The sequence below is a fragment of the Aythya marila genome (assembly GCF_965140915.1).
Source record: "Aythya marila genome assembly, chromosome: 6".
Classification (NCBI taxonomy): Eukaryota; Metazoa; Chordata; class Aves; order Anseriformes; family Anatidae; genus Aythya; species Aythya marila.
This window is the reverse complement of record NC_139047.1, coordinates 17,931,729-18,075,322: the sequence shown is the minus strand read 5'-3', so window position 1 is coordinate 18,075,322 and position 143,594 is coordinate 17,931,729. Positions and strand designations below refer to the sequence as shown.

General features: G+C 41.3%; 4 protein-coding genes across 5 annotated transcripts in view; all 4 read left to right on the top strand.

The window, feature by feature from the left end:
* The window catches only part of RAPGEF4 (Rap guanine nucleotide exchange factor 4), a 152,341-nt gene extending 134,917 nt beyond the window's left edge, over positions 1-17,424 (top strand). Inside the window, exons 26-31 of the mRNA XM_082763226.1 lie at positions 3,051-3,141; positions 5,373-5,423; positions 6,051-6,138; positions 6,479-6,543; positions 14,616-14,670; positions 16,221-17,424. Of these exons, the coding sequence (XP_082619352.1) occupies positions 3,051-3,141; positions 5,373-5,423; positions 6,051-6,138; positions 6,479-6,543; positions 14,616-14,670; positions 16,221-16,348 (478 nt within the window). The 3' untranslated portion in view covers positions 16,349-17,424. The remainder of the gene's footprint in view (positions 1-3,050; positions 3,142-5,372; positions 5,424-6,050; positions 6,139-6,478; positions 6,544-14,615; positions 14,671-16,220) is intronic.
* A 9,187-nt stretch (positions 17,425-26,611) lies between these two features.
* On the top strand, positions 26,612-105,727 carry LOC309879567 (mitogen-activated protein kinase kinase kinase 20). 2 transcript variants are annotated; one of them, XM_082763384.1, is made up of 18 exons: positions 26,612-26,736; positions 27,118-27,282; positions 32,657-32,846; positions 56,114-56,201; positions 63,229-63,330; positions 64,070-64,135; positions 65,150-65,178; positions 65,275-65,412; positions 71,451-71,537; positions 75,122-75,196; positions 80,706-80,812; positions 89,531-89,666; positions 100,889-100,933; positions 101,764-101,794; positions 101,915-102,054; positions 103,289-103,351; positions 104,302-104,394; positions 105,711-105,727. In XM_082763384.1, exons 3-18 carry the CDS (start codon positions 32,688-32,690, stop codon positions 105,717-105,719), a joined length of 1,368 nt encoding a protein of 455 aa, XP_082619510.1. In that variant the 5' UTR covers positions 26,612-26,736; positions 27,118-27,282; positions 32,657-32,687; the 3' UTR covers positions 105,720-105,727. The 2 variants fall into 2 exon arrangements, with proteins under 2 accessions (XP_082619510.1, XP_082619511.1); XM_082763385.1 differs by lacking the exons at positions 100,889-100,933; positions 101,764-101,794; positions 101,915-102,054; ... (1 more) ...; positions 104,302-104,394; positions 105,711-105,727 and adding an exon at positions 94,046-98,966.
* A 7,921-nt stretch (positions 105,728-113,648) lies between these two features.
* On the top strand, positions 113,649-123,063 carry LOC309879568 (mitogen-activated protein kinase kinase kinase 20-like). Its single transcript, XM_082763386.1, has 5 exons — positions 113,649-113,681; positions 113,768-113,884; positions 115,386-115,460; positions 116,543-116,693; positions 120,164-123,063. The coding sequence occupies exons 1-5, from the start codon at positions 113,658-113,660 to the stop codon at positions 120,835-120,837; spliced, it is 1,041 nt and encodes a 346-aa protein (XP_082619512.1). The 5' UTR covers positions 113,649-113,657; the 3' UTR covers positions 120,838-123,063.
* Positions 123,064-129,849: 6,786 nt separating this feature from the next.
* CDCA7 (cell division cycle associated 7) lies at positions 129,850-138,469 on the top strand. Its single transcript, XM_082764031.1, has 10 exons — positions 129,850-129,912; positions 130,757-130,882; positions 131,276-131,386; positions 132,674-132,925; positions 133,382-133,459; positions 134,160-134,348; positions 134,684-134,824; positions 135,268-135,417; positions 135,968-136,104; positions 136,421-138,469. The coding sequence occupies exons 1-10, from the start codon at positions 129,892-129,894 to the stop codon at positions 136,449-136,451; spliced, it is 1,236 nt and encodes a 411-aa protein (XP_082620157.1). The 5' UTR covers positions 129,850-129,891; the 3' UTR covers positions 136,452-138,469.
* Positions 138,470-143,594: the final 5,125 nt, after the last annotated feature.

The window sequence follows — 143,594 nt, the reverse complement described above, 5'->3', positions numbered from 1 at the left end:
CGGTCTGCTCTGCCGAGTCCTCTTTGTCTCCTAAATGCAGAGAAAGCCAAAGCACAAGATTTTCCTAAGTACAAAGCGAGCAGGCAGGTTTAATTGCAGCGTCTGGAAAGGCGCTGGGAAGTTTTGCCAGGCTCCTGCCCTCGGTGCAGTGCTGCCATGGTAACAGGTGCTATAGCATGCGGTAACACAAACACCGCGCACCCAAGTTGGAGGGGAGAAAAAGCCGAGGAATTGGATCAAAAGACGGGAGCCCAGGCCTCAAAGCAAGATCCATGGGGAAGTTTTGCTTGTGAAGATCCTTGAGACCTAATGAGAACTTTACCCTACCTAGAAGTACCAGACTGATTATAAAAGTGTTCGGCACAGCTCGGTGCTGCACGATTAATCTCGCATGACTGGTGGTAACAAGATGCCTTGCACGTACCAATTTTCAAAGATAGCTGTTACTGAGAACCCTGTTTCAGTTCTATGACGTGGGCTCAGACAGCATTGCAGGAGGCACATCACTTTGTATCTGCCACCCAGTGCACCCTGTGATGTGTGTGGCCTGTCTTTGTCGGCAAGCACAAGGCCAAGTGCTGGCTCCAAGTGCTGTGCACGTGTGCTTTCAGTTCCAGGAGCTGTTTTTGCCTTTGCATTTGCTGGGAAAGGATGTGGAGGTTACCAGGTTCACCTCTGTCCTCCAGCCATTGTAGGATCAAATTTGGAAACAAAGGGCAGAAGCGAACTACATTTCCTGTAGTGAGTTCTTCCCATATTAATTGCATAATATTAAAGACCTTCTAGGAAGTACTTGTGCATACCTTTATGGATACCCACAAACACTGTATATATTTCCGCTTTGCAGTTATACCCACAGGCTATTTAGAAACCTTCCTGTGTATCACTACACTCAGACACTTTCACTTAGTTTTTGAGAATCATTCTTTCATACACAAATGTATGCTATAAGCCCGAGGAGCCTCCAAAAAATTTTTGAAGAGAGTGCATGTGTGCAGAGAAAATACCAAGATGAATATGCTCGTGTAAGTACAGAGAGATTTTAACCATGTTTGTGTTGGAGACAAAAGCACATGTTTATATATGTGTTGACCGTTCACACTAAGGAGAAATTTGTTCCAATACAGACCTTACTGGGAGGTCAAGGGACATCTGCTCCAAACACACCGTGGTACTTTGAATAATTCACTTCCTGACATTTTGCAGGCAGAATATATACACCGCTGCCAGTGGAGCCACACAGCACTGTTTCTCATTACAGCGTTCCTCTATTTGGAACTGAGCTATTCAGTGTAGATTCTGTAGAGTTTACTGAATATTTGGTCTATAAAGCCTTATATCTAGACTGATTTTAACAGGGACTTAGTCAAATTGCCTTGCTTAACAGAATATTTAGCAAACTTACCCTTTTTAAAATGAAAGATAGATTCAAATTACATATTGCAGATGCATTTGCAGCTGCCTACTATGTTTGAGCACCACTGATGTGTGCTAATTATTTTTACCATGCCACAATTTATTCTCAATGTCGCAAGCTGTGGACATATATTCCTTTCTAGATTTAGTTGTGGCTGGGGAAGAGGTTATCATTGACAGCCTTTCCTGGTTGCTTTTCATCCTTATTTCCCCTCAGATCCACTAACAAGGCACTCCCTGACCTTCTCTAGTCTGAATAAGTTGGGGTAGCTTTAGCATTTCAGCTTATCTTTGCTAACCTTGCTCACTGGCCCTAATCTGATGTGGGAGAATTTGTATGAGCAGCTCTGCCAGAAGATCTGAGGGTGCAGCAGTCTCCAACAGGCAGACCATCAGATGGGGAGAGATGATTTTTTCATATGCTCAGTGTTCACACAGTGCAGACACAAGTGAGGCCCAGATCTAAAGGACTCACCCCCTCAATACATTGAGTCTGGTGAAACAGAGGGACAGAAAAAACAGAATAACAATAAGGTGATGTGGCAATTATGGAGCTGGACCGTAGCATGTGATGATTGTACTAATTTTATCTGGAGCTGAAGATGCTTCAGAGGAGCTAAGAGATTAAGCAATGAATAAAAAAACAAAAAACAAAAAACAACATATGGGAAATGTAGCTTGAATCTTGTGGAATTTTTCTTGGTAAACAGCAAAAGAAGCAGAGACTGAGGTTCTGAAAACAGATTTTGGAAATTAGTTGTGAAAAAGAGCAAGTGATTTGCAGGAACCTCGCAAGACAGATTTATGAGGCTTTATTCTCTCTCTTCCCTCCCCATTGAGTCAATGAGCCACGCCATGCAGTCACAGCTGAGCAGTTGTATGGGCAGCTTCTGTCAGAGACCCATTTTGTCTGCTCCTGTATAAAGTGTATTGGAACTGCCATAATACTCAGTTACATTTTCCAGTTTTTCCTAATTGGTGACACAAATTCTCATTTGCATTAGGGATAAAGGCTGACCTAGAGCTCCTACTGCCCTGGACCTCTTTTAATGATGCTGGTAGCAAATGGCAGTTGTTTGAAGCATCCTAAAGAGTTCCAGAAATCACAAGTACTATTTAGAAATCATACACATCGAGATGTCACTGACGCACAGGCATCTCTAGACAGCTGGTCTTCTCTTTAAAAAGACTCAGTACCCCTGTAAACTGCAATGAAGATCTTCTAGGGACCGCTTGCAGCATTCAGTAGCTGTTCAGAAGCTGTCAGCAGGTTCTTCAGGGAGTGGGGTTGTAAACCAGTTGCTTCCACTCGTATTCTCTGGGACTGAGTTGGGCCCAGATTCAGGACTGTGCTTCCGGGTGGGGAGAAACTTCAAAGACTCCTTTAATGACCTTGCAGAAGCTGGCACCCAGTGAAGTAGAAGCAGGAGGTCATTTTAAGAGGGAGGGGGAAGGAGCCTCCAGAGCATGGTGAATTACTCACACATCGGTGAAGTTGTGTGTTGCAGTCCTGCTGGCCAGGGCTGCCAGACTCCAGTCAAATTTATGCTGCGTGGCTGGGGTCAGCCTTCTTTAGGTTGTCTTGTGTACTTCCACTCTGACTGATACATACAACTTAAATTTTTGTGTTTCAGCTGTAAAGAATACAAAAATCTGAATTCCTTTTTTGCTATTGTTATGGGACTGAGTAATGTTGCCGTGAGCCGTCTCTCATTAACGTGGGAGGTAAGTCTTAGCTACCATCCAATTCTAAGAAGTTTGTCAGGAATTTCTGCTTTTAGTTAGCAAAAACATGAGTTAGGCCTTTATTACTGATAATATTAGATGTAGAAATTCAGCTCCTGAGCAGAAGCCTTTAGCTAAGGATGACAATTTTTATTAGTAAGGAACTAAACACACCTATGGGTGTGTTTAGTTCTCATAAGCAGTTAGCAAGTGTGACACTACCAGCTTTATTAATGAGATAAACTGCCCAACAGGGTGAGCGAGTTAGCCTCTTACATCAGCCCATCCTCTTTTTGACTACTGGTCATTTGCTGAGATCACTCAATATGTTGTTCTCTAAAATCCATCCTTTGTTTATACATATTATCTTCTGATCTCTATATGGACTCTGTTACCCTAGTAACACACGGGTTCTGTTTTTCTCTCTGACGTGCATTCCCCTTGTTACTATCAATTTGGTCTTCATTCTCAGAGCTTCCACCTGTTTCTGGGGCTTTGCTCTTTTGTGTACGAGTATACAGACTGGTTGCAGTGTCCAGCAGGTTGAGGTAGTAAACACATGTAACTACTGAGAACATTCTGGTTGATGAAAGATCTGCAGATTTGAATCCGCATGTATTTTGTTCATTAGAAATTCAAAACAGTTAGCATTATGCTAACACAGCCCAAATTTGAACACCTAACAAAGTGGTCTGAACTAGGAGTTCAGACAAACACATCTGAGAAGTCACCATCCCCATTTTCAGAAGTACACGTTGCAAGTAATTTATGCAATCAGCACTGAAAACAAAGATTTGCAGATCAGTTTTAAAAATAATGACCTTTCTTTTGTGGCTACAGAGAGGAATAGTTGGGAGAGCTCAGACAGTACAGGCATAGTATGATGACAGAAGAGGCAACTGGAATTATATACTACATTCAGCAATCTGAAATAGACACAGGGTCTGAGCTTGGGGGGGTACACAGTTCATTTGTCAGTGTGGAGTATGACCTGAGTTCGGGAAATGTCACACACTGGTTCTGTAGAGCAGTCAATTTATCAGGAAAACCTCTGCAACTTGATTCTTAGCCATATATATATAGAGAGAGAGAGATTATGCTTAAAAACAAACATATCAAGACCTGTTTTTTGCCATATTATCATGCATTTACATTAGTTGCTTGCACAAATTAGATATTTGCAGGTGCAAATGTCCAATTATACCACTTATTTCACAAATACCTAATCTGTATGCATATGCAAACTAGGCACACAGTTGTTCACACACATCATTAAAAATTAGGCCCTTGCTGTGGCACAGTGTAAATATCTTGCTAGGGTACACACTCCAAATGTAGGAAGTATTGCAAAAAATCATTTATGCTCTATAAAGTCTCTATTAATTTTTAATATTACCCACTGCCAGTAGTAGTCTGATTGAATCAGCAAATGTAGTGAAACTTCTTACTAAAACTAGAAAGCTGACATCTTATGAGTGTGCATAAAAAGTTGGTCTAATTTCTGAAACTAATTTATAACACATGCTATAGTCTTTTAGTAATACTATTTAATATGTCTAACATAACATTAAGATATTATGAACATAATATGAAAATATTTAGTAATGCCCATTTCATCCCATTCGCTGTACAATCAAGTGACCATAATTTACTTGTGTAGGTATTGTGGACTGAAAACCTATTCATTAATTTATAGTCCAGAAAGCACTAGAGGCTGCTGGGCATGTCAAGAATTAGAGCAGCAGTTGATGATACATTAGTGTGAACAGAAAACCTCCTGGAAATGCCCAGGCATGGACTTGGATGTTGCAAGGGCAGTTCATCATAGGTATGAATAATTAAGCTACCCCTTTGAAAGCTGTGTATAAATTATATTTTCAGATGGGCTATAACGAGGAATGTCCTGAAGCTACTCACTTGAACTTTCACTTAGATTCTGAATTTAGTGATTTCAACATAAACCAAACAAAAATCCAAACCTAAGCATCCCGTAGGAATAAATCCAAGTTGGGGTTTAAATCAGGATCCAGGTTTCATGGCTGGTCCCGTCTCTATTTATAATCTGGTTGCTAGGAGACATGTTGTATTTTAGATTAGCACATTGTTAGAAATATCTGGCAAAAAGAGCGCTTTCCTGACTTAGGGCGTTGTAGAAGGAACTAGCATTTACAGTAAAATTACCACACAAATTGGATTTAATTAAGGTCTGCTATTTTTGTTTTTATTAACAGAAACTTCCAAGCAAGTTCAAGAAGATCTATGCAGAATTTGAAAGCTTAATGGTGAATAGTAATAGATCCCTTATTCTATGCACAATCTGAGCTAATTCAGTTTCTGAGTAACTGATTTGAATTCCTTGATTCAGAACATTTTATATGTCCTTGTTTGACTTTAAGAAGTTTATGATCCCATTTTAGAGCTGCTAAAACAAGTATGTATGACTAATAAATTATACTCTTAGGAACCTACTCTGAGAGAACTTATGTACCACTCAAAGTTAATCTGGGAAACTCAGCAAAGCTTTATCACGTTTTCCAATAGTACATATGGGAAATTATATTTTCCAACCTGGATTTTTCCAGGCAATACGTTTTAGTGTTACAGAATACTGGCTCTGCAGCTGCAAGGATGGAGGGTAAAATATGTGGTTCCTTTTATGAACAATTTTTTTGTAATCATATCTTACCTTGTTATTTGCTATGAAAACTGTGTTTAGCAGCTGCATTTTCATTGTGTAAACTGCATGTGAAAATGATAAAAGGCATCTGTAGCTTTCAGATGCACTTTTAAAGCCACAAGAGAAGATAACGATTTTAATAAATGCCATGACATTTAAATGAATGCATGCAGTGTCTTAATACATTTAATAATATCTATTAATAATTATTTGATTTCTCTTTTTTCGTAAGGATCCATCAAGAAACCATAGGGCCTACAGACTAACTGTAGCTAAATTGGACCCTCCAATAATTCCTTTCATGCCACTTCTTATAAAAGGTAAGCTTGGATGCTACCAGAATTATTAACTTGAAAGCTATTTGTCAAATATTTGAAGAGTAAGAGTAAAAAGCATCAAGAAAAAGCAAAAATCAATCTCAGTGTGAGGTATGATCTTTTTCCATTATAAAAAGCATGACACAGAGTAAAGAAAAACTGCTTTAGTACATCTGAATATTATACCTCAATTTTACTAGTCTCAGAAATGCTTCAAATTAAAGCCTAAATGTTTTACTTTTATAGCTGCTTTGATTGTTGTAAGGCATAGATAAAATGTTTTGTTGTTTTGTATGGCCATGGTTTAGTTATGGGCTTTAATGTGGCTTTTATTCCTATACAGACATGACGTTTACTCATGAGGGAAACAAGACACTCACTGACAATCTAGTAAACTTTGAAAAAATGGTATGTATCACATTTTTGAAATTATGGTTTCAGGGTGAAAAATATAAAGGCCTCCCTGTTCGTCTTTTCAAGAAAAACTTCTAAACAATGACTTCCAGGGCCAGAGAAAGTGAAGACAGCACCAGGAGCTGGCAAAAATAGTCTGCATTGTGCAGAGAGCCTGTGTCCTCTGGGTTTCTGGAAAACCTCATAGAGGTGGAAAAGAAACTGCCCACTGAGCCATGCACAGCCAAAATGTTTCCTAGGAGAGGCAGCAGCAGTGATAGGAAGCAGCATTAGACAGTTCTTAACAGCCAGTTTGGGACCACACTATGATTTTAACTGCTGTTCCTTCGAACAGGACTGAACTGCCACAGGCTGGGACAGTTCTGCATTGCTCCTCAGAGAGTGAAAGGAGCTTTATACAGAACGTGCACAACATCTTATTTTCCTCTTTCCTTTAACAAGCATAAAGAGCCTTCTGTGACTTGGTTGCTTTCATATTGGAAAGGGAGATAAGTGACAGAAGGTTAGATTATGCTCAAATTTGATTTATTTTAAATCCTGCACCTAAGCTCTCATCATTTCAAACACCATGGTCAAAAACTGCAAGCAGGCAACTTCTGATGGAAGGAATCTCAACTGAAACTCAGGTTTCTCGGTAGTGAGAAGTAGTTTTGTTGTCTGCTAAGACCATGTCCTTAATTAATGCGATTAATGACACACAGATCTGAGAACCAGAGTTATCTATGCCAAGCTATTAGCAACTGCACTGCAAAGCTAAACCTTGACTTTCTGTGTCTTCATTCAGCCATGTTCTTAGACCATATCAATTCTGGTATCTGTATTTGCTTGTTCTTAGTACTACAGTAACCAGATCCACTGCATGGTTATTTCCACTGCACTACAGAGGAACTTTTCTTACCTTCTGAGCTCTGATAACGTGGAGGGGAAAACAGGAGTACTTTCAGCTCTTTAGAAAGCTTCACAGAAGAGTGATTATCACTGAGCAAATTCTTTTTTAAGATTTTAGTCTAGTTCCAGGAGAGTCCTAGGGTGGAAATACCACTCTACTTAGCTGAGACTTTTTTGTAAATGATAGTGTTAATGTCTGAGTAAGGGCCTGACCTCACTTTGCAGTAATGACATTATGTAATCGCATATGCAGACTCTGCTGCCATCTCATTCCTAAGGCTGGAGTTTTCCACCTGGAAGAAATGACTTTTTCCTACACTGCCTGTTCTAGTTTGTTATAATAGTGTAGATAATAAATATTTGGGGGAATACAAAGAGATCTCAGGCTTAGCTGGAGCACCTCCAAACCAGGAGGGATGGCAGCTGAATTGCTATAGCCATCTAAGTCACTGACTCCCTGTTCTCCACCTCAGTTGGCCTACTTACACCTCTTGAGGACAAGAGTGATAATTATAATAGCTTAAACAGGTTTATATCTGGACTGCTGCAGGTCTGCATTTTTCACCCAAATCTGCACATGCCCTTATCTTAAAAAATATATTATCTCCAAGGCATGGTTTTACTAGTAGCACCCTAAGGTTTGAAATAAAATTGTATACTGAATAAATAGAGTATCACCTTTTTTGATAAGTAATCTGAGCTTTGACCATTTCATTTAGGAGGGGAAAGTGGAGATCAATTGTTGTATTTTTGATGCTGTTTATTTTTCAGAGTATCAATATCACATCTCATGTTCCTCCACACAAGAGAATAGGGAACGTTCTCCTCGCTCAGTACTATAAACCTTTCCTTAGTTCTCTACCTAAAAGCTCTTTCTGCTTTTTCTCCAGGCCTTACTACAAGTATATCTTTTGTGGTTTTAATGCTCTTTACTGGCTATTCTGCATGTTTCTATGGTGTTTCTACTGCTTCTCTCAACCCATAGTTCTTCAAAGCAACATGTATTCAGATTCCACCCACATAACTCATTCAAGTCCTAATGTAGACCCGGCAGTTTTTAGCTTTTTGCATATGTCATCAGGTCAAGCAAAGAAGAAAAGCCTACTGTTAAACCTCAGTCACTACCGCCTACTTGTGTAAGGCTTACAACTGTCATATCCACACATAATTGCCAGATATTAACTAGTGAAGACAAGACCACTCAGCCAGATAACTCTCAGATAAATTGTGCTCTCTTTTACATAAGTATGAACTCAAGGTAGCTCTGTGATGTTATTCCGCTCTTTTAAGGAGAAAAGCAGAAACCAGATCTCCTCACAGGAATCATGTCCTGCCACTTGTTATTTCTGCCACTTGTTTTCTATTGCATGACATTCTGTTACAAGCAGATGAAGAAAAATTTCTGGGGGAGTTTCTTTTACTGATCTATCTAAAAACATCTTCATTCTTTGCAAAATGATTTCCGTGGATCCTAACTTTGATGCTTGCATAAGTTTATGAATAAAAATATCTGGGTAGTTCCCACTGGAGGTGCTGTTTTTCACCAGAGGAGGTGGGTCCCTCCATCTCTCATGTAAGCACAGTGATGAAACCAAGAGCAGCCTCTGGCATCATGTCTGCATTCTCACCACAGAGCTCTGATCCCGACAGCTGATGTGCTGCTGACAACTTTATTCCTGTAACTGGCAGCCAAAAGTAGAAGTTTGATCTAGTGGCATCCCTTCAGCTGAAACAGCGTCCTTTAAATCTTTAATGTTTCCTGATGTTTCTGTTATTATTTATATTAAGTGATGTATCTTGAAACATGCAGGAGCTGTCAGACAGTGTCTGAGCCAGGAGTTTTCTAAGTGCCAGAAACAGTGAGGCCTGGTTTCCTAAACATTTGTGTATCATGGCTGCCTGAGCTCTGCTCAGAGCTTTCCTCGTGGCTGGGGCATGTGTGGTTTCTTCATTGCTGGGGAATTCTGTGTGAATAGGCTTTTGTCATAACGTAGGAACTTGCACTACAGCTTTTTCCCTGAAGGAGACAGAATAAGAGGCCACTTTCATGATCCTTCTCTTCTCCACAGCCATGTATTTTCACAGAAGATTGGTAGGAACTTTATTTCAGTTAAAAACTCAGGGCTTTTTTTTCAAATTGGACAAAGCGATTTAGAGAAGGGGAAAACAGACAGTTTGATGTTACATCGCATTAGCCTTTTTTTTTTTTAAAAAAAAAAAAAAAAAGTCAAGCTATAAAGGAAAGGAACCAAGTCAATTTTTTCCTGCTGTACTTTCCTATAAATAAGTCTTTTCGGAGGTGTAGTGGCAGAACTGTGTTAGTAATGCTACAGAGCGTTACTGAGTTTTACCTGCTGCTACCTTTGTAACTGCCTGCTCCTTCTTCCCTTTCCCTGGATCTAGTGACATCCACGGATGCCTCTTATTCAGAGGAGGCTGTGAGGAATAGGAGGGCAAGGAAAGCTAGCCAGGGAAGAGAACATCACGTGTGGTAGAGCCACAGCTATGTGTAAACAGGGAAGTTTGTAGGCTGACCCATTTACTCTGTACAAGATGTGGGCAAGCAATATTTAATGTGTCAGAAATATGTACGCTCTTTGTATTTACCTGTGCACTTTGCTATGTCACTTCATTGCATTAAGCAGGGAGGCAGGGTAGGGGGGAGAGTGTGGAATGGTGGAAACTAGAATTTCGCCTTAAAATCCAGCCTGGAACATGTTACGCTTTTGTCAGTAAGTAGACAGAAAACTAAATTACTGGTATTAGCAGTATAAGTGTTTGGTTAAAAGGCTTTGTCTTCAGTACCAAACAAGACATGCTTTTAGAGCAATATTGAAGTTCTTTTACTTATCTCACTGTAACAAACTGATAAAGAGAAGCTGTTTCCACCATGATGTTGCTCAGATGTGCCTTATAGGTTGGTGTATATTCCTTGACCTTGTGTGGTAAAAACTACCTGCATCTTTTCTCCACTAGTGAATTGGTAGTAGCCATTAATTATGCACATTGCTTTAGAAAACCCATATTTTAAAAATTGAAAACACAGATGTCATAGAGGAACAAGGAATAAACAGAAGTTTTTAAAATACTGCATTTGTAGTTTGTCAGGTTGAGAACGTTTTGTGATCTGCAAGCAGGTGAAAGAATGGTAAAAGATGGCAGTAAATAGCAAACACAGTTTGTGATCTGGAATACACATTTAACTTTTAGCTCTCATCAGGTGAAGGAGAACCTCCAAAACTGTCAGTTGTATTAGTTCCTGTAAACTGTATGATTTTACACATACAAGACAACCTGCAAACTGCGCTTTTTTCTCTATTTCAGCAGAGTAATCTTGCACTCAAACTGCCACTAATGAATTTTGAATTCACAGAAAGATATGCAGTTACTTCGGAACTTACCAGTGTCATTTCTCAAATCATCAGACAGCCTGAACAAAGATCACTTTCCGTGGCACCATCTCCACATAGCTGTACCGTGCAGCATGTCTCAGAAGCGGCACCTGTAGAGGGAGCAGATGTCACAAATGAGCTCTGAAACTGCTGACCTGCCATGGCAGCACAAGACAGTGCCATGATGCTGGTCACTGATTCTTCTTTTTGTCAAACCTCTTCACCCTTCAGGTGTGAAATGAGGATTAGAGAATCTGTGCGTATTGGTTTTCGGGTTTTGTGGAGATGAACAAAAGGGAATTCACACTCTGATCCTTATGCAAAAAAGGGCAAACATTCTTTCATTTTTGGAACATAAAGATTATGCAAAAAGTGTGTGACTAAAGCCCTTAGTAGTTTTCTATGGCATATATGAATATTTATAACATTTTAAAACCTCAGCTTGGAATGGATTAGAAGATAATGTGCTGGCCTGCTGCCACCATTCCAGACTGCGTAAAACTTGAAAGGGTATTGTTGTGTATATATATAGCATGCTAGTAGTTGCAGTTGCTTGTTATATTATGCAGTCGGTTCTATTTCAGAAAGATACATATTTAGGTTTGTATGGCTTCTTCGTAATGGTCTGTCTTAGCACAGTGAGTAAACAGAGGTTAATTTTTTCAGGTATTAACTAGATGTAATCCTCTATTTGAAGAAATAGGAGGATAAAATAAGAAGAAATAAGGAGTTGGCAATTGAACTTCTGTTTGACCATTTTCTCTACACGTTTCCAGTTTTCTTGCATCAAAAGAAGAGAATCCAACTTAATCTGCATGATTCAGGGAGGGAAATTCGTTTTTGCTTCATGTGCTGTTATTCCATCCAATTCACACCTTCTGAAGAGGAACTCTTTGGGACTTATACTAGAAAGTACAATAGCCCTTGCAAAAAGTAATGTGAAAGGAGCTCTTCAAGGATGCATAATGCTCCAGAATCTCCCCACTGGGTTGTGATGTTCTTTTCTGGTCAAAGATTCTCCATTTATTCTGCATTAACACCCACTTCCTTATTCCTTTGTGTTTCTTCATTGCCAGCATACTTCTGAATGCACAGATTGAATAAGATTATCCTCAGGAATAGGCAAAGTAACTCCTTAAAATGAAGCCTTTCAGTCAACTGAAGAAAAACAGGCTGTTCAACCCTTAACCAGAAGTCAGACAAGTTCATTGCCACTTCTGTTCTCCTTGCCTGGAACAGTCCATATAATGAGAAATTTGGAAACAGTGAGAACTTTTTTAAACCTTCACTACACTCATTTGTCCTTCAGTCCAGTACAGCATTACAATACCTATTCTGAATGCTATGCTTTTTCAAGAACAAATTTCCCACATAAAGAAAACAAAGAGTAAAATGATTCAGCAGAACAGTCATGTTTGCAAAATCTTAATTTTTCATTTAAGAAACTTAATACTAAACTAATGAAACACTGAGCATACAGTCTAGCTTCAAAGATGATTGTGAAATGAGGCTTTAAAACCTAAAAAATTACCGATATGAAAAATTAGGGTGTATATTGACAGCCTGTTTAGAAAACACATCAAGCAGCACCAGCAGTCTCCATAAAAATGAAGTGTTCTTAGGAAAGCTACCCTTTAAGTCAGACACTCTTGGCACATCATCAGGTTAGCTGGTCCAATTCAACTTCATGATCTTTCCTTGAAATAGTTATTTTAGAGGAGTATTTGCTGAAATTATGTGAGTCAAAACAGCAGCAACACATAACAGTCAGAGACAAATATGAATCTACAGAGTTATGAAACATTCATGTTTTCATGTTCATGTTGTTTTGATTGTCATTTTGATTGGGTTAGACTTGAAGAACCAATGCTAATATGCAGTGCATTCTGTCTCAATCCAATATTATAATGGGTGCTTATGTTTGAGTATTTAAGAGGTTCCATCAAAGTCAATGGGGCCTCATTCACATGCTTAATGCTAAGCACATATGAGAATGTTTGCAATGTAAGTGCCTTAGAAAATCTGTTTATTAATAATAAAGAGATATGAAAATTAACATAGTATAAAAATGACTCTTACGTGAAATCTATTTATTTTCCACATGTTAATCCATATAACTTTAGGAAAAATATAAGCAGACTCATCTGAATTCCTGTGATCTTTTGGAAATTTGCATTTTAGAATTAAAATACTTTTACATCACTTTCAGAGTGACTACATTTCATTTGATTATACAATGTATAATCCACAAAAACATGGTATGCGTATCAGCAGTATTTCTAAAGCTGACCAGCAGCCACGATCGTTCTGGGACTTGACAATGTTTAAGGTTATTCAGCATGTATGTTTGTAAGGAATGTCTTACATTGGTGCTATCCATTCCTTGAATGGCATAAATATCTAATTTAATCACTTTCACATAAGATTATGATTGAGTATGAATTTTGAAGGGCATGTACCCTCGGTTTTACTGTTTGCTAGTAAGAAATGTCATTCTGTTGTGTCAATACTTACAACCACCTTGTGAACCTCACACAAAATTTCAAGAAGGTATGAAGCAGCCTGATGAGAGTGTGGTGTGTTAAAACAAGTAATTGTGTTGTAATTGTTTGACCATATTAAAGCACTTAAACAAACATTAGGCTGTGATTTAGCTTTTCCCTCCTCTGCAAACTTAACCTAAGCAAAAGAAACTGAAACAACCATCATTCTTAAAGCAATGAATAAGTCAAACAGTCTAGCTAAGGGAATTCAGTTTTAGTGATGAAGTTTCAGTTTATTTGGTATTGTGAAGAACAGCTAATTCTTCTTGGCACCAGTGGGTCTATTACCTGGGTGGTGTCAATCACACAAACAAGTTAAAATTTTGCAGTCCAGAACTAAATCTGAAATGTTTCACTTCATGACTTGGTTTCCCTTGTTCCTAAAAAGTACTGTAAAATAGAATCTGATTTATCAGATAACATATATTGAATATTATTTTCTTAGCTGAGTGAGTGAAGTGATGTTTTATTTATGGAGGAGTGAGCACAGCCAAAAGCGATTAAAAGTGAATTCTGCTTTTTTTGTGAGTTGCCAATAGGAGTATCCACCAAATATGGATCTGCTTGTCATATTGGATTAGATACACATGTACAAGCTATCATGGTCTAACAGGTCTGTTTGATGAAACTTGCCCACAGGGCCACAGTCCTAACTGTGTCCTTCTCACATGTGAATCGAGCACGCTTCCAGAAGGAATTGGTGAATATAGACCTTCACCTGTTTGTTTGTTTTGTTTGTTTGTTTTGTTTTTGTTTTTCCTGTCATTTTCAAGGAGGGCTGCATTTCAAATTCAAACTGATATGAAATATGAAAGCTCTGTAACTGGTGACTATGGTCTAGAAATGCCCTTGTTAGGAACTGATGGTTTTAAAATGAAAAGGTGTTACATACTTCAAGTCATTGTATATGATATTCCTTTTACTTTTTAATATGGGAAGATGGTATCAAAGAAATGCACATTGAAGGGGATGATTTTCATTTTTAGTTAAGGCCTTTTATAGCATCCAAGCAAGGGAAAGGGTTCTCTGAGTGCATGTAAATTACACTCATGCTCATTTAAAGCCTGTGTAAATGCAAATCACACCCTACATATGAGGGTATCAGCATTAAAATTATATTTTCATTCATATGACTGCTTTTATTGGCATATGTCTTCACACTCAGGCACAGTTAGGTGCTTCGTTTAAATGATGATGAAATACAGTGCTTGTTCCCTGATTGCATCCCATCTTTTCTTTCCAGCGCATGATTGCCAACACTGTCAGGACGGTGAAATTCTGCCGAAGCCAATCTTTCAGTAAGTGTATTACAACATCTGCACAGTCAGCATTATCATCAGTAGCTACAGTAATTGCAACTAATTCTGTGTGTAACAGAACTGAAAAGCCTGGTTTCCAGTGAATCTTCCCTGTTTGGATCCTCCAGTGTTTCACTTGGGTGAACCATCCTTCAGGAAGCTCTAATAAGCTCTTTCTCTTCCATCTCTATTCAAAGAATGTGAAGGAGCTATGTATCTGTGAGGTCTCTACACAGCCATCAAATTAGTATAGGTTGAAATTAGCCACTGGGCTCAGCAGTGGTTGAAGTGAGGCCAGCAGACAGAAGCACACAGGTAAATGCAAGATGCTTCCTTGCACAAACCCTGTTTTTATAGGAAACCAGGCCGGAAACATGACATTATAGGTGATGTAACTGCCTAAGGTGATGAACTGAAAACCTGTTTGTCAGTATAATTATCAGAATTTACGTGTGGCCAGGTATGTAGACAGCACGGTGTGATCAAACAGGCTTGCTCCGCAGGTCTCGTCCCATCTCAGTGCACTCTGAGACCCAGTCCACACTGGCACTGCATTCCCCAGTGCTTCATTCACTTTGCCTTACAGCAGCCTTCCTCCTTCTCAAAGAACAGAATAAATAGTGTAAAAAATACTTCTTTTTTTTTTTTTTAATTTTTCTTTTCATCTGGGTCAAGGCTTAACTCTAGAATATCAAGTTAAGGGAGCTGTTCTTTTTCTCCAGCTACAAGGTTTTTCTGGCTATGCGTCTTTTAATTTCAATGTATTGAGCACTAGTGAGATCTCCACATATAAGTTACTTAGAAATTGAAGTGGATTTTCACTATATGTGATATAACAAAATGTCAGTAGATAGATGTACTGTGTCTAAGTCCTCTTTTTTTGTGTGTGTGTGCATTTATTCAGTAGATGCTTCAGTGTCTTTCACTTGAAGAAATTTTTTAAGTTACCTATCATGTATTTCATTAAATTGTAGGCTGTGCACTTGGAGGCTGAAGATACTCAAATCTGAAGTCAGTGGTATTTCATAGTTGTTGTGGGAGGAGATATAAGGCAGTTACACTAAGTACTGTGAACAGGTAGTAAACTTAGTCTTGAATGGGGCAAGCCACTAAGCAATACAGTGTTATACAAATATTTAATACTGAGATAGAAATATTTCATGAAAGGAGGCTTAAATCAATTATATATTTTTGTACCAGTGTGAACGCTGCTGGTTCAAAAGCAGATAGCAAGCTTTAAATCATGCTAGTTAGCTGTAGACTTTATAGCTATTGACTGGTAAGGTGATGTATAAAACTGCAACCAAGGGCCATCAATTTGAGCAAATGTAGCCAAGGATATCTGGGAGGAAAAGTTAATTTGTGGGGGCAGTAACCAGAAAGACTATCAGATATGAAGGAAAGGTTTCAAAGAGAGAGATTTCTAAATATTTTCTTTTTAACTCACCAGGATCTGGTGTTTCCTGTGACAGCTTGTAATGAGTTATGCATTCTGTTCAGGCATTTGTTCGTTTAAGTGTATCAATCCTACATCATTTCTCTTTCACCAGATCCTGACGCAGCCCTAACTAATAAGAACCATCAGGATGTTCGGAGCTATGTGCGGCAATTAAATGTGATTGACAACCAGAGAACTTTATCACAGATGTCTCACCGACTAGAGCCGCGTCGGGCATAAACATTTGAGGCAATGATGAGAAATGATCTTTTATCCTGTCAAGGTCACTTGTTAAGAACTTCACTTTCTCCGCTACTGCACTGCCACTGCGAAAATAAGCAAAAACATATTCTTAAGGTCTCAGGCAATGTACAATGTACCAGCCTGTCAGAGAGCTTTGGCTGAGGAAGAATATATGCACTGTAGCTCTAAAGGTGGCCATATTGTGTAATTCTAATTCATTTTAATGTGTAGTAAAGAAAAAAAATGCAAAAAAGATGAAATAGTGAAAAATGCACAAAAGGCTTCTTACAATTTTAAGGGTGACAGTGTTTTTCTCTCTAGCTAAAAATTTATATTTTATGATTTATTGTTTAGGTCAGGACAAACACTGATTATCAGTTTTGCTTGCCCGGCTACTGTTGACCTCAGTATAAGATGTGCGTAAGCATCTGATGAAAGTGTAACTTCAAGAGAGGTCCAAGGTACAATGCCATTCAGAGAACAATTTAAAATATTTCCATTTGAAATAGAACAGATACTAAGAAAAATTTCTAATCTTACTCATACTGCCTAGTACTGCAAGCAGTGTGGCCATTTCAGAAAACTGACAGGACTGAAAATATTGTGAATGATAAATAGATTACTCTGTGTTTACATTTTACTTCTTTTTTTAACTATCAGGTTTTTACAAAATTCCATTATGAATTATTAAGATTGTCAAAATCAATAGCATAAAGGTAGCAAAAGACTGGTTCAAAAAGAGCACAATATGCACAAACAGATTTCAAGAGAACAGTTTCCTGGACATTAAAACCTTCAAGTTCAGCTATAATTAATTCTAGCTGGTTAACACATATTTTCTGGTCTTAAGCATTTACAACTATCTTAATTTTCAGCCAATTGTTTTGCACTTTCAATAGACTGTAAATAAATGTTAATTCATTATGTTCTAGAGTATTTATTTATGTAATAGCTATTGTGCAAAAATAATTACATTTTATTTATTTTCTTTAGCATGTTATGAAGTGCAGCTTTTGTCTTTATATTTTGTGTGCATTTCACGTGTAGGAATTGTGTGATGTATGTTTTCTGTAAATAACATACAGTACCTTATTAAACATAATTGCTGGAAAGGTTTAGTCGCTGGCCTTATTTGCACTTTCAGCCCCATTTCTGCATAAATCCCAATGCTGCTAGTTGGCAGACACAGTAAACTTCACTTGTCTCTTGTTGGCCTTGAAACTGCATTTAGCCTACATCCATTTTGGTACAGATGGCCAACGTAAACCCAGCCAGATCCACCCCTGCCGCGGGAGGTGGCAGTCTGGCAGTGCTGCAGCACTACAGTTTTACTAGCCATTTTGTTTAGAGTTTCCAAGGAGGGCCCTGACGCTCCCATGTAAAGACAGAAACCATTTACATTGGAAAGGTTTAAATGAAGAAGTGATGTATTCGTAATTTCATTTATCTAATTTGTCTGCCTCATTCATAGATGTGAACACGCCAAGGTACCTATCTTGGACAGGATTTTACCTCAAGCTGGGGCCTCAGCTAATGTGGTGCTTGAGAGGCCTCTGGCTTCTGCCCCCTCGGGGCAGTACATGGGGTCCTGGAGCCATGAGGTGATTCGGCATCTGCCTTTCCCGCCAAAATCCTTCTAGCTGTATTGCTGCCGTGCAGGCAGTTATGGGGCCAAGTGGGTGCCCAGGGAGTGGTGATGTTTGCATGGCAAAAGTCTTCCTATCACATTCACACCAGCTCTGCTCAGGGAAGTTGGATGTCATAAAGCTAATTAAGCCTGAAATTAGAAGTTGCAATGATTACTTCATAATTAAGTTTCAGAGATGACCTCATTGATACATTCTGTGTTTCTGCTCAGATGCAGAGTATATTTTTTTGGAGTTGACCAGGGTTGTGTGGAGTCCAAATACACATAAAGTTTTGTTTATTTATAAAAACAGTTTAATCCTATTGGTCAAAACATAAATTCTACAAAAGCTGAAGGTCACCAGGGAAACGCTGACACATTAGACCACTAGCTGTTCTGTACCTGCATTCTGCAAAGGAAAGAATTACACAGTTAAGAAATATTCTGCAGCATGATGACATAATTTATTTTAGCTTTGCTGTCTGACTAGAAGTTCAAGATGATTCAGAGGAAAACCAGCCAAATACAAAGACAAATTTCTGTCTTATTATTTCAAGTGAGAAATATTTCTTATTTCTCTTTGTACTGCCCTGTGAGTATACTTCATATAGCTTTCTTAGATGCAGAACCTTCTCAGAAGCAAAGTATGCGTTAGAATAAACCATAGGGACAGAATTAATTTGTAAGATGTTATTATCTTTACAATCAATTCATAACATTTGTGAGTTCATGATTTTATTTGTTCCAGATTTATTCCTATTGTTTGGACTTTCATTTATTTCTGTGTTAACTGGTTTATAAAGCTGCCAAGTTTCAGATTGGCTCTACACATAGGCTGATTCTTCATCTGTTTAATATGTTTTTATCCCTTCTATTTATTCTTTATTCCTTAGAACCTCTAACTGTTTCACGTATCTGTTGCCAAACAGTCTCTATCACGTAGATACATCCCAGTGACACAGAGTTTTTATGGTGTTTCCGTATCAACAAATGAATGCAGTTTACCTACCTCAATGAAACTGCTATCTGGCATTTTTAAATTTTCCAATAAAGGGTGCTGTATAAATAACAAGTGTTGCTATCTGTGCATATAACTCAGTCAAGTGGCTCAGATAGTTGCTATGGTGCTGATCACAGTCTACATACCTAGAGATTAAATGAATAAAACTACCTTCTGGCTCTGGGATCCGTAAGGGGCTCCTCTCGCTCCCTTTGTTGACTTTACAACGGGAAGGCAGCTGTTGATCCATTGGTCTTGCAGCCTGAAGCCTAAGTGACTGTCGCAATAGCATGAAGAATGAATAGGAACTCAGGAAACATTGAAATGTCAAAACACCAATACCACCTTCATCCTGTGCCTGCAGCCACAGGTCACAACTGGAAGCTAAGGGATTCCCCTTTCCCACTTGCCAGCCCCAGGGTGAGGCACTGTGCCCACGTGGCCAAGCAGAAGAGGCACAGGCAGCCTCCAGGACTGCGCCACTGATGATCTACGCTGCTTTAGTTTCAGCGTGCCGCTTGGCCAGATTTCAGCTCGTGCCAACTCACACTGCAGGAGAGTGTCTGGGCACTATCTGGGGGAAGCATGCACCATAACCCGCCACTGCTGGGGACTAGTGAAGTTGTAGATCTTGCAGAGCTGGGATGGTGACACCTTGGGCATTTGGGAAAACATGTGATAGGGTCCCACTGACACAGCTTTTAGCTAAAGCAGCAGTACAGAGCACAAACAAACATCTCTTCTAAGGGCTACATGGCCTAAAGAGTCACAAGATCGATTTCTCCCCTCCCCGGCATGTTTCCCTGTTGTAGTTTTGTTAGGATTTGTTGCTCTTCTCCATGCCCAGCCTTGGTGCTGGTCTTCACTAGGTAGAACCATGGAACAAAGGGTAAATCTGAGGAGGCTGAGCCCAACATACCAGGAAGCTATTGCTGTTTGGTATAGGCAGGATCCAGACACCTTGTTCTAACCTGATCAGCTGTAAAGACAAGTAAGTGCCAGACAAAAGAGTTCAAATGTATTTGCAGGACTCCTACACATGGAGGGTTTGTTTTTTTTCCTCCTAAGGAAAATGCTGTGAAGGCGCACAGCCACTGCAGACTGAGTACAAAGAGAGAGACAGAGACAAAAAAAAAAAAAACTCTTTTCAAAGAGACAGTGGCAAAACAAGCTTTTAAGTACAAGAAGTTTAAATACAATTTAGAAATCTTACAAAATAAGTCAGAAAGAAATCAAAAGGTTTAACCTGCAGGGGTACCAAAAGAGATAATGAATTTTGCTTCAAAAAGAAAAATTTAACAAAATGTAACGGCAGAAAATTATAAGTCTAAATTGTTAACGTAGCTTCTTAGTAAGGTCAACTGCATAATATACAGTACCTTAACCTCTTCCAGCAATTTTTAAACACCATGCAGCTTAAATAGACTACTTCTGAATTCAGCAGTATTTCTTCTGGGAGCTCTGAATGCAAATCAAGAGGTAATAGTGGAAGAAAATTAAAAGATGTGCTATTCCCATTTCATTTTTTGTACTGATAATAAGGAAAGCAGCATAGAGAGTGATATGGCAAAGTGAAACTCTAACTTGAATAGCCTTTCTTTCACTGTTAATCTGAAATGCATTACACCTTGCCTTTTCAAATAATCATAATGTTCTTTACTGTGTCCTGCATTAAAGTTTAGCAGGCACAAGCAGCAGCTGTCACCAGAGGTCAATGCATTAGCAATCAAAGAAAATAATGACCAGATTAAAAAGTTATCATTAAAATTACTAAACCAGAAACTTCTCTAGCAGACTAAGTTCAGCTCAGCACAAACACCCAGTGGATCTCTGCCTCCACCCGTTCCTGCCCTTGGCTGGGCTGAGGGAGGCCTGGGGAGGCCGGGGGACCCCCAGGCACAGCAGAGGCATCCCCCAGGCACAGGCACTACCCATCCCAGCCAGCACAGCTGTAGGACAAGGGGACTCCCCGACACTGTTAGCAGCTAAATCCTGATTCCCAGCTTCTCCCCATGGCAAGATGCCATGGTCCGTGTGTTAACCAAGCACCTGGGGTGCATCCTCCTTACATTTACCTGAGTGCCATCCCACAGCAGGTAAGACTCGATCTTATTTCATCTGCCCGGAGCACTGTTTAGCAAGCAAATGCTGCTCTCACACTGTGCCTAACTAAGGAAATAACTTGCAAGTTCCCAAAGGAACATGATCCAACCATGGTCTTCTGGTCCTGGTGGCTTATGGCTCCAGAGATGGGGGGACTACTGCGAAAAGGAAGATTCTTGAAATTAAATGGGCAAAAAAAGAAGAGCATGCACTGCTACAAAACCTACCACGTACACGTAACTGCTGAGGGATATTTCACAAAGGGTTGGTTTTTAATAGGCTCGGCAGTCAAAGGTAATTTTTGAATTCCGAAAAAACTCAGAAAACTACATGAAAATGCATAAAGAATGCATAATTACCTAGGCAAATTGGAATATTTTTCTTGGAAACTCCATGTAATGAAAATGTGACACACAGGGGTACTGGTAGAGACTGACCTTTTATTTCCTGGCCCTAATCCATTTGGGTCAGAGTGACAAAAAGCTAAGCCTTTGTCACATGGCAGGGGTCAGCGAGTTGTGTTTAATTTTTTTCCTCTCTTTGCTTTCAAATGCAAATAAAGCACATTACCAATGAAAATAATGATTGTAAATGAATACCTCAATTAAAGTAAATTTACATAAAGATACGTAGGATAGAGGTGGCAGTAGATATTCCAACATCCTACCAGACAATAATCCATTTCTTAATCAACTTCTGTCAATAATCATAAGCTTTCTGCTCTCCATGGTTTCCTCATTATAACACCACCTCTTGTGTTTTTAAATAGTTCTTTCTTCAGATGCTGTCCGAGCCAGCAAGTGAATCTGCTAGCTGCATTTGCCGACTCTTTGTGGTTTTTCACAGGTGTACATTATTTCTGCGCAGGAGTACCCTCGGCAGCATTGTGGCTGTTCTCAGATAACAGAGAGCCAGTGTTGCCTCAGGTTTTCTTTAGATGTCCTCATTCTCTGTAGGTCTGACCCTTGAGGGCTGCGGTACTGGCAGGTTGCTGCCGAGCGTCTGTTTGAAATCTAACATTTCCTTCCATTTGTAATTCCTGCCCTAATGTTTCTCCTGTTCTAGCTGTCTGGCATGTAACTCTTTTGTGATGCTCCTGACCAGTTAGCATGGTTTCCAGAAACTAGTTAGAGGTTTGCACATTGTTTTTTTTTTTTTTTTTTTTTTTTTTTTTTTTCCCCTCCTGTCACAACTAGCTGTTGTTAATAGTGTGCTAGTTTTGGGGGGGGTGGGAAATCACATTTTTTGAAAATACAGGCAGAGGAACTGAGATGATATAGCTAAACAGATTCATCAAGAATAAGTGCTTTTCTGAGGCAGTCTAATATCTGATATTATGGACATTTTCTAGTCTTATTTTATCATTAAACTCAAAGAGAAAATGATGTGATGTTCAATATACGTATTTGTTTCTAATTAATGTACTCTAGATTAAACAAGCAGCAAAAAATGTTAGCTTGTAGTATATCATTAAAAAGAGCTAATACTCTCTGTCAATGGTGGCCAAAGTTTTCATGATTTCATTTGCTGCCTTTACTTTCCAAGAAAAGTAAATGTACTAAATAGTAAGATATTAACTAGAGTTAATAAAGAAAACTAATCAGCTGTTGAACCTTCTGTGTTGACATCTTCCTCATGGTAGAATTGTGCCTGCCTCTCCCCAGGCCCACTGCAACCTGGAAAACATCACGGGGGAAATCAAGGCACTGCTGTTTCAGTGGAGCTTGCCATGGTGTGGACTGGAAAACACAAATGGGCACAGCAACAATAGATTTAGTATAGTTTAAAACAAGGGAAACAGTGTTAAACTGTATTACATTTCAGAGGAAAAAAAATGCGGAAATTAGAGCAACAAATTAAATCTATTGGACCACAAAATTTAATATAAGAAGGAGTACTAAGCCATTATATATAATTAAAAACGTGTAATGAAATGGTAACTGAGCAGAGTCCTAGTGATTGGATTACAGCCGAGTATAATGATCAGCTAAAAATTGTGGTGCCAGTAAAAGCCAAGTAAATCATTCTCATAAAACAATCAGGAAATGTATTTCTTGATAATATTTTGCCATCTCATTGCTATCTCACCGTTAACAATATTGACATTTTTGTAGAAGTTATATGTACTTTTATACTGCACACATGCCAGATCGAATGGCAAATACAGTGTGCAAGCTCTGACCTGCCAATTCTGAAAAGGATTATGCACAAAGCATGTGTTTGATCCACACAAAGTATGTGCTTACAGAAGTCACTCCTGGAACAGAAGAGATACCCATCACCTGCAAGGCTCCTCTGACATAGTAATGCCTGTATTTTATAATTCTATTTTGTATTTAATAATTTTATAATTAATTAATAATTAATATTTTATAATTGTATGTTAATAATTTCATACAGGCACTTTCACATATTCCTTATTTTGCTCTCTAATACAAGAAATGGATGAGAAAACAGCGGCAGAACAAAATACCAGCTGTGTGGGACTGCAAGACCCATGATCGTTATTCCAGGCTCTATCTTTCTTTACACCCCAGGAGCAGCTGATAACCACAGGAACAGCAAAGACCGGGCTTCTGAGACAAACAGGAATCGTGGTCCTTGCTGCGTGGGCATGGGGGTGCATCTGGTGCCAGCTTGGTGTTTGTGGGCAAACCATCTCCATGCCATTTGCAGTGGGAGGGAGACAAATCTAAAGGTGACTCCTATGATTTTCTACCACAGTAGTCCTGGAGCTCTCTGACTCCATCAGAAAGACCACATGCAGCTTCTTTTGGGTACAAGCACCACACAAGTTCTCCTCCAGTCATGAAGAAGAGCTGCTGTTTGCGTTTTGGGTGCAACAGCAGAAGTGAACGCTGGCAGCACATCTCCACAGTACTTCTAAGTACTGAGCCAGTCTTGAAGGAGAATTGAAAAATACAGAGCAGGTGTCCACCTCCAAATTATCTGTCTCAAGTTTCATGTACAGTTTAAGCTGGCATAAACCTCTGTGACTGCTAAAAAAGCACTTCCGCGCTCCGTCCCCTGTCAGCTGCTCTCCCCCTGTGCGCTGGCATGAGTCCTTGTGCAATAGCCCGTTGACCTGAATTCAGACACTGAGCTGAGGAAAGTGATTTCTTTTCCCCGAGATCTCCACAGCCCACTTCACCACAGGGCCATGCAAAAACCCTGCTGGCACAAGGCTGGAGGCACTGCAGCACCAGCGGGAGCAGGGCTGGCCGGGCAGCGGAGGGGTGTGACGGCTGCTATTGGCAGCCGGGGTGATTTAAACCACCTGGATGTATGCATGAAACTGTATTTTCCATGCTGAAAGGCAGAGAGACGTCACTGCATGCCCAGTGTGGCAATGAGATGTAAAGAGACAATTCTTAGGAGTCCTTCCAACTCTGAAATGCAGTTAAGAGTTGCTAGAGCTGCCCTTCTCCTGCCCTAGTTGTTGTGGCTTCACAATAACATTTGTTAGCTTTTAAATATTTTCCTTTTCTGCCTGTTCTACATGCATTGAAGCCTGAGTTTGGGATGAAGTTCTCCAAAGCTAATCCAGTCTGAATTTTCTACACAGAAAGGGGAAAATAGTGGTACCACCACATGCTGGCTCACTTTAATTTGCTGTTTCAACATGTGAAACTGCGACAACTCTGATTTCTTTTTTTACCTAATTCTTTAGTTCTCATGATAATGGAAAAAAAGCTTGAAAGTATCTGAAGACTCATTAACCAGAAAGCAGGAGGACCACAAACCCCAAAATGTACACTTAAAACCTTGCTTCAGTAACTAAAATACAAGTTTTATGATAGCTCACCACTTGGGTTTGCCAATACTCGCACAGTGCGGCATATGTACAGGCTCCTGCTCATTTGCTCCCTTGTCCTCTGATAGAGCAAGTGCAATTAAATATTTTGATCAGTGATACATTAGCAGCTCTTGGCGCAGACTCTGCACTCCTGCTCTTGGAGCAGGAAACATTAACCACCCCCGCAGTTTATGTTTTATCTTACACGCTACCGGAATAATCTATTTCTTTCTACAGCCGGGGCCTAAAGTCAGCCGTGATACATCCTGATGCAGCGCACACGCAGCCATGTGGACAACACGCCCCAGGCAAGAGGCCTCTGAACATGAGCACACTGCTGTCCACAGCAAATGCCTATGAATTGAGTGATTTAACATTTAAATGGATTTTAAAGTCATTTGACTAATTGGCAATTGCCTCAGACAGGAAGGATAAACATGTTAGTCACAGCGTTTAGGAGACTACGCAGCACCTCTCCTCCTCCAGAGCGTGAGTTTCATGTGATTCGCATTTGGTATTCGTGCTTTCATGCTGCAGTGCCTTGCACTGATTGGAGACTTCTCCAGGCTCACCAGCTGCCCCCTCACAAAGCGTGCACTCTAAGGTCAGAGGGAAAGTGCCCCAAAGCGCCGTACCAGCGCTTTGCAGCAGCAGAGCTTGCTGCCCTCCGTCACTTCTCATCCTGCCAGGAGAGCAGAGGGGAGGCCACCAGTGCATGCTGTTGGGCTTTCTCTTTGGGTACTTTCTGCACTGACTGCTTCGTGTCTTGGTAAACTCTGGTTAACTCTTGTGGAACACTTAAATAACGTGTTTTGTGCCCAGAAATGTGTACTTGTGCTCCACTGTTTTAACTTTTAACCAGCCTACCCCTTGCCTTGGGTAAAAGCCTATGATGTTTGTGAGATCATTGGATTTGATTCACCGGTAAAGAGCATCTCTGTGATTCATCCCGATACCATCCATCGCCGCGATGTACGGCCATGTACATGATGCTGTGCACCTCCTCACCAGTCACTGCACTACGCAGCTGATTTTTATGTGGTGCACCAACACATCCACATAGCAGCAGTGTGATGTGATGTGATGTGATGTGATGTGATGTGATGTGATGTGATGTGAGGGGTAACAAGGGGTTGAGGCGCCAGCGGACCCGAAGCCGCCGTGCAGGCAGTGCTGGCCGCGCCGGGGAGCGTGGCAGGGCAGCGATGGGCCCTGCGCCGAAGCCTTCACGACACCGACACGAGAAACGCGCCATCACGTCCACGGGACGCGTCTGCCCCAGGACACCGATTCTGCTTGCCCCCGAGCCCTTTGAGTCACTTCCTTCAGACGTGACAGCCCGCTCCCCCATTCCCAGTCTCCCAAAAGCCTGCCGTGAGGGCACAGCACCGCGCTGCCACCGACACCCTCGGGTAGGGGCTGCGCTGGGGACGGGGGCCGCCTCCCCGCCTCCTGCCCGACCCGAGGCGGCCATCCGAGGGCAGCCGGGCCCGGGACGGGGCTGCACCTGCCCGTCGCGGCCCTCGGTGACCCGTTACGAGCCCACCGGTACCGCGGCTGTCCCCAGGGCAGGGGCAGGGGCAGGGGCTGCGAGCCCCCCGCCCCCGCCCCGTCCCCTCTGGCCCCGCGGCCCCCCGGGCGGGTGGTGCCGGGGCCGGGCGGCGCGGGGCCGGCGGCGGCGGCTCCCCGGCACGCACCGGAAGCGCGGGGGACGGGGCGGGAGCCGCGGTCGCGCCGGTTGCAGCTTCCCCTCCCCTCCCCTCCCCTCCCAGCCGCCCTCCCTCCCTCTGCGGCGCGCGGGCCGCGGCTTCGGGGTCGGCGCCGCTCGGGTCCCGCCAGCCCGGAGTCCCTCGGGGAAGGTGAGGGGCACGGCACGGGACGGGACGGGACGGGACGCGGCGGGGCCGCGCGTTGCCGCTCGGCCGCCGTGGCCGAGCGCGAAAGCCGCAGCGCGGCACGGCGTGTCGGGACATGGCGCTGTCGGGACATGTCGGCGCTGTCGGGACGGGTCGGCGCTGGGGAGGCGCGGGGCCGGGGCCCGTTGGTGTTGCTGCGGCGCGGTCCTCGGCATGGGGTCCCCCGGGCTGCGCTTCGACGTGCGGGGCTCTCCCCGCCCTCCTTTTCCCCTCTGAACTTGTAAAGTGCGCCGGCAGGCTCTGCCTCCTTTCTAATTCCTTTCTTCTACTTCTTTCCTTTTTCCCACTTTTGCCAACCCTGCCCACGCCTGTCCCTTTCCGCAGGACGCTTCGTGTGCGCCGGTGGGGAGCCGTCGGGGGGCCCGGAGCCGCCGCTTCTCTGAGCGCCAGGAGCAGGGGTGGTTGAAGGCACAGGGCGAGCTCTGAGAACGTCAGGGCTGCCCGTTGGCGGCACGCAGTTCGGTGTTTCCAGGACTTTGTCCTCAAATTGTAAGTCCACCGAAGCTGGCCTCTTCTGCCGGTGCGGCGCGCTGCAGGCGGTGGCAGCCCAGGAGCGCGGCGCTGGCCCAGGCGAGGGGGCGTGCAGGTGCTGCCACGACGAAGGCCGGGGTCCCGTGGCCACGGGTGGTGGTGCCCAGGTGGGGCTTTGCTGTCCCCTGGGCCTGCACACAGGTGTAAGTGCGGTGCCACCGCTGCCGCACCTCGTGCAGGTTCCTCCCGGTGGGCACCGCTGGCGAGGCACGCTGTGAATGAAGCGAGCGCAGCGGTGTTGCCCCGAGATAAAATGTTTTCTATTTAAAGAGAGGCGTTCAGACCCTTCGGCCTCTGCTGTTGGTGCAGATCTGGTTGAAAATAGAATAGTTTGTTTCCTGAAGTACTCAAATTATTTAAGCTGAGTTGAGGTCTTTTTCCTGTAGCACTGATGTCTATATAAATTCAAATAAAATTAGAAATCTTATTAATGGAAGTTGCACAAAGTTCTCGTGCTCTGACAAAGGCTCGAGTGTTGTTGCTCTTGTAGCCTAGGTAGGCAGAATGCTGCCCTGAGTCCCAGCATCTGCACTGCTGCTGCTAAATCGGATCAAGAAAGTTTAGGAAATCCAGGGGTTGTTGGTTTTATTTTAACCTATTGGCAGATTGAGATATATTGAGTTCAGGAGTGTGCAGGGAGTTTGTTTGTATCTTACCCATTAACAGCTCATAATATGATTAAAGGGTCTTTTATTTATAAGAACTTCTCTTTCTGCAATACCTCTTGCAGGTCGATATTACTACAACTCCATGTCAGTGTTCTTGTTAGAAAAGACAATGGTTAACTATATTTTGGCTTGGTTTTCTTTTAGTGTGTGTTTTCTTTTAGTTTGTTTTGTTTTTGAAGTCAAAATAAGTGTGCTGCTGCAGAAATCCAGGTTGGTATCTTCGAGGACTGTAGGCCATGTTGGATACAAAGGATGATTAGGATCTAAAAATGGATGGTCAAAGACCCTGGAAGCAAAAGGACTGTTTTGCCAAATAAGGAAACTTGGCACATTCTGCTGTGTATTTTAAGATAGCACAAGTGTAGTGTGCTACTACTTTATTGGCAATATGTTGGCAGGATGCCTTCCCGAAAGAAGCACTGAATCAGGCTTCGTGGAGTCACACAGTGAAGTGGGGGGAGAGAGTTACAAAGGCATTTCCTTGAATAAATTATAAAGGTTGTTTTTTTATTATTACTTTTTGAGTGATCGGATATTTAAAAAGCGTCAGGTGCACATGCAAGGTGTGGGATGCAATTTAAAGTTGACAGGCGTGCACCGAGCTGCAGTTACAGTACAGTTTGTGCTAAACTCTTCCCTTCCTCCTGTCTCTAACGTGCAGGCCCATCAGGGGAAGCCACCCATGCTCGGGGAGCAGTAGCTGAGTGACAAGCAGCAGGGCCTTCTGGTTTGTGCTGGAATATAGCAGAGTGCTGCTGAGTGGCAGTTTCCCTGCTGCGCAGCACTTGTTTTGGGCACTGGGGTACTGCTGACTGCATCCTGTTTCAGTACGTGAAGGTGCAGGGCAGTGCAGTTGTGCCAGTTGCTCTCCCAAAAATGCTTTAATTTCAAAAGGTCAGTAATGGCTCGTTGTAGGCGGTTTCACACACTCAGCATTTATATTACTGCATTGAACTGAGCATGGCTTAATACCTTGCTGGAAAGTGGCTCTGGGTAATAGCACCCTGTTAGTACCCTGCATGCTAAATACTGCCAGAGGCGGCTTAGATCTGTTTCGTTGTGGTGTGAAATGACCAGCTTCTAACGTCCTGCTCAAATAAGTTACTACAAGGAAAACAATCTACACAGGAGAAGGTGGTGATATTTCTTGCACGATTACAAGCTCATGTGACTCGTTAGAAATACACCTGAAGAGGCACAAGCTTATTTTTCCCCCAAAGATCCCACAGAAATAATTGCAATAACCAGCAATCAGATGATTTCTTCGAATACTTGTCAGTCAGTTTCTGAACTGTGACACTTTCACTGTATAGACAGCAAGCAACAGGGTCCCTTGAGGTGGCGTTCCCCATGCTAAATGACAGCAGTAGTTGGGGAGCCTGAGCTGTGCCCCCTTGGAAGGGCAGCCCAATCCCTCCTCCCGCTGCGTGCCCGCTCAGCAGGAGCTGCCTGATGCCTCGCTGCAGCCCCAAGCAGGGGCTGCTCTCCAGGCTTGGAAAGCCTGCGGCCTGAAAATGTGCGACACGTGGGCAGAGTGATGCACTTGTTTTGGATAGAAGTAGAAGAATATGGAGTTTAAGGAAATACCAGATATTTTTCGTAACCAATGGTGTAAACTCAGATTGTTAAATATCTCTTAAAACACGGTGACAAGTTAATAACTGTGTGTGTAATTGTCACAAGCAGTTGTTACTCTAAACAGTTGTTTTCTCAAACATAACAAAGGGATTGATCCCTCTAATTGAGGATTAGCTACCTTGCATCAAGAAAAATGGAGTAATATTTAAACGGGTTTATTCTTTCATCTAGAGGAAGAAAACTGTATACCTGACTTAGGCTGTCATTAGTTACAGATCTCTCTTCATTTAGCATCGTGGGTAAATATCTTCCACTTTCTCTGGAAAAAAACTTCTGGGGGAACCTAATGCAAATCCATGAATCATTCTTTATATTATATTACTTACTGTATGCTGGTGACGGTAGCATCTGCATCTGACTATTGTAGATACATTTGAAAAGGTGTTTAAATAATGAACAGTAGCTTCTGCAAGTGCTTGTGTGCCAGGCACTGCACTGTAATTGCAGAAATGTTTAGGAATGGGTAAATTTTTAAACAGCAGGGAGGACACACAGAAAGGTACTTGCTTGCATTTACCAAGTGTCTGGTGTGGATTTTGTTCAATACTAGTAAATGTTGATGTCTGTTTTCAGTGAAATCTTAGAACAACGTTTAGTTCCATGCTAGTGTAACTTTCAAAAGTTAAATAATTCACTTGTTTGTATGCATAATTTGGTTCTTTTGGGTGAAGAGTAATTTAAGATAATTTGACAGCTTTTCAGAACTATTGAATTCAGATAGTAAAGGCCAGAAATAGTTGTTTCCTTTGATGCATTTTTGTTTTTGCTTGGTTTTCTGTTCCTTCTGCCATCTCCAACACAACCATCTGTTATCAGCTGTTCACGCTTTCCTCTTTAATTTATGGTCCAGTTGTGGTGCATATACTTTTGCCTGTGAGTGACATTACTCTTCTGAATAACTCTGTCATCAGTAAGGAGATTATTCACCGGAGCATAATTATCCACGTGCTTAAATGAGTCTCTGGATTGTGAAGCTTACCTGTTTTATTTGCCTATAAAGTGTCACATATGCGTGAGATGCATGTACACAGCATTGCCTTTGAAGAACTGCTGAATTAAAAATGACAAATGAGCTTTTGTTTCTGAGGACCAGGTAATTAAGCAGCATTGGCAAAGAAGCAAAAGTTAGAACAGCCTTCATTATGCTACTGATTTGCAGAAGGGACCGATTTCCTTTCCCTTGAGCTTTCCTTAAAGAAAGTATATGATGGGCAGTACAAAGGATGACTCTAATCTTCTGTAGGTACATAAGAGATGAAAGGAAATCAAATGACAACATTGACAAGGTTAAAACAAGAACAAAAGGTCAAAAGAAGAGTTCAGGCACTTAGCGAAGGAGCTGACGGGATACTGGAAGAAGACTTTATTTCCTGGTGCAGGGATGACCCTTGTGCTAGCTTGCAGAGCTGGGAACAGAAACTGTTGCCTCCTGGAGAGCATTGCAGACTGTTTGTCAGCGAGATGCGTGGTTGAAGCCAGCTCCCTCTAAAATGTGATGCCTTCTATAAACATGTTAAAGCTGTCCTGGCCTGGGCAGCCATTGCCTTTACCCTTGTGGGTAGTGAAGAGACCTGCAACACACCATGCAGTTTCAGAAAAGGCTGTTTGCTATCTTGTACAACATATAAAAACATATAAAAGAAAAATACTTTGGTATCCTCATCTCTCAGTTGGAGAATTGCTGCAACCAAATGGGGACAGAAATTTCTGGTCAAATGAGATCTCAAAATGTTTAACAAATTATGCACAAATTCAGGAGAGCCAGGAGAGGAAACGTGTGTCTGTTTCTGTTACAAAAGGGACAGCTTTTTTTGCAGCAGCCAGAGCTAGGTATATCACAGATGCAGTTCCCAAGCACATGGTGTCTTGTACTATCTCAGAAAGCCCTGCAGGCTGGAGGCTCCTGAACTTGTGTTGTATTTTGATCCCGTAGATAGATCAGTATAACTGGAGGTGTAACTTTCACCAGCAAAACAGTATCTGTTTGTTTTGCTCAGACCTATCTCTGTTTCAGTTTACGCTGATAAGCTTACTTTCATTAGCTGCCTGTATAGTGACTCTTGGTGGGGATTAAAGCTTGTTGGTCTAAGCTGGTGCAGGTTCCTACCACAAGCCTCAAGGTCCTGCAGACAGCATGTGGCAGGTTCTGCGGGATCCTGCCTGCTCTGCGCTCCTCCGGAGAAGTTGAAGCTTTCCCATCTAATACCATTTAAAAAAAAAAAAAAAAAAAAGAAAAAGAAACCTAAAATTAGTCATTGTTCACTCGCTTAGGTGATAACATTGCTTGAAATTTGCTGCAGGCATGAGGTTTATCACTTTGAAATCTCTGAGAAGGACGTTCTGTTCTCCTGGCAGCAAAGATGGATCGTCTCTCAAAACCGCCGAAGCCGGTCTTGGCACAGGCTGCAGAATTTCACATATTGCAACCCAGATAAATTACTGTGTGCTTACACTTTGTTGTAACATGCGAACAGAACTGACTCATTTAGAAAAAGACTTTTGTTGTGGGCAGGTTTTTCTGCACCCTGGTGAAGAGTGCTGCTACCTGGCTGGCAGCGCGCGCCCCGTGTGTGCCGCCGTGCGCCTGGCAGCCCGGCGCAGGGTGCTGTGTGTCGTGCAAAGTGATCACAACAGGCAAGAGCGCGTGCTTCGCATGCCTGAGCTCCTATGCAAGCTGGGATTTGAAAGCACATTTCCCGTCTGTCAGTGGGCTCGGTGCTGGGGAGCGTGGTGACGCGCTTGCGTTTCGCACAGCTCCTTCCAAGGTGCTCGGGAGACCTCCGCGTAACTGCAGAGTATTTTTAGTCCTTTCTGTCTCCCAGCTGTTCCTAATAGCTTGTGCAAATAATGTAAACATTTGCATAGCCTGTTGGGCTGCGAGCTCCTAGACTTTTTCCTCTTATGCTCGGTGGATTTTACTGCAGTGTGCTTGTTGCAACAGGTTCTTGTTTTGGGGTGTCTGAACATAGGTAAGAATGTCCATAAATCCGTGGAGTGAGTATTAATTACAGCTTTTCTCTTCACAGATTTTGCTGTGGTATATTTTGTCATTATGAGATGTCGTCTACCAGTGCTTCATTTGTGCAAATTAGATTTGATGACTTGCAGTTTTTTGAGAACTGCGGTGGAGGGAGTTTTGGGAGTGTCTATCGAGCCCGATGGATTTCTCAGGACAAGGAGGTGGCTGTAAAGAAGCTGCTCAAAATAGAAAAAGAGGTAAGAGTTTACTTTTAATTTCTTTGTCTGCTGTGGAAACAAGGACATACATTCAATTCTTGAGTTAATTGAAGCAATCCGACTTGTTTGTTTGTTTAATTACAAAAACCTGTAACTGGATGTTGTTACAACAAATACATACTGAGGGGGCTCTGCCTGAGTGTGTCTGATTTAAAGCATTCTTGTTTTACTGTGTCTTTGCTGCCCTCCTCTACCTTTCCTGTATAGCAGCTCCTCTCTGTCATGACCCTGAGGAGGAGAAAAGCTGCTGCACTTGTGGAGCTAGTAATTTCCACTTGATTCCACTGGGCACATTGCTAGGTAGGAGTACTTAGCATTCACTGGCTCTGCCTGCCTTGCTTTTGTCCTTACATGTAGTCTCACAGGCGCTGTGGCTGGTGCCTGTACGTTTGCTGTAGGCATCACGTGTACTGCTAGGTGTTGCCCCTGCCCTGCTGCTGCAGGAGCTGTTCATGTGGGGCTCCATAAGCTTTGAGCTGCTCACAGGTGCGCCTCTGCCTGGCCCTGTCTCGCGGTGTGGTTAAAGGCTAACCATTATACTAGTTGCCTTCTCCAGTGGCTTCCTGTGTGGCTGGAAGACAGACAGGTCCTTCAGCACTTCCGTGGGAAAAGGCAGAATGACTACTTACTGCAACTTAGCCAGCCGTAAGAGGTTTACCTGAAAATCCTCTTGACCCTTAGCTTTCTATGGTGCCTGCAGTCCTCCAGAACTCCAGTCTGCGTGCAGGTCTGCCACTAGCGCTGCAGCCAGGCTGCACTGGTGTAGCACTGGACAGCACTGGGCTGTCATTCCAGTATGGTATATCTTACACATATGTATGCATCTTATGTCTTCTATGCAATACCCTCAAAGTGTTTTAGGAAGAGAGTTAGAAGCTGAATCGTGGCAAAGCAGCTCTGAGGATGACATGCTTAGCAAATAACCAGACACCAAGATTCACCTACTGTTGCAGCAACAGAGTTAGCCCAATTGCGTCATGCATAGTGATGTGATAAGCATGTTTGATCATGATTAAGCAAGTTACTGTGTAAAATAATGTGGATCTCATGTTTTTTCTATTGAGGATGGTAGAAGAGGTACATGTTCTGTCCAATGTCAATTTGTATACTTTTCTCTTTGTCTTTGAACATTAACAAATATTAAAAATGAAAAGACAAGTAAAATCAGTGCTAGGCAACATCAGTAACATGCTGCTTGAAAATCATCTGACTGGCGGATCTCAGCAGTGATCATATCTTTATTGAATATATGTGTCTGTATTAGTTAGACCTGTTACATACTGAAAGACTACTTAAAAACAGAATTACTACAACTTGTGATGGCATAAACCTTAGTGGAATGGGAAATAATGGAGGAAGTAGGACAGTTTATGTATGACCTGACGCAGCTGGACCATTCAGATGACATTTTTTCTAAACATTGAAATGCAAAGTTCAACTTGTAGTGAGGGGTACAGGTTACACACTGGGAAAAGGAAACTGTATGCTAGAAAGAATATAGTATAGTTTCTAGCTTATCATGGTGCTGTTACAAATAATGTCCTTGCATATACAAATGAGGACCAAGTCATTTGTAAGAAGCGGGCATGGTTTGTCTGGGTAAGTCGCGGTGGGGAAAGGGTGTTAGGCAGTGGGAGCAGTCCTCGTTGGATTGTTTCTAAAGGAATGCTGACAAACTGGAGGGGCAGCCCAGGGGAATTGCAAAACACACTCAGAGAGTGGAAAGTATGGGGGTGCAAGGGAGTGTGTCTGTGGGTATGACAGAAAGGATTGTCAGCAGAAGTGGGCAAGTGCCTTCAAGTACAAAATCTGCATGTTTTTCTTCAAGCCAGTCACCACTTGGAACCTAAACTAGCAAGATGGGTTCTAGTTGTGAGCAGCGTGGTATGGGCAATTTATCTTGAAAGGTTTCTGGAGGGGCAGCATAGAGGCAAGTGGTGATACCTTAGGTAAGTCTAGAAAGATTTGCCAGAATCAGTCTGTCAAAAACCTTGGGGAATTAAAAAAAAAAAAAAAAAAAAAAAAAAAAAGTAAGAGCTTGTTTACAACAATTGCATTTTCATATGGAGAAAATGCTCTGGGCTTGTTTAATCTAGTGTCAAAAAGTTATTACAAGAACTAAAGGTTGGGATCTGAAGCCAGACAAATTAAAATGGGAAATAAAGCACAAATTATAAGGAGTGAGGATGAGTAATACTTGGAAAAGACTACATGGGGATGGAGTGAAGATGGAGAATCCTTTCCATCTCTTCATGTCTTCACATTGAGATGAGATGTCTTTTTGGACAACTGCTTCTGTCATGGTGTTGAGTTCAGCAGAAGAGGGCTCAGTGAGGCATGGTGGCCTGTGTGTGGTACACTGGAGGCGAGACTCAGTTATCTGAAGGTCTTTTCTGACCCTAATGGCTGTCAGTCTGTTTACATATGTAGTATGCAGCATGTTTGTCCATAGTATGTTTATCTGTAGTGATGACAATATTGAACGTCTGTGACTTAACTGTGCTTAAAGTCATGGTGAGTCAATGACTTTTCGGATAGCACTAGAAAAATAACTCGCTCAAACTGTATGTAGATATTTGGACAGCTTGCATTTAGTGCGGAAAACTAATTGTTGCCCTTTCTGAACTTCTTTGAAAGGAAGTGTCCTTTTTAACTCCGTGACTGATTGTCTTTCATTTCTCTTAACTGCTGCCAATAATCCATAACAACTGAATAAAGAGAAAACAGAGGCGTTGGGAAAAGCTTGCTCAGAGGAATTTCATGCTTGCTGAGTCCAAGGGCACAAGCCAAGTCAATAGAGCAGTGGTGTCATTCTGCAAATATGTTGTATCTGTGCTTCATTTTATTAAACAAACCAAACAAAAACAGTAAATATCTTGAAGGCTTTCTATTAGCCAAATGACTGGTAGGTTCTGACATGTAAGACAAAGCGTTTTTTGTTCCAGTATATAGCCGCATCTCATACTAAAATATGTACTCGGAAAAACTAATAAATACTTAAAAGGGTGTAGCTCAGGCAGGTTTCTTCAAAAGTCTTTAAAATGTGGAAAATGGGAAGATCTCTGCAAGACATTAACTTCTTATGGAGAGATAGTAAAATCTGACTGTACAGGAAGAGGTGCATGTTTATGTGGATGAGAGCAGCTAAATAGGTGTACTGAGAGAGAGAAATACTCTGCCAGACCTTGATTAGAGTATCAGATCTGCAGCTCTGGGAAAGACTTAAGCCGATTAGGTAAACTGTAAGAGTGTGTCTTGAGTGATTAAGTAACAGCAAAAACAAAATTAAATTGCAGTTTTACTGTCTTGTACAGGCACTTTAGTGGGGTTTGGTTTTAAGGAAGGAACAGTAGTTCTTTGTGAATTGTTTTATGGAATATGAAACTATTAGCATGACGTTTGTGATGCATACAGGGGAAGCAGAAATGTCTCCTGTAGTAGGATGTGTGCTTGCTCCTTCTGCCCCAAGTGATAATTATGTGCACTCATTGAAGAAAATCACACACCTTCTACTCAGGAAGTTATTTGGTATTTTTGTGAACAATTTGTGTGAGTTATTGGATAGGCCCATAATTTGTCTCCTGCTGAAGCAGATGGGAGTGATTAGGCCAAAGGCCTTATTCTGCAAATTGCTTGCAGTTTTTTGACTCCATTATCCAGAGCAGATACCTGCCTGAGCAAAATGTTACAGCCTGCTGTTGGATACCTTAGCTGTTCACCAAACAGCATCTGCCTCCTCTGTCTGTCTGTGCGGCTCCCGGGTTCACCTGTTGGCTGTCACCGCGTTGAAGGCTGTGTTTTTGGTGTTGTTTTTCAGTCCTTGGCACCCGGTCAGGACAGCGCTGCGTCACTGTGAGGTTCATCGCTGCTGGAGCTTACCTGAAACTTGTGTTTAATTGCAGCGTGTCTGCTCTCTGGAGCCACGAACGGCCTCTGTGCAGTTGATGGGCAGCAGCGTTGTTTGTGGTTAGCTTACCTCAGCTGCTAAACCACAGGGTTGAGGTAGAGGGTGGCTTGGTTTCACTCAGTATGGCTGGTCCTGGACCTCCTCCCAGCACAGGCCCTGCTCTGAAGCAGCCACATGCCAGTGACGGAGAGAGGCAGGAGTAAAACAGTGTAAAATGCAACTGAAAGCTATTGGAAAGTGCTTCTGATGAACTAACAGCCACTCGGGCATAAAAAATGTTGAACTGAATACTGTTAACTGTGCGTGTTTTGTTCAGTCATGTCTGCATGATGGAATGGGATTTTATGAGGCTTGAGAACAAAAACATGTTCTTACAGGTTTTGAGGCAGTATTGCTGGAAGTCTGGCTACCATAGGAATTAATTCTATATTGCTATATTGTCAGTTTTTTGGTTTTTTTTTTTTTTTTTTTGCACATATGCATTATATACAATAAGCTTTAGGGGATCTTTTCAACTGCTTCATAAAACTTTTCATATGGAAAGTAATGCAGCTTGTTCCCTCTTTTTATTTTATGGTTCCTTTTGGAAGAGACTGTCCAGAAGGCATTGATTGTGCCTGTAACTTCCAAACTGAATGAATTAAGCTTAATCATAGGCATGTCACTAAGCTTACCTCAGTCATGTTTGTACTCTTAAAAGAGTATGTGGTAATTTTAATGTGGGTCATAAGAGTAAGGACTGGGAATGACTTTCAAGAGTAACAAGAGAAAAACAACAGAGTAAAATAAAGCAAAACAAACCAAACCGAGTTGAAATTCATACGTAGCCCAGACAGGACTAAAAATAGTAGATGTTTTTGCTTGCAGTTTATAGCTATTAAGGGTGCTTGGGTGCCAGCCTTGAATGACTTGTCCATTCTGGGACATTCTGGCTGTAATGAAGAGCAGTTTTGATGCTTTTTAAATTATTTTATTAGCTCTTTCTAGGACCTTCTACTCCCTTACCCCTTTCATTTCTGAATCGGTCAGTTTTTAAAGTGATTCAGGATGACATCTGTCAGGAAATGTCTACATTTACTTGATTGTGACACAGAGAGGAGGGGCAACAAACCCACGGATTCCAATATGTGATCCTTGGATGCACACAGGATTGCTAAAGAGCTGTAAAAGATGACCTAGTGTATATGTTATAGAAGGTGTAGGCATGAAATATACGAACTTTCCAGAGAGACATGAACAGATGAAGGAAAACTAGAATTCACTTTTTAAAATTAAACATCCCTGAACTAAGTGATCTCATGGGAACATTTTTAGCCCCATCTTTATTTAAAGAAATGCTGCTGTATCTTGTGAACAGCTGAAAAGAAATAAAACTGTATTTTACTATATTGAAGGGGGATCTTAAAATGTCTTTTTTTTTATTTAACAGAATGGTTATTTTGTAGGATTTTCTGTTTCTTTTTATAATTTGGTAAAGGAAATGGCTTTTCCCACTTCTCTGAGCACTAAGGTACCCCCATAATGGTATCAGGATACTCAGTATCCTTGCTATTCTGTGGCTGTTGTGAAAATCAGTTCAGATGCTGCAACTGTTTTATATTCTCTGCCTCAGAATAAACCATTTTGATAGTACAGGCTTCTGCAACAAATCTCTGGCTGTATCTGCTTTTGATTTTACACTGCTCTTGGCCTTCATTCAAGGGACATTTTCTGAAGGACATTATATTGTAAAAGAATTACATGTTCTCAGGTCTCAAGAAAGTGTGTTAAGAGACTTTCATAGTGGATGCTTTGGGTAAGACTTGGGCAGAATATGTGTTGCAATCAAATGGTGTTTGGGAGATACCAGCCTAATGAAAAAATGATGTAACATTACCAGAATACATTTATTCTTGGGAAGAACAGGCATTATTTTAATTTTGTCTGTTTTAAAGAGGTACTTTATTCCTCTATGTCTCTGCTCCTCAAAGTGTTCTCAGAAACGTAGCTGTCCAGGCACAGAAACATACTGGTCTGTATTTTGCTGTATTTTATTGGGGTGGATTTTTATTTTTTTACTTGTGTATTTAAACATTTTGTACTAAGTTTTTCATTAGATGAGTAACATCTTTCAGAGTTGCTTCATCTAAATAATGAGTATTTGTATTACAAGTTGTGTAGCTTAGTGAGATATTTTGTCCAGCTTAATTTGAGCTTCTTACCGGTTTGTATATACACAGTTCTTTTAAATCAAGCCAATTTTGGCTTAATTTGATTTAAACATCAACTTCAATGAAACTGGCGTGGCACAGCTCATACTGGCACTCTGTGGTTTCAAAAGTTATTTTGGGTCACTTGAGACGTAGTGACTGTTGATGTTGTTATCTTAGCTTGCAATAAATGAAAAGCAGTTTTACAAGTGCTTGTGAATCTTGCTGTAGCCATATTTAAGAAGTTACCCTATCCCTTTTTATCTGCTAAACCAGCAGATTTTGTATCGAAACTGTAAAGGATTAAGTTCATGTTTCCTTCTGTTGACTGATGGACAGCTGTGAACAATAACAAACAAGCCTGATAAACAGGTAAATTAATAAAGAAGCAGCAGGTTTTCTGTGTTGCTTCCTTTCGCTTGATTCTCTTGAATTGTCTTGAACTTTGTAAGAGTGAAGCTGAACTACTTTGTGGGTGCTGCTGGTCAGGAGTATGCAGGCAGTTGCCAGAGCTTGGTTGATGCACAGAAACGTGTCGTGTATCCAATCCCTTATGTAGGAGTAGTATCTCTGTGAGGTCTTGGATCCTTTCAACTCAGTTATCTTTACATTTGCCTTTTCAGAAGGTGCAACTCATCAGGTGAACAAGTTTTAACACCACAATTCTACAAATTGTGAATAAATATTGTTTTTGTAATGGAGAAAACCCGTTTCTGTCAATTATTTAAAAAGCACTGTCTTATCCTTCTTGCTGCCCACAGTATCCAGCCTGTTAGGGTATTCCTTAATATTCTTCCATTTTTCCATTTCACAATTAATTTAATTCCATTCTATATTATTTTCAATATTATTCTGTCAATCTGCTGCAAATTTTTGTTGGCAGTGGGCTGGAATTGGCAGTAGGTACTAAGTAGATACTTAGCCATGATTAAGTTTTGGTTTTGTTTTTCCCGTCTAGATATATTTTTCCCTTTTTGGTCTACTTTTTGCATGGGCTCAGTTATTATTTACAATTTGGAGGAGAGGTTGCATTGCTTATTTCTCCATGCCAGTAACCCTTGACATCAAATTGTGGCTCTTTTGTGTCCCCTCCCACGACATTCACTGACCCTGGGTTTCTGTTGAAGTGATCAACTGCAAAATGGTATTCTGGGATGTTGAAGCTGTACTGAAGCATCACTAGAAATCTCATGGATGTAGAAGAGCTCCTTTTCTCTCGAGGTGCTCTTTGCAGACTCAAGAAGTTGCGAGACAGTTGAAGTTAGTTTTTATGTAACTGTAGTTTTATCTAAGTCTGTAAGTTTCTTAAGACAAAGTTACAATAACAAAATCCTGCTGCAGGTGAAATCTGGTAGTAACTTTATAGTAAGCACTTGCATGTTTGAGTATCAGGTGCTTTGAGGGATGGGGACAAGTTAAAGGTCTGTGACCAGCACTGAAATCCACTGCTGTTGCAGTCCCTGGGAGCTCTAATTAAATAATGCACATGCATTGCAGTACGTGGAATAACAAATTATTGTTTCTGTTGGTAATAAATTTGCTGCTGAGTATTTTATGAATCTAATAACATTCCTAGATTGTTGCATGTAAGTGTGTGGTTGATCAAATGCAGTTTAGTGTTTGTGCTGGAGCTGTGATCTGAGTCCTGTCTTTTGGGGTCATAGTACAGTTTCTACTCTTTGTTGGATTCAAAGCTGAGTGCAGGAGACACAGTCTTTGGTTGGGGGTCCCCTGCTATGTGCGTTGCAGCAATGGCATATTGAACAGTGAGTTTTGTCCTCCTAAGAGGGCAGTAAAAATCTCGATAGGACTGGACACGCTCTTCTTTTCTAGCCTCTTTTTTTTTTTTTTTTCCTTTTTGTCCTTAATTTTTGTCTGGTTACACATGAGCTGCAAGAGGGTCTGGGGCAGAAGATTTCATTGAAAACAAAGCTGAGAAGCATATAGATTCTAACTTTAAGGGACACATCAAAATGAATCTGGTTTTAATTGTAAACGATGCAACTCTGCTTGTAAAGGTTATTGCACGTTTACCTATTGCCACTTATTAAGGTGCTGACAGAGAAAGTTTCCTTTTTAAGAGGACAGTATAAACAGTGTGAGGCAGCTTTCAGACCTGTTTATGTTAGTGGGAGGCTGCAGAGGAACAGCTCCAGTGTTAACCCTTTCTCTCACACTCAGTTAATGGTGCTAAGCCAACAGGGGCGAATAAGGAGCTGCTTGCCTGATCCAGCTGCCTCCAAACTGCCCTGTGTCTCCTTAAGTGTGCTTCACTTCAACTTTCCCATTCAGCTACTGGGGAGGAATCCTTTTTGCAAATACACATTGATTTACTGGATTCATCTGTAAACTGTTCTGCCTAATTTTCCATTTCAAAAAGCAACCACCACAAAGGAGTTGGGAGGCAGGAGTAACAGCAACTGTGCCCAAAGGCACAGCCCTGGGCAAGCTCACTGCAAGGGGAAGGGGCCACGTCCATTCCCTTCCTCCTCTCCACCTCTGTCTGGCTGTGTGTTTCACTCCCAAGCTTCCAAAACTCGAGGATTGTGATCATAGAATCATAGAATATCCTGAGTTGGAAGGGACCCTTAAGGATCATCAAGTCCAACTCTTGACACCGCACAGGTCTACCCAAAAGTTCAGACCATGTGACTAAGTGCACAGTCCAATCTCTTCTTAAATTCAGACATGTGTTGTTAAGCAAAGCAGAGAGAAAATCATGTCATGAGACTTGCCTGCAAAAATGTTTACATTTTGTGTGCGCGTGTTGGGTATGTGAGTTTCTAGTGGCCATATCAAAAATAAGCTTGCTTTATAGGAACAGAAAACCCTAAAACTGACCTTTGAGTTGCAGTAGGAGAAGCAGGGAAGCTCTTGGTGGACACAAGATGAGATTCAGCTGATTAAGCTCATATTTGGAAAGTGGGGAAGAAACAATAGGCATGCATGCAGCCTGGGCTGGCATCAGCTTTTAAATGAAAGCTGAGGTTCTCTACTAACTTTTGTATAGCAGAGGCAGAAAATAAGAGAGGTACATAGGTGGTTGTTCTGGAAACTTGTTTTAAGATCATCTAGTTGCTGCACCCTCTGGTGAGTGATTGACGTTTTCCAATGCAGAACCTTTCTCTTCCTTGGAAGAGTCACAGAGCAAAGAAAATGTGCATGCCAGTGTGCAGATAGAAGGGAAAAAAAGCACAGAAATTACTTTTTGTCTAAGCATATACTAACTTTTGTTTTAATAATACTAGATGTGTTTGAGACAGACCTGTCAAAGGTGATTGTGTATAAATAGTGATTGCTGTTCTTCCAGTGAACTGTGCACCTTTGATTTTCTAAACTGACGAAAAGACTTTTTACTTTGACTTCTTTGGGATGTGCCTGTGTGTGCTGGGGTGGTGAGTGTGACGCAAGTATGTAGAAACAGATAAAATTCAGAGCTGTTGAACTGCTTTTGCTTTTGGATGTTGCCTTGCTAATACCCCCTTTAAGAGTTTGTGTGAGGGCCCTAAAGGCAAGCACGAGATCCATAACCCGACTCTTTAGGTCTGCAGTCTTTGGAGCTCTGCTCTTCACTTTTGTTTTTTCAGTTGTTCATGACTTTGTACTTTATTGTGAAGCTTTCTCTCTAAGCTGTTCTCTCTTCCATCTTGTGTAGAAGTTGGCAGTAATGTGGTTGCTGGCACTACGTCCCAAGTGCTCTGCTCTGGTCCCATGGCAAACCACTTCCCTGCTAGTGCGGTAGATATGGATGGAGGGCTGTAATTTCTCACTGACAGGGAATAAGACTCAATCCTCCCAGGGTAAACATGCATACTGCTGTTATTTAATGAATTTGAAATTTGCAGTGTGAAACCTCCTGCCTTCTTATTCTTGTGTTCTATGGTACATTGTAAAAAGGGAGAGATTCCTTGCTTGTTCCAGGCTGTGTTACTGAGATGAACGTTAAGTAATGGCACTAACAGGGCGCCTGCCTCAAGAAATTCTTTCAGGGTAAGTGACACTTGATTCTGTAACAACACTGGCATCGGCTGTTAGCACGAGTGACATGTTCGTTGCTTTGAAACTGTGACCCGAGTTTCTTTTTTGGGAAAGAAAAAACCCACAGACCCTTTCAAAGACTAGGGCAGTTGCTTTGTTTGTCTTTTAAAATCTGTATTTCTGCCTTTTTGCTTGGTCAGTGTTTAGAACCATTAAAAAAGTAAACGTGACATGGGGACCGAGGTCCTGCAGCTAAAGCTCCTTTATAATTACATATTCAGCCACAACAGTACAAAGGAAAATGAGAGTCCCTTTTTCTTTATGTACCACATTTCAGTTTTCCCTTAGGTTTAAATTGGCATTTTGGACTATGCTCACTGGAGCTACTGAAGAGCTTATCAGAAAAGGAAGGAAACAGAGGGAGGGAAAGAAAGATAGATTTCCAAATGACAACCTTTTGAATAGTCCAAGTTCAATCCCTAAAACAAAAAGTGGAATCTTTTTTTTTTCTAAATAATGTGCTCTACAGTCTCACCTCTCATCTTGAGAAACATGAAAGAACAAGTAAAAGAGATGACCCAAATCACAGAGTTCCTTTGAAAGAAGAAATTCAGCTGTTTTGAACACTTACAATCAAAGGAAGTGGTTTCCCTAATTACATGAACTATGTGAAAGCTCTCAGAATAGCTCTTCCACCCCAGGATTCCTTGCACTTTAGAAGTTTGCATAAAAGCTCACATGGAGAATCAGATGCAAAGTGTTTGATTCAAATTTTATTAGGCAGAAGTGAGCATACATTCGTACCTCTGGGTTTGACAGCTGGTTGGGTTTGGACCACAATTCTGGTTTTGATGGATTTCAGTCCTATACTTTAAAATCTTTCACTCTTCAGGTTCTCTGGTGAGACACCCCTTTCAAGAGAAAAGTGGAAATGAAAAAATGGAGAAGGGATAGAGGGGGCCTTTTGTGAGCTTTCAGTTGAGGATTCTTCACTCTGATTAGGCTATTCATCGTTGTAAAAATCCATCCCTGTACACAGCTTTTAAAAGAATGAGGGATTATATTTCCTCTCATTTTAAAGAAGCCATATATCTTAAAATATATATTTTGAAGAATTGGGATCTGAACTCTATAACTTTGGTATAATTCCAGTACCACCATTTCCTTCAACCTGTCAAAGTTCTGAATTCAGTACAGCTTTTCAGCAAAAAATCGATGTGTTCAGAAGGCTGTTACACCTTATGCTTTCTTTTTGTACATACAAAATAATAAAGGTATGTTAGTCTGAACTAAATAGTATATATAAAAACAGGCAGGATACTTCTAAAGGCTAAAGATCTGTGTTCCTCAAAATTTCCTATTTAAAAAAAAAAAAAAGGTTGTGGTTTTTTTTTTGGTGGTGTGGGAGTAATGGGAACAAGTTGTATCATTAAAGAAGAACTTAAAGCAATATCAAGATAAATTTCAAATGTAGGTACCTACAGTTAGAGGCATCATTTACCCAGTTGAAAAGCTTTGTTTTAATAAAACTCCAAATTTTGGCAAAGCAGAGTAGAGCAATAATATGCAGAACTATCACACTTGCTCTCTATAAGCATAATTTCCAAATGGTCCTATATTCTCCCTTCAGAGTCAACTACAGCAAATTTATCCAGATTTGCTAAAGACAGAGATAATTGATGAAACTGGTGATGAAGAGTCCTCTAAATTGCACCAATTCAAACTCAAGAAGGAAAAAAGCTGGAAGGGTTGTGGGTGCATTCTGGATGCACAGGATCAGCCAAACTCTTTATATAGTTAGATTAATAATATGATATCACTACATGTTTGAAGAGAAGAGAGATCTTTCTTTGGGTGCTTCTTTCCTACCAACAATGCATCTTTCCTGTAAGAGGTAATTATCCTAAGCTCCGTGTCTTCTTTTTCCAGGCAGAAGGAAAGACTTTTTCCCTGGAATCAGGGCACAGTGTCCCAGAAGCAAACACCCTCAGCAGACCAGTAGTGTTGCAAGAACAGAGCGCAGCACAGTAGCAGTACATACTGCAAAGCAAGATAAATGTTGTGTAGCCATGCAGTGCGCTGGCGGGGTACTGGCTGGGTAGGAAGGAGTTCTGCCAGTGCCTTCTAGAGACCTGTGTCTTGGGCAGTGAAGCATTGCAGTCAGCTTTGTTGGAAGATGATATTGTTTGGATGAAGGAGAATGCTTAAGGTTATCCCAGCCTTAATTGTCTTGAAGGTGGCATAGAGAGGCACATTTGCTCGTGTATGGTCCTTGTTGGGGGTTGATTTCCCTCCATTCATAAATTAGAACAATTCTGAGATGAGTTTTGGCATACATCTGGCATTGGAAAGTGGGAAGCAGTGGAATACGTGATGCTGTTTTTCTCCCACACCAAAAGACGTGCTCTAAGTTTGAAAATGCTTCGTGCCAGTGATGTAGCTCCTGGGCCCTGGATCTGGCTGCTGATGTCTGTTCGTTGTAATGGACTTCACCAGTGTAACCCTTGTCGTGCATGGAACAGTCAGTGTGTGGGGACTGTGGGCCCTGCTACAATAGGGCTCTTACAGTTTTATGGTTGAAGGACAGATAAGATACGTTAATGAAGAAAGAAAAAGCTAACTAGGTAGCATTTGTGACAACATATAGTACTGAGCACTTCCACAAGTGCTGAGCTCTCTGTTTTTCCCAGCACTGTTTTCTGCCTCAGGAAATGTAGGGTCAGATAGATCTCCGTGGAGCTGCACCAGCAAACTGGGTGAGATGCTCACCAGGCAGAAGTTAGACTGTGAGACATTTATACTTCTCCTTAGTGTCTCCTCCTATTGTTTTCCTTCTGATGCGTAGATCTTTACTCCATCAGACGTTTGAAGGAACTGCCTCACCCCGAGACCTGTCTGGCCAAACTGGAGGAGGGACAGATATTTTGGAGATACAAATTTTTTTTTTTGCTGCGCTCAGGTTCAGGCTGGATCTTTCATTAGCTAAAGCATGTTGTCCTCTTAAGCTTTTCAGGTACAGCCCATGGGAGAGAGGTTTCATTGTTACGCAGCACAATGTGACTATGGCCCTGAAGTTCCTGTGAGCTCATGAAATACAATGTTCCAGCTTCCTCTTTACTGTTTCATTTATTACAGATCCTCAGGAAGCACAGTGCAAAGTGATAGAGGAAATAGTGTGAGTGAGTTATTTTGTAATCACAAAATAGAGTATCTCAATTTTCTATCTGGCCTTTTAAGTGTTCTTAATTTCCCATTAGTTTTCTATATGGCCCTCCCCACATTTAATTCTGTCTGGAATTTTTCTAATAAAATGACGAAAAAGAAAATTAAGATGAAATCTGAAGGTACAGGTTACTGATATGGAAGTAGAAACTCACAAATGGAGAAATGGCAAAGCTGAATGTGGTTGCAAGATGTTCTTTCCCTTTACATGTTTCCCCTAAAATACATTGTGGTTAAGTAGTGGAGTATTATTGCAGTAGTGTTGGTTTTGCATTCAACTGTCTATTTACTGCTTTTTCCTACATTTGTATTCTTTTAGAAATTGTGGTATGCTTGTACATACAAGTTAGAGAAGTTTGAGAATTAACAGCAGGCGTGACACTGATTTCTTCCAAGCAACTCTCTTAAGAGGAAGACTGGTTGCACGTGCTCTCTTCTGCAAACCATCATAAAGAATCTGGAAGGGGTCTCAGGCTTCACAGTCAAGTTTCGCTCACAATTCAGTTTTGCTTTTCCTGGTTGGTTCTAACCGCAGAGTTAAGTTTGCAGCATAGACGTGCATCAGGGTTGTGGTACAGCTGCTGGTTGTGTCGTAACTGGGGAAGGACCTGTCTTTGGGGCATTAGTGTTTGACTGGAGAAGAGTAGTCAGAATTCTGGCTTAATTTGGAATCCTACTACAAAAGTTGTGCAAGCCCACTGCTCTTTGTAGGTCTGCTGTTTGTAAAACTCAGAGCAACTGCCTTCGCAGGATACAGGATCAGTCTGTAAATAGTATCTGTCCCTCTTCTAGATAGGGTCTTCTAGATTTCCAGTTTCCGCAGAGTTCAGAGATGCTGGTATTCAGGTTATTGCCTTTTTAAAAATATCTATTTTGAGGCTTACAGCTTGTATTCATATATAGATGAAGTTAAAAAAAAAGAAATGAAAGTTTCTTTTCTGAAAACAAGTTTAGCATAATGAGGAATAGAAATAGTTCTTAGTAAGCAGATGGTTAGAATTAAGTCAATATAAGGAATTCATCAAAGAAAAGCTACATCAGAAATATATAGTACAGAAGTACTAATAAATTTATTTTTGATACTAAAATTAATTTTTAAATATTGCTATTTTCCCCTAAAGTTCTTAATTTAGTCATTGTTTTATTTGAAGTTTTTTAGTCTTAATGGCAAAAGAATGAGGTTCCATGAAGGCAGCGTGAAGAGTCCTCCCCAGAAAATAAACAGTGGATCTACTTTAAATAAAAGCTTCAAATTTCAGGAGTTTTGTATTGTTTCACTTTTTTGACCATCGCTACCCAGTAGGGGTAGCATTTGAGCCAAGTTTCCAAGTAAAATTCATTTTTCAACTTAGATAAAGAAGAATAACTTTTCTGAAAAGCAGGAGAGGAATTTGTCCTGAAACCTTAGTTTTGTTGGGAATGGTGCCTCTGATCATAGTGGTCTAGGTGTTGACTTAGCCAGAGAGCGCTGAATTGCAGTCTGTGGTTCTGGCTGTTGCTTGATGTGGTGGCACTGGCTGAAGGGCGGTGGTACTCACTTGGAGAAGGGACGGGTCAGGTTTTGGTGCAGTGTGTGGTGTCCCGTGTTCCCAGAGGCTGTTCTTGCTTATTGTTAACCTAAAGTAGGTGAAAGGGAGATCTGCCTGTAACCTGAGGCAAGAGGGATGCTTACTGCTTAAGTAGAGAAAGAAGATGTGGTAAGTCACATTCCTATAATACATAGCGGTCAGAGATTCAAATTATAATGATGACTTACTTTCTTGAAAACCCCAGATCTTGTGAACTTGTGCCATGGCATAAGTAAATGTGGTGTGAGCAATGCTTCGCTGGAGGAATCTCAGACACTTCAGCAGAAGAATTGTCTGTAACTAGTGATTATTTTCTCTCCTTCATTTTATGTCAGCTGGTTACAGCTAGAATTTCTGTGCTGAAAACTTTGTCTTTTCAAAGTAGGTGGTCTCTGGGTAGGGAGCAATTCTGTGGTTTTCTGTAGTACCTAACGAACAGGTAATTTTTGAGTGATAACTGAGGGGAAGCCTTCTTCAGAGCTACTACAGCTGCTGTTATCTTTGTTGGAGTCTTAGTGCTAACTGGTCAGCAAAAGCCACTGTATAATGAGATTAGACTTGTTCTTCTAAGTTCTCTTATCCAGATCCCTTACTAATACTCTGTAGACCTCAGGCTGAAAATCAGTGCTCTAGTTGGATAAATATGGACTCAGTCCAGATACCTCTTTGACATCATTTTCTCTTCTGATGTTCCTAAGCATTGCAAGAAACTTCGTTGAAAGGGGTTTGGCTTTGCCCATCACTGTCATACCAGTATGTCTTTCCACAAGGCTGATATGAGATTTGTAGTGACTTTGATCTCAGAAATAGTGTCCATAGATATTATTCCATTTGTTGGGTTTGAAAAAGATTAAGATGTTGCGTGTTAGCCATGATACCCATGATATTTTTGGCTGGAGGATGAGAGCGGAGTGGAGTGAGCAGGGGGACAGAAAGTTTTCATGTTTCATTATTTCCTGGTATTTTCAAAATGTTGTGGGTTTTGCTGCTGTACTCCATATTCAAAGCAAGTTTGTGTTCAGAATACATGAGAGGAAATGGAAAAGTTTCCTGACATTGAGAGAAGAAATTATTACTGAAAACAGACTGCTCTATAGGAGCTCAGGTATTTCAGATGTGCTGTGCAGTCCACACATCGATTGTTTCTACTCAGTTGCTGGTGTTGCCTTGCAGTTGGAGACAGCTTTTCACTGTAAATTGACCTGAATAAAATATTTTTGATATTGCTTATTTCTAAACTGTTACACCATTACAAATACATAGTTTATGTATTTTGAAGGTTCTACTAACTGTGAATACATATACATGGTATCTGTGCTTTGTAAATGGTAATGTAGTCATACCTCAAAATGCAATTTTCAAGCTTATTAAGCATATGTAAGGATTTTTTACAGACAACACAGTTATTTAATTTTATCCCAGATGCTGTGGCTTTATTTATACAGCCTCTTCTCTTTTTAACCCCCTGTCATGGGGAAGACCAACAGCATAATCCTGCAATCACTTGGTTACTTCTGGGTGGACTGTATTTGCTCAGCTGAGGTCCTGCAGTGGCAAGATCAAGTCAGTTAGCTTCATCTAAATTCTTTTTACTGTATAAGGCAAAGGGTCTGCTGCCACATAGCAAGGAAAAATCTTCCTTTGATTTTTGGGAGGGACTAACTTGCTTTCCATGAGCTGAGCAAACCTTTATTTTACAGTATTTTGATGGGGATGTTCTGAATTCACTAGATAGTATTTCTAATGCCATAATCTTAAAATTGTCTTTAAAACTGCAAAGTTAGATTAGTATGAAAGGTTACTGGAGATTGTGAAACTCAGTTTTCTTTTCAAATGGTCAATATCCAATATATTTTACTACCAAAAAAAGGGCTACAACCCAGAAGTCAATACAAGATATTTTAAATTATCTGTTTCTGCCACTGTATTTCCAAAAATGAGAATAAAAATTGCGTGGTGATACAGTACAGCAGATTTAAAATGACTATAAGACAATTGTATAGCAATGAGAATTTGTTACTTTCCTTTATTTTTCCACTTTTAATCTCTGGAGCTTCAACATCATAGGACATAATTTTGGATGCAAATTTGATGCTTTGAAATGTGCTCAATCAAAATTCTTTTAAATACATGTTTTGTGTGTCATAGTAGATGTACTTAGGGGAATGTAATTCTGCTGTTTACAACACTGCTGGTGGTATCAATCTGAGAATGTAATTTAACCCTTATTTTCTATGTGGTTTACAAAACAGTATCCCAATAACACTGAATATATAAGACTGAATACATAAATGCTGAGTTTTAACTGCTCATTAATGGACTATAGAAAACACCTTTTAATAGGGTAAGTGGTCCTCTAATTGAATACAAAAAATGAACCCCAGCCTCACACAACTTTAAGTAAGATGCAGCAATAGTTTTAAGTAATGCAAGTGCCTTTTGAGATGGGTGACAACAGGTTTGTGCTGTAAGAGTGCCACACTCATCAAAACATGTGATAACTGTTTATTGCAGTTAAAAGATCTCACTGAGGATTCTTTGATTTTGCCATGATGATGTGCTTTTCTTCCTGCTTTCTTATTATCAAAGACAATTTGATAGGTTTAACAACCATTCTCTTAATGGGATTATCAGTGCTTTGCTTATTAATAGCTTTCTTTTTGGAGACACCAGAGCACAAAACCTTTATTTTTTTGTTACAAAACTTTGAGAAAGCAGATGAAACAGTAGGCAAATTTCTAAGGTTTTGGTTTGTATCTGCCTGATTTTCTTGTTAATGTTCCAAACTGTAGCAGTTGAATAATATCCCTGCTGCATAATTCTTCTTAGGAGTTTTATATTTCTGAAACTCTTTAGGTCTTCCTTTATTTATTGCATATTTTGACTTGAATGTTTGTCACCAATAATAGATTGTGGCATGAAAATAATTTAGAAGGAGCTAAATTACATAATCTGTTTCCATATCCTGCTCATTAAGAGCTATATTCAGTTTAACTTTTTAAAAAGGAATAGAAAGAATGAAGTAATGAAAAATAATTTGCTTTGGGTAATTTCTGGATGCTGTCAAAACCTCAACATTATTTTCAAAGAATCTCCATGGCATTGTATAATATTTATGTTAAAACATGTAAAACATAAATATCTTCTGGAAAAGTATCTGTTTTTTTGGCTTAATGATTTGTCAGCATTACATAAAGAAATCATAAGCCTGTAGTTTTAGTTGCTGATTATTTTTCAGACATAATATTAGACAATGTTTTGGGCTCCTTTACCTAGGGAAATGAATCTTATATGATAGCTCTGCCTCCCTCCTTCCAATAACTTCTGAGCTAATTTACTCTCCTGTTGTCAGCTGTGTTTGAGAAAGGATTGAGCAATACTTTATTCTCACCTTGCTTATGAAAACAAAAGTTTTCACAGAGGAGAGAGGTCCCCCACACACCCAATAGATTAAAAAGTGTATTGTAAGGGGCAGTGTAGTGTATTAGACATCAGTTAATTCACAGGAAAGCATTTCTGAGGTATTGGTAAGCTGCAATTTTAATGGACACCGAATGTATTTTTCATCAGAGATCTGTAAATAAAAGTTTAGGATTAATCTGTGTTAGCATTCTATTTTTTTATTTGATTTGATTGTCAGAATCATTTTAATAAAGCATCATCTAGCCTCTTCCAGCTGCCCTTTTAATAGACTGTAAAGACATGGGAGTTGCTAAGTCACAAACCTCCCAAGAACATGACAAAGGTCAGAGCCTTTAAACTGCTACAAGACTTGGAAAAAAATCTTTTTAAAGCTGCCTTAAGTGTGTGTAAATACCTCCTTAATAAATGTGACAAACATTTCTTTGGAAAAGTAAATAACCAAACTACTGCACAATATAATAATAAATATTAGAAGGCACTTAAGGATTGTTGTATTAATCAGATTCCTTGAGTAGCTAACCATTTCTAACCCTGTAATTTTGCACAGAGCAACAGTGCTTCTTGCTGTGCAATTAACTGATTTATTAACAGCAGAGTTTGTTGGCTGCTGGCTGCCTTGATGGCCTTGCATTTATTTCCCATGTATGTCCCAAATCAGCGGGCTCAGACCAGGGTAGAAGGCAGGCAGTACTTTGTCCTCCCCAGCCAGCTGCTCCACAGGTACCCAAAAAAATGGTGATTAAGTTGCTGTGGGACTGCTTTGTCCAGACTTGAGCAAAAGAATCTTTTGATGCTGAGAAAACACTGTAGACAGATGTTCTTTTGCAGATCCAGCTGTGCTGGTGGAATAAGTTACTAGCTCAAGCTCTCAAATCATTTCTCTTGACTAGAAGTGTGAGTTTAACAACTTTCCAGCCCATTTTCAGGGCAGAGAAGAGTAACTCCATCAGAGTGAGTAGATTGGTCTTTGCTAACTTCAGCTGAATTGGGACAGAGCTCTGACGAGAGCAGCTGGTGTGAGGAGCTGGCAGGCAACAACACAGCTGTACGCAGAGTGCTTCAGTCCACAGCCTTGCTGCGTCTGCGGCTGCAATTAAAGATTTGACGATGAGGCCTTTTCTGCGTTCCGGAGTAGTGCCAAATCAGCATCGGATGGCCATTGCCCACACCTGCAGTCAGTGTTGACCTTGAGGATGTTTTCAGAGCTGAGCTGCTTTCCATTCCCACCACGTACTTCAGTGGGCCTTGGGTCTACTGGTACCAACGCAGTGTTGCCCTGAGCAGGAGGCCTCCCAGGAGGAGCTGCTGGAGGCTAGTGGGGGCCCTGTCCAGCTCAGGCCTTCCACTGGCAGGGTGGTTTCTCATGTCTTGATCCACATCTTGGTGGATCTGTAGGGCAGAGTAGGCATAAATGCAGTGACAGCAGGCTGCTTGGTGCTAGCACATGGTGTCCCTATGGCTCAGTTTGCCTGCTCATGCTGCTGGCCACACTGAAAAGCCGTGTTGATGGTGTCCACTCAGAAATTGCTAAATACTGATAAGGCCAAGAAGAGAACCCTAATCTTACTTGATGAAAACATTCAAGATACTAGTTACTTCTTCATAGCTATTTGGACTAGAAGGGTGAAAGCAGTACTAGCAGCTCTCAAGGCAGCTGTAGTAGCATGTCAGCCATAGATGAGGTAATTGACATTTTCACTTATGTCAATAGGCAGAGATTAAACAGGCATAAAAAGAAATTATCCATTAAGCACTGTGATCCAATCCATGGTTCATAGTACGCAATTAGTTTGTACACTGAGGGATTATCTGAGTTCCTCCTTACACTGTAGTTGTATCACGAATAACTGAGTGGGTTTGATTTACAGTAGTGCTACAAGAACCAATAAGTGAAAATTCAGTTAAAATGTTTTTAATGTAATTTGCTCTGACCTTGACTTCTTTATAAAATTCAACCACTATCAAGAGTGTGTATTAGGTTTGTTTAGACTTCTGAATCTCTTTGCCTTCAAGAAGTGGTATCTAGTCTGTTGTTCCCTTCAGCAGCACTCAGGCAAGGAACACCATTTCACCCATGCTTGTGGTGTAACTACAAGGTTGATAGTTTTAGCATGGTTTGTTGATCAGTAACAGACTGTGACTAAGCTTATCGAGTGACTAAACACAATATTCAACCGCATTGCAATCACCTTGTGTGTCTGAAGAAATCCAAAAAGTTTGTATCGGTGTGTTTGGGATGTACCTTTCCTTCAGCTGAGCATCCTCTAGTTCTGTTTCAATCCAATATTAAAATATATATATATAATAAAGTAACCCAAGACCTGTTACTTGTCATCACCATGGCTTTAGAAGGAAATTGGTGCTCATTTAGGTTATATAAGATAGATAGCACTTACCAAAGGAAGCGAGTGTGTCATATCCAAGCCAGAGAGGGCTGCATTCTTAAGTGTCCTCCAGGTAGATAGACGCATAGTAAGATTTTCTTCCAGGCATCTAGGAATTCGGGATTTAACTAGGAGTTTGGTGCTTAAAGGTGATTCTAAATGTTCTCGTAAGTACCTAAGAGGCCTTTGAAATACTGGTCTATAACCACCACTTTGTAATTTGTTATATGAAGGTCACAATCTTTCATTGAAATATGGCACTTTCTTGTCAAAAAAAGTACAAAAGCTTCAAAGATGTGGATTGACTTGCATTTGGTTCTCGCTGTAAGGAGTAGGTGTCTTTAAATTGCCTAATATATTTCACAGCTGATCTACAGCAACTGAAAAGAGCAAAGCGTAAAAGGAATAGTCTAGAAGTGTAGTGCTAACAACAGCAGAGTGATTAAAACTGTTTAGAAAGGATTTCTTTTACAAGTAATGGTCCTTAGAAAGAGTTGGCAATTTCTTCCTCTCTGGTTCCTAATTTGGGATATCTATGAGCAATTAGTAGGTGCCTTTCCTTATGCTTAGATGGAAGCTTGCTTTGGCGTCTGTTAAATCCAAGTTTAGAATATGAACGTCAATTTTGAGATGATGTTAATAGCCTCAGTTGACACAGCATTTCTTCAGACTCCTGGAACGTGATCTTAGTGTGCAGTATACTGTAAATAAGATAATCTTGGAAATTCAGAAATAATTATTTCTAAGCAATGAGAGCAGTTACAGCCCCTCCTGTTGCCCAGTGACTCCAGTGGGGCTCTTGGGGGCTCAGCAGCCTCTCATGTGGGGCTGACAGCAGGCAGTGGGCCTGGCTGCGGTGGGGCAGAGGGCTGTGCTCCTTGCCTGTGCTCATCCCAGGGTGGTTTTGATCAATCTCCCAAAGATTTGTCTAGTGCTACTTCTGTGGCAATGACCTGAACGCGTCATGCCACAGGAAGGTTAAATGGGGGGCCAGTCATTTCAATTCTTTAATGGCCTATTTCGGTACATATGTTGTAAATGTCAGCAAGTAGCGTGCGCAGTGTTTTGAATACTTTTAAGTATTAAGATTTTAAGTACTGTACAAGAAAATGGTTGTATTCAAGAAAATATGGTTGATTCAAGAAAAAACAGCCTAGATAGTTTGTCCAATGATGCTTGTGGCCTGGTGTACCTGTTTCATTTCTAACAGTATTTAGGTAGACAGTCAAGGAGTACTGGGTCTCCTGGTTATCCAGCAGGAGTACTGGTAGGAATTAGAGGACATTCTTCAATTTAGTATTTCCTGAAGAAGATTAAAGCATAATACAAAAATGTTTGAAGCGTAAGGGTCTCTGCTAGCCCACGTAGGTGGAGTTTTGAATGAGTGGCTGTCATTAGTATCCCAGAGGATGCTACCAAAGGAGGTTGGAGGGTGCTGCGTGTACTACGAGCATTGCTGCAACTGCAGGGGTCTGGCACAGAGCAGGTGGAGGGCAGAGCTCCTGCTGCCATAGCCCTGCCTGGCCTGGCAGATCCCGCTCAGATCCCGCAGCTGCCTGTAGGAGCATTGCTGTTCATCTGCAGGCAAGTCTTCCTACGTTTGCTTAGATAGCTGCCAGTTAAGCTCTTAGGTGGCCTTGCAGATGAGTCGTGGCCTGCGGTGTGATTTACTGGGAACAGCACAGATTTTAAAAATGATTTTTCTGATACTGTCTGTAAGTAATGCATTGTTAGAGAAAAAAGTATAATGTTATATATCTGTATTTGCACAATACTTACATTTGTTTAGATTTGTTTAGAAAAAAATTGTTTCTAAAATATCTTGAATATTTATTTTAATACACTATAGAGGTAAAAAGAGGTAAAACTGTTGTGAGACCTCAAAGGAAACATCTGTCTTTTTCCCTCAGAAAACAGGGGGACTACGTGTCTTAATTTATGTGGATACATTCTCATTTCTTGCAGTCTCTCTGTCAAACCTAGAAGCATTTTTCAAGTGGACTTCAAAGATCCTGTTTATTTATCCAGGTTTTTTAAACATCTGCAGCCTTCTCTGAGAAGCAGTTTCAACTGCACTGCTGGCTATTTGGCAATCTCAAGCATGCTTGCTGTGCATATTCGATTACACTCAACAGCGCATGCCTAGCAAACTCCATGTCTCCAGTAAACATCAGATTGAGCTGTGTGTGCACGGTATGCTCCAACAGCCTGGAGCTCTGGACTCACTGAACCCACAGTGCTCTGTGCACAAACACAAATTCTGGATAGAACTGCTACAACCCTGCCAAAAATCCTGGGTCTTTCTTTGAACAAAATTTTCCAGAGCCTTCAGTTTTTCCAAACTTAGCTTCTACATCCGTGCCTTGGTCATGAAAGAATTGTATGATCTTTTTTCCAAACATACTAAGCATCCATGTGCCAAACTATCTCATGTGGTTTTCGAATGCCAATCATTTGTGAACAGTCTTTCCTATATGCGTGTGTGTGTGTATATCCATGGGGGTCTAAAATAAACTAATATAGTAAATGCACTGTTCTTAATTGCCTACCTTTTTTGTTTGCTTGTTTTCAACAGGCAGAAATACTCAGTGTGCTCAGTCACAAAAACATCATTCAGTTCTATGGAGCTGTCATTGAACCTCCAAATTATGGCATAGTTACAGGTAAGCATTTCTCGTCTGACCTTCATCTTGATTCTGTCAAACTCTGATGTTAGGAAGTATTAACTTTACCCAATTCCATTGTTTTCTAACTGTTTTGGTCTCCTTTGAATGTTACAATGCTCAGCACCACCTACCTCAACATGAATGGGAGTGCTGGAAGTGGGAACCATACTGCTAGCGGTTGGATCCAGGGGCATTCATAATGCCCAAATTCAGCACTCCTTTAGATGGAACCTTTGACTGTGTTTTCTTACCCTTTTCTGAGATTTTAAAAGTTCTCGCAAGCACTGTGAAAAGAGAGAGAGAGAGAGCTTGAGGCTGAGAGTCTGCTCAGAGCAGAGTTGCACCATGAATTCTGCCTGTACTAAAAAAAATAATGAGAATCTACATTGTGAACTTCCCTACCATAGGAAGAGCTTGAAACAGGGTCAGGGATTTATTAGACACCATAAGACAATTCCCTTTATTCACTAGAACCTGGGTTTCATTCATTCTTGCATTTCTAGAATTATGTGGAGGTTATTTTTAAGTGTGTGGTAGTGGCGGTGTTTTTCTTATCACCCTTTTAAGGTTCCTTCTCTTATCTTAGGATTTGGTACAGATAAAAAAAAATACATTACAGATGATGTGATTTTTTTTTTTTTTTTTTTTTTTTTTACCTTTTCCTGTACAGGAGAAACTAGGTAAGATGGTAGCAGAAAATACACCTAAAGCAAAGAAATCTACAATCTGCGGAAACAATGTTTGGAGAGAGAAAAACCATGAAAGTGTGGATTAGGGGATGTCTTTCGGTAGGGCTGTAACACGTCAGAGAATTTGACTGTAAAGAGTAGTGTACTGACAAATGCATGTGTTACAAATCTAAGGGTTTTTATTGAAGATTTTTACCCTTGGCTTCCACTATTTACTTGTCCACTTTGTGTACATGATTAGTGGGCTGATGCTCAGCAAGCACTTTTCTGTACTTTTCTGTTATCCAGTGCATCCAGTGGTAAAGAAGTTGGGAATGTTTTTCCTGATCATTTTTACAAAAGAAGAGAATTCCCCTGACTTGATCATAATGCTCTTCTTCAAAAAGGACTTCTTTACTTTAGGCATAGAGGACATTTATCCCATCACTACCACCTATATAAGGTTTGCATGTGACACAGTGTAGTATCGGTTTGAAATGCTGCCATTTATTTTTTTACTGTTCTCAGAATCTTTATGAAAGACAGGTTTGGAGCTGGTATTAATGTACTCAGCTCTTTCTCTTCCCATACAACATTTTCAGAAACCTCTGATCAGAGAGGCAACCTTCAGCACTGCAGTTTTGTTTGTGTGGCCTCAGGCACAGGATTGGTGCAGCTGCCAGGAAAAGGCATTACTATCACAGAATTGTCTAGGTTGGAAGAGACCTCAAGATCACAGAATCACAGAATTTTCTAGGTTGGAAGAGACCTCAAGGTCATCGAGTCCAACCTCTGACCTAACGCTAACAGTCCCCACTAAACCATTTCCCTAAGCTCTACATCTAAACGTCTTTTAAAGACCTCCAGGGATGGTGACTCCACCACTTCCCTGGGCAGCCTGTTCCAGTGCCTCACAACCCTTTCAGTGAAGAAGTTCTTCCTAACATCTAACCTAAAACTCCCCTGGCTCAACTTAAGCCCATTCCCCCTCGTCCTGTCACCAGGCACGTGGGAGAACAGACCAACCCCCACCTCGCTACAGCCTCCCTTGAGGTACCTATAGAGAGCGATAAGGTCACCCCTGAGCCTCCTCTTCTCCAGACTGAACAAGCCCAGCTCCCTCAGCCGCTCCTCGTAGGACTTGTTCTCCAGGCCCCTCACCAGCTTTGTCGCCCTTCTCTGCACCCGCTCAAGCACCTCCATGTCCTTCTTGTAGCGAGGGGCCCAAAACTGAACACAGTACTCGAGGTGCGGCCTCACCAGAGCTGAGTACAGGGGGACGATCACCTCCCTAGCCCTGCTGGTCACACCGTTCCTGATACAAGCCAGGATGCCGTTGGCCTTCTTGGCCACCTGAGCACACTGCTGGCTCATATTCAGCCGACTATCCACCATCACTCCCAGGTCTTTCTCTGTCTGGCAGCTCTCCAACCATTCCTCTCCCAGCCTGTAGCTCTGCTTGGGGTTATTGCGCCCCAGGTGCAGGACCCGGCACTTGGCTTTGTTGAACTTCATGCAGTTGACCAACCTTGAAGATCATCAAGTCCAACCTCTGACCTAACACTAACAAGTCTTCCACTAAACCATATCGCTGAGTTCAACATCTAAATATCTTTTAAAGACCTCCAGGGATGTTGACTCCACCACTTCCCTGGGCAGCCCATTCCAATGCCTCACAACCCTCTCAGTAAAGAAGTTCTTCCTAATATCCAACCTAAAACACCCCTGGCGCAACTTTAGCCCATTCCCCCTCATCTTGTCACCAGGCACGTGGGAGAACAGACCAACCCCCACCTCGCTACAGCCTCCTTTAAGGTATCTGTAAAGAGCGATAAGGTCGCCCCTGAGCCTCCTTTTCTCCAGGCTGAACAAGCTCAGCTCCCTCCTCCTTGAGTTCTGCCACCAGGCGGACCAGGTCATCCACCTGCTCGCACCTCACGCACACAGTCTCTCTGCCCCCCGCGGGTGGTAGCAACAGGCTCAGGCACTCCCTGCACCCGGACACCTGAACTGCCGCAGTTTTGAGCGGGCAGTCGGTCTGGGTGCGCACAGACTTCCTGGAGAGCGCTGTGCCTGGTGTACACCATTGCAGCTGAGCTAGCGCTAGACCGCCGTTAGAGGAGGTGTTCGTATGGGCGGGGGGAAAAGCTAAGCCCTCTCTGCTCGCCCTAACTGCTGCACCCTGCCCTAACTGCTGCGCCACACCCTAACTGCCGTGCCACGCCCTAACTGCTGCGCCACACCCTAACTGCCGTGCCACGCCCTAACTGCCAGTCTTGCTTGCCGTGCTCCTGCTCACTCGCGCTCCCTAGGGGCAGCTTTTGAACGGCCGGGGAGGGGGCGCTGCTGGCTCCGCCTACGCCTCCTTCTCGCCTTGTTCCCCTCCCTCACGAGGGCTGCTGGGTCCTGGCGGCTCCCTCGAGTGAGCTCAGTGCCAGAAAAATTAGCCCTGCCAGTCCAATCCCCTGCTCTGCTGCAGAACGCGTCTGCCTCAGAGCCAATTGCCTTGCAATTGGCACAGGGCTGTGCCACCATAGGGCTGTCCCACCACAAAGCAGGTCTAGCTGTGGTCTGTCACCTCCTGGGCAGAACCTGGTTTTTATGGATGTAGATAGCACCAAGCTGTCTGTAGGCAGTATCATCTTCTTGTTGACCTTTGCTGCCCTGGCCAGGGTTTCATTTTAGTGTAAGTTTCTCCAGGAGCTTCTGCTGCAAAGGGTCCACCCAGCAACACGTGCTGGAAAAAAAACACAACTTCTAATCAGCTGTAGAAATCCTCCTGATTGTGGACAGAACCTCTGAAAATTCAGTTATTTCTACCTGTGTCTTAGACCTCCTGTTATCACAGCAGATGGCAGTGTAATCTGGTGGGAGCACTTGTGAGATACAGAGCTGCTGTACCTACTGGCATGTCAGGCTACTGGAGGTCGCAGTGTTGAAGCCAGTACTCCAGGGGTGCATGAAGGGTGTCCACAGCCTGCACCAGTTGGAGCATGGACTGGTGATAACATATCAGAAAGGAACTTAAATACCTGGTTTAAGCAATAAAAATAGTAGAAAGTTAATAAGTCAGGTCATATAATTATTTGTAATGTAAGTTTAATAAGTGTAAACCAGAGAGCAGACTTAACAAAGCAAATGTGTAATCAACACCTCAGAATGATGTCTGGATCAGAAAGTCCTCAGTTTGATCTCACAAAAGGTCAGTGTTCAGAGAAGGTCATTTGACCTGCTTGCCAGTCACAGGACAGAGAACAGCTAAAGTGGTTTATTATGTCATTGGGAATGGGGACTCTTTAACTGTCTGTGGGCAGGAGACTATACTCTGTGTGGTCCAACCACTTTGCTATTTGAGGAGCTCTGAATCCATCCTGGCTAAGGAAAAAACATTTTATTTTTAAACTGCATTGGGTTCTCCATGCAATTTCCAAGGAGTCTAGAGTCCCTTGGGATGGAAGGGGAGCAAGGCTACATTTCCCCAGTTTTCAAATGGGAGTGTGGCTACTGAGAAAAGAAATGCTAATTGTGCTTGACTTATCTTTTAGAGAGATGTTCGCTCCATGGTCTTCTGGGTAGTTTTCAGTGCTGCAGTTTCAATCTTGTGTTTAGTCAGAGATCCATGTCTTGCAAGAGAAAATCCCAAGCAAGAAATCCTAAGAACTTAATAATTCTTGAAAATGATGGAGATTAGGGCATTCAGCCAAGCATTGGCATGTGCTAAGTATTGGCTGTACATAACATCTTATGTGGGATTGTCAAATAGTTCTCTGAGAATGCCCCATAGGAATGAGAAAATCTACATGTGCAGTCAAAACATGTTTCCCCCACTGGGATGTATGTCAGTGTTACTGCTCATCATCCAGCCCCTCAAGCTGCTGACATGAATCACATCGTTCTAGATGTCGTTGACTGCCAACAGCAGTCTTGATGTCTAGCTTTCAGATCTGGTTTTTGATCACTGCTGCTTCCTCCCTAAAGATTCTTGCAGCTTGTGTGTCCCCTCTGTGCAGAAGCATACGATGTATCCCACAGGGAAAGGACAGTTTGCTATTTGCAACTTTTCTTTCTAAAGCAAATACCTCTTATCCTTCATTGAAAAAAAAAAATACCCTGACAATATAATTTTCAAATCTATATCCCTCTTGTAAAAACCCGTGGCACAATAGATACAGAGGAGAAATACTAAAGGATCGAGCTGTGTTGCTTGAAGATTGCTCGTCTCCATTCACACAGAGCAGTGAAGGGCTCAGGGATCTCAGTTATCCCTGTCCCCGGCAGATCAAATTATGCATTGTAAAGGCATGCAAAGTGTCCAGCCAGCCTATTCCTGAAGAATCCATTTATAAGATATATAATGACATCATGGGTAAAAAAAAGCTGATGTTTTAATTGAGGAAATGTGCAGGTCAGCAGCTTGGTCCTCTTTCGGTGACATCAGAAGCAGCATGCCTGTCTCCTGCAGGGGCTACTTGCAGCTGATGGTCCTGCAGCAATGAACCAAAACTAACTTACCACTAGTGTTTGCTTGCAAGTGACTTCCTATTTACTCCCTCTTTCCTTTCATTTAGCGATGGGATCTTCTCATGTGGCCTCCCATATTCTAGGCTGCAGATTCTGTCTTGTCCCAGAGTTTCCTTCCCCACTTAGTAGTCTCCCCATGCTTTCAATTTCGTTGGTGATGAGCAATGTTTGCTTTGTATGCACTTACCCTACGATGATCTATCATTCATTGATTAATACTATTATGAACAGCAATCCAGATATATTTTTGTTGTCTTAGGTGGGATGGATTTTGTTGCTGCTTTCAAATGGCAGAAATTAGGCATTTCAATTGTATACCAGCTGGTTTGCCTCATTAGCTATGAAGATTTGGGGAATCTTGTTTTAAATTCTGCAGATTGCCCAAAGAGCACACTGAACAGCCTTTGGAGACAGGGGCGAAAGGCTTGGAATTGCTTCTTGCATCCCCTTACTCTTTGTGCTACTTGGACTACACACAGCAGCATGTGCTCACTCTGTCCTGGCAATCAGAAAGAAGAAAATGTATCAGCTTCTTCAGCTGATGAGCAATATCTTGTATTTGTTCATGGTTCACCAAAAAAACTAAATAAGCATAAAGCTTATTTGGGAAATTACAGTAAATACTAAACAAAGAAGCTACAGCCTTTAGGCTGCTGAGTGTGACCTGCTGCACATGGAGATTTGCCCAACTTTGCTTTAGTGTTAAGTCCATAGTTTCTTCCTTTCATTTTTTGTTAATGAATAAATTACTTGATCTGCTCTATTCTTGGATGGGGAAGTAGGAAATTTAATTTTTGTATGTCCCTTTCTACTTGCAAACCTGTTCTTCCTAATAGAACACCATATATTTAATACCTGATTTAACTTTTTAAAAAACAAAATAATTATCCTTTGTTATGGGGCATAATTTAAACACAGTACTGCTGATTAGTGGGGAGTATCCTCTTTGAAATAATAGGGGAGATCTGGTACCACCAATCTCATCTGTTAACTGCTGTTCTGGTTGGGAGAGGAACGTTCACTGTTTAAATATGGAAGAATTTCAAGCTATATAGAAGTGGCACTGTGGAGGTTTCTGTTGTTTCCAGTTCCCCATTTAAAAGTGTGTAGGTGTAATGAGCTTGGTATTCCAGCTCACAGCCCTGTGAGCCCTGAAAGTCAGACTGGATTCTGTCTGTCACACTCTCAAACACTGACAGGCCAAAAAAGCCTTTGTTTCTACCTGCATGATCCTGCTGTGGGTTTCTGTAGGTGTAGGTGAAAGAAGTTAGGAAAAGCTTCTGTTGATGCTGAATAAGGAGAGTAAGAAAACATCTTGCTTTCTTAGCTGTGCTGACTTGCCCTAGGCCAACAGAATATAAAGCAGTGAAAGCTTAACACCATTTGCATGCCAGCTGTAAAGTCACAAGTGGACTAAATTGCTCAGTGGTGTGTTACCATTTTTACATAGGTCTCTCTCTGAACAGAACTATCCTTCATAAATCTTTAAAAAGAAAATAATCACCAGAACCTTTTACTCCAGAATTTGAACTGCCTTGCCTGAGCTCTCTTTACACCAGAGCTTTCTAACGCCTTTTAATTTTAAAGCCTGTCATTACAGATTATTTTACATTTCTTTTCCCGTAGCAGTAAATTATGTCTGTGCTGGGACAGCCGGAACAAACTACTACTCTCCTACTACGCTACTAATAACGTTTGCTGCTGAATGCAAATTAAGCTTGAAGTTGGCTGCTTTCTGCAGCTGGCAGAGTTTCTATTAGATCTTTGAATTTAGGTGCAGTGTTTAAAACTGTCATGTGCTTTTTTTCCTTTTTTTTTTTTTTTTTTTCTAATAGAATATGCTTCTGCTGGCTCACTGTTTGATTACATTAATAGTAACAAAAGTGAAGAGATGGATATGGATCATATCATGACCTGGGCAACTGACATAGCTAAAGGTAAGCAAGACCAGTGGTATGTTATGTCTTACACAGTCAGCAGGGTGTAAAGCTGGAGATTCTTTCCCTATGAAGTCAGAAAAGCTTTCCTCTACTTCCTTATTCAAATTGCCCATAAAAGAACACAAACAACAACAAAAATATCAAGCATTCACTGTTTAATATGTTTCTTGATTATTTTGAGTCGGAAATCATTTCAGGAGTGAAAATGCCTTCTGTGAGCCAGTTTTACTTATGGTTTGCCCCTAAGTCCCAAGAGGATAATCTTGCTGATGTAGTGTAATTATGAGGTAAAGTGCATAATTATCCTTACATTTTATTTGAATTGGTATATTTAAGGAAGCTTGTTCTCAGTAAACATACTGACATTTTTCATATAATGATACAGAACAAACTGTTCTGTCCTTTGGGTTCTCTGTGACCACACAAGAATTAGTGTAAACTAATGAACATTAAATTCATGCCATTCATTTCTCTACACATTAGAGAAAATAACTAAATATGACGTTAAAAAGCATTAACATACCATATAGGTGCTCTGAGAGATATATGAGCTTTGCTTAGTTATTTTTACTCAAACAGGTTATGGGGACCTTTGCTTTTCTCGCATCCGATCAATACAGCCTGCAAATATGCCAGCCTGTAACGAGGATGAGTAATGGGACCTAAAAAACATGACTGCTCATAAGTGAGGCCACCCTCAGCCTGCCTAACGAGACTGTTCTCTTGTTTTGTGTAGGAATGCACTATTTACATATGGAAGCTCCAGTCAAAGTAATCCACAGAGATCTGAAGTCCAGGAATGGTAAAGTAGCAAAACAATAAAATGCTCTGTATTTACTGTTACCTGTAATTGTAGCACTCAGATCTGTACCTGAGCTTTGAGAATGTGCAGAACACCTTGGCTGTCAACAAGCTGCACTGGCTGTTGCTGTGGCACAGAAAAGTCTATTTCCTTCTCCTCCCTCCTCTCTGTTCTGAAGCTGTTGGAGCTCTGCTACTGTCCCTGGCGTCATTTAAAGCATTGTGGAGGGCTCTTTTCAAATTGTGTCTGGCTGACCGTGATTGTGTCCATCTTATCAGCTGTCAGAGATTGCCTGGACACTCCTCACTTGTTTTTTCTATTCAGAACTGTTGAGTACCAGGGAAGACTGGCATGCACCAGACACAGTAGACTGGATAAGACCTATTATTTCCTATCTGAAAATCTTGTTTTTGTCATGGCCTGTTTTGTGGTTTGACAGATAGTCATGCTTTTGAGTAATGCACACTCAGCATAGAGCTGCACTGTTTAGACTGTACTTGGCAGTTGACAAGCATTTATGAAATTTGCTGAATATTGATTTGAACTGAAACATTATCTAGTAGTGGGACAGGAGGGACTCAATTTTAATAATCTGCACAGGGGAATAATAGTCACAAGAAAACTAGATCTAATTTCAGTTGTAAATTATCTCCTTTTTATTTTTTTTTTCATTTAACAAATCTTTTGGAGAGTTTGTTGTTAAGCCTAACTGCTACATTGGAGACAAGGGAGCTTATCTGTATTTTAGTTATAGGTGTGTTGCTGTCTTTGAACTTAGTAAGACCTGAAAGGCTTTGCAGTTGTTCAGAGGCTTTCAGGTATTCAGCAGATGGTCTCCAAACCTGCTCAGAGAAACCAGGACAATTGTGAATGTCTGCATATTTGGGTGCTTACTGAGCATGGAATTGTTTTCTTGATAAAGTGCAAACTTTTTTTTTCTTTTTTTCTGTGAAAACATATTGCATTTGTTTTTAAAGGCATTCTTGTAACCTATTGGTTTTTTTTCATTTTTAGTTGTTATAGCTGCTGATGGCGTGTTAAAGGTATGAACACTTTAATTATGTGAGAGATGCTGCTGCTTGATCTTTTGATGGCTGATAAATTAGGTTGACACTCTACTATCTGTTTATTTTTGCCAGATCTGTGATTTTGGTGCCTCAAGGTTCCACTCACATACAACACACATGTCATTAGTGGGCACTTTTCCATGGATGGCTCCAGAAGTCATCCAAAGTCTCCCAGTGTCTGAAACATGTGACACATACTCGTACGGAGTGGTAAGTGCCTCTAATTTCTCTCTGCATAGTAGCAGAACTCCAGTGTAACAGAATTCATGGGATGCAGGAACAACAATTCTAAATAACGACAGCAAAAAATATCACACTTTTTCAGGCCTCACCCATAATTTATAATTACGTGTTTAAAAATGATAGGAAGAACAGTGTCTTGCATGTTTGGTAAGGTCCATATCTGATTAGATTAGCAGCATGCCAGTGTGGGAAATGCATGCTTTACCGCAAGTATTCAGCATATGTCAGAAGGCTTGCAGGAACCACTGAGCAATCTGCATCATTAATCTCTGCTTGTGCTTTAGTGAAGCAGAAGAGAAAAAGGTTGTGTTGTAATAGGTGTATACCAGAACTTCCATAAAATGGAACGTCATTGAGTTTATATCAAAAAGGTAGCCACTTTTCTATGCTTAACTGTTTAAAAGATTCTGGTATCGTTACCTGGTAGCTGAGAAAATAGAAGCTGTACCTCTTGTGGAGGTAGAGGCCCAATCTAAAAATACAGAGAATGCCAGCGTGGCTTTGTCATTTATATGAAGGGGAAATAATCAGTAATAGTGCATTAGAATGTCAGATTTGTAGGTAGAGTCATGTGAATTATTTCACTTTGTCCACAGTCAAACTCTAAATTGGTTTTGCTCTGCAATACAGAATAGGATAGAAAGAGTACTGGTCAGACCAATTATGAATCTTGCCCCATAACCTTTCCATGACAGCAGTAATTAATACTTTGGGAGGAAAGAAAAAGGAAGTGGGGTTATAGTCTGCATGCGTATCTGTTTACATAGCTTTTTGGGTTTGGGTTCCACTGTTGGTGACAGAATGGGGAGTTGTTTCAGAACAATATATTATAAAATATTGCCCCTTTCTCTTTGAGGGGTGGGAAGAGATGTAAGGGATGCACTGTATTTTTAAACTAGCACCTATGGTCTTACATAGCTAAGCTGATGTCCCAGTGGAAGGCTACATAGATTACATAAACTTTTTGTCAAACATTTGTTTATAGTGAAAAAATATGAGAGATGATGTTGGGGTATCTTACAAATGAAAGGTTGACAGTTTGTAAGGGGAAAGAAGAAGCCTATATCAGCAGATTTAAAAATCCTTGCTTAACTTAACTAGGGCACAAACAGTAATAGAACATAAGCTAACAAATGTAAATGTTAATGTGAACTGTTACTGGAAGCAATCATATATTATCCACTGAAGGGAAACATTCCAATTCCAAAACAAAGAAAAAATGTTAGAGAAGAAATTCCAGAAAAGGTCTTACAGTTCAAGACTGCTCACATAGTCATCTTGGTGTGAATTGACTTCAAGTAACATTCTAGGAGTGGGAGAAGGTAAGAAATTGTTTAATATTCTATCATATCAAGTATTACCAGATCTGTGGGAACAGTATGTCACACAGAGTTTACTTTACATCCAAAAAGTAAAGCTCCTTTGACACTTCTGTGCTTGAAGCTAAAACTGAACTGCTCTCAGTATGAAACCAGTTTAGTGTTACTAGAATATTTTAATGTGGTTATGGGTTTATAGTGCTACCTCAGTATGCCTAATAATATTTGACCCACATTTTTTAACATACTGTTTTTGAGCTAATGTGCTCTACTGTGGGTAAAAGCTTATGAATTCATAAACACTTAGAAATCATTTTATAACTCCAATGCTATGTCTTGGAACACCATTGTTTTCAGAGGAGATTCAGGGGTAGAAATGAAGAATGGCAGTGGCCCAAGTTCTCAGTTGATGAAATTACTGACATAATGGAGTTGTCAGAAAGCAGGAAATTGTCAGAATATAACTTTGAAAGTTGGAGTCTCCCTGTTGTAAGTGTTGGATTATCAAAGAATTAGTTAGGAGACTGAAAACAAAAAAAATCTTAGAAGGGGTATTTTTGTCTTGTCAAATGATTATCATCTGTAAAAACAACATTTAAAGAATCCTTTTTCAAAGTGTAACACTTGCCAGCAGCTTTTGTGCTAGAGAGACAAATCTGCATTTCTTCAGTTAAAGGCTTGTTAACAAAGAACAGAATCATTTCAAATGTAAACTAATAAGATGCTAGGAATAGATATTCTGTTCATGGTATTTGTTACCATTCCTATAAGTTTCTTTAATTTATTATCTTTTTTTTTTTTTTTTTTCCTTTCCTGGCTGGCTTTTCTTTCTACAAACTAATCTGTGATTTTAAATATTCTGCTCAAGTCTGAGAGCACTTTTCCCGTGAAGTGTCAAAGTCTTCCTGTACATCATAAGTCCAATTTGCTTCTCACCTGAAATGAACTTCCCTCTTTGCAAACAGTTGCATATGTATTTGTAGCTAATGTTCATGTTAGCTTCTCATGCTCTTCCTGGGTGGATAAACAGTACCATATATTCTACTTGAGATAAACAGTAAGTAATACATAGTACAGCCTAGGAAATGCTAAAGCTAAATATTCTAGGAGATTTATTATGCCACAAAGACAGATTTTGAACTTCCTTTAGCCATGCTGTGATTCACTTTTCTAATCCATTTCCAAATCCATACTCTTGAGCAAGTGCCACAAGTGATCAACCCGTAAGTTCACTCGCAGTAAGGATATCACATCATTGTCTGCGTTGCTCAAAAATGATTTTCTGCTTCTCTTCAAGATATGGAAGTGTCTGTGGAACTACAGTGTTCTCTCTAAAAGCTGTTCTGAAATCATGAAGATAGATGCTTGGAACATGTTAACCTGGCAAAAGTGTTTGTAGTGGATGGTAGTGTGCGTTTGTGTACCTGTATAAGTACGCAATGTAATTTTAAATGCTTACAAGAATGAAAAAGTAAAAGTATTAATTGGCTATTGGTAGCATAGAGATGAGTTAAATGTAGCAGCTGTTGCAATCCTAGCAATAGTTCATACATTGCTTTAGCTATGAGGACGTATGTTATTTATAGAGGGAATGTTGGCCAGCTTCAGGGGTTATCCCTTACTCTTTTTTTGAAAAGAATTATGGGATCTTTAACTTCCACTTGGATCAATCCAGAGGAGACTGACCTAATTTTCATGGCAAAGGGCAGTACCTCTAAGAGAACAACGCTTTCTGCTCATGCTGTACTTCTGATAGCTGTGGCTCCTGATCCTCATCTGTGTACACTTTCCTATGAAGAGAAAGCATTTCTTTTTTTTTTTTTTTCAGTGAAGGTTTTCCATGCTTGTTATTGTTTTTCCTCAAACTACTTATTTGGATGTTCCCTGTCCTGTATGGCACTTTCAATTTTTGTTGGCTTTGCATGGGGGTTGGCATTTTTTTCGTTTCTTCTCTAGATTGTTGTCACATAGATGACAGGATAAGAATTGAAATGCACAGCTGAACTGACAGAACTGAAGACATTTCATTCTTATTCTCAGCTTCATGTATGGAAAGAACATTCATACCTTTATCTCTCACTCTGTTTCTCTGTATGCAGAGATGATCCTAACATCTTCACATGCCACAGCTTACAAACCACTACAAATGATCTCGATTTGTTTTCCATCACCGTATCTAACTTCGCTATTTCTCTGTGAACACCTGCTGTCTGTCATCAGAGGGATGTCATGTGATCAGGAAAGCAGGTGATCTTCACCATCAAAGATGGGAGTGGAAGTGAATCATGTCAGTCTCTCAAATTATACTAGAAAAGGAAGATAGATTAGGTTCTGTATGATAGGAGCTGAGGACCGAGTTCAGAAAATGGTCAGAGTGTATATTGCAATAAAGAGGCCAGGGTAAGTCAGGTTCAGGTGCGTTTTCTGCTGCTGAATGACCCTGGGGACAGGAAGCAGCAAATGGGAATACAGAAGATACCCATTTGATGTTGTTTTGTTTTTGTTGTTTTGTTTTGTTTTTGTAAAACCAGTAATGCTCTCATTCATCTTAGCTTATGATTCAGGGTAGCTGATTCATGAGACAGGTTGACAGTCCTATGAAACTGGAGATACTGACACGTCATCACTGGAAGGAAGATCTTTTTCTACACCTTTGGCCTGAATATAAAATTTATGTTGTTTGAACGTTGCTCTAAAGTTGTGTAAATCAATGCAAGGGTTTCTGGCATGCCAATTTTTATTTTTTTTTTTTTTTACTTTCCTATCCTTTTAGTGATAAATAAAGCATTAAGAAAAATTCTTCATGTCTAGTAAGACTGCTGTTTTCCTCTCGAACTGTGTGCAGTATAGAAGTATTTTAAGCTGTCACTGTTGGTTAGGAAAGTAGTGATCCATACAGGCAGTGGAAATAAACACTAGAGGTGTCATGATAAAGGAATTTGTTGCAAAATGTTCTGCACAGACTTACGTGCATGAATGAAACTAGACAACCCTTACAATTCAATCTTCTGAAAGCAAATAGAACAGTGGAGTTTTCCAGCTCAGGGCTCTCAGAGACATTTAATGTGTATTTCATTGTGTTCTGTACTTGGAAGAAGTATTTAGATACTGCTTGCTCTATCTGATGTGCAAACTTGGGTTTCTTCTTCATGGTTTCCTATTATTCAAATGAGCTGGTTCTGGAAGACTGCTCCACTGCATGTTTGATTTGGTCCAGGGGTTTTTGTTTTTAAACGGTTTTGTACACTGCTTTTCTGACTGAAGTACCTTGGGCTGCTAACTTATTTCATTCTCTCACAGTTAAATGTCCTTCTCAACCAGTAGAGAGGTGAGAATTGGAATTACAAATCAAAGTGCTTTTCTTCTCCTGTTTGCCCCAATTCATTCTCCTTAGAAGAAATGAATAAGTCTATGAAGAGCTTTCCTCATATATTTTTTATTCTCAGGAAAACTGTTCTTTTACTTATTTTTCCAAGATATATTTACCTTTACTATTCAGTCTTCCGACTCAAGCAGAATTATTCAAATAGGTCTATTGATGGAGTACCCTGTTCACTTGATTAAAGGCCCAACTCTGCTTCAGTGCATTTTTTTCTGCTTGAGCAGCATCTGCCAATATTCTCTCATTTTTCTTTTAATTACCTTCATAGTTGGCCAGAATCCATTCAAAATGATGTAGCTGGAATGAGCCTGGGTACTAACCCAGCCAGTGAGGATGTAGAGACTTGCATAAGGCTCTTAATACATTTGGTCACATGCTAAATAGATTATGTCATTTATTGTTGTTGTGTTTGGCATGTGAATGGAAGAAAAAGTTTCTATGCAGACATTTGTAACAAGATAAGTATATGAAGGTTCTGATAAAAAATAGACACATACAAGTGAAGGTACAAAGTGCCTGTTAATTTGATTGAATGCCAAGATGTAGTCCCTGTGGCAGAAAAACAAGTTAGATTCAATGACCTGCAAGCCTCTTTGGTGATGCCAAACTCTTTTCTACAGAGCAGCTCAGATTCTCATGTGCTGTGTTACTAAAATGCTGAAAGCGTGTGAAATTAGGAGGGTTTTTTTGTATCTATGATTAGTGTGTCCATAAGATATGGACAGAGAATAGAATAATTGTCAATAGGCTGTATATTGTTTAGTTTAACATAATCACATACTTGGGGATTAACAATTACGTCTGTGCTTGCAATATTATATTTAATGTTTTTGTAGGCATTTTATAGGAGCAAAATACTGAATGGATCAGATTCTGACTATTTAAAAGCACTAGTTGCAATCATAAATAAATATTTTTAAATGCAAAATGACTGAAAAGCAAGGATGTGTCTACTTGGGGCTGAGAAGGAGTGGAGGAGTTCATTGTCTACCCAAGTCTCAACTGCCAAATGTGACATAGTGTACAGAGAAAGTAAAAAGCAATTCCCATGGCTCTCACAAAATTGCAGGCATTAGACCCCACACAACCCAGTTTTTTATCTGGGTTGTACTGTAGAGGAAAAAGCAAAAACATCCAAATTAATTTAGTCAGAGTATCTTGCACACAAACACTGGTCCAAGTTCCTGCAAATGGTTACTGGTTGCCTGATAATTGGATACAGAATAGTGCTGTATCAAGGTTTAATAATGTATTTTAAATACAAAGTACAGAAATAAAAATTCTTTTCTTTTTTTCTGTTCCAGGTTCTCTGGGAGATGCTAACAAGGGAGGTCCCCTTTAAAGGCTTGGAAGGATTACAAGTAGCTTGGCTTGTAGTGGAAAAAAACGAGGTAAGACTACGTTTCTACATTCAGGTACATAGATCAGAAAACAGTATTGGGGTTTTGCAAAAGACTTTTTCATCTTCTTCAAATTGAAAGTAAGTTCACGCGTATGGAAAGATTAGCAGTAGGAGCTAACACAAAGGGTCAAAGTGATGTTATTCCTCATGAATGGACCCTTTACATCTAATTGTTGCAGCTTCACGTCGTGATGCTGTAGATCAAAAATTGTACAAGTACTGTACTAGTTTCTCAGTCTCAATTGTAAAACCTAGGGGTTTGTTCTTAGTGATGAAAGAAGCCATTGCGTCCAAGGTAGGGGAACAGTTTAACTCCATCTCCTGCGTTTAGGACATCTTTTTACTGGCCGGGAGTTGATATATCTGTAAGAGACCTTCAGCTACTTCAACTTAACTCTCCCAGCAGGAGTCACTATAGTACAAGAAACTGCCGCTTAGATGAAAATTTCAAAAATAAAAGAAGAAAAAATAGTTTTAAAAAAAGAGAGAAATTACAGTTTTGCCACCTACGTTCAACACTACATTGAAGATGAGCTCCTCACTGGTATCGGCAAGGCTGTGGCATAGCTGCAAGCCTCCTCATGCAGAGTCTTTCCATTTCAAAAGCACTTCAGTGGTGTAAACACCGTTTGTACAGTGTCCCCAGCCTCGCTTTTCTTCTTCTCACAAATTGAGGCTTTCAGTTAGTTGGACATGTGAGCGTATATCTGAACACATAGTCCCTTGATATCAAAGACAGTAACTACATTTAAAAAACATTTAAAGTTGTGACTGTACCACACACAGACAAGCATGGAAATCCTCCACAAAGATGAAACCTCCTCTATCTAGACACAGCGGAAGCTTGGGAAACATTACAATGGTGAGGCAGTGCCTGTACAATACAGATTTCTATTATTCTACATAAACTGTTTCTCAAAATGCTTCAGAGTTAAACAGTAGAGTTAGGTTTCCTCCTCTTAGTTTAATATTTTTTGTTGGTGGCTTTTTTTGTCTCTTTTTTTCTTCTGCTTGAGATTAATTCCAGTGAGTGATACTGTGATATACTCATTAGTTGGAAATGCTACGTTAACAGTCTGAAGATTATGTCCGTGGTCATCAACAGTGTGTAGCAGAGCAGGAGGCACAGTAAGACTCTTTCTATTAGTTTAGGAAGAGCCTCATCTATCAGTTTGAAGAAGGTGGAACCATTAAGACTTCCATCAACAGTACTACATTCTACTCTAAATGTACAGGTTTATGGAAGGGACACATAGTGGCATTAGGAATGTTGTAAAGAGATTCAGTCATATAGTGAAAGATGGCACACATTTCTCTACAGTTTTCCAGAGTGAGGAACTGTGTAAAATATAGTATGAGAAAAATGTGGACGTGACAGCTATCACACTCATGGCTGGAGAAACCTAAGGGTTGAAATTTTCAAAGCCAGCAGTATATCTGCCAGGTACCACTAGCCAGTTGGTACCATCTTCTCTGTAATTGTTCCAGGAAGCTTTGAAAACATGAACACTTACTTACATTGTTATTATTTTCTCTGCCCGTGATTTAGGGACCATGCCCAGCATAAGCTTTGTAAGAGTTGGCATACGTTATGCTTGTATTTTTTTTCCCCAGTTTCTATGTCCCAAAGCAAGTATGAGGACCGGGTTCTGTTCTCAGTTCCATCTATTGACATTAATGGGCTTTCATGAGTCCAGTTCACAACAGAATTGAGTCACTGTTGAGCCAGGCCTTCATTCTTTACACTCTAAGTCTCTTGTTAAAAACAGTGTGGGATTGAGGCCAAAACATAATTGCTGAGGTTGAAAATCCCACTTTGCAAATCTGGAGCCCAGCAAACAAAGTGGATTTTAACAACTCTATATGGATCTCTTTTGACACTCCACATTATTTCACAGTGTGATTTATATTCTGCTAGAGTTTCTATATAATTATATATTTTTTTAACCCAGAAAAGAAAAACATGAGAGTTCAGATTATACTAGGTATAATCTCATAAACTGCTAATGAGAAGTGTCATCTTTATTATTATCTGGTACTTTTGGAACTTGCTACCTCTACACTACTACATAAAACTCTGCCCAAGGGAGACACATGTAAATGATGATTGCAACTTATTTTCCACCTCCTGGAACAGTGAGGGTTACAGACAAATACTGTAGCAAGACTAGCCAGTGTATTTTTAGGTTAATGACTCAACCAAAAATCAAGCAGCAGTACAATTTGTTTATGCATTGTACAAATTTCTGTGTATTTCTTGCATGGAAAGCTTTGCACCTTAAGGTATTACATTATTAAAATAATCATACTTCTGCAGTGCCCAGACTCTATCTCCTGTTTTGAGTTTTCATGGTATTTACATGCTTGTGCAGCAGAACTTGTTAACTCTTACTTTGGTTGCTGTGGTTTGTAAGGCTTTGCAGATCATGTTGGAGTCACATAATGGTGCAAAATTTGACACAACTTGCTCTGGTTTACATACGAAATGTCAGAGTAGGACAGATCAAAGGGTCTTCCTGGCAGGTTGGTCTAAACAGGACTGTAATATCTGTTTCTTACCTGCTACAGGACAAGGAAACCTTTTACTATCTTGATTCCTCATATTTGGACTAATTTGCACTGAGGAACTGTTTTTTCTATCTAAATATTTCTTTACTTTAGTATGAAACATCTGAAGTCAATTAGCTGCCTTATCGAGAGCAGAAGGGATCTCCTTATATGTGTAACGTTGGGATGCACATATAAGCAACTGGAGAGGCTTGTATTCATGAATATATACACGAATATACAGATTTGCTTTTAGGCTTTCCAGTCTGGAGACAGATTCTTTAAACTAAATGTCATTTAAGACTGTGAAAGAATTTTTTTTCACAGTTTAAAACTCAGCAAAGGAAACCAAACCAGCTTCTAATTCTGTGTAGTCAGTTGTCCTGGCTATAACCAGCAACTCTTTGTCTTCAGTCATCAGAAAATATTTATATGAGTTCACTGTGCTCTGTGAGTGTTCTCTGAGATCTGCATGTCCTCACTAATTGTTCTGACCACAGGCTCATGAAACGTCTCTTGTGTCATGTAGAGCTTCACTTAACTCTTTTTAACTCAGTGTACTCTATATTTCTGCCACTTGGTATATCAAAACTGATTATGGTGTTATGCATCTGTGTGGGAGAAAGGAATTAAGCCAGCCTGTACATTATACCTATCTTGACAAGCATTTTGTAAGACAATGCAGTGCAGTCGTTATCTCTACAGACTGTTATATTTTAGTACTAATATCTGTTTGCCTCATTTTTACTTCCTTGTCTCCTAGTTTTTTTGAGCAACTCCACTGGTATATTTGTTCCATTCCTTCTTTATAAGTCTACTAATTAATTGTATGTCTTACCGGTGTTGGTCTTTTTCTTTTTTTTTTTTTTTTTTTTAACGTCAATCATCAGTTTTTATATTGTGTTTAAAATGAAAGAGGAGTGTGTTTTACTCGTTTTAACTGCTTTGCTCCTACAGAAAATCTATTATTAGCACCTTAAAGGGAAATGTTTCTAATTACTTTTTTTTTTTTATTATCTCCATTAGAGATTAACCATTCCAAGCAGTTGTCCCAGAAGTTTTGCAGAACTGATGCATCAGTGTTGGGAAGCTGATTCAAAGGTAGTTTAATTTGTGTCTAACGTCATCCACTGCTTGTTTTGCTATGTATGTTAGCAAATCTTTCTTTGGAGGACAAGTCTGAGCTACAACAGTTGTTGCCATGTTGGTACACCCATTTCTTCACAAAAAGATTAGGTTGGGCTGTCTTTTTTTTTTTTTAATATATATATATATAATATTCTGATATATTTGTACCTAAATGTTTCTCTTTTCCTTTTAGCCAAGAGTTCTTAATTTTACTAAATTACCTAACTACTAAAGACAGGCATTGTAAATAGGGTGAGATGGCAAGAATGCCACCATTTTTTTATCAAGTGAAGAATTATTTTCCATTTTCTTTCAATAGTCAATTTTTCTTGGATATACATGAGCATTACATGTGCAATAACTATTTCAAGTTCCAGTTTTGATGTCTTTCTTGTGCTGGAAGTGTATAAAGAATAAGTTAATCCATGGAATATGGACAGGAACGGCAACAACTCTTCTAATTTAGTATTAAAAATTTCCTAGTCTTTTCCCTTAAGATTTTGAATTCAGTTTTATAATGATTATGCTGTAATATTATAATAATAAAAGTACGGTAATATACTGCTTAACCTGCCCCTGTAAGAATAAACTAAAAGAGAAATTAAAGAATATTTACTCAGTAAAAGCTTTTGTAGATCGTGACGATTACCTTCCTTAAATTGATTCTGCTACCATTCCGTTATGCATGAACTGGCTGGAAAGAACCTGGGTACAAAGCAGTTTTGTTACCAAATATTATCAGGTATTTCTTTTGCCTATGAAGGTAGTTAAGAGAGGGAAGGATAAGAAACTATGCTCTTTTTCTCAGGTCAAGGCAACAGGAAGAACTCTGTTTGTTTAAACTCTGGAGAAAGTTAACTACTACTTCAGAACCAGCAAGATTAATACCAAAATAAATTACAGCACTTAGGTGCTCTAAAGCCAGAACATGTTATCACGGGAGAGTAGTCATAGGAAAGCAGTGCAAGAAAGGAGATTTCCCTTCTTTTTTTTTTTTTTTTCTTTTTTTTTTTTTTTTTTGTCTTGAAGCAAGGAGTTACTTTCCTATAGAATGGATCTGGAAGCCTGAGATCCATCAGCAACTTAGTTTCCACATTAATGCCTATTTAAATGGTGTTCCCTTAATATCACCCTCTTTCTCCTCTCCACAGAGGGGAGAAGAAAAAATGCTTTGAATCTTTGCATCTGTTAAGGGGACTGTTTATGTTCTAAGTCAGTAATTAGTGAAGAGCCCTTCCAAGTGGTAACTACATGTCTTACTAATAACTACCACCAAGCATCAGCTTCCCTACCAAAGGCCGCAGACTGAACTGCACATACTAGACCAGCTCACTCTTTCGATCACTCCAGCCAAATATGTGAGACTCCAGAATGCTGTTGCTGTATTTCCAGGAGAGGGAGGGATCTGCACATTGTAAAACAGGGATGCCTGAGCAGTTAACCTGGGTTTGGCCTGAGTTTCTGAGGGTGTTGTTCCAGATCTCTCTGATGTGTGTAAAGAGTAAATGTCGGGTTAGCTGATTTTTTTCTGACAGTCTGCTCTTTGCTACATTTTTCACTCAGCTTCTCTTTTGTTAAGCAATTATAAATGCTTCATTCACATGAATGAAATGGAGTAATCTCTGGTCACATTTTGGGCATGCGACTGACATACTCAGTCACATGTTGGGTAAGGATCACTACTTACAGCTCTCAAAATGCCTTGATAAAAAGGCTGTGTGGCCTGCTTGAGCCAAAAGATGGAGCACACTCCTCTGAAATACTGCACTGTGCAACTTTCCCTTTGGCCAGGACTGGCTTCAGAAAAATGGATAGTAGATACATGAACAAGTTACTGAAGATCAAGCAAGGGTGAGTTCAAGGATGTCAACTGCTCAAAAGCAATTGCTTGTGTGCATACGTCTAGCCCACAGAAAGCCTCAGGTATCTATAGGTGACTTACCCCTGAGAAAAGAGGGATGTGCATTTACTGTGGGCCTAAGGAGTACACCTGGAATGCTGCTGCAAAGCAGACGGAGTATCAGATACTGCTCACACCATAAATCCCTCATGGGAAAGAACACAGTTATTAACTGTGCTTTGAATTTATTAGAATTTGTTCATGCCTGGAAGAAGATGTCCATAGTACACTGCTACAGGTGACGTGTGTTGGTAGTCTTCATTCAGTTTAAACTGTGCTAGTTAAACAGTCCTGTATGGGTTCAAAGCTTTTTACTAAAATGCTAATTACTAATTACTTTAAGTCAGTAGTTATTAAAGAACAGTCTCTGTGGTAACAAGTATCTTAACTACCCAAATATTAAAATCCAAACAAGCTACTTTTGCTAGGGCATTAGAAAATTGTACAAATAAGGTTGCTTATAACTAATGCCTTCGTTTACTAGGGATTCCTGCTTTGGAAACGCAGGTGACTCCATCCTTCTTTTTGATTTCATCTGTTCCTTCTGTTTATCCCCACTTTAACATCAAAGATGATTATAAATTACTGAATATTTTAATGGAACTCAAATCTGTGAATAGAGAAGCAGAAAGAAAGAAAAGCCATATGTATTAAATATCTTGGTTTTATGCAGACCTGTTTTGTAAGAAATACTGAGTGGAAGGCAATAGTGAAAATGTTAGCCAGAATTATTTCTAAAGGGGAATGCATTAAAAATTTTTGCATGAGACATCATAGATATGAAGGGAAACAATTTTCAAAGGCAACTCATGCCTTGATATTTTGAGAGTCTCTTGTAAGGAACCACTTAAGATGCCTGACTTTCTAGGAAGTGCCAAGCAGCCACCCACTGAAAATAAGATTGTTTTTTAAAGAAAGCTTCTCAGCTTGGATTCCCAACAATCACTTCTCGCCAGTTTTACCCAAGTTATCAGTCTGTACCTAGACTGCTTTATTAAATTTTTCATTTGTTTCATTTGGGGGAAGAAACCAACAAAAACACGAAGTAATGTAGGTTTGTGTCTTCCTGCCAGCTGCACCTCCAGGGAAAGCTGTAACCCATGTATCTGGCATCTGTAAGCTGGCAGGATAGCTGGTGGCTGTTGATGGAAATTACACAGGCCAATGAGCTTTGTCAGTACTATGTGACTGTACACTTGTTCCAGCTGTAGTTGAGCAACACAACAGCCCCTTTGCCTGTAAATATTTGCTGCATACCAGCTTGGTTCTGCTCTGCGTAGTACCCAAAGAGTGCATGTTGCTGTTCTTCCCAAATCAGTCCATCAGTGCTTTGAGCTGCCCTTAGTAAAAGCGCTGTTCTCTGTCATTGTTATCTCAACTCCAATTATTCTAGGCAGGCCTGATAGCAGTGTTGACTGTGCTTACTTGGTGTGAGCTCTGCCCAATACTTTCTTCCTAGTATAATCCTGAGAACAAGCAAGCAACGCACACAGAACCATTTTGTAAAGGACACCTAAGTAAGCCATAAAATCTTGTAATTTATGTAACAAAGCGATATTTGCTCTTCATCTGCCCCTGAAAATAGAATTAGTTTAGTAAAGGTACATTACACACTGGCTAGTCAGTCAGACAGTATATAGCAGCAGCAGTTCCCCAGGGCTTCTGTGGGGACTGGGCATTGCATGGTGACCTGAAAGCTGTCTCCAATTCGCCTCCTACAAGAAAATGTTGGTGAGGGGAAAACTGTCAAAATAACAACAGGTCATTCATCAAACCATGTGCCACAGTCTTCTGTCTGACAGCTTCTTCAGCATTTGGGAGGAATCCCCTCGACACTTTGCACCCACTCGGGTGGTTACAAGAGATGGAGCTGTAGCAACAGGAAGGGCACGAGGGCTGTCTGAGTGTCCTCCTTCTCCAAAACTGCACCAGGCCTGTCCAACCATGTTGGCACTAGTCATAAATGTTGTGCCCATTACCCCCTGGTGCTGCATGCTCCCTGACCAGGGAGAGTCGTGCCCCTCAGGATGCATTCAGTGGGTCTGCTCGCCATGGTGAGTCCAGCAGCATCGTGCATGCAGGGGGGCTGCTGCTGCCTCCCCCAGCCTCTCTGTAAGTGCAGCTCCACAGGCAGGGGTACCCGCTGGGCTTCCACACTGGGAGCATATTGCTCCCATGCCACATGGCTCCTGTGGCTTGAGGCACCCAGGTTGCTGCTCCACAGATGACTGGGCTGGAGGCTAGGTTGCGCAAGAGCAAGTGACTGGGGCAGGTGCTGCAAAGAAAGGCTGCTTAGCTCACCAACTGCCCATTTGCCTAAAATCATGGAGATGAACCAAAAAACGACAGACAAAGCCTCCAGTTGCAGCCAAATAGTGCAGCATTACAATATAAGAGAGCTTGTCTTTTTTTTTTTTTTTTTTTGTTATGCATTTGACACTTTTTCATGCTGTTTGACATTTAAAATAAAGAAATTGTCTTTCTTTTATAATGTGGAAATCACTTGGATCTTCCTGGGAGAGACACCTCAGCATTGTTCCTAATTGTTTTTGTGCTCCCAAATTAAAATGCACGTTTTAATTGCGGCATCTGTAATTTTAGCAGAAATGGTATAATTACAGGCGAGATACAGAGAGAATGCGCATCATCCCCTTATTATGTATCTACATTTTGTTTCAACCTTTTGTCTCAACCTTGTCTGGGGTCTGTCAAACAGACTAACAGAGTCAGTGCTCCTTGAAGAAACACATTTAACTGTGGCTTTTTCAGTTATTATGCTAGTTAGTAGCTTTTTTTTGGGGACTAAGGGGAAAGAAGAAAATCCAGAGAAGCTGCAACTGCTCTCTGTATGTGGCAATGTGGTTGTGCAGTCAGCAGGGTGGGCGCTGGGTGCAGAGCCTGGCGACAGAAAGTTCAGTGAATGAGCCCAGCACAGGACCAGCTGAGGCACTGTTAGTGTAAGCTCTGCTGGCATCCAAAGCATTGCTGTGTAGCCCAGATCTTCACTTCTTCCCCGCCTACCCATGGGTTAGCTAAGTGAGAGGGTTTTCTGGAAAGTGTCCTTCCCTGCAAGTCGCAGCCAGGAACCCATTTGTGATGGGCAGCTAAATAGCTTGTTCACGCATTAAAGAGTTTGGGTTAGTCCCTGTAAAAGGTCGTCTGTCTAATGACCAGTTGCTAATGGGTCCAGCCTTCTCTTTCAGGAAGTATTTTCCTTCTTAGCTTGATGAAAACTTTCTTTTTATTCTAAAATCTTTATAGCTATTAATTAAAATCGGTACTAATAACGTTTTTATTGATACCACAAGGAGTACCGAAAGGTTTTACTGGTGGATACAGGAGAGTAAGCAGAGGCTTGAGTCCTGCTGGCTTATGTGACTTTTTCCAAACTGACCATTTATTCAATTGGAAGAACAATAGCAAAATCAAACAAAAATTACAACTTTACAGTCCTCATGTAGATGTGGTGTCAGAAAGCAGCATCCTAATTTCTGTTGCTTGCCATCTGTGACTTTCAATTGAAGAAATTTTGTGAATGGTTTTACATAGTAACATAAATGCTGACTTTTCTTTTGTCCTCAGAAAAGGCCATCTTTCAAGCAGATCATTTCAATTCTGGAGTCCATGTCAAATGACAGCAACCTTCCAGACCAGTGCAACTCATTCCTGCATAACAAGGCAGAGTGGAGGTAAGTTTCCTGCGTTCCAAGATGGAATGATGTGGTTTTCTGAGTCTGTACTCTTTGCAGATGGACATCAGACTCTGATGAGGTATCAGTAGAAAAATATCTGCTTTGTGCTTTAGATATTTTTAGAATGTAATTTACCTTGTTGTTTTTCAGGAATGCACAGAATGCTGTGAAACTTGTATTGGGAGCCAATACACTTAGCTGAACACTATGTTTATTACATTGGTTTAGGTATCATGTTATTTATGGTTTTGTGATTCACGTCTTAAAACCAGCTGCGTGTTCTCAGTGAATAGTGTGAGGGCCAAGCAACTCAGGTATAAGTACTGTTTGATGCAATTCTCACAGAAAGCAGATAGGTATATCTTTATATTAAAAAATGATAAAGATAAAAGACATAACAGAATAAATTTTCAAATCAAATTTCCATTTGTCTTCACTTCCGATTTGCCATTTTGTGCATTCTTTCGCTTGTATTGACTTTGTATCCATGAGTTAAACATATGCCTGGGCTAGGCTTGCTTTTGCAAATTGCTTGAGCATATAGTTTTACCTATTGCTGATTGCAATTTATATCCGTAAGTGATTCTAAATGGAGATGAGATTTGAGAAAATGGTATTACAGGACCCAGTTTTACAGTAAAAGCGTCAGCCTATTTCTCATACGTGCCAAAACTTCAAAAAATGTCCCCAATGCATATTTGTCAGTTGGAAAGCCTGCAGCTTCACAGTACATCCCTGTGTTTGGAAAAGCAAACTGAAAACAGATCTGCATAGGCAGAAGACTTTTACCAGGCGACCGCACTGCGGTCTATATTAAGAAGCTTGGCCTCTCTCCAGGTGAGCTGGGAGCTGAAGCTTCCTGAAGGCCGGAGCAGGGGGCGGCCGGAGGAAAGGGACAGAAAGGAAACGAGCCTCGCAACAAAACCCGAATCCCAAATTCCCCTCGCGGCCTTCCCAGTAAAATCAAGACGCGCACTTTTAATTGCGGGGAGTGGAAAAAGTGAGCTGGAGCCGGGACGCTTCCCCGGTCACATGGCGGCGGTATAAATAGCCGCTGGGCGCTGGGACGGATCCTGCCCGGGCCGAGCCGCGCTCGGCAGCGGCCCCCGCACCGCCGGCACCGGCGGCGGCAGCGCGACACCTGCTGGCGGCCGCCCGGCCTGCGCCTGCGGCACGCTGCGCCCCCGGGGCCCGGCCCCTTGTGACCTGGTACTCGGCCCCTTGCACCTCGGAGCCTGGCCCGCAGCCCCCGCGCCTCTGCCCGCAGCCCCAGCCCGCCGCCGCCGCCTCGTCCCCAGGTGGGGCGGTGTCGGTGCTTCCTCTAGCCTTCAGCCAGCCCTCGCTTGGCTCTCAGTGGTTTCGGCCGTGGCGTGGTTTTTGCTGCACACTGCTTACACCCCCCCCTCGCTCCTCCCCCCCCCCCCCCGTATTTCACGGCTTGGTACCTAGCATGTAAAAGCTTGTTTCTTGGCCACCGTCTGCAGGCTTCAGGCATCATACTGCGTTTTCAGTTGTACAAAGATGAACCCCCCCCAATGAGGGGTTTCTTAGACAAGCGTTGTATTCCTTGGGTTTTCTGTTATTTTCCCTTTTAAAATTTGCACAGATAGGGAAAATCCATTTTTTTTGCTATTTATTACTATTCCTATTTGTGCTATTTTGGAGGCTAACCTCTTCATTCTGCAAAAGCAGACAGTAAAATCAAACTTGCCAAAGTGGGTTTGTGGAAATAAATATTTATTTTAGTGATGAACAAGTATTCAAATTCCTTTGGCAAAAGCGAGTATCTACTGAAATCTCACCGATATAGCAGATTAAAAACCCATGCTAGCTAACATTCAGTAAACTATTTTTTCACGAAGTTGATTTATTTTTTGTAGTGTGAGCAAGGTAGCCCAAGTATTGAGAAATCTTACAAAAGTTATTTTGATGCATCTAAGTTGTTACAAAAGGTATGGCTGACAAGTCATGGAAAAACTTCTTTACCATGGAAGGTTGTTAAAGGTAAACTTGGCACATTTTTGCCACTTGCCGAGGCGATAGGCTCCGGGGCAGACGCGTTCTGCAGCAGAGCGAAGGATCAGACAGGCAGGGCTAATTTTTCCGGCACCGAGCCCACTCGAGGGAGCCGGCAGGACCCGGCAGCCCTCGTGAGGGAGGTGAACGAGGCGAGAACGAGGTGTAGGCGGAGCCAGCAGCGCCCCCTCCCCGGCCGTTCAAAAGCCGCCCCTAGGGAGCGCGAGTGAGCAGGACTGGCGGGTAGGGCGGGGCGCGGCAGTTAGGGCGGCAGTTCGCGCAGGCAGGGCGAGCAGAGAGGGCAGAGCGCTCCCCCCCGCCCATACAAACACCTCCTCTAATGGCGGTCTAGCGCTAGCTCAGCTGCAATGGTGTACACCAGGCACAGCGCTCTCCAGGGGCTCAGAGGCTGGTGCCAACACAGAAGTTTTGTTTTGACCATGGGGAGCTTTACTCTGCACCCTGACCGCTGAACCAGGATGAGGAGACTGATGAGGAGTCCTACGGGCAGCTGACAAAAGTTGTGAAATCGTCAGCGCTTGTTCTTGTGGGGGACTTCAACTTCCCAGATATATCCTGGAAGCACAACGCAGCCCAGAGAAAGCAGTCTAGGAGGTTTCTGGAGAGCGTGGAAGATAGCTTCCTGACACAGCTGGTCAGTGAGCCTACCAGGGGAGGTGCCCCCCTAGACCTTCTCTTCACAAACAGAGAAGGACTGGTGGGAGATGTGGTGGTTGGAAACTGTCTTGAGCAGAGTGACCATGAAATGGTAGAGTTCTCCGTTCTTGGAGAAGACAGGAAGGGGACCAGTAAAACTGCTGTATTGGACTTCCAGAGGGCTGACTTTGAACTGTTCAGGACACTGGTTGGTAGAGTCCCTTGGGAGGCGGTTCTGAAGGGCAGAGGAGTCCAGGAAGGCTGGGTGCTCTTCAAGAAGGAAATCTTAATGGCGCAGGAGCAGTCTGTCCCCATGTGCCCAAAGACAAGCCAGCAGGGAAGAAGACCGGCCTGGCTGAACAGAGAATTGTGGCTTGATCTTAGGAGAAAGAAGAGGGTTTACAATCTTTGGAAAAGAGGGTGGGCCACTTGGGAGGACTATAAGGATGTTGCGAGGCAGTGCAGGGACAAAATTAGAAAGGCCAAAGCTCATCTGGAGCTCAATCTGGCTACTGCCGTCAAAGACAACAAAAAATGTTTTTACAAATACATCAATGCTAAATGGAGGACTAAGGAGAATCTCCAGCCTTTACTGGATGCAAGGGGGAACTTAGTTACAAAAGATGAGGGAAAGGCAGAGGTGCTCAATGCCTTCTTTCCACTCAGTCTTTCTTTAGTGGCAAAACCAGTTGCTCTCTGGATACCCAGTACCCTGAACTGGTGGGAGGGGATGGGGAGCAGAATGTGGCCCTCGCTATACATGAGGAAATGGTTGGCGACCTGCTACGGCACTTGGATGTATGCAAGTTGATGGGGCTGGATGGGATCCACCCGAGGGTACTGAGAGAACTGGCAGAGGAGCTGGCCAAGCCACTTACCATCACTTATCAACAGTCCTGGTTATCAGGGGAGGTCCCAGTCGACTGGCAGCTAGCAAATGTGATGCCCATCTACAAGAAGGGCCAGAGGGTAGACCCGGGGAACTATAGGCCTGTCAGTTTGACCTCAGTGCCAGGGAAACTCACGGAGCACATTATCTTGAATGTCATCACACAGCACAAAAAGGGCAACCAGGTGATCAGGCCCAGTCAGCATGGGTTTATGAAAGGCAGGTCCTGCTTGATGAACCTGATCTCCTTCTATGACAAAGTGATGCGCTGGGTGGATGAGGGAGAGGCTGTGGATGTGGTCTACCTTGACTTCAGCAAGGCTTTTGACACCGTTTCCCACAGTGTTCTCCTCAAGAAACTATCTGCTCGTGGCTTGGACTGGCGTACGCTTCGTTGGGTTAGAAACTGGCTGGATAGCCGGGCCCAAAGAGTCGTGGTGAATGGAGTCAAATCCAGCTGGAGGCCGGTCACTAGTGGCGTTCCCCAAGGCTCAGTACTGGGGCTGGTCCTCTTTAATATCTTTATCGATGATCTGGATGAGGGGATTGAGTGCACCCTCAGTAAGTTGATACTGTTGCTGGATAGTCCGCTGAATATCAGCCAGCAGTGTGCTCAGGTGGCCAAGAAGGCCAACAGCATCCTGGCTTGCATAAGAAACAGTGTGGCCAGCAGGGCTAGGGAAGTGATTGTCCCCCTGTACTCTGCTCTGGTGAGGCCGCACCTCGAGTACTGTGTTCAATTTTGGGCCCCTCACTACAAGAAAGGACATGGAGGTGCTCAAAAGAGTCCAGAGAAGGGTGATGAAGCTGGTGAGGGTCCTGGAGAACAAGTCCTACAAGCAGCTGAGGGAGCTGGGCTTGTTCAGCCTGGAGAAGAGGAGGCTCAGGGGTGACCTTATCGCTCTTTATAAGTACATTAAAGGAGGCTGTAGCGAGGTGGGGGTTGGTCTGTTCTCCCACATGCCTGGTGACAGGACGAGGGGGAACGGTCTAAAGTTGCACCAGGGGTGTTTTAGGTTGGATATTAGGAAGAACTTCTTTACTGAGAGGGTTGTGAGGCATTGGAATGGGCTGCCCAGGGAAGTGGTGGAGTCACCATCCCTGGAGGTCTTTAAAAGACGTTTAGATGTAGAGCTTAGCGATATGGTTTAATGGAGGACTTGTTAGTGTTAGGTCAGAGGTTGGACTCGATGATCTTGAGGTCTCTTCCAACCTAGATAATTCTGTGATTCTATGATTTTATTTCTGGACGAATAAATGACTTGGAGGTATGATAGAAGAAATACGAATTCATGATTGGGCATGATTTGCGTGAGAGTGAAGATGATTTCTGAATTTAACTGAAATGAAAACATGAATACAAAAGAAGAGCAAGTCATGTGGGGGACTTGTTCAGAAGCTGGGGTAAGAGGGGTTCTCTCGTATGTGAATTATAGTAATCTGCCCTGAGGTGAAAGCGATATCTGTATGGAGCCATTTAGGAAGGCTAAGCTACATTAATAGAAAGAATGCGAAAAATACAGTTTGAAAAAAAATGAAACAGATTAAGGACTTGTACACATAAAGTGGTCCCAAGGGATAAACTAAAACTGACCATTTCTGAGAAGACTTGCACAAGTTTAATGTGCTTTAACTTCTATATTAAAAATTGTGCGTTTACTCATTGCTTTATTTTTTATATTATTAATTTATTTTTTTTTATCTCATTGGGATTTGCAAATAAATAGTTTAACCAGCAATAGGGAAAGAATGAGATGTGTTACTAAGAAATAGGGACTTCTAATGAAGCCTGGGCATCAGAAAACTGTAGAAGGGTGGAGTTGGGAAAAGTGAAGGTTACACTTATGCCTTTTCAATGGATCTCCAAATTAGTGACCCAGGTACTGCACGTTCGTGGGGATACTGCAGTTCCCAAAGCAAATTAAAGCTGAAACAAGCTGGGTTGCATTTTTACCCCCACCAATATACCTCCCCTGTCGTGTCTCCCCCCTTTCCCCCCACCCCAAAAAAAAAAAAAAAAAAAAAAAAAGGTTCTTTTTGTATATAGGTGCACAAAAAATGCATATCAAATGCTGAGTAGACAGTCTCTTCCATGTTCTCTAACCGGCTGGCATGAAAACAGAATGCATTGAATCCATCCACAACTGGCAGAGGTGATGGGTCAAAATGTCATATATCTTACCTTTAACGTGGTCTTATTAGCAGCATTTACTGATATTGATGTTTATAGTAACAATGTGTTTTAATGTGCCTGTTCTATTTTTTCCTTAAAATAACCAGTATCTTATTTCCTAACCCTTACCCTTAACATCTTTATTATTAATCAAAAAGGGGCACTGCCTTACAACTAAGTTGCGCAGATTTGCCTTATGTTTACGTTCGTATTCTGTAATCTCTTTAGAGCTCTTTCTCAAGTCGCTTTTATTAGGGTAGGAAAAAATGACTATTGAAGTAATGATGTTCCAATTCAGTGAGAGATCACATTTGTCTGCATTTAGTCATATATACTAACTGCATTTTTCCTTCCATCCTCACCCTGCAAATGACTGTTCTAATGATTAACGCAGTCTGTGATACTTACATAGTGTATCAGTAGCAATTCAAGACATACAAACAAATACCATTGCTTTTAATCTGTGAGTGTTTATCATTATAGTTTCTAGCAATAGAATACACATTATTCAGTGTCACAGAATGAGATTATTCTAGATAGCAAGCAAGCTCAATCTGCAGAGCTACAGACGTGAACAAATACATGTGCCCTACAATGTATAATGTTTCAAGCTGCTTCATTTATGAAGACTCATTAACTGGGCAATGTACGGTAGCTTTCTCTTTAATTACACAGTTTTATTATCCAGTGGAATTATTTTTCAGAATGCAACTGTTTTTGCAGACTGACCTTTTATTATAAGAGAAGTTTCTGTCTAATGAAGAGAGGTAATTACAGCACAAAACAGACTTTTGACATATAGAAAGCTATTGTTACCAGGACATTGCTAGTAGGGATTGTTATTTAAAAGAGAACCTTAATTTACATATTTTAAAAATTATAGAGTTGCATATAAGTAGAAGTGATGTGGAGAGACCAACTAAGGAAAGCAGTGTGCAGCTATCCTCGAATTGCTGTGTAGTTCCCACAGCAGTTTGCATAGTACATGTTGCACTGGGCAGGAGGGGTTGATGACAAGGAAATGAATGTTGGGAGAGGAGTCCCTTTTTGACCTTCTGTTCAATGCTTTTCAGTTTCGTTCCTTTAAAGAGTCACAAGATTTAGGCAGAGTTCTGCCAAATGTATGCATCTGTACATCTGTCAAACATTGTTTGCAATATGTTCTAGACATTTTAAAACAAAAGTTGAATTTGTTGTTTATTAAGATGCGTGACTATTTTCCACCCAGCACAAAGATCAGCCTTGACCTTTGCATGCCTAAACATGACTGAGATTTTTTCTTGAAATCTGAAGCATAATAATTGCAAAGGACATTTGTTCTGACCACCACACTGAACAGCTCAGCTCACTCAGCATGATTTAAGTGGGATAAATGCCCTTGCCCCAGGTGGCTGATTTTTGCAGTAGAATTAAGCGTGGTGGTAGAGTTTGCAGTAGTTTGCTAGTTATTCCCACTCTTGAATCTTTTCACTGCACTGCTGTGTGACAGAGATGTCTTACTGAAGTAGGACATACATAAGATTTTGGTTATTTACATTCTTTTATTTATTTAAATAGGCATTTTGGGTATATGCTTTCCCACATTAAGAACCTGAACTCGTTTAGATTGCTAGTGGAAAACAGCTAAATAATTCCATGATAGAACAGGGTATTTACAGGAAAAATACACGCATTTTTTCCCCAAATAGAAATGATAACTACTGTGTTGTTAGTAGTTTTATTTTCTTTCTGTAAACATCAAAAGGAACAGACTTTTTGCAGTGTGTTTACAAAGAGAAAATGTTGAGAAAGTTTGAACAGATGTAGTTGACATTGCTTAGTCTCAATAGCTATCTTAAAAGCTCTCTTCAGGATCTGTCTCTTTAGGAGATCTCTCTATAGGAGCAAAATGAAAACAGTGTGATGAATTATTCTCATAATGTGAATGGGAAATAGTTGAAGTAACAGTCAGGATACAGGTGGCAGGCAGCGTGCAGTCTTCCAAACAAGTCACAAAAGCTTTTTGCTAATAACTTCCATGCAAATAAAGTCTGTGATACAAACTGGAAGATTTTCTTTGGTTATTACACAAGCAAAATGTAGCTGAATTTACCAAGGGAGTTATTTTTCTCTATGTTGTAGTACACACCCGTGCCTTTGTAGTGCAAAGCTTTTGTTAAACTCTTTTCCAGGAGCAGTTCAGTTCATTTGTTTAAAAGATGCTGTTCATTAGAAAGAATGTCAAAGGAAATCACTATTTTTGGACAAAATATATGGGACAAAATATGTGAAGTGTAACCCAAGAGAGATCATATCTAAGGTCCTTAGAGCACAGCTTTTGCTTCCTGTCTGTTTTTCACACCTCTGCATGTATGGTGAAAAGCAGAAAAAAAGTAAATCAAATCCTTTTATTAATTGTTCCTAACTTGAGAAGCTCATAAACATTTTCAGGTCTGGGTCATATCATGCTTTATATTGCTCCTCATGTGTGTGTACTCTTATATCTTAACCTAGAGAAACAGGAAAGTTAGCGGCAAAAATACTGAAATAGTGTTTAGGTGTATGATGAACATGAGTCCAAATAAATTTTATGGCCACATTATAAACCCAGGCAAACTGTCTTCTCTAGACTACTTGGATTGTATTGCTAATGGTTGTCCCATTATTACTACTTAATGCAGATTCTTTAGGGATAATATATTTCATAATGTTTGGGTAAGAAAATGCCATTTTAGTTTTTAGAATTGTATTATTAGATGGCATTCCTATCCCTTTTTAAATTTTATTTTCTTCAGTTGAAGGTACTGTGGTTATTCTAAAGTATAAACATTGTCAGTTGTTCTTAAAGCTCTGAAAGGCTTTGCATTTGGTAATTAAATGAACTGCCTGAGTTAGTATTGTACTTTTTAGTCTTTCACATTTAATTAACATTCAGGTGGGAATTATGAACAATTTATATCTGTCAGGAAAAGACAAGACATAACAAATTGTCTCCGTGCAGATGTGAAATTGAAGCAACCTTAGAGAGACTAAAGAAACTGGAGCGTGATCTGAGCTTTAAAGAGCAGGAACTAAAGGAACGGGAGCGACGTTTGAAGATGTGGGAGCAGAAGTTAACCGAACAGTCCAATACTCCTGTAAGTAGACAATAATTCAACCTTTCATCTTACTTCAGAAAGCATTTGGAGCTTTGTCTATGCAAATCTCAGGACATACCGTGGAAATAGTGCCCCCATTTTCTTTATTTGTTGCATTGAACCAATTAAAGTCTTATAACATCACTGCAAATAACTATATATATCTATATATCTATATATATTTAATGATCTAATACATTAGATATCAGATACTTTCTGTAGTTTATTTTGTTCCATGGGTCCTTGAGTAGTTTCCCATTGATTTAATTATACTTCTTAGCTTTAAAAGTTGATTGCATTCAATAAAGTCATTTTCAACTAGAAAGCTGTTGACTTTAAATGGATGCAGGATTGGTCTTAGGAGTAAAATTTGTTTCTTAAAGAAGAAAACTTGAGAAACCTATCTAGATCTTTATAGTCTCTCCTTTTGCTATGAGAAGAGGCAAATTTCCATGCCATGAAAAGCAGGTCAACATTTGAGGTGTTAATTTAGGGCTTTGTTCATAATTACAGTTAACGTACTTGTACTGGCCATTTGTTAGCTATTAGAACCACTGCATTTCTATTAATAAATTGAACAAAAAACTTCTTTGGGTTATCACAAATTTCTTATTGAAGTATGATACTCATGATGACAGATTGGCAGAAAGAGTACTACAGGGTTAGTGCCTGACTACACATACTATGACAGAATTGTTAAGAAAAATACCACAATTACCCACTTGTCTTTAAAGTACTAGCCAAAACAAATACGAAATTGAGTTTGCAGTAGCATATGATTTACTTCTCCACAATTTTATCCTACTTATAACATTGATTCTAGCCAGAGCCATTTACATACAACTTATTTTTAAGGCATGGCTTATTCCTGTTTTTTGAATGAAGTTGCATTCATGTTCCAGCTGTGACCATGTAATGAAATGATGAAGAGTAAATGTTTTCATATGTGCAGATACTATGTGTTCCTAGTAGATATCTGTATGTCTGCTTTAATGCTTGCATACTTCTAGTAACTGAGCTGTAGACCATCGTCTTGCACACAGCATGAGACACGGCCTTAATGAGCAAAGCTTTTCACGAGCAAGACCCTAGGGTGTTTTTTTATGCTGTATTTGCCTATGACTTCTACTTTTCACTTGTAGCTGGTATTGCTGAATAAAGCATTGTGCTAAGGCCTATTTTGCTAAGCATGAACCGTCTTTCTGCATAACATTAACACAACTCTCCTATTGCATTTAAGTGCAATTTCCCATAACAGAAAAAGACAGGTTTGTTTTTCTTTTCCGTAGATCTTTAATGAACTGTTACATGGAACAGCTTTAAGAAATTTAAAAAAAAAAAAGCCCTTTTCTTCCCTTTTCTTGGAAAAAATTGACTTTGGTGAAAATTGGCTTGTTCTGGTAGGATTTGTTTCTTCAGAACATATGAAGTTCTACAAGGCAGTGGTTAAATATACAACTCTCTTAAATTCATAGCTGTAAATCCTTTGGAAAATATCCCTGGGCATTCTCCTTGCAAGTTGTAATCCTTGGAGTCAGGTGTCTCCCTCCATCCATCCCTTGGCTTAGGGTATGTCTGCTCAGTAATGCCAAGCCATATGATTGCAGCAGGGAGGTGCACTGCTTGATTTTAAGCTACCCTGGCTGTAACAACAGTAGTTAAAGACATGGAAATCTGGAGCTAGTAACAGCTTAGGGTGCCCACTAAGCTTATACCTGGTTCTTAGCCAACACTAGGCCCAGTTGTGTCTCAGATGGTACTGTCATCCCTGCTGTACATTCTGGAGTCACTTCTTTGTTTTGCTCTGAAGCAAAGGGCAGAGGCCAACAGATACTGTTGAAGTGGTGTGCAGGAGGAGAAACTCAAACCACGTAAAAGGAGAACAGGGAAGCTGTCCCTGCCACTTGATTCTCCAGTGTTTTAGAGTTGGTATAGAAGTTTCATCCTGCCATCCCACATGGTAGGTGGCTCTCAGTAGCAGGCTACTCCTACTCTAAGGAATAAAACATAGCTTTACGCACATCAACATGAGAGAGGGATGAGACCATTCCTCAGAAACGTTTCTGTGACAGTGTTTGTCCCTGCTTTTGTTTTGACTCTGTTTCTGCTGTGTCTTATGTGTCAGACACCTTTGAGTCTGATCCCTGAAATTCCCTCTGTGCAAGTGTCCAAGAGCCTCTTGTGCAAGGGAATCTGGAGCCTTTTGGAGGAGTAAAATATAGCCACAGCTGTAGTGACATGGGAGACTTCTTTTGAAAGAACAGACCTGACTTTAAGAAGGGAGGGTATGTAGCTAAGCCAAATCTCATATTTAGAGAAAGACAATAAGCAAGACATGAATATAAATACTAAATACTCACTTGTGGTGCCATGCACCTGCAATTGATAATTTAAGAACAGTGACTTGTATAGAGATCGGGGATCCCAGTCATCTGCAAAAGTCTCCTTGTGATGGTCACTATATGTAATGTGACACCAAAGACAGGTCTTGGCACATATAAATCCTAAACTTTCCATATAACAAAAGGTGGCAAAATGTGGAGGAAGAGAGGCATTAAAGTAGAAAAATGAGCCACAACTGTGGCCCACTAACAGCTTACCCCATTGCTGAGCGTTGCACAAACACTGTCTGAGAAATGTGTTTTAGAGGAAAGCTGTTTCACAGCTTTATTGATTTTTGTAGAGGGTTCTTCCCATGTGCCAAGGGATGCAGTTTCATGGATATAAAGTTACTAAAACTTCAGTAGCAGATGAAAGAACTGCCTGGCACTAAATCACGTGTGGTGGGCATCTCATTTCTGTGGCTAGTTCTTGTTTTTTAAGTGACCCTTCCCTGTATTAGTAGGAGCCTTTGGTGTTCTTGATCTGAGTGGTGTTTTGGTGATTGTGTGGTCATTTTTTCCTGTACAGCCAGGTGTCTGGAGCCTTAGTTGGAGATTCTTCCATCACATAGACAGCCATAGGAAACAAAAAGAATATTTAGTGTTCCGTATCTCTCCAACATTTTAATTTACTTTCATTTCTTAAACACTGACCACTAACTTTTATCACCACAACACAAACAGAAAGCCTACATACATAGGGAAAACCTGAGAGGACAAAAGACAGATATTCTCCTTTTTTAACAGCTTGTTAATGTAAGTGGTTTTGCACAGAAATGGGCACTCTTTGAGCAGCGTGGCCATGAAGCCTCCAATATGACAGATGATGGCATCACCATAATCTCCCATGTAACCTGTTGTGATCAACTGTTGTCAACACTTCAGTCAGTTTTCTAATTAAGTTAAGAAAGATGTGGAAAAAAACATGACTTTTGGGCAGGTAGTTTTTCAAACAGCTTTGGAGAGAAAGACCATTTGAGTTGTTCATACACTGCTCCTTTGCTCTTGATTTAGTAGGCAGCTTAATTTGGGATCGAACACCTGAGTTTTTACTCCCTGTGAAGAGTAGAGCATGTCACCGAGGTTACTCACTTGGTCACTCTGAAGAGGTGTTAATAACTATTTAGCTGGAAAGAGCATGTTTGATTTGTGGAAAACACTGTAATAACAGACTGGGAGAGGAAAGCACCATTATCTTTAGGTGAAGATTGAATCAGTAGAGATTAAATATCTTGTACAACCAAATGGGGAAGATCTATTGATTTTGTTGAAAAAAACTAGTGAAAAAAAAAAAAAAAGCCAACCAACCTGAAGAAGCTGACCAGCTGACCAAACAGCCCCGTCTTCCCATTCCTGTTCCTCCCTGGGACAGCTTCCAGAAGCAATGTGCTGGCATGGGCTGGAGGCTGGTTCCTGTCTCCTTTGAGTTGGTGAGAGGCTTGTTTCTGACTGTGGCCATAGCAGGGTGACCCCTTCTTCTCCTTTTGACCATATACTCAGAAAGAATCTTTGCACAAGTAATAATACTGCTGCTGTTATTTCTGATATTTGGAGGGCTGCTACTTCTGCACCAAACTTTGGGAGCTTGTTTGGGTTCTCTAATCTTAACATGATTTATTCTTCAATCCTGAAAGGTTCAACTAAGCAACTCACTCACACTTGTGTTGTACCTGCATTGTCCCAGGAGCCAGTCTACCTGGCTAGGAAACATCATAATCTGTTTGATGCTATACAAAATGAAGGATTGAAGAGTTTGAACCTCCTTTTATCATGAAAGCTCTGCTACCTGTGGTTCTTGCCATGTGATTCAGTGATTTTGCATTTTCATTTAAGAACAATGACCACAGAATTAAGCTGTCTGTTTGATCTCCATATTGAGATTCACTAATCGTTATGCTTTCTGTTTATTGCCAACTAATCTGGTGGTGTCTTTTTCCTTGATTTTTTAAAATTGGTTCTAACTTTCACTTTTGCTCTGTCCTTTCCTCCTTTAAATAGTTTTTCTTACCTCTTGCTGCAAGAATGTCTGAGGAGTCTTACTTTGAATCTAAAACAGAGGAGTCAAACAGTGCAGAGATGTCATGTCAGATCACAGCAGCAAGTAACGGGGAGGTAGCTGGCATGAACCAAAGTCTGAAGGCCTTGATGATGACGGGCTTTGGGGATATCTTCTCTCTGAACCAAGCAGGATCTGTCCTGCGTTCTGGAATGCAGATAAACATGCAAGCCAAAAAGAATTCTTCTAAAACCACCTCTATGAGAAAAGGAAAGAAAATCAACATGGCTTTGGGTTTCAGTGAATTCGACTGGTCAGATGACGATGGTGATGATGATGATTATTTTGATGACACAGATGATAGCAGCGAATGAAATCAGTTATAGAATTAAATTGAAATCGGTTTTAGCAAAGCAAACCAATAAAGTTATAGAACAAGAATCCTGTCAGTTTGGTCTGTTCAAATCCTGTAAAAGAAAAAGAGATGTTTTCCTGGCTGAGCATGTTTGTGTGTAGAAAGACATGTTGTTTTTGTTTAGATTGTGTTGACTTATTTCTGCTTTGATGAAATTTGGAATTAAACTTTCCAAAGTAATTGAGATTACTATTAAGAACCATGATTATATCTATAATTCTTGATGCCTGATTACAGAAACTATGGCTTGATAAACTTAAGATCTGAAAACATTGGGGGAAACTTCAATGCCTTTAATGCCATTAATGTACTTCAAATTTTTCTTTTGTGTTTTTTGTCATTTTCCTTACCCCTTTAATTGTCAATCACATGAATATATTTGTACTTCCAGATTTGCTATTCTCTACAATCCAATCTTTCTTGCTGTTGCAGTGAAGGGGTTTGCTGTGTTTCTAATTTAAAGCCTTTTTCAAGGCGGTTTTGTGAAAAGTCACAAATACATTTCTTGGGAGAAGGGAAGCTTGGTTGAGAGAAATAGAGGGGTTAGTTAAATATACAGGTTGAAAACTGAATAGCAGCAGAATCTAGATAATCCCTATTAGTAGATGACTTGTGTAAATGTTCTTTTTTCCCTCGCGTGTGTGTGCATGTGTATATAATTCACTCTAGCAAAGCGAATTGCAATCAGACCTCTGCATCTATTATCAGATATTGTGATCTAGAAGCTAATTTTCAGTTATGTTGATGTAAATCCAGGAAGCCTCATTAACTTTGATGGACTTATTCTTGTACCTGAGAGTAAAAATGGGTGTTAGCAAATTTTGATTCTGTTGCACCTCTTAAGCCCTGTGTGCTAGCTATCCTTGTGAAAGGACAAAGAGAAGTCACAATGACATTTCAGCTTGGGCCCTGCTACTGTGGCTTGTGTGAAATTCTCAGTGATGGCAGTAATGTGAGAAATATTTACGAAGCTCTGAGTATCTATTTTTTGTAGCTAAATCACTTTTAAAGTATTGACGCTGCTGTTATGACTTACCGTAAAACTCAGTGTGTAACAATCTGCTACAATAATTGCCTGCCAGGCACTTGTGTTGAGAGCAGTGAGTACGTTTCTCCTGATGACCCCTTCAACAGTGATGCAGGAGGAGGGAGGGAAACCAGCACAAACCACAAATGCAGGTTAGAAAGGAAGCTGATGTAAAATATTTGCCCAAAGAAGAAGGGCAGCATTTCAAAAGAAAAATGTTACTGTCTAGTTCAGCTGTAGTGGGGATAAGTCGTCAAAATCCCATTCTCAATTACTGGAGGGGTTTCTTTTATGAAAACTTCTGTTTTTGAGTGGCTTCTTTAATTATAGGCTTGTCTGTTACACAACTCTAACCTACGTATTATGGTGAGTGTTTTTGTAGATAGCTTAGAGAAAAATAGATACATTAGATAACAGCAGGCCTGAAATCATTACATGTTCAGACAACAAAAGAGAAAGTTCTTTGAAGGAGTTTTCCCAGAGTGACGAGTGGGCACCTCTTCGGGATGTGAGAGGATTGTTTTATTCTTCAGCATCAGCACTGGTCTGGTAGCCTGTGAGGCGGCGAGCACTTCAGTCCAAGCTCTCTTGCTCTGCTCAGTTTTCACAGGACTAGTCCTTCCCAAATGCTCAGTTTCAGTAGGATATAATTCCTCATTTCCCCTTCTTCCTAATAGTTGCAAACCCATTGGCTTGAAGTTAACCCTCATGGATCAGGAAGCTTCTATCACGATAGAATCATAATTTAAATGATGTAATAAGCTTACTGTGTATCCCAGGGGGAACATGCTCCTTCAGCACAGATAGGGATGGCATTTTAGGTCCATCAAAGCAACCTGACTTTAGAGAGAACAAGGGACATTGAAGGGCAAAAAATGGAAATATAAGCAAATAGGCTATTTCCAGTGCAGATTTGTACTATTTTTGTAAGTCTATGTCTGCTAACACCCACTTGCCACATTGCACACAGGAGAATTTGATGTATTTCTGTAATCTAATAGGTGCACTTAAGACCTTATGATGTGTCATCGTGCATAGATCACTGTACCACATATGCAGTGTAGTGTTGTACAAGTTTAACTGAAAATGAAATTTGGTTCAATACATTTAGTGTTCAAAACTATGTCTGTATCTAGCACTGATGTTTTGCACTTTTTAGCATCTGACACTCTCAGAGCACTTTATACACATTTATATTTGTGTGGGTTTCTGATTGAATTTTTAAATCCACTCCTTAATCTTTACAGAATTAAAAATAGTCCTTAAGTAGTATGGCTTTCTTAGTTATAAAATGACAAGATTTAAGTCTCTTTACAAATTTTTGTGCTTATTACCCTCGTGTGTAACTTATTTCAGCAAAATATTGTCAGAATTTGGTAGCATCCTCATAGGAATTTCTACTATTTACTTAGTTCCAGTTCTTTTGTGAGAAAAAAAAAAAAAAATTACTCTTTCCCATTCTTTCACCACGTGTTATTTTTCAAAGCAAATAAAGTTATATTAAGGAAAAAAATAAGCTCATAAAACTTGCTTGTGTGTTCAGAGCAGCAAAGGTCTCTGAATTGTAGAGAAAGTTAAGGATAACATGACACATACGTACTGTTGGTGTGGTTCCCTCATGACAGTGTTATACTTAGGATATTGGCTCTGCTTATAAGAAAAGAATGGTATTGATTGCATTTTTACTTTCCTGTGATGGCTTTCATAACAGGTGTCTGCAGTTTACAAGCCAAAAATCATATGTGAGAATCAGCTGTGTTTTTTCTGCTCCTGTTATGCTCCTAGCTAGCTAAAGATTTTGGAAGTGTCTCTGTAGGGCCTGTATGTTGGTTGGAGGAGATCAAAATGTTTCATCTTCCACACCTGATTTTGCTCTGCAGTACAGCCTGGTCTATCTTCTGCCTGTGTCAGCACCACAACAGTCCACTGCCACATGGTACCTTCCCATGCCTCATAGGCCTCTCAGCACAGTTGTCCCCACTGGGCATTTTGGGATCCCAGATTTCTCTACCTTCCCTAGTGCTCTGCAGGTATCTGCAGTAAAATAGTATTGCTGTAGTTGTCAGAGGTGGGATGCAAGAAGTGGGCCTGAACTTCTCATTTTTACCAAGCTGTTGTACTGCCAGCATTGACTTGGATGTGTGGCCCAAGAGAAGAATGGTGAGGACTGTCTTTTGGCTCGCTTAAAGATGCAGGGTGAGCTGGGACCAAGACAGGATGTCTTAACTCCCAACTTTTCCTTCAGCACTGGGGAAAAAAAAATGGGGAGTAATTAACGGGGTGGAACTCTTGATCTGTTTGTTCTTGTGACCATCACACCAGTAATTCCTTGGAATAGCAAGTGTTCTAAGGTACGGTGTGTAGGTGTGCTGCATCCTCAGGCTGGTTGGATGCCTGGCTTGGAGTTTGTACCCTCTAGATTTGAAGGGCTTTTGGTATATGAGGTCTGGAGTAGCTCCTTGTCGCACAGTCGTGTTCTTGACTTGTCATTTGTTTATTGTTTGAGCGGTTTTGTTAGGTGTTGACTCCCTCTCCTTCTAGGTCTTAAAGCGGTTATTCTGAGTTAAATATATGTTGCAATAATGATTCATATTGCTATCAACAGTAGTGAGTCGGTAGTATGCATACAGCTATTCAGTATCCAGCAGAGTTACTGTGTGTCTTTAGTACTGTAGTTCCTTTTTCTGTAATCAGGCAGCTTTTACAGGTTTTTAATACGACCTCTAACTTGACAGAGGTTTTAACTACAGTCCTATGTAGAATGTTCAGGTAGAAAGATAAGTTCATTTAGTAATTTTCACAGCCCTTAAAATGCACTGGTAGGAATCTGGAGGAGAATCCTTTCCCTTTTCCCCCAGACTTCCAACTTAGTGTACACTGTAAAATCTGCACAGAGATTTCTGATGTGTGAAAATTAAATTTTAAAACTGTAGAACCAACAACCTTCTTTAAACATTTTATATTGTGTGCTAAAATATTCATAATGCCTTTCAAAGTCAGATATAGTCCACTGCATTTCTTGCTTTTGCACTACTGAAAAAGTTTTGTACTGAATAATTGAAATTGATGCTACTTACACTTCAAGTGTGAACAGATGAAATTTGAATAGAAAATATTTTCACAGTGTTAATTTTTTTCTCCCTTCTGAAAAAACAATGATGAGCGCAATGCCTGTGCCAAAACTCTTGTGCTGTAAACTGAATATATAATTTGTGTGGAACATGCGATGTTAACACTTCTGTGTGGTAAAACCTTGCAGCGTCAGTTACTCTCTTTATTGCACTTGACATATGATGTCTTGTTTTATTCACACTGTGGATTTGATTTTCCAGTGTAAAAACAAAGCAAACAACCAAAAAGAAACCATGCAATGTATTCAATTTCCTCAATTGGTGTCATAAACTTTCTTTTGATGTGAACTTTTTTCTTTGCTTCTCTTTGTTCCAAACTTCTATTTTGCAATAAACATTTTGACAGTAAATTTTATGCATCTGTGTCCCTGTGTAAAATGCTGATGTTTCAAGAGGTTCCTTGTTGTCTGCTGGTTTAAGTCATTTTTTATCTTACTTGGTGTGTGACATTTCTATTTCTTTTTTTTTTTTTTTTCCTGAATTTTGAAATAATACAGAACATATTCTGCCTCTGGTTATATTTAAACATGGGAAAACCTGAAAAAAATTCATTGTGCAACCAAAAATACAATAATGGACTTCTGCAGTAAATGATTTAATCATACAAGTCATTCTACCAGGCTCCTCATGCAGCCCATTTGACTATTAAATACCCACAAAAGGCACACCCCACTGCCTTCATAAGGATCTTGGTGGTGACCACTTGACCTCCCTCGTGCTCAGGTGTTACCCCAGCATCACTTCTGCCCCACAGACTCCTGCACAGGCTGCAGGTAACTGTGGGCCTAGGGTATGCCTGACTAGCAGGAGGTTGAGAAGATTGTCTTTACTACACCATTTTTTCAGTCAAAAAGTCAGGAAGGTCTCATTTTATCTAGCAAGCACATCTTCCCATCTGCCACTTCACCGTGATGCTTTTGGTGCTGTCCACTTTGGGGAGGCAGTGGGCAAAGGGATGGGTGTGAGGGCCTGGTAGGTCCTTCTCACAGAGGCGTTTTCAACTGGTCTCATGGATGGTTTGTGCCCAACAAGGTTTGGCTGTGGTGGAGGTGGTGGAGCAGGAGGAAGAGGGTCTAAGGAGTCCTCAAGTCAGGCTGGGCATCAAGAAGTTGTGGTTACGGAGGCAAAGTCGAGGGGCGTCGGGCAGCCAAAAGCACTTCAATGGGAGTTTCACATGGATACTACAAAAGGCATGGCTGGAAGTTGTGGGTGAATTACACTAGAGCCTGGTCTTGGTGCCTAGAGAGCCAGGGAGGTGCTCATGCTGGACCAGAACGGGCAGCCCTGCCCTGGGGATCGGTACTCAACTGGACGTAGGCAGGGTGAGGGCCTGCTGGGGAGGTATGCGTGGCCTGTGGTTGGGGGCCAGAGTGTTTGCGGGCCAGCAGAGCCCATAGGATGTAATCACACAAACCCCTGGAGGCTGGTGGGTAACTGAACTGGCTCTCTTTTGAGTCAGTGTTACATACATCAACTAAGTTTGCAACTGCATTGTGACATTGAGCCTTTGGGAGATGCTGAGTGTCCAAATGCATACATACAAATTAATGTTAACCCTTTATCCAAATAAAAATGTAAAGAAGGTGAAGCCTGGGGTAGCATATTCCTGAGTGAGTAAAACAGAAATCAGTATTGCAGTGAGGTCTTCTGTGTCAGCTTTCACATCATCCCAGAATTTCACATCCATCCTCCTGTGCATCTTCGTGGTGTCCTTTATGCTTCAGGAGTTAACGGCGTTGTGCATACAGCATATGTACCATGCATGGGCTGCAACCCTGGAGGGGTTGGGGATCCGACACTCACAGAGCCTCAGGCGAGGAGTTACGAAGTGTTGGCAGAAACCAAAGGAGAATTGTCCTTGTGGGATGACTAGCTACAGTGGCTTGACTCCGAGTTCTGCTTTCACTACTGATTAGTGGCAGCTTTACTTCCATCTGCAGAAAGTACCTGGTGTTCTGGAGAGTGTCATAATCACAGCATTATTTTCATTGCAGAAATCAGATGGTATCAAATGTGTAACAAAAGCAAAAGCCTTCCTGTAGCATCAGAAACCAGAGGCAAGATAGCTGGAGAGTCAGCCTGTGATCGGTCTGAATTGAAGGGCTCAGGCTGTCAGCCATGCGAAGGGCTCTCAGTATGGGAGTCACAGTCCAACAGCCTCCCCTTCGCAGGAGAAAAGGAACCAAGTAAAATTGTCTACGGGAGTGAAATTTGGGTGGAGGGGAGAAAAATAGTCAGATGGTTTTCTTTTCAATCCGTATCTCTCACACAGTTGCTGCCCTCCTTTGATATTTGTGCATGGACTGAAGAAGATGTGGTGAGTATCTTGTGCTAACGCGACCGGCGTTGCGCTGCTGGAGCTCTCTAGCAAATTGCAGTGGGTATGGAGGGAATGCAAGTCAGATCAGAGTATCTGGGTGAGATTGTGCTGCTAGTTGCTTGGGGAAACTTGTGTCCCAGAAAAGCTTTAAAATGACCATGGATAAATTAAGTATTTAAGTGACCTCGATAAAACAGCCACGTTCTTCAATGCCCAGAAAATTTGTGCTGTGAGTTTTCAGCAGCCAGCACTGAATTCCTAAACAATCATTAAGGAAACATGGAAGTGCTGCAAGAAGATCTAAGCAAGACTTGTCCTGGAGAAGACAAAATGGGTTTGGAGGTTTCCATGTTGCTTGGATGGAAATTAACTGAGGGTTAGGGGCTTTAATGGGGTGTAGCCTTCTTTTTACTCTCTTGTTCAGTTAAATTGCCTAATACCCTATCTAGCACTCTCCTTGTGTGTGGTACAACATGAGGTTGTTCAGCTAAGGCTTACAAAAAGATTGCAATGCCAGACCAAAAGTGAAAATAGCCCTGGCTACTGCTAAGGGCTTAACTTTGGCCCTTTTATCAAATGACAGATTGATAAACTTTGCCTCGGTCCTGTTGTTCCTCATAAAAATAAATTAAGGAACATGGTTGCAAAGTAGAAGGCAGTTAAAAAAATGTAATCACTGATGTTGGAGAATCTTGAGTCCTTTAACCCAAAACAAATATTTTTAAAATTATTTTTAAAAAGGAATGATTATACTTGTATGCTCCAGATAACTGTAGTATAAAATTTTGCTGATGTGAACTTCAAAATTGATTAATTTTTTTTTGCAGTTTTTGTGGATGCAACAACTTACTAGAAAAGGTAAAAGCTATTCATGTGTACCTTCCTGTTCATATTCATGAATATAAATACCTTTGTTTATATTTTCCTCCCCTCAATGGAAAGCCCTGTGGATTTCTGAATAACCTCTCTTATCTTAAGGCGATGCTTCTGGTGAAATGAGTGTATATGCTAGATTGTTTAAGGAACATCATATCACTGGGAAACGATTGCTTCTACTAGAAGAAGAAGATTTAAAGGACATGGGAATTGTTGCCAGAGGACACATCATCCATTTAAAGGTATCTACTAGTATATGTTGAAAGTTAGAGTAAATTATAGTGTAAATATTCAGACGTATTCTACAGTTTTACAGTAATACTAATTAAACAAACAAACAAAAAAGTTATAAAGCAAAATAGCTTGTTTGGTACAAAAAACAAACAAAAAAAATAACAACAGATAACAACAGAGTTACAGATTTATATGGCTCTGGAACCCAAAGCCACCTGAACATTTTATGAGGTGTAAAAATGTGCCATGATCTTCATGCTCCTCCACATTTCTTAGTTTTGTTTGGGGCAGGACAAACAGTTCTGCTGGGGGTTTGTCTCTGGGGGCCATTTACCCAGAAGAAAGCTTTGGGCACTCTGTCTTCAGAGAGTGCTCCCTAAGATTTCTCCTCAGCTAAGAGAAGATCAGATATTGAAAAATTATTTGAACCTAAATCTCCGAACTTCTCCACTTTCACATCTTGCCTTTAACTTAAAACCTACTTTGACCAACAGAACTCCCTTAGACAACTTTTAAGCTGGTTGATTGACAACTAAGTTGCTTTGCTCTTAAGGCTTAGTTTCATGTTTTTCTGAATATCTAATGTTTGCAACGAATTTAGAAAGCTGTAGTCTGGAAAACGTGATCACAGCAGCAGTAACAGTGTTAATACTGTAGCCACAGGAGATAGGTTTCCTGGCAGTCAGCTTTGGAAAAAGATTTCGCTAAAAGCAGCGTCTGGGATTCTGTTGGGTCTCAATGACTTTACCACAATTTACTAGTAAAGAGATACTTCTATCCTAATTGCTAATCCTGCAAATTTAGCTTCATCTCTGTAAGTCACAGAGATTTATTCCCCTTTTGCTCATCAGCTGTTTTTCCATAGCACACACTATTACTGATATCTTTAATTTACATTTCCTACAGGGAAAATTATTGAAACTTAATAAAGTCAATAATGCCCAGAATGAAAGATTTCAGCTTCCTGGGTTGACTGAGCATAAATAAAAACAACCAAAACAACCCCCCAAACATCTCTTTTTCTGATTAAGCAGGTCTGACTCTGAATGTGAAATGGGGTCGATCTAGCGAGACAGTTTCCAGAGCAGAGCTGTATTTTAAACTGCTCTCACATGCCCTAATGTATCTACAATGAAAAGCACAGTGTATGCTGAACTGCCCTGTTGTTTGTGCTGGTATTTGTGGTATTAATACAATACTGAATAATGCTCATCTGATTTTGTTGTGTTCTTTTTTTTATAGACTGCGATTGAGAAGCTAACCCACGACTACCTAAATCTGTTTCATTTTCCACCATTAATTAAGGTAAGTCTGATTGTTTATATAAGAAGTGCTTCTCATGTTGGTACAAATATTTTACTGTTCTCATGTCTCAACTTTCCTGCCGTTGGCTGGAGGGTGAGGCAGCCTCTCACATAGTGGGTCCGTCACTGCTTTGACAAATGCGGAGGGTCAACAGCAGCAATGGGTCTCATCAGAATAAGTGGTATAATACTAGAAGTTGTTTTCAATGAGGCTCCAAGATTTTGTCATGGAACCAGTGCTTCTAAATTAGAAGTCTGCTGGTTGCAATTCCTTTGCTATCATTAATCAGAAATTACTTCTAAGAGCCATTCCCTTGAACAAGTCCTGCTGACTGCTCACCTCCAAAGAAAGGCAGACCTCTGAAGAATGAGCCCATCATTCCTCGGTTTACTGACGTTGCAAGGGAGAAGAATTATTTGTAATGTCTGGCTAGCCATGTGCTAACCTCTTGGTTTTCTGATCTCCCTAACAAGAGCTATGGCAAAGGGAGGGAATGTTTGGGAACTTCAGGGTTGCTGGAGCAGGTATTTGCCTGATTTAATTCTGGGAGCTAATCAAGCAATTCTAGATTCCGGAGCCAAAAGGAGCATTTTTAGTCATAATTTATTGCAAGGTGATAGAATGAAATCCACTTAAAGCAAATTTACATAAAGTGAAACACTGTTCCCAGAAGGGGAAAATGAAAGCCTGGACGTCGCTGCCATGCCATGCTGGCTGTAATTCCAGTGAAGGTGGCCACCATGGCATTATGCTGCCGAGGAGCAGCTTGATGAGGAGCAGGGACCACCCAGCACCTCCCAGGTGTGATAGGGGCAGAGTGGTGGCTTCTCATGCTACCTGGCAGGCTTGTAATGCTAGAAAGGCAAACCCCTGCTCCCACAAAAGGCTTTGTTTCTGCTTCCTGGAGGTCTGGGGTAGGCATGAGCTCTCACTTTACCTTGTTTTGGCAGGACTCTGCAGGTGATGCTGAAGAAAACATAGAGAAAGTAGTGAATCTCGAACTTGTTTTTGGCTACCACTTAAAGCCAGGAAATGGTCCAAAGGTAAGCTGGGCATATTGGATCAGCTTGGCTATCTTTTTAGTTACTAACCAGGGTGTCCCGTTTCTTCTGGATGCAAAAAAATCACCTGCTGCAAGAGGCTTCTTGTGTGGTAATATGCTGATCAAGGTAGCAAGTAGGGCTGAGCCAGTGATGGGCAAGCATGCCTGAGAGTGAGCTAGGAAGAGCATAGTGCTGCAGAAAGCTTTGAGTGAAAGCTTTTGTTTCCTCATGAACAATTTTTCTAACTGTCATTTTTGTAATTCGGGCTTTGGCTTTGTTCCCTGTATCCCAGCGGGTGTGCAGTAACAATCCATTTAAGCAGAAGAGCCTGTTGCAAATGGAGGAGGTTAATGCTGAGGGACAGTTGGGCGATGGCACATGCCTGATGTCAGTGGACGTGCATTAGTTTTGTCTTGGCAGAAAGGTGGTGTCTTGTTCTGTGACCAGGAAGAGAGGAAAATGCGTGGCATGCTTAGCTGCTGGCTGGGGAGATCCCACTGCTGCCTCTCTTCCCTCACAGCCCCAGGCAAGGTGCAGCCCACTGCAGACAGCAAAACTTCTGTGCAGGGGTCCAGCATGCCATATCCATACAAAACCCTAGCTCCATGCCATGTTGGTTCAAGTACCTCTCATTGCACCCTGTGTAAGGGGAGTGTTGACAACCCCAGATGTTCCCGCAAAGCATTTCCACCATGTCCTCGAAAGTGAGGATTATCCTGTGCCTTTCATTTTCTTTATCCAGCCTGCCACAGACTCTGAGTTCAAGGGTTTTAGAATTAATCATCTATGTGGAAACGGTGTGCAAAGCATTTCTGAGTTAGAGTCAGGGGTTGTGACAGCAGGATTTGTTTCCTTTTGTATGTGACAAATCTGCATTGTGTGTCCATCCCAAACTTGTGGGTGGCTGACTTTCATCTTGTGTTATCTGACTGCTTTGCTTTCAGGGCATATTGTTTGCAGAAGTCTCTTGATTTCTGTACTTGGTGGTGCTTGCAGAGAAAGCATTTAGGTTTGTACTTAGTAGGAACTTGGACTCGTACTGATATCATTTCATCAATTTGAAAAAAGCATTTTGCTTTTTGTCTGAGATTTCCTTTTTTTGTTTGTTTCTTTTATCTTAAGTACTTTTTTTCCTATGACAATTTTCTTTATCACTATGTGAATGACTTAGACTTTGTCAGTGTTCTTGAATGCATGTACCTTATGATGCTTTACCGCTGCTGTTATGTAGGTGTCCATCTTTCCCTCCCATGTGCAACTCCACCAGAAGCAAAAAGGGCATGCAGTACCTTATGTCTCCCTTGTATTTCCAATAGGAGCTGTGAGCCTTAGCACAGGAGGGTGGGCAGTCTGCCCCAGGAAGCAACAAGAGGAGGAGAACAGACCTCTGAGAGTTTTAGAGAAATTCAGGTAGCAGTCATGCCTACTGAGTTTGAGTACAAGCAGCTATTTCAACTGTGATAGCAAAATTTGTACATGAAGCAGTGTTCCAAATTCTATGGGACAGAAGCTAAATTGTTAATAGAGAATGGGGCTAGGTGATGGTGGTTTTTTTTTGCAGGTTTCTGAAAGCCCAGATGCCCCGGAAGGAGGGCACTTTTTTCAGTTGTTATTTTGTGTTTGCTTTCTTTTGGTCCTGCCTTCCCCAGGGCCTCCTTATTGGAGCTCTCTCTGCTCCCTGTGCAGTTCTGCCCCTTCCCAAGGAAGCAGCTCTCCTGTGCACTGGCATCCACCCAGCTCGGTGATGCCGTCCATGCTGCAGCTCCAGGGATTGTGCTGTTTGTCACCTGAGGTTCTCTGAGCTGCAAACTTCTTTCCAGGGTCTGTTTAAAAACCCATGCCTGTCTTAGATGTTGAAGTGAAGCCAGTTTTTAAAAGTTTTTAAAAGCAACCAAGCGACCTTTCAGGCAGGCTGCTATGGCCACTGCGAGCAAGGTAGTTTGAGTAAGCAGCACATTAAATGTAACACTAACAAAGCATGCTGTGGTACATAGAATATATAAAATTTGGCTGCCTTGGTTCTTTGAAAATCCCTGGATACAATCTTCTAGCTCCCCTAGAGGCTGCTTTAGAGCAACTACTGCTGCCATCACCCAGATTTGTGGTGAAATGGAGATACTGGGGATACCAGTATCATGATTGAAGGGTTTCAATTTCTTTTACTGTCCCATTTTTTATAAGAGCGGTGCCTGTTCCTGTAAAACTAGGTCAGCAGAAACACTTGGGATCATACCTTCCACCATCTTTGCAGCTAAAAAGCTGGCCTACATCAATTTAAAAATAATTTTCTCGAAGGAACTTTGCCCTAATCATCCCCTGTAACGGGCTGCCTACCTAAGAAGCATTTTTCCTGTTTCAGCCATGAGTAAAAAGTGGCAATAAGCTCAAATCTGGGTTACAAGTGGAGGATGTGTGTTCCCCAGGTAAAGTGTGGACTGCTAGAGCTGTGTGTACCAGGAGAGGTTGTTCAGCTCAGCTGGAGTGGGTGCAGCAAGCAGGAAGGGGGCTATGCAGGGGAGTGGCTGGTGCTGGGGGTGTTTCTCCCCTTGCTGGCTCTGCCCTATTCCCCTGGGCTAAGCACGCAAGTCATTGTAGGCTAAAGGAAACACTGACTTCCCAGTATGCAACTTTACCATCTGCAGATTTGTTATCTAATTTAAACTGCATCTGCTAGTGGGATTATGTTGGTTTCCACTAGCTGATAGATGCAGTCATTTCATTACAGTTTCCTTCCCTTTTTAGCTGCATCTTTGGAGGTGATGAAAGCTTGGTTGACCTTTGTGCTCTCTGAATGCATCAGGAGTGAGCGCTGCAAAGCTAACCTGGTTTTTAGAGGTTTCTCTTCCAACTCTTGTAGTTCAAGTTATGTGGTTACTTCCATTTACTTCCTTTTAATGACCTTTCCATACACAGTTCCTGCTGAGCTGAAAGGTGATAGCTTTAGGCATTTTGTAAGAATTTTTATTCCACAAATTAAAAAAAAAGGGGGGGACCAATTAACTCCAAGATGCCAAAGAGGGTAAAAAACAAACCCTGGCAATTGTGGCTTGAGCTGATTCGCAGAACTGCAGAGGGAATTTTCAATGGCTTTCTCATCCTAGGTGGCTCATTAAAATTTCCCAATCAGGGAAAGGTGTCTGAGCTGTGTCGGCTCCACACTGATGAATCATCCAACCTTAAGAAGGATGGTTCACAGTCTCTTTGTCTCCTGTTGATGCATTCTTTATTTTTGGTCCTCAGAAAGGCAGATTTCACCATGCCTTTGAATGTTTTCATTTTTACTGAGTGTGGCACAATCTGACCTACATCCAAACACAAAGCCTTGAAGTTGGCTCACCATTTTTGCCTTATTTTTCCCCTCTCCCTCCATTTGACAAGGTAAGGAGCAGAACCTCATCAAAACATCCGCTGTGTGAACTATTTTCTAGCCTCAAATATCCAGATGGGGATATATTTTAATGCTGTTTGATGCTGCTATTTAAATGTGTAGTGCAAAAGTGCATATAATATTAAAGCTACTTCATAGAGAAGTTTTGACCAACTCTTCCTGTGGAGAAACATGGACTGGCAAAATGTGGCACTACCGGACAAAACAGTACTAAAATAGTTGTATCTGGCCTGTAATTTCAAGTGTTTGAGGCCACTTCTACTGCTTCTTCCTTGCCACCCACCCACCGTGCTGATACTGATAAAACCCTTATTTACTTTCTTTAAACTAATTCCTAGTTCAGACAGATGAGGTATAATGTCACTGGTTTAGTTTGCTGAGGTACTTGGCACATTACAAACCCGATAAAAGTAAAGCAGTGGTCTAGGTCAAAAATTTTAAATTTCAGATTTGTTATTTTTCAGTTGTATCCTACTGTCTTTATCTGACCCATCCTTCTCAAGATACTTGCAAGTAGCTTGACTTTCTAGTGTGGGATTATTTAACCTTACCTCAAAAGCTCATCACCCAGAGCCTGTCTCATTAAACCTCAGGGCACTCAATACTAAAGGCTGAGTCAGTGCAAGCAGCACAGTGGCCGTGTTTGTGTGCCATTCTCATAGGTTTGCTCAGACTCTAATAAGTAGTCAGTAAAGTGGTAAATACTTTCTTAAGAAAAACAAAACAAAACAAACAAACAAAAAAACCTATACTGTAAAATAATGCCACAGCCATATTTAAACATAACCATCAAGAGTAACTGCTGTTAATGCAGTCCGCCGGCAGTGGATCAGTGGCAGTGTCAGACATTTAGTGCAGGCTGCCTGAGCTCCTTGTGCGTTCTTTCGGAGGGCTTTCCTGGGTCAGGCTGTGTCTGCACGAGGGCACACATGGAGGCCCCCATGTCGGTGGGGCCACTGTGCCTGCTCTGCTCTGGCATGTTTCCCCCTGTGCTAAGTGGGAAGTGCCCCGCAGGAGTACAGGGCTGGAAGTGATGGCTCCTGCATGGTGGTCACCAAAGGGCCCTGTGTTTTCCACACATCCACATCCAAAGTCCAGCCACATGGCTACCTGAGGGCACAGCGCAGTGTGTTGGCAGTGCTGGCGGCGTGCACAGGAGGAGGAAGGCCCCGCGCCTCCTCAGGCCAGCTGCCAGCCTGCCGCGGCCTGTTGCCTGGCCAAGGAGCAAGGGCTCCGGCTTTCTGGGAGGCTGAGCTGGCAACATAAACACATCTTCTGCTCGCTTTGTTTCTTTACGTTAAGAGCGTCTCTCTCGCAAAGCCTCTCCTCCGCCCCTGTTTTTCTCTTCCTCACGAGTGAAACAAAACCGGCGGCGGAGCCACCTTGTCTTGCTGGAGCCTGGCTGACAACAGCCTGCCCTGACCTGAGACACGAGCCATTGTTAAGGGTATAACACATTTACATATTTTGCAATAAAACATCAGTTATTTGCATTACTGTGTCAAGTTTTATTTGATTCTTTCACCTAAAAATGACTCATTTTCCTTTCTTGTATTTTAAAAACCAACTACTCTAAGCTTGTTTGAGAATAATCAAAAATTGCCCATTTAGCTAGAAGTCATTTTCTTTTCAAAAGGCAAATGTTATTTAATCTTTCAGCTGTTCATTGTGCCATCATAAATACTTTCTTTTCAGCACAGTTGTGGGGACTGAAATGAGCCCACTAATTGCCTCCCATTTCGACTGACATGTGGTGGTTTAGTGGAAAGAGAACACAGCGGGGAGAAGGAAATAGGAGGCTGAGAAAATGAGAGCTAATTATTTTCACTGCCTCATGTCAGGCTCTGTGTCAGCCTTGTTTTTACAAACTGGAAGGTTTAGCACTAAATAAAACAAACTGGCGTCATGTTTTTATATACTGGCAGTGTCATGGAAGCAGCTGCACATCTCAAAGACAATATAATGCCTGCATTCGCATGGACACCATCTGACAGCCACTGTGAGCCACTGCTAATGAGGATATCACAGTGGTGCCAAGTGAAAGGTGCTGAATTATGTATGATTCTTCATCAGTGCAGCAATAGTCCTGTACATCATTATGAGACATTGTTTTGCTGAAGAGATTAAAACATTCTTAGTTCCAGACCCTGCAACCTATACACGCTACAAGAGGTTATTAATGGAATTTTTAGGGAGAGTTTCTTGTGGATTTCTTTTTGGTTAAAAATATCTCATGGGACAAAGCCGTGGTGGGTCATGACACTATATATATAAAGAAGAGAAGCAAATTAACCGTAATTGTGTTATCTTCCTTTAAATCCAGAATAATAAAATATAGTGTAGCAGGGTGATACATAATGATAAATAACCCAAGTGCTGTCACTAGATGTTCAACTCTAATGCCTTTAAAACAGCAGGTTTCAGCAGCTGAGATAGATAATAGCTAAGAATGTAAAGGAGCTTCTGGGGACCTAAATAATCAACATGCTACTACTTTTAGTACCAGCATGACCAACATTTTTTTTTTCATATTTGTTTCATCTTGTGTTACATCTTACTTTTCTTCTAATATCCAGTTGCTTGCTACAATGCCGTTTCTGTTTTTTCTTGAATCATAAAAAAAAAAAAAAAGTTTATTGCAACCGCTGATTTTAAAATGAATCCTGGACTTGGGCCTCCTTGGAAAATGAGGTGTCTCCCCAGCAGTAGTTTGAAGCTGCTGTTGCAGGAGACATGTTTGTTGTTTAAAGCCTGCGCCTGAGCTTTTTCATTTCCCTTTCAGTTTTTGTTACAGACATTAGTACATACGGGGTTAAAGGAGTATCGTCACTGCAGTAAGCAGGAGACTTAATTTTTAAAGTGTTCTTATTTTCTGTTTTGAAGATGAGAAGTGGCTCAAAATACATATGTGATTTGCTTTTCTGCTTCCACTGTCATTTGCAGAGGCTGCTGATTTAGTAGCTTTGTCAAAATGTTATTCAGAAATGTTTTCCACCCAGAGTTTTACTGGTTGTACCTCTCAATTATGAAACTATTATTTTATTTTTTTTTTGAACAAAAAGCTAAAATTATTTAAATCAAAATAGAACAGGTAAATATTGAGATGTACTTTGATGTTTGAATTACAAGATGTCCAGGGAAATCTCTTTGAAGCACCTTGTGTATGTATATTTATCAACCAGACATTTTGAATAAGCCATTTCCAAATTATTTTCCCACATAAGTCTGGCACTAAATGTATTCTCGAGCCAAGAAATCTTTTGGCTCCAATTCATCAAAGATTTGAAATACATATTCTTGGTTATTCTAGCCCAATATTTGCTTATGTTGAGCATCTCTCTCCTATTCATGGCTAAATAAGAACCTAAAAATCAGTTGGAAAACAGGAAAATATGTCCCATTTTGTGGTCGCATATCTAGCATTATTTCTTGTGTGGCTGAGCAAAATAAGTTTTTAAGAAAAGTAGCCAACTACTTATCTTAGATATTTCCCAAGGATCTTGATTCAGAAGGCACCAAGCTTGTTTCTTTCTCCATCCTTTTCCTTTCTTCCTTCCCTCTCTTTTTTTTTTCTTCTTTTCTATCTTTTGTTTTTTTCTGCCAGCCTCTCCTCTCTCTCTTTCTTTTTATTCTCTACCCCCTGCCCCCCCCGAATCTGCTGACTATTTTACAATAGTGCAAAGTGAAAACCTTCTGAAATAAAATGAGACACACATTTTCAAGTGAGCAGGGCGCACACATTTAGCGCTGTCATTTGCTCTTTCAGTATCTGTGCGGTATGCCTGGAGAGGACTCCGAGGAGGATGGAAGGTTTGGGGGCTGGATTTTAAGGACGGGTGAGCGTGTTTCTGCCTCTGAAGCTGTGGCTTGTAGCAGGGGAAAGCGGCGTTTGTGCAAGGCTTGTGCATCCACAACTGCGTGGGGCAGCCTGATTCATTACCGCATGGAGAGGGCTCCTGCATGCACGGCTGATCCGGCAAGGGGCTAGGCACTGGCAGGTGCCCACTGCCTGCCAGACCCTGTATTTACAGAGTCTGTCAGCCTTGTCTTTAAAGATGGGAGTTTCATTTACGTGGTTTATTGAAACAAGCTTGTATTTTCCAGACTTGGTCTGTATGGAGCACAAAACCCAGAGTCGTGAAGGTGCAGGAGCCCTGTCACAAGGCAGCAGACAGCTCTGACGCTCGGTGCTTGGCGCTGGCTCACAGCAGGAGATGCACTGAATTAGCGGAGTGGTAGTGTTTTATGGCAATGTTTTGTTCTTCACTTGGCTGAGGTGTTTTTGTGAAACTAAAAAATGTCACCAAGCATCTTGTCTCTAACCTCAGTTTAGGTCTGCAACAGGGAATCCAGGTAGCACAAATTTAGGAAATCCTGCAAAAACGTCTGGCAAGGAGGACAGCACAGACAGGAAGAGGAGCACACTTTGAGAGGCAAGGAGGAATCAAAGGCAGCTTGCTCCACTGTTGCTGTTCAGTCACATAGCATGTACAGTCCTCAGCTGACATCAGGGCCAGTGCGGCATGCTGCACCTACCCACCTGGGAAGAGATAGGCATAACCCCAGAGGAGCCCACAACCCAAAGCAGCAGGACAGAAGAAGGACATGCAAAGTGATGTGGTCTGTGGTTAGGAAATGGAGGCACGGAGTGATTTCAGCACCTTATCAGGTAGTACAGGAAAATGATGGCAGAACTGGAAGCTGAGTTTGGTGCATCCGAGTCCTGGGCCAGTGCCCTGACCACTGGACTGCACTACCCACTGCTCGACAGGGCGATGCAAAAAATAACCCGCACGTCCACTCTCCTCGTAAAATGCAGCAGCTTTCAATGAGGACAGATGGACACACAGGGCCAAATGCTTTCATAAGCATAATTTGTTTCATGGTTCGGAAATGATTATACTCCAGTTTTCTTTTATCTTGGAATTGCCAATTCAATGCCTGATTGAAAGCTTTGAGACTTCTGAGGGCTGAGCTCCTACGTTACATTTATGAGAGATGCACGTGCAAACACTAGCAGCTAATCGCATGTACAAACGGATATCTCTTAGGCTGCTGTACATTTGTGTGTGCAAATAACTGCTTATACCAGCCCTTGGCCATAGGCGGCCATCTGTGTCCCCATTGAAAATTTTTTCATTTTTTGAGCAGTGTTAAGGAGACGACTGCCTCCCGCAAATGATTGCACCTGCCTGGCCAGTGACACATGGGATGCTCCTGAACCCCTGGCACATCTGGAGGGGCTCCTGCCTCTGCAAAGGGCAGTCCCTGACCTGGCTGCACAGAGATGAAGATGCCCTGCTTCACTGCAGCCCTCCCTTGTCCCTCAGGGACTGATTTCTGGAGGAGCTCACTGCACTGGACACTATCAAATCCCAAAAGCACCTGCTGAGCACACCAGCAGATCTCCACTTCCCAGGGCCTGCTGTCCCCAATGGGAGCCTCCCTGACCATGGTCAGGGACCCTGGTCATGGTGCTTAACCCACACCAGCTATACTGCAGGATGCAGCTGGAGCCATCAGCCTCTTGCAGGCTCACACCTGTGCAAAGTGCTGGATGGTGGCCCTGTGTTGAGCTCATGGGATTGCTTAAAGACACCTTTCATTGCTGTGATGCTGGGTGATGGCTCCCATAGGTGCACTGTGCCCCTCCTGCCATTTGAGTGTGCACAGCTCCCGTCTCCTGCTCACACGGGCTGTCTGTGCTGGTGGGTGAAGTGCCACTGTTCTCAGACCTGCCAACGTGGAAACTGTCTCTTAGAGTGAGCTCAGCAGGGAGCAAGCCAGAGAAACAGAGGGTTTTCCACTAGCAACACTTTCACTGGAAAAGTGCATATCCTGAAATATGTATATGTTCTTGCCTTTTTTTTCCTATATGGAGAGGATTAGGTTTGGTTTGGTTAGTCTTGTTTTTTTGTTTTGTTTCGTTTTGTGTTTATATTATTATAACAATCCAACGTTCTTTTTTTTTATTATTATTCATAGGATTGTAAATGGAAAATGTACATGGAGATGGATGGGGATGAAATTGCAATAACCTACATAAAAGATGTGACATTCAACACTAACCTACCTGATGTAGAGATTTTAAAGATGACAAAGGTATTTACAGCCTTAAAGCTTTCACAAATTCACAGATCTCAAACAAAGACATTAAAATACCACAGCAGTCGACTTTTGTGCTTGTGGAAGCTCAGTCTCTTGACAGCTTTTAAATAAAATGCACATTTTAAACAGATTTGTATCATAATAGGAGCTACGTATTTTGGTTCTCTTTTAAGCTGACAATAATGCTAACAATAGAAAAATAAGAGAAGGAAGTAATTTATATTTTCTTGTTTTAATTCCATGTTATATCCTCTGAATGTATTACCCCTTTTAAAGATAAGAATGTTCAAAAATTACTTTCCTTTTCAAGAAGAGAAAGTGATTTGAATGTTCTAATTTAAAACATCATGTGATGTCTGTTTTTTTTTCTCCTTTTTTTTTTTTTTTTGGACATGGTTTTAGAACTTTTACATGCTTCTAAAGCACCCTATTTCATGCAATGATGGGTTCCAAAGACTGAAACCCATCAACATGTTGATCACAGGCAGTACAGCCCTGAACATCTGCAATTCAGTGTCACTGGGCATTTACCTTATTTCAGAACCTGCCTGTAAGTATTTACCAGCCAGCATTTAGACTGCTTTTACCATAACCAACGAAAGCTTTGTTAATGCACAGGACATTCTGTATATTGTTATTTTAATTGATTGTTTTTATTAATAAGCTCCACTTGATAATAGCTCCCGCAATAAATGAAAAAATATACAGCTCGATTACCAGTTAGAATGCTGCTCTAATGTGCACTGATTCAAAACAACAAAAAAACCACACTCCCGAATGCTTTTAACTGTGTATTATTTTTTTTTTGCCAGATTTTGTTTGTTTTCTGAAGGAACAACTAAAAAGCATACTCTCAATAGAATTTTAGGGAAAATATGAAAATATGTGTCTTTGGTAGAAAGGATTCTCATATTTAATTCTTGTTAGTACTATTGTTATGGTTAGTGATTTCTGGAGCTTCACTGTTGTGATTTTATTGTGGTTATTATTTCATTGCAAGATAGCTTTCTGCTTAATTTTCAGAACTTCCATCCTGAACATTTTACTAAAAAATAAAAGGCTTAAAGTTAAACAAAACAATCACCAGATACAATAAGATTAACTTTTAACATACTTCAACATTTTTGTTGTCTGACAGGGACTATCTCCAAGAATCTTTAGGTATGTGTTCTTCCTGGTCTCTGGAAGTCTACTACAAAAAAATTGAGCATGCATAAAAATGAAAAAGTGTGATTTACCATGAAAATATTCCATGTTGTCTTATTTACAGTCAGCTTTGGAAATCTCTTCTCAGTCTTCTTTTGTAAACAAGGAATTAAAAAAAAAAAATCCAAAATATATTGCTTTGTCTCATAAAATTTTAAGAAAAAGTATTGGTGTTAACAATATGGAAAAGGTTGAAAAATGGCAAAAGTTGAAAATATCTTTGGGGTGTTTCAGCAAAAGGCCGGGAGATGAAAAGCACCTTGTAAAATTTCCACCATGTTTTTTTTAGCCCCCATTTGTTATGGAGAAATGGATTGTGGGGATGGAAGAACACCAGTCTGTAGAATATGTTGTTACATATGAGGTAAGTGCTAAGAAACAAACAAAAAAATGTTCATCCAAGATAAAACCTACATGGGAGATGTGAAAATAGCATCCTCTGGCTCCTTTGTATCCTATAATCAAGTCTCATCACCCTGTAATTAATTGTAAAATCTAAAGTTTGGAGCAAAAGCTGAAAGAGGTTTACAGAGACTATGTCCTCAAGCAGCTGGCTGAAACAGCTCTTTTTCTCAAGGACAAAAACTCCTTTTGCTTGAGGTGTGATGGTCAGTGTGCTTGCATTACCTGGAAACTGTTTTTTACCTTTTCAGTGAAGTTCTTATTAAGAGAGCTGAGGAGCAACAGGAGAAGAAAGATAATGATAAGTCAAGAGTAAAAAAAATAATAATAAAATCCAGAAGACAATTTAACCATGTGCTGTGATAGATATTAACCTGTTTAAAGAGAGTTTGTGGTTACTTACAAAAGTATTTTATGAAGACCAGTGCTGTGCTTCACACTGAGGCTAATAATCAAGATTCCAGCTCTGTCCTGAGCAAGGATTCAAACACTGATGGAGAGATGGGAAAGTCGTGGACCTTCTTGGCTTGTCTCAGATATGAAGAACAGCAGTTTTCTGTTGCTGCCACAATAACCCTAGGTTCTTTCAGGCTGGAATTTCTCACAAGAGTCATAGGCCTGTAATTGAACTTGATACTCCAAAAAAGTTATTGTGGAGGATTCCCCTGCAAAAATACCTGCTGCTACTTTTAGCAGAAAGCACTGCCTGTGTGATATTCACATTAATATGACAAGTAAAATACATTTTTTTTTGTATTTGTAGAGGAAGGCCTTCAGATCTTTCCTCCATATGGTACATGAATTGAAATACTTGTTCACTACCACATTTTTAGCATAATCATAAAATACTAGCCAAAATTATTCAGAGGCTAAAAATACATGAGAACTGTCTATGTGATTTTGCAAAAAAAAACACTCTATATTCAAAGTGCTGTAGCTGCCCAGACACTAGTGGAAGGTCTCTGTGAGGAGAGCATAATGGGTTGTGCATTGTTATGTCCTTGTGCCTCGTGTCCTCATGTGTGTTGTGTCCTTCCTGAGCAGAGCGACGTTAGAGCTCCCAAAACCACCAGGCATGTCCAAGCTATCCACTGGAGCAAGGTGAAAGTGCAGGATGAGGTCGAGGCAGTACAGCTTATAATACAGACCTCGCTCCCCAACTCGGAGGGGCATTCACGGAGCAGATCTGACTCAAGTAAGTCACTACAAACAAAAATCCTTCTTCTCTAAAACCCCAAATGCTTCACATCTTCTATTATTAAGCAGCTTTAAATACAACACATCAGTAATCCAGGGGAACATGAAAATCTCCAGCTTTTAGTCGAAATAGTTAATCTGAATACTGGACAAAATGTTTGCCCCAAGAGAAATGCCCCTTCTCTGCACAAATTTCAGCATATGAACAGTACCCTTGCTGCTGTGCAGCCCTAGGGAAGGTGCTCAGCTCCTGCTGTCTCACAGGCTGGTTGTTCTATGCTCAGAGCTGCTGCGGTGCAATCCAGCTCCAGCTCAGGACCATACAGCTGCACCAGCGTAAAGCTGTCACCATGTGTCCACCAGCGAGGTGGGACTTACCAGCATGGACGCACTCATATCAGCTTTGGGACTGGACTGAGAGCACAGGTAGGATACTGTAATTATCTGTGTAGCTGTGCCCTGGATGAAGATGTGTTTCTTGATCAGAATGTCAGCAAAGCATCTGCTGGGAAAGAAGACAACCTCATTTGTCTCTACCCTCCATCTGTTGGGAAGAATGGAGTTTTCCATAGCCCTGTTGGGAATTTTGGAAGCCAGTGCTTTCAGCAACTTTTGTCTGAAGAGCATGCTGGCGTTCTGTCCCGGCAATCCAAACTCAGCAGAAGTACTGCAGTCAGCTCTTTCCTCCTGCTCTTGGCCACCCAGCGTGCAGACAGCTTTGCACAAATGTGCTTGGACATGGGTGCCTCCTGGAAGAACTGGGTGGATGCAGATGACTCTTTCTGCGGCCAGCACTCTTGCAATGGGGGGGAATATACCAAGGCTGTAGCCTCAACTGCACATGGCAGGGGGGACAAGAAGTCCCCTCTAGATATTATGCTGTTTTGTTAAATGCTGCCAGCCTGGCAGACCCCACAGGCGCTCCTGATGGCCAGCTCTGCTGTAAAGAGGAGTGAAAATCTTCCCAATGAACTCTTTGTCCACAGCTCAACCTGCCTGTTTGGGCCTGCCCTGTCTCACTGTTACCCAGTTTTGGCTTCTTCTGGAATAGGACTTTGGAAAAACTTCTTCGCATCTTAAAGATGCTGTTCTTTTTGTAAAAAAAATTTTGTTAGCCAGCAGGTTTTTTTCTGACCCAGTTCACATTAGTGCTGTAGAAATGTTTGGGCTGGGGTAGCTGAGGGGCAGCATGGGAGCTATAACAAGATAGCAGTCAGCAGAGGGTGGATTTCTACATTTATGTAGCACTATTGCCACATGTAGAAAAGTGGCCTCATGAATTGTGTGCTGGTGGTGTAGACTACAGACACAAAATGGGTGTTCTTATTCCTAAGCAATTGTACCTTGATCCATTTGCAGCACAACTGTTTTGAAATGCAGGTGGGAAACAGCATATCCTGAAAGACACATCTTCACTGCAGATTAGCTATGGTCATCCAGGTTACTCTAGTTTTGGGGTGATGAGCCATACAGCCATACCCAAGTGTGGTGTTGTATCTTCACAGGTTGGCTCTGCTGCAGTAAGCCAAGCTGCTTTCATTTTTTTATGGCGAGTGGTGGGAGAGCTTGTCTGTCCCTCTGGCAATTGGACGAGTTGCACGAAGTCACTAATGTATTGTCAGCACCCAAGTAAATAGGCACAGTTCAGAGGAGATGGGTTACCAGCCAATGTGAAAGCTGTGCCTCAGCTCTAGAAAATCTTCTGGCCTGTCTTCTTTACCAGACCACCTACCCCAGATTTAAACCACCACCAAATCCAAGCACAAAGGTAAGGGTAATACTAGTGTAAGAAGCTAAAATAACCACCAGTGAAGACACTACCCCAATGGGTTACTGCGTGGAGCATTTAATTCAGTGTTACAGAGTTGGTGGCTCAGAGACCATATGACAGAGCAACCCACAGCCCATGAAAGGCTTGAAGAAAGGGACAGTTCCACAGGTTGACACTGGGAGTCCCTGCTGGGCAGCTGGTCTCTGGGCCAGGCACCACAGGCAGCCACAAGAAGCAGAGACTGAGGGCGCCAAAGGGAAATGCTTGTGCAGGACAGTGCTAATGCTCGTCCCACATGGTATGTGGTGGTCACCTGAGAACTAGTAGCAAACAGAAACCCAAAATTAAGTCCTGAGACAGCTGCTTCCCGATCTATGAGGTCTGTGTTTTACATCCAGAGTCTTGGTAGGAAGGTATGGGGGAATGGCAGAGATGACAATATCTAGAAAGTACACTTCAGTGTGCATGTTTCTTTTGAAACAATTAATTTCAAGGGGGTTAAAAAATAAAGAAATTGATTCCTACCTGTCTTTCTGTGAAAGCAGGTACATCTGCAGTGCAGCTGGAGTGCTCTGCTGTGGTGGCATCCCAGTCGCACTTTGTCAGGAAGGACATTTTCCTTGTGACATACTTGATGTTAAGTTGAAGTGATTTAAATCTCTTGGGATTTCAGCAAAGTCTGGGGACAGGAGGAATGGAAGAGACCATCCATTACATCCTAGAAGGAGCAAAACCTAGCAAGGACAGAGCTGCTACCCAGCTCCTGCAAAACTCCTCAGGCAGGTGCAGTATTGCAGTAAGGGGCAGAGGAGGTCTTTCCTCTGGAGACGAGCAAAAAGCAAGAGAGGAAGTGGAGTCCTCCGCTGTGGATAATAAAATTTTGGTTGTGTTTATCCTGCTGCAAGCTGCCAGGGCCATGCTTTCTTATTGGAATTATATTAGCAATCTTTAAGAACAAATCATTTGAATCTCCCTAGAACAAAATTACATAAGCTACATTTTCTGCCTGAAGCTGGATAGAGGCTGTGGGGTGCAGCTGTGCCTTACTATGTGAAGTATGTGAAGTGGATTGACTTCTGAATTTGTAGTGATAATAACAAACAAAATGGCTCTGGCTATCATGGTGAGAAAATGGAGAGAGGGGAGGTGAGTCTGGCAACTTCAGCAGAGGTTTGCATTGCCTCAGCCATTGTGAACGGCATGGCCAGTGCTGGCTGGGAGTGATGCTGGGCGGAGGGCAATGCCACAGTGGTGCAGGCACCTGAAGGTGCCAGTCCATGGCTGTTCTGGAGGTCTCCAGGCTCTTTTATTGTGAAAGCTGAGGAGGAATCTGCAGAGACTGCCAAGAACATCACAAAAATATTTAAAACCTGTTTGAGTTAAAAATGCTGGGAGGCACTTGGGAGTAGAAACCCAACTGAGCAGCCAAATGGTTGGTCCAATAAGTATTTCTAGTCTAAGATCCATGATCTGCATGGGCATCAGATATACCTGCATCACTTAGTATTTTAAAAGTACATAATGTTGAATATACTCAAAGCTAGAATTATTTTCTGCAAGGCTGGGAGGGAAATGTTGACTGGAGATACGTAATGTTCTCAGAGAGAGAAAGCCTCCTACTTAACCTCATACATGATCTAGACCACGTTTTTCTAGCACTTTGCACAAAGCTGACCTTGTTTTCCTTTCCCTGGCAGGCATTGACAGCCAGTGGATGAAGACGCTGCGCATGCACCAGCTAGCCAAGGCCACGTCTCTCCAGCACGGCCACCCCCACAGCCCGACCTCCATGACACAGTACCTGCCCTACCTTCGGAGCCAGGACTCCTACGCCGCCGCAGTGAGGCGGACACGCGGTCCCGTCAGCTACCAGTTCACCTCCATCAGCCACTCCAGGAACTCCTCTCCCCTCTCGCACAGTTTGATGAGAAACCTGTCAAATCTGCACCTCAACTCAAAGGGCAGCAGCACCTCCAGCACGGCCTCAGACACCGCTTCGGAGAGGGACAGGTCCACGGGCAAGGCCAGGAATGCCTCTCACAGTGGCAACTCCCGCAGCTCCTCTGATGGGCGGCACAGCGGGACGAGCTCCCCGGTGCCCCCCAGGACCTCAGGCAGGGCCTACAGGACCTCCTCAACACCCCCAGCCCCTGAGCACCGCAGGTATTCCCGCAACCCGCCCTGGCCCAAGGCCATCCCGGGCATGCCCCTGCAGGGCGAGAGCGAGCCCCGGAGAGGCGAAGGGGAGGGCAGGGTGAGCGAGGGAGGGTGGATAAAGGTGCAGAACACGAGGAAACCCTACAGGCAGAGCACCGGCAAGCCGGGTAGGGAGAGGCCCAGGGGGAGCTGGCGGGGCCGGAGGACGTTCTGAGGGGGGCATCAGCTGTGAGCTATGGCAGAGCCAGCTTCCTCTCTTATTTCACTGAACGCTCGAGTGGGAGACGATACGTGCTTCTGCTCAATGTGCTCCAGCTCTCAGCACACTGCACTGAAGCCACGACACTACCTCGCTGGGCTGGCCAGCTGCACGGCGCCACGCAGTGCCAGACGGTGGATGGGAGGAACTGCCACACCTGCCCTCGGCACAGTGGATCTCTTCCCTCCCAGTACTGACAAGTTTAGCCTGGTTGCATCCCCTCCCTTCAGCTGCTCATGTTCTTAGCTGACTGGATATGCACTAATTTGCTTATTATTTCAATAATAAAATCAGTAAGACACAGCCACGTGCCATAATGAAAAGCTCTCCATTTCATCTGTAGAAAAGGAGTTGTGCTGTTCCCTCTCCCCTCCTTGCTTCTTTCTCTTGATATTGAGCCTGTCTCTGAGCACAGTTTCCACATACTTTATTCAATCTTCTTCTGCCAGGGCTATATTAGGAGGTAATATTTTTGTCAGACCATCATAATCAGAAGAAACAGGAACACAGAGATTTTTCTTCAGGTCCACTCCAGTAACTTCACTTCTCCACTTCCAGCATGTCATCCCCTTTCAGGTTTTTCTCACCTCTCCCTTTGTTAAAACCCAGACATCAGGTATCTGACACCACAGAGCAGACACTGTGACACACACAGTTGTCATAATCAGAAGGAGAAAAAAAAAAAGGTTTTAATGTTTTTGAAAAAAAAGAAAGAGGGTGGGAGAACAAGACATTGCATTTATAATAGATACATCTACCCCCTCTGAGGTCTATGATAATGTTTATCCCTGGGCAGCAGGCGTTTTTTAATTGAATTTTTAAATGTGGCCAGGCTGCGTTACTTTTGTCTTTCAGTCTTCAGGTAGTAAAGACAAGGTCAGCAAAAGTTTATGATTAATGTGGTCTTTAGCTCCACTGAGAACAAAGACACAGTTGTAGACTCACTTGTCTTCAGAAAGTTCCTTGTTGGCCTTTCACTCCAAGTTGATTCTACACAATTAAACAGGGAAAAAAAATGAAAAAAAAAAAAAAAAAAAAAAAAGTTAGGGTTTCCCAAGAGACTAGAGGGAAAAAAAAAAAAAAAAAGGAAGAAACAGATAAAGGAAGATGAACCCAAAGCAATGCATGATACTCTCTGAAAGGCAAGTAAATTAGAGATGACTTTGAATGAGCTACTAGATCACCATCCATGCCAAGCAGTGCTCACAGGCATGCAACTGCGAGCAATGCTGGAGGATGCCAGTGTGTCACCCTTGAAGAGCCCCCATCAGCCACTGCCACATCACTGGACAGTCAAAAGGTCATGTAAATTCCCTGCCTCATATGAATGTCACCCAGGGGTACATGTATTTCACCTCTTTCTGATTCTCAGCAGCCCTGATGACAGCTGGGCCCCACGATGGGTTTCCCAATACCTAGTTTACTGAATCTGACAACTAATTTGGCAGATGTGGAAAATCTACCGCTGGACCCTATGCAGCTGGAGACTGGGATTTTGTCCAGGTCAGGAGACCTAACATTTCTTACCATGACCAAGAAGGTCTGTAGGATACCAGCTGACAGTAACCACACCTGAAAGTACTTGCTATAAACATGCTCATGTTATTAAAATTTGGAGATGCACCTCAGGAATTGAGATCTTATTTAATGGTTGGGCCAGCACAAATCGTAGAAAGAAATTGCAAGTTTTGGAAGGGTACCTTTCACTTCCAGGGTGATGAGGATGGTGGTGTAGTTGCACAAGCCTAAGAACAAGGCCCTACTCAGCAGACACTGTGGGCTGGTGGTGGCAATTCAAGATTTATCAGCTGCCTGTGGTTGATTGTCAAGATGTCCAGAAGGATTGTGCTGCTGTTTGTAAGCAATTTAATGCTGTGCCTAATTTTAATCTACAGTGTACTGTCTGTCCACATCTGTTGTATTAAAGTGTTCATTAGCATTTAAAGGAGGAGCGGATGGTATTGATCACGCCTTTTAAAATTAAACAGTCATGCAATAGTGACTGATTAGAAATCCTCTTGCTGCACCAGAATTGCTGGTTAGGGCAACAGTAAGTGATCTTGTGGAAAAAAAAAAAAAAATCTTCATACCTAGTGTGTGCCTCAAACCATGGCACCAAAGCTGTTTTTGTATTAAAACAGCAGTAAATAAATCACTCAGTGACAATTTTTGAAATTCCTAAAAACCCTCATATTGGAATATATTTGCATACACTTCCTGCTTCAAGTGTGAACACTTTATTTTAAATTACAAAATACACTTCATATATTCTCCCATATACAGTCTTTCCCTTTAGCCCCGCTCAAGTGAAAAAGTCTCTGAAAGATCTAGTTTTACACCTTACCACTCTCACCATGTCTAGTCCCTGACTTGGTAATAATTCATTATAAGGCAAAATGTGCTTACATTTTCACTCCTAGTACCTTGTGAAACTAAGGAATTTAATGCCATGTTTTACTACCATGCAGCCACTGCTGGCTAGAAGACCATGAACAGCAATATGGAAAATGGGAATGTCTTTGGCAAGTACACCTCAACGAATCTCTGCTCTTTGAAAAGGATCCACAGTAATTTATTTTTTCTTTCTCATAAATCTGTTAAAACAAAGCACATTTATTTACTGCTATGTCTAGATTTGCTCACTAGGAACTGGACACACTGCCCTCCATCCGTACACGTATCTGTGGGGGTGCTACAGCCTACTTCCACATCTGCCTCTGCAACTGGCACAACATCTCACTGCTTTAGAGAATCCTTGTTTTCCTGACTCTACTTTCTCTAGGTTTTCATAGAACCGGGTACTGTTGCTGTTTTCTCAGTCCCCAAGAAGAACCCACGTTTTCCCTTTCCAGTTTAAAATTTTGTGACTTGCAAGAAGCCAGTTCTGAGATGTCTGCTGGATGAAAAACTGTAGAGAATTCATGATGGTAAATTCAGAACTGGATGTCCAAAGTGAATGAATACATGTACTTGAATGCAATGGGGGAGCTTATTTACAAAATCAGGTACAATTTTTATTAATTATTTTATTTATTTTTATGAATGTGTGAGGCTGTGGCTGTCACAGCTTACACGGGATCTGTTTGTTCATTTTGCAGTGTTTGGAACCGGTTCTCCTGGGAGTTGCAAGAGTTGCCTGGTGCCCTCTGGATGCCAGATGTTGCAGAAAGCTTCTGGTGTGACCAGCAGTATCTCTCCACAGCAGCTGGCTCTTGGCTGCCAGCAGGTTGGGAGGGAGGAAGCTGTGCTCAGCTCAGGCAGGAAGAGCAGGTTAACCTCAGCATCATGGTCCTTGGTTTCTGAAACTGTAAGGGCTTCCCCCAGCTGCTGATATGCTCGTGGCATGAGCAAGAAAAAAAAAAAAAAAGATGCTGAGACTTCTTGCTCTTTGCCAACAAACAGTATCATTCAATTTTTTAAGCATGTCTATTTTTAACTTTTTGTGTTTCCCATATACCTAAGGATATGAGAAAAAAAAAAAAAAACAAAACTCATGTGATATTTAGCCTTTCGGGACCATGCCATGCAACCTGAGAGCACAGCCATCTCACTATACCATTTCCTTTTCTTCCTGACATTAATTTCTGCTGTCTCAGAGAGTATCTGCTTGAAAGTCAGTAGTCACTGCAAATGTTTACAGTAGTCCTCCCTCTGGCACCAGGTACTCAGCAAGCCCAACAAACCCCATCCCATAGACCACCTCTTCTCACCTGCTTGAGCAGAATTATAACACACCAGGACAGATTCCTTGAGTCCTGACAAATTTGGGAAGGCCAACAGGATAGGTTTGATCTCATCTGATGCCCTTCAAACCCAATATTTTATTTTTTTATTTTTTATTTTTATAGAAAATATTGGCTATTGTAATTTTGCTCTTCCTTACCCACTCCCACTGAATGTTTTCTGGCAATCAACATCTGACAGCAATGCTACCCTCTGTGGTATGCACCAAGACCCCATGCACTCACCATGAGATTGCTAAACTGATTTAAGGCACAGAAGTTGCCAAAAGTCTCTGCGTCCTCCCCGTCCGTACTCAAAGTAACAATCCTCTGCTGGGGCTCCCCATACCATTTTCCTCCTCAGCCAATGCTGCTGAGGAGCAAACCCCAAGTATCAAGTATTTTAGGACCTTCTGTAAACCTGCTGCCAAGAATACTGGGCTGTGAATCAAAGATGAACACTTGAATTTTTTGATTGTGCTAGTGAACGCACTTTGACCTAATTATTATTATTATTATTACTTTAGGCTGGGAAAGACAGGCAGTTGCTTCTGTAATTGTGGAAAAAAACCCAAATCGAGAGACCTCCTGACATCTCACTTCACTTAAAATGGAGCCAAATAGCTGTTCTACCTCTGAAAATTACATCTGACAACATTATTTTCTGTGTATGTGTCCACCATAGAAGGGATTTTTACATAATTTTCTTATCTAATGAAGTGCCAAAGCTTAGCAGTTCAAGCCAGTCTGTTGCAAAAAGTTAGAGGTTATGGAGGAGAAGTCTATTATGGCAATAACACTAATAAGGGTCTGCCAAGATCGTGTTTTAGTAGGTGCAAACACAGGGCATTTGAGATGTACCTACCTCTCAGAGGACAGCGGCAGCACGGGGTAGCTGAGAGCCCCGGGGGTCGGTGCCTCCTCTGAGAAACTTGAAATGTTTGTGCAGGTGACGATGGCTGAACTACACACACGGACATAGTGCAGCACAAAGTGGCTTAATACACCTGGGGCTCAACATAACAGATTTATTTTCCTGCCTTGGCAAGAAAGGTCAGGGCTATCTGCAGCAGAGACAGGGCATTTTCCTCATGCTGTGAAAAAGCACATGAAGGCTCTGAAACCTTGAGCGGGGCTACCTGCCTGTCCCCCTGGCCCCCCATCCCGAGGGAGCTGCCAGAGAAGCAGAACCAGGGAGAAGGCGATGCCACCGCCTGTCCCCCCCCACCCGGCCCCCATCCTCTCCCAGCAGCAGCCTTTTGCTGGGGGCTGGCGGAGGCGACACAAATCAACACTCACAGAAAAGCTTATATAAAAAGGGAAAAAAAAAAAAAAAAAGAAAAACAGAGTGCAGTAAGCAATTTTGATTATTTTCTGATAGCCTCTTGTTTCCCACAGTTATGCATTTGCAGAACATTTTGTAAGCAATTTCTTTATGATGTGACTTAATCTATTTTGTGTTTTCAAAGGGAAATATAAATCGAAGCCCAAGAGTGAAAGGGCTGGGATCTTGAGCTTTTAAAAGTGGCTAGTGCATATTAACAGCAGCTACTTTTGATCAACAATTTTTTGCTATGTATTTTGTGGAATGGCTACAGGATACTCAAATGAGCATTGTAATTACACTCCATAATGTGCATCACAATGCCCTGGGCTCCGAATGATCTGTTGCAACGTGTACTTGGAATAATCATTAAGATTTCTATCAAAACTGACCAAATTTCAGCCATTCTCTGAGGGTGCTGATGAATGCAGGCTCCTAGAGGCATTTATCAACTAGCACTTTTCCTCCCCCTGGGCTGTATTTATTCCTCTGGTTTTCCTTCTCTTATATTTTCCGTTTTTATGGCCTTGCCAGTTTAGGTAGAAAAAACACGATATCAAATAGGACCAGATACGACCACCTCCAATTCAGCATGCAAGATGTGTTTGAACCCAGCTTTTACTAATGAGGAAATTGCAGCAAAGCACAAGGAGATACAAACCTATTAAATTAAAAAGCAAAAATTAAAAAAAAAAAAAAAATTATTTGGAGAGAGGAAAAGTGGATTTTTTTTTTTTTCCCCAGATCCTGTTTCTACATATCAGAGCACAGTCAAGCTAAAAAAGCACTTCAAAAACTTTATGTCTAGCAAACATGTAGAGGTCCAACTACAAATTAAATCTGTAAAAGTGGCCATCCTCCTTTTTCTGTGTAACAACAAAAGGTTTCTGTATTGCAATCAATAGCAGGCTACGTGATTATGTACCTTATTACATCTTGTATAGTAGTGTTAGCCACTGGAGGGTGACATCTGAACAAATACATATGCCTGATCAGATCTTTTACAGAAATACACCTTTCATGAGAGAGAAAAACAATTAGTGTGTTATAGGTTACCGATTTAAAATTTACATCATAAATCAATGTCTGATTATTTTAATGCAAAATGTTTTAGCTTCATTTTATTGCACTAACGGTTTTAATAACACACTATAATTTGCTCAGATGAAGAGGTGATTGGACAGCTCTTACAGAAATTTTTAATTACTGTCATTAGTGGTTGCAATCTTATTCTTTTCTGCAGAGCCGAGATACATGTTACTGCTTTGTGCCACAGGTACTCTGCGGTCATGAGAAACTGTACTCTACCCTTCTGCTGAAATACTCATGCCTAAAAAAAAATAAAAACCAAACAAACAAGGACCATAAAGTGCACTGTCTGTAGTTAAGACTGGTAGTGTTTAGCCATGGATGCAGCACTGGGAGTGCTGTGGACAGAGAGAAGAGCTTCACTACCATGCTGACAGCCAAAATGTGCATGCAGGGCAATGTGGAGGACAGCTCTCTGAGGGACCGAAGGTAACATTTGCTCTTTCTGACAATTGAGCTATTGTTGCTGGAGACTCATGCTCTAGCTACTGCTTGAAGCTCCTCATGTATCACCACTTTCAATTTCCCTGGGCAGATGCAGAAAGCATTGCATGCTGAACCTACTGCCCACCCTTCTGTAATTTCAGCCGATTTCTTTAGCAGATCTTCCAAGCGCTGCTTCCATGTACTAACAACTCATTTCAAGGAAAGCCAAGGTTTTAAAACAGACTTTTTCTTGGCAGTACCCCAGGGGTAAGCTCGCCAGGCTGTCCAGGGTAGAACAGAGCTGCCAAAGGGACACAGGTGCCCAGCAAGCATGGAGACAGAGGTCTAAGAATAAATCTGCAAAAGTGGCCATCCTCCTTTTGCTATGTGACAATGAGTGTCCTTTTGGGGTTGCAGTCGCCTGGGGCTCAACATAGAAATGTATTTTCCTGCCTTAGCAAGAAAGTCAACATCCCCTCACTGATCCCCTTTGCCTGCCCTGCCAAATGGTTTTCAAATGTCCTGGCCAGTTTCCTCAGTAAGTCCCTGCTCTGGCTGATAAATTTTAAAGCCAATTGATTACATATGTTGCTTGGAGAACGTGGTTTCCATTAAGCATTAAATGGAAAATTAGCTGCAGTCTGAAGCATGGACTCAGCTAGCCCATCAGTACTCCATAACATTTTATATGATGCTCTTAAAAGCTGTGAAGGTGGGTTATTTTCTAGTAAAGCCCTGACTCAAAATATTGATAAGAGCTGCTGTCATTGAGAAATGGGATCTCTTTTTCTGTGTACATAGGCTATTTTTTGTTTGTTTGTTTGTTTGTTTGTTTTCCCTGGAATAAGTAAATCCAGGCTCAGGAGGCACCCCTCTGCCCCGATGGGTCTTGGCAGGACACCGCCTGGGAGGCAAAGCTCCGTGAGCGCCGTGTGTGGGATCATACATGCGCTGGTGTCTGGTTCTCACCGGCTGTCCCTCACAGCCTTTTGTGTGCCGTGCAGGTAAGTGTGTAATTAGGGACTTACTGAAAATGGAGATGCTTTCACATGGCAGCTTGTGGCACACCCACAGAAAATATAAAACCTTGGCAAGGGCTCTTGTGCCCCATTGTGTTGTAGCCTAATGATGGGCTCGGGCCTGGGGCTGATGCATGGTTTGCTTTACACGGGCACAGGTCTGCGTGCGGGCCGCACGTGCGGGGCCTCCTTCCCTCATGCCCGCTGACAGGGGATTCGCATGCTGCCAGGAGGGCTCCTGGAAATGCTGAACAGCAGCCCCACTCCAGCCAAGGATAAAGGGAGGATTACGGCAAACAGCAGAGCCACAAATCCCCAACAGCTTCTTCAGGGCCTCTCCTGTTCCTATTGCTAACAAGTACCGGCTGTGCAGGCCTTGTTGTGCTGTGCGTAGTGGCTGTATTGGATTTAATGTGATACTGCAAATGTCACATAAAATGGTTTACAGTGACTGGAGATTTATTTTCCTCCAGCCTGCCTTCAAGTAACATCTTGTTCTTAGAGTAACACAGCCAACTTTTTTTCCCTAAAATCTTACCGCAGTGCTGTCACTGTCACTTTGCTCCTAATGCTGCACAGCACTGGTGAACCAGCAAATAACCCAGCAGCTATGATGGCAACACAGGAAGGCCTGCATGCTGCCGGCTGGGATTCTGCACGGCCTGCACGCGTGTCTGGTGTTTGCCTGCTGGGCTGGGGCTGGGGCTGCAGCTGGAGGGGCCCCAAGGGGCACACAGAGGCCCTGGGGGCTGCGGGGACGTGGGCCCCATCCTTGCTTGGGTGGAGATGTGGGGCACATGTGGTGAGAACAAGCCTGGCCCTTGAAAACTGGTAGTCGTGTGGTAGTTTATTATTATTATTATTATTATTATTATTATTATCATCATTATCATTATCATTATCATTATCATTATTATATCATAATCATCATTTTATTATGGTGTTTTATGATTATTATGGTGTTTTTTATTAACTATTATTATTTTTTTCAGAGAGTGGAGGACAAAAAATACTGCTTTGGCACGTAAACGAAAAAAAAAAAAAAGAAAAAAAAAAAAAAGAGGCGCGGGGACCACGCGGGCCTCCCGGCGCCTCCCCTCTGGCGCACGCCCCCCTCCGCCCGGGAGATTTTCGCGCCACACGGCCAGGTCCTTGCAGCTCCACAAACCCCGCACCTCCAGGGGAAAAAATAAAAAGGGGTGGGGGGATCCCCGCGCAGACCCCTCAGGGAGAACACATTAGAAGAGCGGTGGTTTTCCCCCCGTAGGGGTGCGGGGTCGGTGGCGGGGCGCGCGGTGCCGCGGCGGTGCGGGCTGCATCTGCCAGGACGCGGGCGCCGAGGCGGGAAAGGCGCCGGCAGGCCCCGCCCTCCCCGTCCCCGCCGCTTTGGCGCGAACGTTGAGTTCCCGCCACGCGCCCCGCCGCCAGCATGGCTCCGCCGCGCCCGCAGGTGGGGGACGGGACGGGACGGGACGGGACGGGACACGATACGATACGATACGATACGATACGATACGGGGGCCGCGGGGGGGGGCATGGGCATGGGGGGGAGCCGTGGAGGGCGTCCCGCCGCTCCCCGACACGGGGGGACGGCACCGGGAGCGGGGCGGGGGGCTTCGGGGGGCTGCGGCTGGTTCCTGCGGTGGTGAAGGGCTGGGCTGGGGACGACTGGTGGGGGTTTGGGTACCCGGGGGGGTGAGCAGCAGGGTGTAGGGGGCCCGGGAAATGAAGAGAGGAAGCCCGACAGACGGGGTGTGCCGTCCTGCAGGGGGAAATTGACGAAGCTGTTTGCAAGAGTTGTATTAAGCCCTTAATTAAGGGGTCTTAGCTAATTCCTTAACAATTACAGCGTTCTTGGTGTGTGCCTTGGTGTGTGTAATAGATCAGAGCAGCTTTCTAGAGAGGCTGCTTGTGTGCTTGGACGTCTTTCCGTCATTGTCTATAATGGCTGTACTTAGACCATGCGGGAAACGTGCACGTAACGAGTGGAGAACAATGTGATTTTTGTGTGGGTTTTCACCTCGTTGCAGTCATAAAAAGTGTTTTTGGATACTGAAAAACACTCATCCATAACAATGACCGGAAATGTGTGAGAGCAGAACCTATTCCCATGTCTAGCTTAGGAAATACTTCTTGTGATGATGATGATTCTGCTGGTGTGAGATGTTTTGTATAGTGTCCAAGTATGCTAAGAATTCTAAAACGTTGAAGCCTCCTAAGCTTCAGTTTAACGATGTGTCTAAAAGCTTGCAGCTGGCTGCCCCTATTAATGCTGTTGTCACTGTTCTTTACAGCGCCGAGGTTGCTGGGGAAGGAGAAACTTCAGGGCATTCCGAAATACGAAACTGATCCCCATGGAAACGTCCTCATCCTCTGATGACAGTTGTGACAGTTTTGGTTCTGATAATTTTGCAAACACGGTAAGTACGGTACAAGAACACATAAAACTGAATGTGCAGTGCTGGTAAGGACCCGTGTGTTTTGTGCATGATTAAAGCTGTTTGCTCTGCTTACAGTTTTGTATGGTAGTTATAAATCTGTGCTATGTACTGTAATTTAATTTCACTATTCGCTAGTGCTTCTAGGTGGTAATTGTTGGAAGTAGATTAGCTATTTATTCTAGCCTTTGAAATGTCACCTAACCTAACACGCCTGATAATTTGCAACTGCAGTTTTGAAACCACTTGTAAATCCCTTAACTTTTTTTTTTTTTTTTTTTTTTTTTACTGAGAAAGCTGTTAGCTTGTATTGCGCTTGTAAGTGTGAATTTTTTTCTGTACAACTAAAGTTAAAGGATATTTTATTCTTCATAGAAATGCAAGTTTAGGTCGGATATTACGGAAGAACTGGCAAAAATCTTTCATGAAGCCTCTGATGATGAATCCTTCTGTGGCTTTTCAGAAAATGAGATTGAAGATGCATTGGTAAGACAGTTGATTTTGGTTGGCCGTTTTAAATTTGAATCCTTACACATTCTTAATCAAAAAATAATGGCAACTTCAATTATTGTCAGAAAGAGCTGGTTTCATTTAATGTAATATACCATCAGTTTAAGTAGCCATAGTTGCATTTTCTTTTTGTTCTTCAATGCAAAATGTTATGCTAGCTCACAGACTCTAGCAAACCTGCGAAAAATCTCTGTGTACACTGGCATACATTCAGACTGCACTCTTACAGTGTAACAGAAAATGCTGTACTGCTTGAGAGTACTGTAGAAATAGTCATAGGTGGTGACATCCTGACTTCAGTACAAGATCAGGTTTGTAAGTGTTACCATGCTTGGCATAAAATAAGTTTCTGTTTTAACTTTAGAACCTACTGAGGAATAACTAGGTTAGCATGTGATTGAAAGAAGATGTGTACTTGAGTTAATGCACAGCAGTAAGGAGAAGGAATAGGAGACAACACTAGAATAAATATGTGTCGAAAAGGAATCAATAACTACACCTAAATGAACAACCAGGACCAAATATGTGGTTTAATAAAACCCTGTGTAAATAAGAATTGACAATTGAGACCAATGAAGACCTTTACACCAAAGCAGGTTGTTTATGTCTAGGACTAAAATATGACTGTCTTACCGAGTCTGAAACTACAAGCCTATCACAAAATGGGCTGTTCACTAAAGAAACTATTTCTTGTATTCACCGGACCCTTGATTCTCTTAAAAGTTCTTGTCAAGGTATTAGAACTCAAAGATAAGAAATTGCTGGAGTTTTATTCATCATTATTTCATTGACTAGTGTTAGGAGGAAGTTTTCACTTGCTAGCAATCTCACAGTATCAGTGATAGAAATCCTTCACAGTTTACAAACTCAGTTTTGACCTGTGATGAGAGCTGAGTAATGTTTTTTTTTTTTGTTTTGTTTTGTTTTTTAATACAACCAAATACAGTATGCTGAGAAATTGAGCCTTTAAAATGCTATTCTTTCTCAAACTCGCACACTAATTTTCACTGCTAGGCCTGCAAGTGACAGCTTAAAACTTCTGCAAGTGAAGTAAGGGTTTTTTTCTGATGTAGTACAGTGTGGCTTTCCTTGATAACTTTTTGGCTTTTTAAAAATTAAAATACACTAGACCATAGGACCGAAAGCTTAAAAACAGAAATGTATATTTCCTCTTCTACCGACCCTAAACAAAAAAAGGTCAAACTACGTAATTGCAGACCAGCTCACTTGGATTTGTACACTTCTATTCTGATTTGTTAATAGAAACTGGAATCAGATTCAGAGGAGAACGATGGAAGTGCTGAAAGTGAGGTAGCTCAAAGAGCGCAGAAATACCCTGCTCCTCTAAAAGTAGCTATGAAGTTTCCACCTCGAAGATCGGAAAGGAGGAAGGCTGAGATGGAAACTCTTCCTGAAAAGCTGATGCCTGCTCTGGATTCAGACTCTGATTCTGAAGAAAAGGGCTCTGTGTTTTTAGAAAAAAGAGCTTTAAACATCAAGGAAAACAAAGCAATGGTAAGTACTCAGTGTCTCCCCTCCTTTCTCCCATTCACCCCCTGCCTTGATTCTTGGGAACCTCTTTGGTTATTTAGATTAACTCTTAATGTATTCACATAATTCCCATTACAGGAATTTGTATTCCTAATATTTAACTCTGATACTCTGTTTGCTGGCACGTGATAATCCATAGGCTAAGTCCTTTAGTAAAAATTCTAATATTGAAGGCCTATTCCTGTTTAGGCTTGCAGCTTATTAAATTTGATTGTTTTCAAATTACCTGCAGTCTCTAGAACATAAAAATGAGACGTAAAAGTAAAAAGTTGAATGGCCATGCTTCCTGCAAGTAATTGTACTTCAAGCCAATTGCCCTAATCTAACAGTTTGTAGTAGCACATAAACTCCCTTTTAAGGCTCTGTTTAAGGCTCTGTTTCCTTTTTTTTTTTTTTTTTTTTTTTTCCTTCTATTGTTAGCTCGCAAAACTAATGGCGGAGCTGCAAAGTGTTTCTGGTATCTTTGGTGGGAGAAGGTCATTGCCAACTGCCAGTCAAGTAAGTATTAACTTTGTGTATTTGCTTTCAGGTTTCTGGGTCTCAAATTCTTGAATTACAAAAAATGACTCTTCATTAAAAGGCTTAATAAACCCTGGACATCAAAGTCCAGATCAGAATTGCACGTCTGCTTTAGTAAACAATACTCATTGTGCAACTCTGTTGATTTGGCACTGTATGAATTAATCCATTCAATTTTATAAAGGCCTAGGTGACTCCACTGGCCAATAAAACCAAATGAGATGCTATATAAATGCCTATTTATAGAAAGGCTGGAGATAAGGGGGGCGGCCAAAGCCTTGAAGCTCAAGTCTGAATGTTCTGTGACTTTGAAGCCATGGAAAAAAAAAAAAAAAAATGTCCTTGGATTTCATTGCTAGTTTATCTGTGAGCTGCGTGAGGGTGGGAATAACAATAAAGTGCAAACTTCTCATGGACATGGGTTCTGCTGCTGTGTGTGGGAATTACTGTATATCTATCTGCATGGAAACAAACAAGCTGCTTTTGGCTTGTTCTCCACATCTAGCAGTACACTCAAGACGAATTTGCCTAGGACGTTTTTTACCTTCTGTTTTCTGGTGGTGGGGGGAAGAATTCTTCTTTGGGAAAGAAAGAAAGAAAGCAGGCATGTATTTTGGAGACCAAATGCATAGTGGGGACAGGAGCTGTTGCTTAATTAGGGGCTTTTAAATTTTACCAGGGGCCAAAGCGACTTCCAAGACGTTCATTACCTAGAAGTGCATTGAGGAGGAACCCAGATCGAAGTTCTCGGCCACACACAAGATCCAGGTCTCTGACTGAAGGTCCTCCTACTCCTTTACCAGAAGAAGAAGATGATGACCGGTACTTCCTAGTAAGAAGAAGAACAATGTCTGATGAATACATGGAGGTAAGTTGAGGTTCTAGTTCTCCAGCAGCAGGTTGCTATTGAAGGTGGTTTTCTATCCTTTCAAGAAAACAGAATTTCATTCAGAGCACCTTATCCTAGATGAATTGCTTCCTCTGTACTCCAGCAGAAATTAAGTAAGCTCCAATGGCATTTCACTTGATCTGTCACCCTTTAGATGCTAAAGCAGCATACATATTGTATGTCTTTGCAAATCTCTCTCTTTTTTATATAGAAAGATTATTTGAGACTTTAGCATTGATTTGAAGATTTGCTCCTTGTTTGTGTAGAATGTTTGCTGAATCTAATCCTGACAATTTTGTGTCTTCATTATTCAGCATGATGCCCAAACTCCCAGGAGGGGTCACCGTGGTGCCATGGCTCTTCCACACATTGTACGCCCGGTTGAGGAGATAACGGAGGAGGAGCTGAATAACATTTGTGGATCTGCAAGAGAGAAAGTGTATAACAGGGCTATGGTAAGTATATTCTGACTTAGTGAAATGCATACTTCTGTGAAATCATTTGCCTGTTATTCTCTGCTTGTGGTTTAGCATCAAATAGAGCAGTTTCCCTTCTCACTGATAGGAGGGATGTGATTTTGGGGAGAAATATGCCTGAAGTCTTAAAATGTCGTCATCTCTCTTTCACTGAATTTATAGAATGGTCTTTACCAAGCCAGTTGGCTTGCTTTAACCCTGGAACAACCATATTACATAGGCGATACCAGCCTGTGAAAGTGTTTGTTAACAGCCACTGAAGATGTAATGTTAAAACAGGCTCTATTGAAACTTGTGAGGTGACTTTCTGTTCCAGGATAAGCACTGCTAACTGCCAAAGACTGCTTATTAATGCTCTCTTCCCCTAACTAGGGAGTTACTTTTAATGTTTTGTTTCCTGAATTGCTTCCCCCATGTTGTAGGGATCCACCTGTCATCAGTGTCGACAAAAAACCATAGATACCAAGACAAATTGCCGTAACCCTGATTGCATAGGGGTACGGGGCCAGTTCTGTGGGCCGTGCCTCCGCAATAGGTATGGGGAAGATGTCAGAACAGCGTTGCTGGATCCGGTAAGACAGTTTTGAACATTGGCTTTATTGTGCTTAACTTGAGCAGAAAAGTACATCTGTTACTCATAGCTAAAGAGTTGCTTGCAGTGCTGTGATACATAATGTGTTTTTAATTTGATTCAGTCCTGGTGACAGAAATATTTACTAGTTACGTGGTTCTATTTACAGGAATAAACTATGAGAGCAGAGAAGCTGACAAAATATTCTTATATTTGAGCATCAGAATAGCATTCTCTATTTTACTTTGCATTAGTGCTTAATGCAGTACAGAGAATTATATTGTGGACAAATTTCATTGCTACTGTGGGCTATGGAAATGGTGCAGGAGTTGAGCAGAGCAGAATGCTGCCTGTGGTTATGTGCAAAGAAGGCAAAGGAGAGTTTAATGCTTTAGAGACTGAAGAGTTTGGACTCTTCTGTACTGGTGACTCTTGCAGCACTGACGGTCAATGTAAAACTAAGTGGAGAGCAGGATCATCTAATTCACAGTTGTGAATCATGTCTGGCATTGCAGCTCAGTTAAAAAGGATGTTGTCTGTCTTTCGTCTAGAACTGGAGGTGCCCACCGTGTCGTGGAATCTGCAACTGTAGCTTCTGCAGACAGAGAGATGGCCGATGTGCTACAGGTGTGCTGGTCTATCTGGCCAAGTACCATGGCTATGACAATGTCCATGCCTACTTGAAAAGGTAAGCATGCTGTTGTGTCAGTGGCATGGTTCTACTCTAGTGGGTTAAGCAGCTGAAAGCTGGGAGAGAATATTCCGTTCACATCTGTTTGTCAGGTAGATGTCACAAGACTAGTCCACGTTGTCTTTGGAATCTGAGATTTTTCCCACAGGGCTTTTCTGACGTTTGTTCTTAACCAAATCAAGTGGTATATTCACTCTGTCTCTTTGCTTTTAACTTGACCTGTGTTTATTATCATGACCTCCGCTAATGTGTCTAGAAGGTTTCCAAGCAGTGGTTTGCTATAAACTAACTCAAGTTTCTACTTGTCTTTCAGTCTGAAACATGAACTTGGAATGGAAGACTGAAGCTGTGATTGCCTTTAAATTACGTACTCTTTCACCAATGCCATATTATCACCTACTGTGAATCATTTAATCAAATGAGATTACAAAGCCAGTGCCTTTGTTCCCTCCCCTTTGGGGCAAAAATAGTGCATCTCAGTGCAAATCACACTTGGAGAAACTGTTTAATGAGGGGCATTGCCCACAGACCATTGTTTTCTTTTTAAACAACTTTTGCAAAACAGAAAACCAGATAACATCAGTTCTTGCTTTCATGCCAACAATGTGTTTTTTTTTGTTTTTTTTTTTCCTGAAAGAAGATGGGACTTTAAGCCATTGGAGTTCTATTCATGCCGTAATCTGTGCTGCAGGTTTATTTATGCTTTGAAGTTGATCACAAAAAGATAGAGATGTTTTGAACATTTCAGGGCATTGTTCCCCACAGAACCAAGCAGGGAAAGGTGTGTGCTTAACTCCTGGCCAACTTGTGCTGCAATAGACTCTTACTGAACATAAATGATCAAATGGAAGCTAACAATTCTCTAAAACAGCAACTCATTCTTAAGTTCAAAAAGGAAGCCCTGAAGGTTGTGGTCGAGCAGTCTCCAAGCATTAACATTTGGTTTTATAAAGTACTTAAAGTGCACATTGGCCATTTTGAAGGAGATTCTTTAGTGAGTGACAAATTGTAGCAGAAGCGACTGGGGGTAAGCACTTTTGTTCTGTGTTTTCTCAGATGAGAGGAGGCCACTGCTGAAAGCTTCCATAGCACCGCACTAGAGTTATCTAGTGATGACAGTAATCTGAAAGTGCTGGTATGCATCACAGTGACCACTTAAATTACTGTTGGTTTTTTGGGTTCTCTTTTCCCTGCTCTTGCTGCCAACTATGGACTTGCTTCTGTGCAGAATCAGCCCAGGTCCTGGCAAAGGAGGATGCTTGGCTAAGTAGAGGAGTAGTGGTTTGTTTCGCTGTTGACCAACTACAAGCGGATTAAGGGTGGCAGCTTGTTGAACTCTGTCAGGAAAAGGGGCAATGACAAGCAGTCACTGGAATCAGAAGCCTTAATTTTCTTTTACCTATGAACAAAACGAAAAAGTAAGGACTTCCTAAACTACAGTCCAGCTTAAAGTGAATTATTCTTTCAATTGCGTAGAGCTTTGCAAACATAAATAGATAATGTTCTCAAAAGACATACCCTGGCTGTGGTAACAGATAAAGAAGAACAAATGATCAAAAGGCTTTTAAAAATAAAAAAAAAGGAGATGTAAAGGTTGCGTACAGTTTGTGAGCACTTATAAATATGATTAGTGCTGTGGTCTCCTTAACAGTCCATCCGTACTTCTATTTGTATCTGGCTGCCTGTGATCATAGGGGGTTGTTTTGCATGATGTTAATGAAGCACGAGTACAGCAAAAACTGAGATGAAGAGTATCTGGTGTTGCATGTACAGTGTCTTCTATTTTACAGCAGTGAGTGCATAAGGTGCCACAAAAATTGTATCTGGAGAACCACAGTGTATAATTGCGCTTAGTTTGGCAATGGAAACTACTGTATAAGCTTTGTATAAGGTTTAGAATGCAATGTTATACATAATGTACAGTTGAATAGTAGGGAGAATCAGCTTGGATTTATTAAGCACTAGAACAAAACATGGCTTTTGACCCCTCTGCTTGCACAGTGTTTGTACTGTGTGTGTATATAACGACCCATGATTTATACCTTTCTGGGAGCTAGATCAGTGTGTGTGGGAGGAGAGAAGAATTTGAACACAAGATACTTATGTCTCAGACTTGAAGATCTGTTTCATAAATCATCTGTGCTGTTGAAAATCTCCTGTCCTCCGGTTTTGTAGCGTGAATAGCTGTGCAATCTAATGTGGAGTGTGATCTACCCTCTAGGTACATTTCATGAAGAAGGAACTCTAGAAGTACATGTTCTGACAGATAAGAGCGATTTTTTCTAATTGCTGGGCTTCCCTTCTGATTGCTAGAGCTTGAAAGGACTGTGCTAAAAGCAAACTCTTGCTTTGTATCCTGGAGACTGCTGTATTAAGATTGTTTTCATCTGCAAAGCTGTATGAAAGTTTTTTTATTTTGAAAATAAAAATTTTCTGGGTTAGAATTTCTTGCCTCTTAATTGTTCTTAAAAAGTCCATTACAGCTGCACTTAGTTTTTACCACTTTTAAGATAAGCCACTTTTCAGATGTATTACATGTACAGTTGAGAAGTACAGGAGTTGGTTGCTCTCATCATTCATGGAGGAGCAGTGTGACTACATCTTTCTCTCCCCAGTCCTGTGTACCTGAACTGGGCTTGCTTTGATAGCCATGCAGTTTGGATTGAATTGTCTGGTAGTTAATGACTAACTTGGGGTGATGGAAATACAGTTACTGAGTTCAGGCAAGATGCAGATGTTGAGAACCTTCAGCCTTTTTTCTTTAAGCTAGATATCTATATTCATCATGAGATGGAGAGGACAATATAGTTTGACGCAAGTAGAAGTCAGATGCCTGCTACTGTCTCCCCTCCCCCCATTAAGTTTAGAACTGTGTGTTAAAGTAGAGAATTAACCAGGGACCTTGTTAGCAGGCTGGTAGTGCACAAGACCATTTCTGATACTTCTTGCTGGAGTCACTAGCTTCGTCTAAGAGAGGAGTTGAATGAGACTATGGCAGAAGATTCCATGAAAATTGTACTGAGATGGTGGGAACAGGAAAGTGATTGAGCGGAGTGTCTGAGCTGCCCATAAATACGCTCTAATGGTAAAATCCTCATTTTCGTTAAGATCACCAAAAGTTTTGTACAGATGCTTACCTTTCATCACCACTGGTGACGTGAGAGAAAATTTGTATTTATGTAGTATGTTAGTTTTAAGGTTTACATAATGCTGAGGTGTCTCAATACAACTCTTCCCCCCAAGCCTCTCTACCACAGCTGCTTAAGTATTGCTGATATTAACCTGACAAAGGACTCATGCTTTATATCTGCAGCAAGTGGGTGGCAATTTAAGATACTTCATGGGGAGAAAAGTCTAACTATTCAGTAGTTTTGAAAACAAAGATGCATGGAAGCAGAATCACTGGAAAAGGAAGACCAGAAGAATGAAGCTCATGCATAAGGTAGAATGACTTAATTTATTACTGAAAAAGGCTGCATGAGTTGATGATTCCCTCGCTACTTTTAGCTCTAGGGCAGGTGGTCTTGCATCTAGGTCTGATAAAACTTCCAACTTTTTTCTAAAACCTGTTATAATCATTTGTAATTGCTAGAAAGGATTAATAGGCAAATTGCACTCTTAGATTTCTTGGAGCTTTGTTCCTTGTGCATTCTTAGGGGTGTATGGGAAGGGCATTTGTGCCTATGAAACAGTCTGTGAGGAAATAGTACTGGAAGGGTGATCAATAACTCCTTTTTAATGTTAAATATGTAAGTATAACCTAAAGCCTGCTTATGAATCAATTATTCTTTCACATTGATATAGTATCTAGAGATGGAATTGGACAATTTTCTCCTTAATATCAGAAGATTCTCTTAAAGTAATATATATTAATACATATTTTTTGGTTATTCCCTGTCTCACTTTCTTTTTAATTTAGCCATATGTTGAAGTGTTAGGTCTCCTCAGGTGTATTCCCTTGAAATAAGGATTTTTGTCTCTTAACCTATGAAGCAAAAAGTATTTTTCCTTGTGTGTAAGCTACAAAAATAGCATTAAAGAATTACTTCACAGGCTGCTAAAGTAACACACACTGCACATTCCAGAGCAGCACACTCAGCTGCTTAACAACAGCTACATTAATGTGGGGAGGTGTAATGAAAATTTAAAAAACACACGTTAGCTTTGGAAACAACTCCCTCTGCCTTCCCAGCTTCATGGGCTAAGATACCTTTTATTTGTGTGTTTAAAAAATCTTATATATAAAGAAAAGGAAGGATGTGATAATACAGAGCATACATAGCAGCATTTGCTCAGGTAGGTTAAAAGGATCAAAAAGGGCAAAGCAATTGCATCTAGTTGGAGAAGAGCTTTGTGCTGTAGGTTAAGGGATTACAGCTAGCTTTGAAACCTCACCTGTAAGAGGCAATGTAAAGGCGTAGTTCTCCACATCTAATGCATTTGGCAAAGGAGCCACCCACTGACCTCTGCTGGCATAAACCAGCCTGTTCTCTTACGGCATTCTGTGAGTGCAGCTCTTGCATGGCTAATGGCATAAGCTAGTATGAAGATTTTAGAAACACCACCTGCTGTTCTCTAATGTTCTTGGCCATGCAGCTAGAACAAAGTGAATAGGAAGATACAGCTTCCTCTGTCAATTGTAGGCTGCCTAGTCTGTGGGGTCCTGAACTCCAGCACCATGTAGTACTGTGCAGTGTCAGAGAAATATGTGAATGTGTCAGCTCCAAGTGTTACGTGAGGGCATCATCACATCTTCGTGTTTAGTTCTCACCCTGGTACCAAATAAGCCTGGGATGCCTAGGTGGGTGCCTCAAACAAAACAGCCACTCACTCTTTGGAGTGAAAGGTGGGTGTAAGATGTGAACCCAAAGGTGTAATGGTCAGTGCTAGTGGTAGGGGTCTTGGAAGTGGAAGGGGGAGGGCAGGACAGGAACCCTATGGTGATTGGTAGTTATAAGAAGCTGTGGATACTGAATTTGTATGAAAACGCCTGGAGGATGGAACTACAGGCACGTTAAAGATCTGCTTACTACTACCAGTACAGGCTTCCTTCTGACTGGAATTGAACCTGCTCCAGTTGCAAGGGTGACAAACAGTTCTGTTAAATTAAAAAAAAAATATCAAAACCAACTAACCAACCAAACTCTGCACAACCAGAAGATGTGGTATGGTCAGGATGGAGTAGAAAGGTATCGCATCAGTCTGCCTTTTATTAGTAGTACTTCAGCAGTATTTCTCAGTGCTGATTGCTTAAAGTAGAAAAGCTTAAATCAGCTGAACTATAGATCCTGCTGTGTTGAGCCCTACTCATACAATCTTTCCCCTGGAGTATGTCTGCAGGTACAACTTACCTGCTCCTGAAAATGGAAACAAAATGTTGCTAAAATTATAGCTTTGTGTTTGGGCTCAAGTTAGCTTTATATCCTTATCCGTATGTTAATATCATTGCAGGCAGGGAGAGTGAAATTGTGTCCTAGGCTGTGTGAAGAGGTTTAAGTAACAGAAGCCTATGGTAAGCATCCTCATACCATTGTAATCACATACACAGTAACAAAGCAATCCTACCAGCACCCCTTCTGTTGGCCTTGTTTTACTTCCTTTTAATTTGAATGCCCACGTGAACATGGTATGTTTGTGAATTGTTATATAAACTGGGCAAGCTCAACTGACTGCCATGAGGGCTGAGGGTAAGAAGGCTCCTTCAAATATTAAAATTCATATATCCTTCCTGAATATCCAAGCAAGCTCCTGTCTGTAAACAAAACAACTGTAAGACTTTATTGGAAATGAACAATTTTAGAATTCAGAGAGATGTAGATGTTTTCTATTACATTGTATAGCTGAGGTAAAACAAGTCCAATCAGCATCAACCATTTTGTTTGGTAACATGAAGATCCACTATCTTTAGATGTGCTCTGAAGTTCCAGATCTAGAAGCCTGGTTATGTTTCTACTCAAATGTGAATGAACATAAGCACTCTTGCACGATTCTCTTTTTATATAGCTTATTAGCAGAATTTAGCAGTAGGAAAGATCCTATTTCTTAGTGCTTTTGTGGTGTGGGTTTTTTGTTGTTAGGTGTAGGGGGTGGGGTTGGTTTGGGTTTTGGGTATTTCTTTTTGAGCCTGGTTATAATGCGAATACAAGTGATAACAGTGAATCATCAGGGAAAAAAAAAAAGCCCTTTGGAAATAAGCCAGAGTCAAATTCTTTTCTCGTGCTCTGTTCAATCTGCTTCCTCTTTAAAAGAAAACTTTCACATTAGCAGAAAAATAAATGCTTAGCCAGAGTTCTTTTTGTGTCCCTTTCAGCAGGGAGAAGGGGATGAGTGTGCTGAGCTCAATGCCCATGCTGGCTTCCTCCTGCCGTGGAGAGTTAACACTCTAAAGGCTTTTTCTTCCCCCTTTATTTCTGTTTTCATTTAATTCTTATGATAAAGTTTCGATGTTACATTTTTGGCATTGGAAACCAAGTGCAGAGTTTTGTTGTGAGGAACTGACCTGCTTTGACATAATCCCAATTTTCTCTAGGAGAACAACTTCTGGTTTTCAAAGAGTTGCTGGGGCTAGAGAATAGCAACTGCGCTACAGACCTCTTGAAAGTAGCTCCAGTAAATAAGTAAATATCAGTATCTATGGTAGCTGTATGTCAATACAGCATACAGATGCAGAGTTCTGTCAAAGCCTTCTGGTATCACTTTAAACAAGTCACCTTATCTGCTTAGACCAAAACACCCTTCATCCACATATCTGAAGGCTGTTAAAAAATAAAATCAAAAAATTAAAAAAAGAATGTTCCTAATGTGACCATAACTTGCTTTTTATCAAGGCATGCAGATTTTCCACAGCAAGGAGTAACGCTCTTTTTTTTCTTGCTTACCTTCCAGGCACAGATGGTAGACAGCCTTTCTCCTTGCAAGCAAAGTCTATTTCTTAGTCTTAATAAGTATGAGGTATATTTTTATGGGCTAAATTCTGCTTTAGAGCTGAAACAAAGTAGTTGAAAGTATTGCAAGCTGTCAGTTGCCATTTTCTTTCTTACCTATTTTTTCCAAAAGGTCTAAAATGCAATGTCTAGAACTCTCCCCCAGTTCTGAGGAAAAATTCTGCTGGTGAGCTGAACAGTTTGTCTGCTATCATGCTTAGCTAACTTGCTAACTAAGGCTGCCTGAAATTTAGCTTCTGGTTTTCCCTGTATATGTATCACATTATGCTTTTAACATTCTAGGATCTTTAAAGAGACTTGATTCTTGCAAGGTCTTAGGGTTCCCTGCTATGAAAAGCTGTCAGCCTTGTTGGAGTACCCTTGTTTCTCATTTGCCATGGCTCACTATATCTACACAGTATGCAAGGAGATGTATGGATTTTGTAAAAATGACTCTTAGACATGTCTATGACAAACAATTCAATCTCTTCCCTATAGTTAAAAACACCTAAAACCTTTTTGTGCCTCAGTTTCTGAGCACTATTTTCCTGCTGTTTGCTAGCC

What these genes read in the sequence shown, in the direction of transcription:
- LOC309879568 (XM_082763386.1), top strand. Translation starts at nt 113,658, where the DNA reads ATGGAGAGGATTAGGTTTGGTTTG. An exon ending in AGAGGATTAGGTTTGGTTTG is followed by an intron (nt 113,682 to 113,767) that starts GTTAGTCTTGTT and finishes TATTATTCATAG; the next exon opens with GATTGTAAATGGAAAATGTA. An exon ending in AATATGTTGTTACATATGAG is followed by an intron (nt 115,461 to 116,542) that starts GTAAGTGCTAAG and finishes CTTCCTGAGCAG; the next exon opens with AGCGACGTTAGAGCTCCCAA.
- CDCA7 (XM_082764031.1), top strand. Translation starts at nt 129,892, where the DNA reads ATGGCTCCGCCGCGCCCGCAG. An exon ending in ATGAGATTGAAGATGCATTG is followed by an intron (nt 131,387 to 132,673) that starts GTAAGACAGTTG and finishes ATTTGTTAATAG; the next exon opens with AAACTGGAATCAGATTCAGA. An exon ending in CATTGCCAACTGCCAGTCAA is followed by an intron (nt 133,460 to 134,159) that starts GTAAGTATTAAC and finishes AAATTTTACCAG; the next exon opens with GGGCCAAAGCGACTTCCAAG.
- LOC309879567 (XM_082763384.1), top strand. Translation starts at nt 32,688, where the DNA reads ATGTCGTCTACCAGTGCTTCATTTGTGCAAATTAGATTTGATGACTTG. An exon ending in GTTGGGAAGCTGATTCAAAG is followed by an intron (nt 75,197 to 80,705) that starts GTAGTTTAATTT and finishes TTTTGTCCTCAG; the next exon opens with AAAAGGCCATCTTTCAAGCA. An exon ending in GACACATCATCCATTTAAAG is followed by an intron (nt 102,055 to 103,288) that starts GTATCTACTAGT and finishes TTTTTTTTATAG; the next exon opens with ACTGCGATTGAGAAGCTAAC.